Here is a 121,896-nt window from a genome sequence, read left to right as displayed (position 1 = left end):
TTTAAAGAAGTCTTCGAAAATCTTCATGCATTCACACAATGACTTTTTGTTTGCGGCTTTCCTAGCGGGATTTTCATGTTTAATTGTATAATTTTTTTTGATCATTCGTTCGTTGAGTGCGAGCTCAAAATGCATTTTAATAAAAATACGAAAATATGAATACGACGAAAGCGAGATCACAAAAAATATATCCCGTTGGCTCCTCTACACATTTTGCCACCAAGCTCAACAAGTATAACCATTTACCCAGAAAGAAAAGTCATTGTGTATATTGGCTGTTACATGGTACATTCCATCAGTCCAATAAATGGTTAAACACGCTGTATGACAAATTGCGCCGTCTTGTCGGAACCATATGTCAGCGATGTTAGGTGATACATTTTCGGATTTATCTCAGGAATTAAGTGCAACATGCGCAGATTGACAACTAGACTTAATTCTCATAATTTAAGCGGATTAGGGGAATTTTCTATGGAACATTGCCGAAAATGACAGTTAATATATATTGTGAATGAAAAATAATGAAACTTTTGATGAGAATAATTATAAAGACTGGGTGCAATGCTAGTTTGCAATTGAGCGTTCGAAATAAAAAAGAAAATTGTTTTGATATTTCAAAGCAGTTTGAGAAATTGCAATTTTAGATTTTTTTAAATAAATTATTATTTTTTTGTATCACGCCATCTAATACCCATATTTGTTATCTGCAGTCCATCGTTTACTGACAAAACTATGCAATAAGCAAATCAGCTGTTCACTAATCCGCGTAATAACTGTCTGTCAATTTTAATCAGAATTAACTCCGCTGGTAATCCCGCTGAACGCCGCCGTCTCTCCAAGCTATTGCTGAATATAAATGTGAGCACAGCATGCCATTCTGAGCTATCGATTTTTCTGATGCAGCTAAAAATACACCCGATGTGTATATATCGATAACTCTTTAATTAATAAACAAAACAGCTGAGTGTTTAGGGACTTGCAAATCAAACGCCCACATATCGCTTTTATTTGGAATTTATTTTTTAGGGCATGAACTTTAATTTAACTAACAACATAAAGGCCAATTGAGTGTCATAGAATAAATTAAGTGTTTGTTCAAGGGAGAATAACAGTATTTACAAGCATGTCCAACCCATTCGGAGAACCAGACGATGATGAATCAGACGAAATCTTGGAAGGCTTCCTTTGTCCAATATGTCGAGAAGACCTCAAGTCGGCTGAATTTCTAACTGTGCACTTCGAAAGGTCGCACGCAGAGCAACAAGATGCTCTTAAGTCCGTTTTTAAAGATATTATTTCAAAAGCAAAAAATAAGATTCTCAATATTGACGAGACTTTCGACCTCTCAAGAAGCTTGGAAAGGAATGCATCCATTAGCGGCGCTGCCGGAGGCGGTGGTAATGTTGTGGCAGGCGCCACATCTGGTACCAATAATAAAGCATTAAACTTGAGTAATGCACGTACAAGAACGAATGTCTTCAATTTTATGGATCACCAAGAGGTTGGAGCCGAACGTAATCATCTAGAGTATTTTCAGTCAGTAAGAAATCCACGGCTGGAGCGGTATGCCAGTGAAACAAATAAATTGATCATCCGCTTACATAAATTACTAACAAATTTGCCAACGGATCCAGTGTTGCGCAAGCAACACGAACGCAATGTAAGCTACTAAATTTAGGCAACGATTCCATGTTGAATATTAAAATTGAATTTATATATTCACAGATTGTCACATGGTTAGATGGCAGTTCTGTAAAACTATGTCCTAGTTGCGCAAAAAATTTCCACATTGCTCGCCGTCAGCATCACTGTCGTCTCTGCGGAAGTATTATGTGCAATGACTGCTCCAAGTTTCTATCAATAGATACGGCACGTAAGTTTTCTAGATTTTTTGCACTTCAAATACCTAAAATATTTAACTCTTTAAAACGAAGTGCAACTCGCCAGTTTGGCTATGTCACAAAGCGAGACGATAAAACAAACGCAAGGTGCCGCTGAAGCAAATGCATCAAATCCACATCGCAATAGCATACGTTCCTGCGATCATTGTCTCTGGCTGTTAGAGGCTCGACAAGAAATGCACGAAAGTCGAACATACCGTCCGCTTGTATCACAAATTTATGCTGACATACAACAATTACGCAAAGATGTGCTACCGGATATTGAAATGTATTTAAAAATTGTGGGCAGTCTCTACGAGGGGGAGTCAATTTTCACTCTAGCAGATGCAAGCGCATTACGTGGAAAAATTGGCCAAGTGGCTGAAGCAATTGATTTACGAAGTAAACGTATATTAGCGCTGCCTTGTCAACAGGGTAGTCGTGAGGAAGCTTTGAAAAAATCAATACGTCTATCGTGCATTCAACTAATCAAAGATAAAATGCTTTCGATACCGCCACTGCCTGCCGAGGAAGACATACGAAAAATTCAAGATCGTAAACGCATGGAAGCAGAACAACGGATCGAAACTGAACGTAGACAAGCAATGGAAGCATACGAACGACAGGCTTTGGCAAGTAACGTTAGTGGCATTCAAAATAGGGCGAACAATGGCACCAATTATGCATATGGGGTATATTTATTTATAACACAAATATTGAGCATTATAATATTTTTTTTATTCTTATTTTGTAGTCCGATTTGCGCTCATTGGATAATTGGTCGGCGCAGCCAGTCAATATATCGCAAAGTGAGGATCCACTCATAGAACAAATAAATATTATAAAAGCGTATATAAAGCAAGCGCGTCAAGAAATGAATTTCGAAGTGGTGGAAACTTTAGAACTGAATTTACGCGAGCTACAGCGAGAGTTCTACGAGAGACAGAGAGCATCCAGAGATTTTCACCCGGAGGCGGAAAGAAACCAACAGCTGACTCAATAAAATAATCACGTAGACAACTTATAATTACTGAAGAATTTTAGTTTGCGAACATCTAAATTCTTCTGTAGTGTAAGTAATAATAAAATTAGTAATAAAATAGAATTCCAAAAACCGCATTATCAGTGAGCTTGTGCTGATAAGTTGCGTATATATATTTCGTTAATGCTTGCAGACGAAGAACTCCTACAGAAAGAATCAGAGGGTGATTAAATAAAAGTATCACCCAGGAAAAGTGTATTTACCTGAGAATAGATGTTTTCGCACATCTATAATAAATTTACTAATTTAAGTAATAAAGTAGTTAATTTATTATTCCAAAAACACTGGGTACAATATTTTGCTACTACTTCTTATTAACTGTTGTTGGAAGGATGTAAAAATACTTCCTAGCGATTTTCGCATTATGCTGTTGTAGTTGTAGCAGCATAAACATCCCCCGTGCATATACGAGGCATGCTGCTGAAGTGACAGTCCTTGGTCGGATATAAAGCCAGGTTGTTACGGTTACGTAGAACCGACTGTCGTGGGAACGTGCTACTGTAGTGACAGCAAATGCCTGTATAAAGTCCGGGTAGTTCTGATAGCTTGCACACGAACGTCGCGAGAGCACTTGCTTTTACTAAGCAACTACTAATAACATTAAATACTGCTACAGAAACAACAACATTGAATACTTTTTTTTGCATAAAGGCATAGAATATTAAAATTCGATTAACGGGAGGTTTGTACTTCGACCTAAAGGCCTTTTATGCACTCTACTCATCACATTACCTCATTCAAACGCTGTTCCCTCAGTAAACCTAAAATTGAGCTGAGTATTAGAGATGCCTACATCTTCTCGCTATGGCATGGCATTCGAGAAGAAGGTGTACCGGAGTTTTCGGGGATTGCTCGCAAAAACGACAGGAGTCGGTGGACCATATACCGAGCTTGTACAGGTTGCGCAATCTGCTGTGACCTGTGAGAATGCCAGTCAGTATTCTCAGTTCGTCCTTAGAGAGACTTATGCGACATTCAAATCGCATATATGTATATATACGTCGCGATAGATGATATTTCTCTTTAGCACGCAAATAATGTGCTAAAATTTACATTTTCCTTCCTTTCAAATTCCTCTGAATACTCTGATATAGTATTATCGACACAAGTGTGTTTTTAAGTTATTTCTATATTTTTATAACACTCATAAATACAAAAATTTGTAAAGATTACCACTTTCGTGTTAATAAACTGTAGAAAATTGTGCATTAAAACGTGCGTTTTGAAATATAAGGTGTATTCTTATTTTTTGTAATTCTTGCAAAATTCATTACCAAGTCATAGCAAATGGAATATTTAAATGGTAGTTGATTAATCTGCCATTCAATAGCATTTTTTGATTCACAAATTCATATTTATAATTTTTTAATTATATTTTTGTTTTTAAGCTTTCAGCCCATGAGCTTGAACCAGGGCTTTTACTTTCTCGACATAAGAATTCATAGCATCATCTTTCGACGTCCCCTTGCGATTGTTCCAGGCTTCCCATTTTGCTTTGCCTTTGAAGTCCAAGAAACCGGGCTTATCTGTAATGCATCATATAAGCATATAGTATTTTAAGTTAAAGTAGTATAGTATGTACGTATGTATGCAGGTATATAGATAAGGGCATAGTTCGAGGTTATGCAGGGCAAAGTAACAACTAGGGACACGTAATTAGTTTTAACTAAGTTTTCAAATGTAATATTTATATATTTTCGCCACCTTATTGATGGCAACACCATAAAATTCTTATCTGCTAAAATGATAGCTCCTTATAGTTGTATTAATCATAATCGCATTATAGTCATAAACATCGTGTGATAAGTAGAGGAAATATTTATGGGTAGTCTTACCGGTGTTGCAATCCCCCACTGTCGCCTGTTTAAATAAACTGTACAATTCCAATAAATCATTATCGGATGGGGTGGAAGTTAAATTCTTAACATTCTCGGCGGCTTTATCAAAATCCTGTGGAATAAGAGAAAAATGTTTCCTAAGGAAGTCTAGAGGCCGGATACTAAAGGGTCAGTTGCGGCCGCACCCTGTTAGCAAGTGAAAATTTGCATAATTACCTCTTGGCTGACCATTTTTATTGATCTTTTATCGCTGGGTTTATACGAAACTGGAAAAAGGTTTAAATATATTTTTATTTCAGATTATTAAATGCACTCTATATCTTATTTCTTGAATGATTCAAATAAAAAACAAAAGCTTTTAACCTTCTACGTGCTTAGTGCTTACCGTTCGATTAATAATTGATAAGTGAAATTCGCCGGGTGAGTGTTTTCTCACCAGTCGTTGATACAAAGCGCTGCCAGATTATAAGAAAATTATTACAAAATATATTTATTCTAAACATATTAATAGAATCCAATTAAAAATGCAATTTATTCATCTTCTAATATTCACAACAGATATAAAATATGAAAAAAAATTATCAAAAGATGATTAATAAATTAAATAAATGACACGCAATCAAATAAAGTCTGAATTTCTACTAATGATACTGGGACAACAGTGCGAAAATAACTTTAAATACTTAAAAAGCGTTTCAAATTTTTAAAATAAATTAAAATTCGTATACTTCATACTCATTTGATTGAATAAAAGTCTGATTTTCACATTGCGTATAGGCATTATTCAAGGCAAACAATCGATACGTTTTTGGCAACTCATCGAAGTAGGGTTGACAGCAATCAGTGCTTGGTGTACAACCCTGCTATACAACTTTGTCAGAGCGAGCGAAATATATGACATCAAGGCGCACGAATATCTACCTTCTCTGAAAACAATTTAAGGAAAAAAGAGGTAATCGAACGAGTATTGAATGAAACTGGCAGAGCTGGTGAAAAGGAATGTGAACTGTGTTATTAATAAATTAAAAAAGCGGAATTAAATAATTGGAGGCGAAATTGATTCTCAAAACTGCATACTCTCATTTTCTAAGACAAAAGATATACTTAATTGATAAAAAATTTAAGCAAAAAGACTAGCAATAAATGAAATTACCAGGCAGATTTGGTGGCCCGTGATTGATCAATTAAAAGGAAAATAAAATTGCAGCTAAGTGCATCATCGTAAATTGCACCATTGTCCGGGTAAAGAGCGCGATTGCAAGAAGTTAGGAAACATTCCATATATGCTGAAGGTGAAAAGTTGTCTATTGTGATTGCTGTAGCTGAGTTTATCCTGCTCTACAACAACTAATTGTGCGGGAATTAACAAATCCTGCAAAGGAAGAGCGTAGTCTCACACAGCAAAAATAGGCATACTCCAGGTGCATAAACATCCACGTGCAATTGTTTTTATTTTCTGAAGCTTATTTATTTGCTAAACAACTGTTAATTTTTTTCAGATTGAATACGTTTAGAAAAGTATCCTTGAAAATTAGAGCAAAGCTATAGGCTTAAACCTAGAATTAAGTTCTGCTTTAGTATCTACGAAGTGATACAATTATGACAACAATAAATATAAATTCACGCAAAAGTCCAATGCTGAAAAAGCAGGGCACCGACCAGTGGGTGAAGCTGAATGTGGGTGGCACATATTTCCTAACAACAAAGACGACACTCTCCCGTGACCCAAATTCGTTTCTATCTCGTCTAATACAAGAGGATTGTGACTTAATATCAGATCGGGTAAGAATTAAACTATCCACATGCGTATACAAAAGAGGCAGGAACAATAAAATGTGTAGTAAATGGTTAGTAATAGCCAAAAAGAAAAAAAAAAAGAAGAAAAATAAATATAGACAAAACCTCGTTGAAGTGTAGCAAAATCGCTGGTTAACTTTCGTTTGAAAATGCAGAAAATGTAGGTTATTATTTTGAGGTACAACAAGAATGAGGGAGGTAATTAGTTGCATACATAAACAATAGAACGCCCCAATTTGCTATTTAGTTCAAAGTCAGTCCAACTGAGCTCAAATAAATATTTGATTGCACTTTGTATTGGTTCTTTGCCGTAGTATTGGGTTGCATAAAAAGTTCAGTAACAAATTGTCGATGAATGGATGTTAACTCAAATATGAGTTTAAAGGAAGTATTTTATAGATTGAAATTAAAAAAAAAATATTTTCGCTGTATTAGTGAAAATTTATTTGCATTGAAGTATGATTTAAAAAATTAATATTTTCATAGCATTTTGTGATGGCTTTCAGCCAGCCAGGTCAACCTAACCTAACTTAGCATTTTAATTTGTTTTTTTTTTTGTAAAAAAGGTAAACTCACATGTAAAAACTTAGATATTTACAAAAATAAAGGCGACTAGAAAAAGAGTAGTGCAAGAGTTCGCTTGTTTTCGGTGTGAACATTTTGCTGATATTTGTAAATATCTGTGCCTATAAGCCATAATAGTTTAAAAGTCGAATTAAGGAAGAAATGATAGCATTGATGGCGCTAGACAACAAGGGGCTTACATGTACAATATTAAAGTCACAGTTTGAAAAATTGTTTTGCAAAAAAATTGATAGAGTTTACTTTTTAGCTTAAGCCTTTTTTAAACAAAAATCTTTCGTATTTTTCAATCATCATTTAAATAATTAGCTAAAATAGGCATACTCTTTATATATATGTCCTGGAAAAAGTTGCTACATGAACAACGACAACAATAACCTAACGGTTGCTAGCGCTGGTCTGATAAGTAACATAACATCCCAAGCTTTAGCCCATTTAGGTTAGGTTAGCCTGTTTGGCATTAAGCCACGCATAGACCTTTTGGTCCCTAGTGATACCAGATGGAGTCCAATCTCTATGAATACTGAAAGTAGACATAATGTAGGATGTCAACACATTTGGCGAATCTAAGCAGATCTGGGAGATCCGCTTTTGAGACGACTTCCACACCTTCAAACAGTGGGGCTCCCAGGCATTTTAAACGCGTATTTAATTATGCCGGACAAACGCAGAGATGGCGTTCTTCAGCCCATTTACTCATCATTTCGATCGATAAACCTGCCAACTTTTGATTTCCGCGAACCCCCGTACCTACATTAACTTCAACAAAGTTAACTGAGTGCGCTTCGAGGACTCCGCTCCCCTGTTGGTGCGACACTGTCGAAACAGCCTGCTTCCTGGTCTAGCGTTATGTAGGGTTTTGTAAACTGCTACAACAACAACAACAACAACCTTGACAATATCCACCTGTGGTGATCCGGCATAAGCAGAGAGTTTGATTGGAAAATATTGAAGTACGATACATTAGACAGAGCTAGTTTACTCGGACGGCAGCCCTTAGTCGAAAGAACCTCGAGCCATTGCGGTAATGTAGGATTGACTGCCTTGGGAATGACTATTAGACTCTCCAAGAACTTCTACTTCCTCTCTACACGAAACACCTGTCCCCAGCCACACATCAGCATGGATTTCGCAAAGTGCACCGTACATATCTCCACACACACACCACTATAAACACCCGGGTAAACCGTGGGCTCTATCAAAACCGCCGCTCCGAGAGGATGGTCCTATTAGCACTGGACCTGAAAAAGACTTTCGACACATTCCGCCACTTCACACTACTAGATGATATTCTACAAGGTACAAGGCACGTCAGGAGGCATCTCTTCAACTACACTGACGAGATCTAGGACAAAACACAATTAGAACTACTGGACCGGACAGTATACAGACAGACATTAAACGATATTCATCAGAAGACCCTTACCACCTGCCTTAACTCTCGACCCCCGACCCCCGAATGCCGTTATCGCAGTCCAACCACCACCTATTGCAGACGAAGAGCTTCAGCTGCCTCGCGAAACCCGCGTAACTTTGGCCCAATTGCGTTCTGGATACTGTAGCAGGTTACACCCCTACTTATGCAGAACAGACCTCGACATACCCAATCTATGTGCAGCATGAGAAGGGTTTAGTAAACTGCTACAACAACAACAACTGGGAAGCATTAATATATTGACCAAATGGTATTGAGTTTTGCACTATATGAAATATTGGCTCTATCCGAAATATAGCGAACAGGCATCGATCAAAAGTGTACATAAAATAAAATAAATAATTGGTGCGTTCACTTCTGTTAGGTGTTTGGCCGAGCACCTCCTCCTATTTGTGGTGTGCGTCTTGGTGTTTTTTCCCAAAAATGGCGCGGCCTACTGTTTTAAGCCGACCCCGAACGGCAGAAATTTTTTTATGTGGAGCTTTTTCATGGCAAAAATACACTACGAGGCTTGCCATTGCCCGATCGCTATTAGAAAAAAAATTGGACATAAAGAGCAACAAAAAATGTGTTTTACCGCACTTTCTAGACAACCCACTATGATTCAACGTACATTTTACGATTATTACAGAAGTTTTTGCAGTCTTCATTTATTGTTGTTCATATCTTTACCATGTAATTTATGTTGTGATTGGTTGCAGGATGAGACAGGCGCTTACCTTATTGATAGAGATCCAAAGTATTTTGCGCCAGTACTGAACTATTTGCGACACGGCAAATTAGTTTTAGATGGCGTCTCCGAGGAAGGAGTTCTAGAGGAAGCTGAATTCTACAATGTGACACAGCTGATAACGCTGTTGAAGGAGTGTATACACCATAGGGATCAGGTGAGCTTTGCATATCCAACCGCTGTAACAAAGCAGACATGTAAAGGTATATGCTTTTTCCTCATTACAGCGACCACATGCCGATAAGAAACGTGTTTATCGTGTGCTGCAGTGTCGCGAACAAGAATTAACTCAGGTAGGTTTCAATGTTGGAAATTTAAATGAAGTGCGCGACTATGTAAAAATAATTATTATTTTTTTCATGTATTTACTGCAAACATCTATAGATGATCTCAACTTTATCGGATGGTTGGCGATTTGAACAACTAATTAGCGTTGGCATGCAGTACACAAACTATGGCCCATTCGAAAATAATGAGTTTTTGTGTGTAGTCTCAAAGGAGTGCGGATCGTCAACGGGTCGCGAACTGGAGCTGAACGATCGCGCCAAGGTGCTTCAGCAGAAAGGCTCTAGAATGTAAGAATTCGTGCGTTCTAACTAATAACTCAACACTGCAGACGTATATATTTATATGTATAAATTAAAAATTTTATATGCATATTATTTGCGTGATATTCGATAGTTGAGGAAATTTTTTTTTGTTTTTTTTTTTTTTTGAATTTTCAAATACGAAGTGTATGTAGTAAGTTAATCTACGTAGATAAAAGCATACACAGTCGTAAATTAAAAAAAGTGCGAATTTGTATTTATAGTACATTAACTTTATAATTATTACTGCGTTTAAGCGTACATAAATTGTGCATTTCATAAAAATGCATTTCACCCAACATCACTCGATTGAAACTTTTGTTGTGACAGCAATCGGTAATTAAAGTTTGCGCAGTTAAATACAAACATACGAGATTTTTAAATTTCCCGTTTTGTAATTGTATTGAAATAGTCAAACATATACAAACCAACAAGAAACAACGCTTAACCTTAACAAAAAACAAAAACAAAAAAAAAAATAATAATTATATTCGTGCAAATACCACACAAAAATGTAGCCTTAGCAGTCCGTTGCAATCATTGCTTTTGATGTTCTAAATAAGTGGACTGAAACCATTTAGCCCAATTTAAAAAAAAGAGAATAAAATTAAATATATAAATAAATTAAATAACGTGAGAATACGAGTAATGCCACCAAAATTAGTTCCCCACCGACTGTAGGTGAGAATACAACTAGAAAAGAAGATCATTCTACAGCGTTTTTTCTCATTTGACGCGACGGTGGGTTTTTCATATTTAATAAGTAGGAAAATGAGACGTGAAATTTTGTCACAACTTGAATCAATCAAATTATAAAATACATAGAAATTGCAACACAGTATCACTTTCCTTAACAGTAAATTACATTTGAATATTTGAATATAATAAAATGAGTAAAAGTGGCTGGCTGATAACGACGAATGGAGTCGCACTTCAGAGGGAAAATGCTTAAGAGGGGCAGCTCCTCCAGACAACGAGTTTTTCAATAATTTTTTGCGAAAAACTGAGAGTATTTTTTTATGTTAAAATAAATTCTTTGCTTAAATGGATATACAAAAATTAAAAAAAAATTGAAAAAAACAAAATTAAAAAAAAAATATAAAAAAGATAAAAAAAATTAAAAAAAAAACTAAAAAAAAAATAAAAAAAAATAAAAAAAAATTAAAACAAAAAAATTAAAACAAAAATTTAAACAAAACATACCTAAAATAATAAAAAAAAAAAACCAATTGCGGCGCTAAAGCTGCTCAAACGTGGCTCCTTGAATTTGCGCCATGGAATATACAGCCTCTTCTAATCGACTGAAACCAACCAGACAAAAATTTTCATTAAGGGGTTAGGGGTGGTCAGAGACTCGAAAAAATGATGATTTTCAATAATTTTTGTTTGCTAGTCAGTTGCTTTATTTTACAAAAATAAAAGCATGGCATTAATACGTCATGTTTCGACTTGACTTCAGCAAAATTTCAAAAAAAAAAAAAATTAATAATTGTAAAAGTTATCGCTGTTTGTGTGGAGCCCGTTTCTCCAGAAGTCCTTGCGGTGATCGTCAAAAGTCCTTGGAGATTCAGCTAAAATCAATCGGACAAGAGGAATTAGTTTTATTATTAGATAATCTTGTGCCTGATCGAACCTTTTTTTTTTTCAAAATTAACAATATGGCGGCCTCAGGAAATATTTTTCAGATTTTCGACAAAAAAACTGACAATTAATTGTTTGCAAAAAAAAGTGCGTGTAGCGTAGTACTCATAACAGAAGTGAAACTTTCAAGGCAGACAGAGGGAGAGACCCGAGAGAGAGAGAGAGATAGAGAAAGAGTATATATCTAAATAAATTCACAACATTTGCAGAGAATACAAAGAGACAATATTTACAAAAACGGAGAAGGGTCGACCGGTGTAGGTAAACGCCACAAACCACGGTGTAGGTAACGGACACAAACCGTGGCAACAACGCGCACTACTCTGAGCGTTTATCACCCGCACAAACGCAGCGATTCCACGACCGCAGCAACGGAATAGATAGCACTTTGTAGTACGCATAAGCACTAGCCAGGAAACGGAAATAATCGCCAATAAGTAGGCACCAAAAAAAAAAAAAACTCCAAAAAATTGGGACCAAAAAACGCCCCAAACAGTAGGCACCAAAAAAAAAAAAACCCAAAAATATGGGGACCAAAAAAAGACCCAAACATTATGCACCAAAAGTATATTTCCTACTAGTTTGCACCAACAAACAAGCGCCAAAAAGTAGGCAGTGTTATTTCTCACTAGAAATTAGCAACCACAATAAAAAACTCAGGAAAAATAGCCTAAAGTGTGTCTAAGATATATATAAGGTATAGCTCTCTCTCTCCCTTTACTCTACGTTATATCTTTTTTCTCTCTCGCGGAACGAAAATGCCCAAAACGTTGCATGGCCTTGAAATTTTACTCTCGACTCTCGCTCGTCCATCGACGCCTAAGAAGTTTCACTTCAAAAATCGAAATTTTTGGGTTTCCATGTTTTTTTATATTTTTCAAAAGCTGTATAAATTTTATTGAAATCTACCAAGTGGGTTTTAAGTTACAGTTTTAATGATAATTAATATAATATACAATTTGAGGTGCATGCAAAGGCCAATACGTTGAAGAATATCCCTGTGAATTTTTAACTTGAAATCTTGACTACTTTTTGAGTTATATGCGACCGCGCGGAAAGAAACGTATTTCGATAAAAACGCGATTAACCTCTTGCCGTGCCATTTAGCTCGATGAAACCCGGGCCCAACTCGGTTCAACGCGTGGTAAACAGAACAGAATAATATAAACTACCTTGTAAAAGCAATTATGAGACTCGTGACTAACTCTGGTGGCGTACAGATAGAAACTAATATTCAATCACGGCCCAGGCTCGTGATGTTTAAGTTTGATCCGACGATCTATTAACGAGGCTGGCTCGTCATATTCATGTTTGGACCAAAATTTTCATTACAAGTCAGTCTCTTTAAAACACGGCAAGGGGTTAAAGTTTTCGTTCTTACTCATCTTTCGTTCGACGCTCATGACTTCACGGACTTTATAGGGAGTTTTTAGACTTTCTATTAAGCTTCAAACATTGAAAAGATATTCTTTAGATTGTAAATGAATTTTTAAAGCAAAAAAAAAAAATGCAATATTTGAAAGTGGTGGGGAGCTGCTCCCCTTAAACGAACGAAATGGATTACTCTGCCTATTGGAGCGTGAAGACGAGCTACTAGATTGGTATAATATTAGATGCATTTCTTAAAAAAAATGTATGTTATAGGAAAGTATTGGATGATGTTGCATCAAATACTTAAGAAACGTCGAAAAAGTCAGCCTCTATGAGCTTTGTGTGAACTGGTTGCTATAGTTCAATTAAAATACACAAGTCTCTTCGCCACTTTTACTCTTCAATCACATGTTGTTGCACTAGTAATAGAATGAATAACCGTAAATAATAAAGATATTATCGCAGGTCGCGAAATAGTGAACGTAGTACGCACAATTCAACCCAGACGGATGCCCAATTTGTGGCATGCAAATTTATATTTCTGTAATTATACAAAATATAGTACGTCACAATATAAATATTTTTGTTTGCTAAAACGAATTACTAAGTACTATAAAAATAGGTTTGTACATACATACATACATATATGTAATATTATGTGTCTAAGCATGCACATACAAATGTATGGAGGCATCAAAGTATTTTATAATAACAAGTTCTAATACCTAAGTATATATATCTAATATAGAGTTGTATAAATACGTGCCTAGGTATGTATGCTTCTTAGACAACAACAATTACTGCGCAAAAATAGCAATATACAGATTTAGGATAAACGAGTCCTCTGGGCTAATACGCGAGTACTTTGAGCAATCATGCAATCGTGCAACGCGTGTGTGTTGTGTTGGTGTAATAGCAGTTGTAAATAGTTTGCATTCATATGGAACTTTTTATATGTATATTAGTACATACTTACATGCATTTACGATTTAAAATCCGGCATTTGATATCCACTTCATTTTCACAATTGTGAATTCTGTGTTGAAATGTAAATTAACTTTAGTTTTCAAAACGACTAAAATTTTTTTTTCTCATATAGGCTGCGTTGAAAGTTTTTTGCTATCAAATTGTGTAATGAATTAAGGGGTTAGGGGTGGTCAGAGGCCCGAAAAAATGATGATTTTCAATCATTTTTTTTTTGCTAGTCAATTGCTTTATTTTACAAAAATCAAAACATAGAATTAAAACGTCATGTTTCGACTTGACTTTAGCAAAATTTCAAAAAAAAAAAAAAAAAATTAATAATTGTAAAAGTTATTGCTTTTTGTGTGGAGCCCGTTTCTCCAGAAGTCCCTTGCGGTGATCATCAAAAGTCCTTGGAGATTCAGCTAAAATCAATCGGACAAGAGAAATTAGTTTTATTAATAGATAATCTTGTGCCTTCAATCTTTTCTTTTCAGATTTTCGAGAAACTGACAATTAATTGTTAAAAAAATCGAAATTTTTGAAAAAAAAAAATCCTTGAATCAGGCACGAGTTTTTCATGTTTTTCAAAAGCCGTATAAATTTTATTGAAATCTACCAAGCGGTTTTTTTAGTTTTGAGAAAAACGCATTTAAAGTTTTGCTATTGATTTATGTAGAGCCCGAGCACCCTTTGTTGATCGTTGAATAACTCGAAAAGTATTTCGTCCCCTTTCTGTGTTAACCTAGTATCTACAAAATCATAATTTTCAGTAAATCGATAAAAATGTTTAGAGTTACTTAACTTCTATGAAAAGTTATAACTTATTTGATACGATACTTATATAGGGTTTTTCAGTAAGAGCGCTTCAACTTTTGAACTTTTTTGAATAAAACACAAACGGTTTGACTTTTTTAACTAATTTTTTTTTTATTAACGAGTTTGAACATATACATTTAAGTATGAAATTCGCCCCTCGCAGGCAATGGCAAACCTCCGAGTGTATTTCTGCCATGAAAAAGCTCCTCATAAAAATATCTGCCGTTCGGAGTCGGCTTGAAACTGTAGGTCCCTCCATTTGTGGAGCTCATCGAACTTACTCTTCAACAAATCAATTGTAGCGTGTGCTGTGTGGCTTGTGGCCCCGTCCTGTTGAAACCACATGTCGTCTAAGTCCATACCATTCAATTGCGGCCAAAAATAATCGTTTATCATGCCGCGGTATCGATTTCCATTCACAGTAACGTGGCGATCGTTCTCGTCAACGAAAAAATATGGGCCAATTACGCCGCCGGCATGTAAACCGCACCAAACAGTGATTTTTTCGGGATGCAACGGTGCCTCATGAATCACGTGTGGATTGCTTTCTGCCCAGTAACGCATATTTTGCTTGTTGATAAAGCCATTGAGCCAAAAGTGAGCTTCATCACTGAAGATGATTTTTTGGAAAATTTATAAATTTTCATAAAAAATTTGCACGATTATTTTCATAAAAAATTTGCACGATTTGCAATCGTTGCTCAAGTGTGTAGCGTTCCATGATGAAATGTATACTAATGAAGTTTACAAATGACAAGCGAAAAATAAAAAATATTGCGTCGTTCGCCCTCCCTATCTGAAAAAAGTTGAAGCGCACCTATTGAACAACCCTATAGTAGATACTAGGTTTTTGAATTCGAACATGTAGATACAGAAAAATCGAAACGCTCTGAAAAAAATTCTATAATCATTATGCACATTGTATGTTTTGTTTTACGTAACAGGAGTGCTAAGAAGTGTTTTTCACTAAAAATCTCAATTCCGAAAAAAATGAAGTTACTAGGTTAACACAGAAAGGAGACGATTTGTCGGATTCACTTCAAATTTTCATACAATATTTTCAGAATATTCGGCTTAAAGAAAATGCAAAAAAAAAAAATTAATTTTTTTGAAAATTGACTACCCCTAACCCCTTTATATATTAAAACTTCAATTTAAAAAAAAAAGCAATAAGCTTTTAGATTAACTACACACATACATATGTACGTAGGCATAAATTTATTCTATAATGTATTTGTATTTGTATTGTGTAATATTTGTTGTGGAACATTTTAGTATGATAGTGCGAGTTTGTCTTATCGCTTTTGTGTGTGTGTATGCGCATATATGCGTTTGTAGCACCCGCAGCTTTTTAGCCTCAGCCGTTAGTTTTCAGCACTGAAAGGATATGTCCAGTAGGCAAATGCATATGAAGAGGTGCTTTTATAGTCTCGAACACAAAATAGAAAAACGCCCAAATTCATTATTGTGTGCTTAACAATGCTAGACATCTAGAACATATTTTTTTTCGGTCAATATATCATTAATGATCTATAATTTATTGATTAATTTCATATTCTTGTCGACCATTCTTACACTTTTGTGTTACTTAAAGATAAAAATACATTTCTTCCATTTTTGTTTTTCGTTGCACAACATATCAGTGATGAAGATATGCGAAATTGAGCAACATTTTCTAACGATGATTGCAGGAATGCAACACAACACCACACTTTGTTGGGTCCCTGATTACTCTGGAGAGGGGAGTGAAATGAAAGAGCGGAGGAAAGGCTCTGAGCTTGATTTTTAAGGAGTGACAGTGGGCATACTTAAGCAACGACAGGTGGGCATTCCCACTACTTAGGACTGGTAGCGGCAGGATAATCACCTACCCTGTCAGAAATCAAAACAGATTAACGAAACCAACGCAAGACTGAGTTTTTTTGTCGAGGTCCTATGCTTACGAGTGAAGTGAACAAGGAAATTAAAGAGGACATAGGCATTCCTCTAAATCAACTGTACACTGCGATTGACTTCAGCGTAATCGCGAAAACCAAAGAAGATGGTCTCTGACTACTAACTGCAGGGCCTCCAAAGTGCTTTGGTCAAAATTGAATCTTAAAAGATCAAAATGACTGCTTGCATTCAACAGATCAACTACCAGCGTCCTCATTAGGTGTTATAATGGGTCACTGCACTATTAGCACCCTAGTCAGTAGAATGGGTGTACCTCACAATGACTTCTGGAGGAGTTGTGATGGTGAAGAAGAAATTAAGGCGGTAAAACACCACCTCTGTGAATATCCTGCACTTCAAAGAAGCCGTGCCAAATATCTTGGCGATTATTTCTTTGAAAACCTGGGAAATTGCAAATGGTTTCACTGGAGGAACTAGTTACCTTCTTAAAAAGATGTAAGTGGCTAAACATCTTAGTTAGGGGATGGAAATCAAAAGCAGTTAATACAATGGCCCTAGGGCCGCCGAGTGTCTTACCTTAGACAAGCAACTTGGTTAACCTAGCCTAACCTTTTAACGATGATATAAAAATGTTAAATCCAGCTCCTTCGAATCAACATTGATGTTGAATTTCATTCCAAGTCGTTGTTGTTGTTGTAGCAGTTCATCAAGACCTGCCAGTACGGTGTAGTCACCGATTGCCATCGTCTATCTCATCTAACGGTATGCCCAGGAAGCATGCTGTTTCTACGTTATCGGGATGACGAGCCGGCCTAGAACTACTACTTTAAGCATTCCGCAAAAATGTATGGGAAATATTTTATGTTACGAGTACAACAACAGGTAAAGAACATTCAACACATATTCAACTGTGAGATTTTCAATCTCTTTCCTCAAATGTTCATATCGAAATTGACTCTATATAGGATAAAGTATTCAAATTTACTCGTATGACATTTAAAACTATTTCTTGACGAATATTCCAACAAACTGTCGGTATAGTTCTTGGGATTCATAACCTTTTCAACAGCAGCAGTTGTGTGACATACATTACGCCCTTATAAAAAAACCGGTATCGTTCATTTTTTTTGCCACTTTTCTCAGGCTTCGCTTAGTTTGCTCGTTATTGTCATCGGAATTGAATCGTAAATCGAATCTATCATCGCAATCAACTTTCTAACCTTACATTACAAAGTAACAGCATAAACATTCCCCACATGCATGGGGAAAGTTGCTGAAGTTCTAAACCAAACATAAATCCGAGTCGTTCCTGTAAAGTAGAACCGACTGTTTGGAGAACGAGTGATGTCGGGGTAACGCGTCCCGGTTTGAACGTTTAAATACAATTATTGAGGGTAGCCGAATGGAATTGTGCGTGACTACCATACGTTACGGCATTCGATTTTAAACGCACACAAAATGATAGAAAAGTATGGTGAAAAATTTTTAGAGGTGTACTACCTAGTAGACCGTTATTCGGCTCTGAGCGAATTTGACAGATATGCCGTCGTCATTCGTTTTGTTTTTCACTAAGCTAAAGCTAAATTTTGTGAAACACAAAACGAATGACGTAGAATCCAGAGTTCCCCTTAAAATTTTTTTTCATCATACCTAACGAGCAAACCTGCCATCGATCATCCTTGATAGGAAAGGATTGTTCTTTTTGTTGTTGTTGTAGCAGCATAAACATTCCCCATACATGTGCGGGGTATGCTGCTGGAGTAACAGTGCTTGACCGGATATAAATCTGGGTAGTTCCGGTAACGTAGAACCGACTGTCGTGGCTTAAACCGGTCGCCCATCGACAGACAATGACAAACCTCCGATTGTATTTTTGCCATGAAAAGCTTGGATGTCGACAAACGCTCTGAAACTTTCCATTTTTTTATTATTTATTTACTTAGCAGCTTTTGGCGTTGAAAATTTAGCGATTATGCATTTTAATTCAACCATTGGTAACGCTGAATTGCACAAGAGCTGCCTTATATTTAAACAAATTAGTTTTACAAATCACCAAAAATTTATTAGTATTCAATAGAGAAATCTTAACTTTTTTTCATTTGCATTTCAATGCATTTAAAACATTCAAGAATGATCTCACTGAAATACCTGAAAAAAATTTATTGTAAAAAATTTCTTTAAATAATATAGTTGAAATATAATCAAATATTTAACATTCATTACGATTACCGAAAGTTCAAAAGACACAAAGAACCTGCATTTTTATAATTTAAAAAAGGAATATCGCATTAGACTTAACCATAGATTGAATGTTAGTTAATAAAATTTTTCACAAAAACATAAAAAATGCATTTATGCCGCATAATCAACTGGACCTTCCTTTGAGTTTCTAACTTTTTCAGTGTGCTTGTGCTTTTTCTAAACTCAGCATGTACGTACAGGGTCTTTCAATATGAGCACTCGTGTTGTAAATGTAAATGAAATAAGAGGGTGTTTGATATATTCATTGAATTATTTTCTAATTTGAAAGAACAATTTGTGGCATTAAGAATGGAATATAACATCGGCCAAATGGCACTTGGTTGGACGACGAAGTGACATGTGTTGTGTGGTATGTAGCGTCGTTATTTTGGAACTAAACGTCGGCACTCATATCGGATTTAGGCCACCAAAAGTTGCTTATCATCGGTCTGTAGTTGCTTATCATCCGTTTCAGAAGAACTGAATGAATTCCGTTTAGACTGCTGAATTCGCTTGTCAAAGTCTCGCCTCAAACAGTTTTTACAATTTTCTTTATACACTTAGGCGTTCATTGAAAAATGGGTCTCGCCGATAAAGATGCTGGAAAAAGCGTAAAAGTTTTAACTGAACTTGCGCGAATAAAGCAGTGAATTTGAAAATAATATTTTTTGATACCCATTCTTTATTTAATGCTCTAACATTCCATCTATGCTATACTTCTTCTTCTTGATTGGCGCGATAAGCGCTTACGCGATTTTAGCCGACTTTAACAAAGCGCGCAAGTTGTTTCTTTCTCGTGCTAACCGGGGCCAGTTGGACACATGAAGTGAAGCCAAGTCCTTCTCTAGCTGATCTTTTCAAACCAGAGGACGCCTTCCTCTTCCTGTGCTAGCACCAGCTGGTACCGAATTTGTATCCAATCGGACGACGCTATGTCTATGTCCTCGTAAAGCTCATACAGCTCATTGTTCCATGGCCAACGTCTAAAAATCTTCCGCGTAATATTTTTCTCAAACATTCGAAGGGACGCTTCATCGGATATTGTCATCGTCCAAGCTTTTGAGCCATTTGATAGGACGGGAATGAGGAGAGTCTTATAAAGTATTAGTTTTGTTAGCTGAGAGAGGACTTTACTACCCAATTGCCTACGTAGTCCAAAGTAGCACTTGCTTTTTTTTTCAAGGCTAATCGGGAAAATATACTTGTATTTTCAGGGTATCTGATACTGGTTCGGCACACTTATACATGAACAGTGTTTAGTAGTGTTAGTAGTAATAAAACATGAGAAGATTTTTATTGTAAGCGCTTATGACCCACGTCAAACCGTATTTTTCAATGCCTGGAATTGTGTGTGTAAAATCTAACTTTCTTGACCGATCGTGTATAAAAAACCTGTTTTAGACCGCGTGAAAAATGAGTGTTTTTTCGTAGCTCACAACAAATTTCTTGAATGTTGCTTTAATCATATGATCGAACATATAACTGAACAAAATTTCGAGTGCCCACATTGAAAGACCCTTTATGTATGTATATGTACACATATATTAGTGTATGTAGTTTTTAGTAAAAATTAAAAAATAAACAAAATTTTTTTAGCAACACTAAATTGTATAATTGAAATTTAATGCATTTTCTTGTTTTTTACTTGTTTTTTCTTTAATTGCAGTCTCGGAATTTAAAGTAGAAAGAAAGCGAAATGTCACACCACCACCACCATCTCCCTACACCCCTGAATCTATAATGAACGAATTTGCGTACTAGTGCTCCTACCACAAAGCTTACAACCATCAACAGCACCACCACTACCTTAACCACTACCATCATCAAACACAATTTCTACCACCAAGTCCCCAGCTCAATTTACCAATTCACAATTCACCACTATAACCTTATGCTTATCAAATACTTTCGACATAACAACAGCAATCACAGCAATCACTGCTACCACCACCACGAAACGTCATTATCGATTGTCCTTTTTTTGATCAGACGAATACAGCCACAACAAAGCAAAAAAAAAAAAAGCAATGCGCTCTCAACCACGTGCTCAGTAATCGCTCACAATGACATTTACATACATATAAATAATTGCAAAAATATTAATTTTATATAACAATATACATATACTCTGCTTCATATTTCTACTTGCGTAAATACATACATACATACATACATAGATACTATACATAGCCGTATATAATAACATTTATTTGTAATTGACATTAATTCACAAAACGAAGACAAGAAAAAATGCGTCGAAGGCGAATCTGCAACAATATAAATAGAAAAAGCTTAGGAAATGTAGAATGAAAAAAAAAAAACAAAAACAAAAGCAAAAAAAAGGAAGCAAAACAATAAAAATTAAAATTAACATTTTGTCTGCAAAGTTCAAAAGCATTAAATGGAATGTTGTTGTCACGCGTTTAAGATTGCAATTTGATTTGTTTCATTAATATGAAACAAAAAAAAACATAAAGCATGAAATAAAATAATGAAAGAATACTGAAAATACTTACAGATACTAGAAATAGAAAAGTCGCAGAAAGCTTCACGTTGCTTTTAAAAAACGGCCAACGGCTTGGTTGCAGATGCAAATCACAATTAGGATATTCATACATCTGTATTTAGGCGTAACAAAGAAGAAAAATACTGAAACTAAAAGCAACAACAAACTGTTTTATTCATATAAATTTGCTAACGAAACGATATTAAAAGTTTTTGAAGTTTTTGGTATATATTTTAAGTTTAATAACCAAGTCTATGAGTTCTTTTGGTTTGCAAGCAATGCAAATGGACTTTAATTGTGATGACATCAATATTAATAATATATACAACAACAAAAATTGAATAAAAGTGCATGCAAAAAGATATTTAAGTTATAAACCCACATTCACGCGCCACATATAAACTGATACCAGGTGGCGCAAAATTAATCATCCATTTTTTTAATAACTTTACTAAATAAAAAATAATTTTGAGTGTTGGAAATTTGTATTTTGAGTGTTGAAAATCTTTATTCTGAGTTTACTAAATAAAAAATAATAATTTGAGTAATGGAAATTTCTATTTGAGTGTTGAAAATCTTTATTTTGAGTGTTGAAATTCTTTATTTCTAGTTTACTAAATAAAAAATGATAATTTTGAGTGTTGAAATTCTTTATTTTGAGTTTACTAAATAAAAAATAATAATTTGAGTAATGGAAATCTCTATTTGAGTGTTGAAAATCTTTATTTTGAGTGTTGAAATTCTTTATTTCTAGTTTACTAAATAAAAAATGATAATTTTGAGTGTTGAAATTCTTTATTTTGAGTTTACTAAATAAAAAATAATAATTTGAGTAATGGAAACCTCTATTTGAGTGTTGAAAATCTTTATTTTGAATGTCGAAATTCTTTTTTTTGAGTTTACTAAATAAAAAATAATAATTTTGAGTGTTGAAATTCTTTATTCTGAGTTTACTAAATAAATAATAATAATTTGAGTAATGGAAATCTCTATTTGAGTGTTGAAAATCTTTATTGTGAATGTCGAAATTCTTTTTTTTGAGTTTACTAGATAAAAAATAATAATTTTGAGTGTTGAAAATTTTTATTCTGAGTTTGCTAAATAAAAAATAATAATTTGAGTAACGGAAACCTCTATTTGAGTGTTGAAAATCTTTATTTTGCGTGTTGACAATCCTTATTTTGACCTTTACGCCTGCTTCCATTGTTTGTTTGTTTACCGACAGCTGCCTAGTTCGCAAGCGTCAATTTGATTGACGTACAACGCCATTTGCAAAAATTATAAATCTATCGATAGAGCGAATAATTTTGCGCCACCTTGTATAACAGGATATACATATATTATATATCGACATAGTGTTCATTTACTTCAATAGCGTCATAATCGAAAAAACCAAAATGTTGAAAAAGGGGATCAACATTGGCAATTAACTGTGCCTCTTTAAGTGAAAGTAAGCACGTAACATATTTTCAGCAAATGGGATGCTGTTAATGATACCGCCATGCTTTTTTTTACACACCAGAGTAAAGTTTAAAGTTTTCTCAGAAAAAATTGGAAAACTCGTTTTTTTCGGCCTTCTAACTGTATATAATCCCTTAAAGGGAGCAGCTCCTCCAGACAACGTGTTTTTCAATAATTTTTTGCGAAAAACTGAGGGTATCTATTATCTTAAAATAAATTGCATATTATTATTCATGCTTAAATGGATATACAAACATTTTTTAAAATAAAAAAAAAATGGCGACCCTACAGCTGCTCAAACGTGGCTCCTGTCTAGTAAGCTTTAAACATTGAAAATATATTCTTTAGATTGTAAATGAATTTTTCAAACAAAAAAAAAATGGAAAATTTGAAAGTGCTGGAGGAGTTGCCCCCTTAAAAAAAGAACTTGTGCTCATTTCTGCATACTCATCTATTTTTTTAGTTTTTTTTTTCTAACTACGGCACTATTGAAGTAAATGAGCGATATTTACTTCGTAAAAAAACGTTAGTAGGCAACCATTGCTGCTCAGTGTTTAAAAACTATAAACTTACCATTTAAGATTTTTAAGCGAAAGAACCATAATACGAAGTTATTTCCACTATTTTTCACTGTTCATTTTAATTATTTTTTTTTTATTTAAAGCATTTTTAACATCTAATGCAAGCCTTTACTTAGTGATTGCTGCCGGAGAGGCAAAACGTAGACAGTCATAAAAAGAGTTGGTTATAGAGTGAACGACTGCCATAGATTGATTTTTTTTTTTTCAATTTATTATGCCTTAGAAAAATTTAGTTACTAATCATCAGAAGATCCCCTATTTCCTATTTCATGCTCTTAATTCTGTATATCCTAAAAAATAATTAAATAATTATTAAATTGGCAAGCTTGTCAAGCAAATGAGCACTGAATTCGTTTCTCGAGTTACTGGCAAAGGCAGAACATACATTTGTTATTGTTATTGTTGTAGCAGCAGTTCCCAATTATTGACTGACTACCATGGTGAAAAGATTTCAAGGGGGAGCTCTTTAACAGACCGTTATTCGGCTCTGAGCGAATGTGACAGAGTCAGCTGATGGGCTGACGCCATTTGAGGTGTGCTTAGAAGCAATTTGAGATTGTGTTGGTGATATACGAAAAAAATCAACCATTAACACTTCGTTACAGTCTGAGCAACGTCTGACTGGATGAGTGTGTGAATGCATGTGAAATGATCGTGTAGAATTCGGCTGCCGAATCCCCAAGTGACGTGGCAGCCGAAGATCCTCCCACAATTTTCCTTTTTACCGCGGCTAAATAGCAAACCTGGATATCTATCAAATACTTGTAGATTTTGAGGTAAATTTAGAATTGCTGCTTAAGCGAGTCCAACATTGTTAACGGTTAAATTAGCAAAAGACAGAAATGTGGGCTAGGGAATATTCCTTAAGGCGAAATCCATCAGTTGTACTATGATTAGAAATGCCAATGGGAAAGTAAGTTAAGGAGGCTATGAGTAAAATACGTGTTGCTGTTGTTGTAATATATATATATATATATATATATATACATATATATATATATGATCCTTTAACTCCTATTTGGGCTTCATATGGTGTCAACCACTCCTCTTCGCCAATGGATACGGTTTTGTGCTAGCGATCTTAGTTCCTTCCACGATAATCCAAGATATCAATCCATTGCCATTTCCTTTTTTTTGACACCTGATGCAATATCGACCTGGTTAGTTTGCGCCAACAACTCCGCGTTGTTTATTGTCCGTGGACAGAGAATTCGCTAAATTTGATGAAGATAGCCATTAATGAACGTTTGCAGGCGCTTTGTGATCTTCGCAGTTACTTTCCAGGCGGTGCAACCATGTAATAGAATGGAGTTGACGTTCGAGTTGGAGATGCGCAGCTTGGTGTGAAGGCTGATACCATTGTTTTGCCACAATGTAGCGAGGATGCCGAAAGATGATTTAGCTTTGCTAATTTTGTGTTATTTTATTTGGTTTGATTTTTTTTAGTTACGCTTTATTTTATTTTTGCTTTTATTTTATTTTCTGTTTGCTTTTATTTAATTTCAGTTTATTTTATTTATTATTTTATTTTATTTTATTTTACTTTATTTTATTTCATTTTTTATTTTATTTTATTATTATTTTTATTTTAATATTTTTTTTATTTTATTGCATTCCAAGAAAGGAGTGATTTACATTAATTGGCGACAGATTTGCTACAAGCCAATAATTTACAACCGGTACAAAGATTACAATTAAATATATGTATATAAATATTATATAAAATAGTTAAAAAAAAAACGTTTACTGTAAAAAGTTTCTAACTATATGACAAGAATTGAGTAAAGCTGCTTTCTGCATGTCGAAAATTAAATACTCGTATTCTGGGAGTTGAAGAGTTTTCACGTTGTCTGCTAAGTTTTTATGCACTAGTCCGTGGGCTGAGATGATAATTGGTAGTATGTGCACCTTCCTTAGCTTCCACTGGCGCTTGACATCAATGCCTGAGTCAGAATATTTGAATATTTTTTCCGCATATGTTTTTTGCATGTTTTTGTTTAGAGCAACAGCAATATCAACTATATAACGAGTCGTTTTAGATTTATCAATCAGGAAAATATCTGGCCTATTGTGGTCTCTTGTGGCATTTGTTAAAATTGTTCGGTCATAATATAGAAGGTAGTTGGAGTCTTCTTGAACAGGTTCTGGGGTGTATCTGAAGTACGGTATTTTGCTTGGATTGAAGTTGTACATCTGCGTCAGTTTTAGATGGATTATTTTCGCGATGCCATTGTGTCTCTTCAGGTACAAAGCGTTTGCCAGTGTGGTGCATCCCGCTAGCACGTGGTCTAATGTCTCACTCCGACTATTGCATCTTCGACATCTGTCTGTAGCGGCACTTGGATCTCGCATTACATATTTAATGTAATTTCTAGTTGGAATCACACCATCTTGTATGGCGAAAATGGTACCCTCCGTTTCGGCAAATATCGACCTGTTGGTAAGCCATAAGTGCGACATTTTTTGGTCGACATGCGGGCTCAGCAAGTCTTTTCGATATACGCCGTGGACAGCCATTTCAGACCATCTTTGGATCTTTTCATCTATTGTTGTTGCGTTTCTGGTTTCGTAAGATTGATTCATCCGAAAGGGGCTGTAATTATCATCCGCAGCCTTGTGCAGATCGGATAGGAGGCACTTATGTTGGAAGTATGCTTTTATGTTTAAGATAAGTTTGTCATGCAGTGCTCCAACATCAATCTGTCTCTTGCCGCCCGCTTCTCTAGGTAGCATCATTCGAACGAGAGAGCTTTTTGGATGACGTGACTTGTATTTAGTCATAATTGTACCTATTATTAGTTGTAGCTTTTCTATTTCAGTAGATGACCATTTTACAATTCCGAAGCTATACGATACCACCGGAACCACAAATGAATTAATAGCGTGGATTTGGTTTTTCCTATTAAGTTGGGTTTTATAGACGCGTGATTTTATTTTATTTTAATTTATTTTACTTTATTTTATTTTATTTTAATTTAATTTATTTTATTTTATTTGAGCTTAATCCATCTCGGCTATTGCCGGAGATTACACATCGCGGATAAAATTTTCAAGAGATTGTGCTCTGGTGGAGCGTAGTTCTACGCCCATGCGATTATTAAATATTGTTTAAATATTTAAAAATCTACGACAATTTAATTGCGATTTGTTTTATTTTATTTTAATTTATTTAATTCAATTGAATTTAATTTTATGTGGTTTTATTTGGTTTGAATAACTTAATTAAAAAAAAATATTTTATTTTAATTTTGCTTAAGTTTATCATTCATGTTACTTGATTTCATTTTTTAATTTTGATTTGTTTTATTTTGTTTTATTAGACTTAATACGAATTAATTTAATTTAATTTTATTTTATTTAATCCGACTTTATTTTATTTTATCTTATTTAATTTAATATCGTTTTATTTAGTTTCATTTATTTAATTTTTTTGAATGTTTTATTTAAATTGTGTTCTCTATTTAATTTAATTTAATTAAACTAGTTTTAATTTATTGTATTTTTTAATTTTGTGTTATTTTATTTAGTTTATTTCATTTTGTTTATTTTTTTACTATTTTGTTTTAGTGCTTTTTATTTAGGTTAGGTTAGCCTGGTTGGCAATAAGCCACGCATAGACCTTTTGGTCCCTAGCGGTACCAGATGGAGGTGCTTTTTATTTGATTTTATTTAATTTAATTTCAGTTTATTTTATTTTATTTTATTCTTGCTTAATTTTTTAGTTTAATTTTGGTTTGTTTTATTTTATTTAAGTTATTTAATAAAATTGTTAAAACAATTTATTTAAATTTTATTTTATTTTTATTATTATTTAATTAAATTAAATTAATTTTTTTATTACTTTGTTGTAAACCTGAAAAAAAAAAATTCGATATTTTACTAAAAAAAATTTTGCTAAGAACAAATAAATTCTAAAACCGCTTTTTTTACACGTATTTGTTTTAATTTTATACTCGCATGCGGAGCAGCAATGGTACGACGCTAACTAAAAATAATAAATATTAAAAAAGGAAAAACGGTTCATATATAAAGCAAAACCCTGTACTCACATCAAAAGATTAAAAAAAAATATATATTCATAAAAATATAGGCATACATACATACACAAATGAAATTAAACGAACTAATAAAAAAGTTTTCAAAGTGCATAGCAACTCTATCGATTAATGCGCGAAGCAATTTATGTATTATAGATTATACCGTTATATAAATAATTAGCGCTGCGATTGCGATTTATTACACTCAACATACGGTATTAATTTAGTTTTTGTGCATTTGTCACATTTTTTACTCACTCGCATAAACTCTTTTCGCAATTCGTTACATTTGCCGCGTTTCATACACTACACTACACACACATACAGATGAATTTTGTGTTCTATTGACTAATTAATGCATTGTAGAATTTAATCGTAAATAATTCCGACTGACTTTTTTAAAAACTATGCTGCGCTCCAGCTTCGCTAGGTATGGCGATATGTTGTGTGTATTGGACTAGCAGCTATTGTGTGTTTAGTTCTTTTTATGAAAGGACAAAAATATGTAAAATAAAATTACAAAAAAGAAAAAAAAAACAACAAAAACACACACACAGAGAAACAACAAACAAATTAAAATTTTAATTAGATATGCAATGAAACACAGATATTTACATTAAATAAAGAAAAATTAATAAATATAAATTATGTAAAAGAATATTAGTAAAGACAAACTGCAAAGCATTTGTTCGAATATTTAAGAATTTTTTCATTTACATACTTACATACAAACATAAATACAATTGCCTCCACATACAGACATTTGTGTAATGTTATAACTTGTAAGTGCTTGTATAAACGATATATTGATTCAATAAAACAAAAACCCTTTTTCTAAAAAAAAAAATTTACGTGTTTTAATTGGGAAAAGTAGATCCAATCTGATTACCCTATACTTATAAAGGGTGGTTAAGTTTCAAGGGCCGGTGTTGATTTTGAATAAAATACAATTTTTTTAGGAAATTATTGTCATTTCTCTTTATTATGATAATATTGGTATGGCTCAATTCCGTATAGAACAAAATATCGGCCAAATGGCCGCCGCGGCCTCGACGGCACACCTCCATCCGATGGTCCAAATTTTCGATGACGCTGAGGCAAAATTGAGGTTCTATGACGTTAATGTGCCGAATTATCTTATCCTTTAGCTCTTGAATTGTTGCTGGCTTATCGACGTACACGTTTTCTTTCAAATAACCCCAAAGAAAGAAGTCCAACGGTGTCGTTGACGTTTAGGTGTGGTTCACATCGGCCCTTGAAATTTAACCACACTTTATAATAAAGTTCAATTTTTCAGCGCCCTGTCGAAGCAAAGTGGTATAATATATATTATATAATTATTTTTTTATTAATTATATTTCATTATAAATTGTGGGGCTACCTTTTCGTTAATTTAAAATAAAAAAATACACATATAAAAATATATATATATATTCATGTATTATAATGCGTTGTATTGTTTCTTGCTGCTGCTTTAAGTACTTTTTACTTTTCAAAAAGTGGTTACTTTAAGGGTCACCAAAGCACATAAATACATCTCTATACCTACAACTAAATTGACTGCCATTACTTGGGAGAGACTCAACAATTCAACTCAACACAATAAATGTGAAGGTGGTGCTGTGTGTGTGCTCTAAAGCATTAATATATAAAACACAACAGGTGAGCCCCGCTCTCGAACTCTCTGCTTCTCATTATTGTTGACCGGTGGAAACTCACCTAGTGAGAAAACCGAAAACCTCACGTGAAACGTTTTATCCAATTGGCATTTCACCACAGTTAACACGGCAAGCAAATAATTTAGTTTAGTTTTTAACGAATCAGCGACAATTGCGGACGTGAAAAGTCGATACAGCGGCGTTGTATCTGCACAACAAATTTTTATACCTACCCATATTTCATATTTCGTATATTTTATTTACAAGTGGTGTTCCATTGGAGCGACGACGAGCGCTCTACTCCGTGCTGAGTCGGTATCAAATACTCGGTTGAATCGTGTTACAGTTTCGAATTGAAAAAAAAGACAATAACAATAACAATAGCAATTACCGAAAAGAAATTATGCTGCTGAATTTTGTGAAATAAATGCATAATAAAAGCAATAACAATAGCTGCAACGGGCATAGCGTAGCAACAATTGCTAGTGAAAAACGAAAACAAACACACACAAACAAAAAAAAAACAAGAAACGGTGAGGGCTTCAAAAAAGTTGCTTAAGTCACCGGAAGGTAAATAAATATATAATGCATATAAATATATAAATAGCAATGCAAATAAAGCCCACTTACATACTCAAGCATGTAAGTAGAGAAAATAGGCTGCACTTATACAATCATAGGCGAGCATAAAAAATACCAGCACACACACTTCGAAAATATTCCTACATTAAGCATTTAAGGTGCGTTCAGTGCAAATAACTCAGTTGTGGGTGTGAATTGATCTCCATTGTTGTGGAATGCTACTGCTACTTGTACAATAACAATAAAATAACAATAACCAGAGCGATGCTATGCAAAGCTAAATACTCGTATGCGTAAATATGTATGTACATACGTACGTAAGTGAATATGCATGCAAGTGTATGGCATTCAGTTTTCACTGAAGAAGTGCATGCTGTGCGGAAAGTTTTCTTGTGAAAAATCTGCAATTCCACATTTTTAGAGAAAAAACAAAGATAGTAATATAATTATAACAAAAAAAAAAAAAAAAAAAAAAAAAAATAAATAAAAAATAAAAAGTAAAGTAAATAAATAAAGAAGAACTTTTATTTAAATTCAGTTTACGAAAATTTATGAAAACTCATGCTTTTTTTTAATTGAAAAAATAATTCTATTATAATATAGTATATATTGAACTCCAACGAAAAAAAAATGTAGAACACAAAAAACAAAAAAAAAATTTAATGCGAAATCATCAAAGCACTATTAACAAGATGATTAGAATTAAAAATAAAACAAAAAATAAAGAAATACAAATATTTGTAGTTATTGTGCAATTAAAGTTATGATTACCAAAGCAAAGAGTAAACACACAAAATAGTGAATAACAATAACAAAATTTTAAAATTCAATTATAAAATCATTAAACAGTAATTACTAAAGTAGCAAAATAATAAATAAAAAAAAATAAAAACATAAATAAAAATAAATTGAAATAAAATGTGTAAAAAAGTTGTTACCAAAGTGAAGAAATAGAAAAAGACAAATAGGAAACAAACGCAATAAAAAAATATTTATTAATACTAATTTTAAATTAAAAAAGTAGCAACAACTTGCAAAGCACTCGTTACATGGAAAAAATTACAGAGCTGTTCTGGTTCTCACAATTTTTTTATGGATAAAGCGAGTTCAGTGCAAAATATGTGATTTTTATTTTTTTATATTTATTTATATTTTGAAGAGTTTTGATAATTTTTATTTCTTTCAATCTTTACTATTATTATTATTTTTTTAATAAAAGTATAGCTCATTGTTAAAAAAACACATAAACTTTATAAAGGGTGGTTAAGTTTCAAGGGCCGGTGTTGATTTTGAATAAAATACAATTTTTTTAGGAAATTATTGTCATTTCTCTTTATTATGATAATATTGGTATGGCTCAATTCCGTATAGAACAAAATATCGGCCAAATGGCCGCCGCGGCCTCGACGGCACACCTCCATCCGATGGTCCAAATTTTCGATGACGCTGAGGCATAATTGAGGTTCTATGCCGTTAATGTGCCGAATTATCTCATCCTTTAGCTCTTGAATTGTTGCTGGCTTATCGACGTACACGTTTTCTTTCAAATAACCCCAAAGAAAGAAGTCCAACGGTGTCGTTGCCTTTTAGGTGTGGTTCACATAAAAACATCGGCTTTTGAAATTTAACCACCCTTTTCAAGAATTAGATAAATTGCACAAACTTTTCATTACAATTCCACAGTTTTTTTAGAAACTATGTTAATCTAAATATAAAATGTTATTGGTTTTAATTAGAATTTTTATAAACATTTTCGGTATGTATTTTTAAAGCGTAGTAAATTTTAGTGCCGTAAAGTGTAAGTTTAAAATTGTTAAAAAATCTCTTTTACAAAAAGATTTTGTAAAAATTCAAAAACCAAAACAGTTTCTACTTAAAAAAAATACAATTTTACATTTACAAAAAAATATACAAAAAAATTTTAAAGATAAACAATTTTTTGTAAAAATTCTACTTAAAAACAAATACAATTTTGCATATATTAAAAAAATAAACCTACAAAAAAGTTTTAAAGATACAAACAATTTTTGTAAAAATTCTACATAAAAACAAAGACAATGTTACATTTACAAAAAATATACAAAAAAGTTTTAAAGATACAAAAAATGTTAAAAAAATTCTACTTAAAAAACTAATGCAATTTTACATAAACAAAAAAAATGTGTAAAAATTCTACTTAAAAACGAATACAATTTTACATATACAAAAAATTTTTAAAGAAACAAAAAATTTTGTAAAAATTTTACTTAAAACCAAGTTGAATTTTACTTATACAACAAATTTTTAAAGATACAAACAAATTTTGTTAATATTCTACTTAAAAACAAAGAAAATTTTACATTTACAAAAAAGTTTAAAGATACAAAAAAATTTTAAAGATACAAAAAATGTTTGCAAAAATTCTACTTAAAAAACTAATACAATTTTACATATACAACAAATTTTTAAAAATACAAAAAATTTTTGTCAAAATTCTACTAAATAAAATATCCAATTTTATACTTTTCTAAAAAATATACAAAACGATTTTAAATACACAAAAAATATTTGTACAAATTCTGCTAAAAAAAAGTACAATTTTACGTTTCCAAAAAATTTACAAAAAAGTTTCAAAGATACAAAAAATGTTTGTAAAAATTCTACTTAAAAAAACATGGTTGCTATCAGGCAATGAGCTATAAGTTGACACAAAAATAATGAATATTCAAAGTATGAAAGAAAAATAGTAAAACCTGTTCAATATTTTGATGTGTCATCGTTTTGTCGCGAGGTGTAAATAAATTTTTAGGTCGGGATTTTTAAGGTTAGGACCCAATAAGCGACACAAATAGTTTAAAATCGGCACGTCTGGAAGTTTTACTCTTGAGTTCAGTAAAGATTTAGCAGGGAGTTAGCATTCACTTGGTATATTTTCATTCATTTCAACGATTCATATAATCAAGCTTTAAATACAAGGCGGCGCAAAATTAATCACCTTATGGGAAGCTTTATAATTTTAGCAAATGGAGCTCATATTTAATACTTGTGATTTAGACAGTTGCAGCATATAAACAGAACAAAATAAAGATTTCCATCATTAAAAATCATTCTTTTCTTTATTTAGCAAAAAAAATTATTCAAAAATAAAATTGGATGCTTAATTTTGCGCCACCTTGTAATTATCGAAACGTGATTTATAAAGTCACAGCGAATGTTAAAGCCGAAGGTTATAGTCTCTTCGATTGTATTGCATTTTAATTTTATTAAAAATTTTATTTCTTCTAAAATATTTTTTTAGAATATAGGAGACAATTTAGGCACTTAATTATATAAAATATACATAATTGCATCGAAATATATTAAAATGGTCGCCCCTCGACAGATAATACTGATCGGCTTTGAAGGTCTGTTAATGTTTGGGGAATGCTGCTTGAGAGACAGTCTTTGGCCGAAATCCGATAATACTGATCGGCTTTGAAGGTCTGTTAATGTTTGGCGAATGCTGCTTGAGAGACACTCTTTGACCGAAATCCAGGTCATTTCAGTAACGTAAACAAACCGTTTGCTCTTTAGAGGTAGTGACAGATATACTAGATGTCCTTTACCTCCTCTTCATCTCTGCTGTTGCTACAGAATACATTTGAGGTGAATCGCATTCGCTTGCCGTGCGTTCTCTTCGGGCAATGTCCACTGATTGTACGCATCACAGCACGAATGCAGGAGCAGTCGAGAAAAATTAGCAACTTTGACCTTTTTTCAGCGAACCTTGGTCAGATTTGCCTTGACACCCAACAGGTGGACTCCATGGTCAATGCACTACATATTTGCTGTTCAGCAAAGTCAGAGTTTTCATTAACATAAAGGAGCGCTCGCGTTGTACATAGAGTTTACTGTCTGTAGCTTGGTTGCATTTCTTGCCAGCTTCCAGCGGTGTCTCAGTGTGCGAGGACACACACTTAATCGCATAGTGTACTTCGCAGTTAAATCGTCTTTTTGAAAAAAGAGTATATTATCTTGTTACATAACCTCAAATATAGCAAAAAAGCGTTTTTCAGGTTTTTTGTTTAAAGAAATTCTCTTCACATGAGTTTTAAATTCAAGGATGAATTTCTAAAAATCTTTTTCTCAATTCTTTTATGTACAATAACCTTAACGCATTTATTTAAAAAACCGCACACAGTAAAGACAATTTGCCACACATACAAAGTTCTTTAAGTAATTCAATAAAAATTTGGGATTTGATTTTCTTTAAATTGACATTTTAGTGCCTTTTCATATCCAAAACTAGGCAACACTGCAGTTGCGAGAGAGATTTGGATGCTCGAAAGAGAGGAAGAAGAACAAACTTGGAAAAAAATTTAAATAAAGCGAAAAAATGTCAGGCAAAACAACACACGAATAATAACCACCAAAATGAAGAACATTTTTTTTCTAATACCGGTCGGGCCTCGGCAGGCAATGACCAACCTCCGAGTGTATTTTTGACATGAAAAAGCTTCTCGTATAAAAATATTTTCCGTTCGGAGTCGGCTTAAATGGTAAAACATCGAGACGTACACCACTGTCAGCACCTGCTCCTCAGCTGGCCAGCTCTCGCGGGACTAAGATTCAAGCATCTTGATTCTCACTTCTTTTTTGCGCCTGCTAATATATCATAGCAGGTCTTTATAACAAAAATCTGATGTACTTCATCAGCAGCATAAAGAAGTTAACACAACCGCAGACTAGTCACCGTTCGTAGTCCACAAACACTCAACCCTCCCCATACCTTTCCCTTTCGCCTTTTTTTTTTATTTTTCTCTTCACCTCTTTTTCCGCTCTTGCAATGTTATCACAAAGGATGAACCAAACTTCTTTCGTCCAAGTGGGCCCGCTCTCTGGACAACCATCACTACCTAACCTAACACCACAAATAGGAGGAGTTGCTCGGCCAAGTACCTAAAAAGAAGTGTAGGAGCCAATTGCTTATTAATTTTTTGTTTATTAAAATATTCCAATACAATTCAAACAAAATATTAATATAATTAAACAAATTTAAAAAACATTACAATAGAATTATAAGCCACAGAAAGGTGTATACTACATTGAGTAAAAAATTATAATACTATAAAATTTTCCTATAATTCAAATAATGCAAACAGCCTACATTACGCGCTCTTATCTAAAATTGCCTTCTAATTTAGTATAGGAGATAAGCTTTGTTGGTGAGGATGCAATAAATGATAGTGAATATGATAGCAGTTAAGTGAACTTAATGTCAGTGCGTTTGTATACCTGTGTACGTATGGATGTACGTATGTATGTTAATATTTCCCTACATATGTATGCACATATTTCATTAAAACAAACAGTGAATCAGATTGAAAATATAAACAATGTAACAGGAATTATAGACAACATTTGGAGCAGCTACTTGAACCAATGTACAGGGTGGTCAATATACAAGAATCGTTTTTCTCGAATATTATTTTAAAGAAATATATTGCAAAACTTCATTTGAAATGTATAATTTGTATGACGACAATGTTCGCATATGGTTGGCTCTGCAAAAATTCAATTTGTATCGGTTTTTCGAGTCCTTCAGTAACTCAGCAAATGTTTCAACACAGACCAGCGCCTTAAAATAAACTTATAGAAAATTATCCTTTAGGGCTAGATCACATCAGCTCGCCAAGAGCAATTTATAGTATCTTTAAACGAAATTAAGCAAGATGGAGAGAATAATGAGGTGCCGCTTATCGTGCTACCGTTACTTTGCTCTCAGCGAATTTGACATTATCAGCTGATTTTTGTGACGTAACCCTAGTGTAGTTAGTGATCAGTGTGACCAGATTACCATTTTCCTAACTTGATTTAGCATATTTTTGTTCTCTAGCCTCGGAGTTTTAGTTCTTTTTGCCTGACATTTTTCTAGTCTCTTCTGATTAAAATGTGATTATGTAAAATATAATTTTCTTAAAAATTAGTTGAATAGTTCATTATCTTAACTTTTTTTTTTTATCATCTGGTCCGGCGATTGCGGTTATTGTTGGTTTCGGTTACTATTCTTATTCGCGTGTTATTTGCGCGTGACATTTTTTCGCTTTATTTTAATTTTTTTCCAAGTTTGTTCTTCTTCTCCTTTGAGCAGTCAAATCTCTTACTTGCAACTGCAGAGTGGCCTAGTTTTGGATATGAAAAAGCACTAAAATGCCCATTTAAAGAAAAGCAAATACCAAATTTTTATTGAATTACTTAAAAAACTTTGTATGCGTGACAAATTGTCTTTACTGTGTGCGCTTTTTTGAAACAAATGTGTTAAGGTTATGTAAATAGTGATCAGATTGGAGGTACGTCTGACTACTGTCAAACTAAGTACATAATTGTTTTCAGCAAGACTAATAATGTTTATAAATCGTATAATTGTATTACGAATATCGACGCGTTGTGAAAAGTGTTCAACGCGCGCTCTGACCAACTTATGGCGATCAGTAACCTTAATGGCTACGTCAATAAGCAAAATTGCCGTAATTAGACTGAAAAGCAACCCGAAGCCGTTCAAGAACAGTAGTCTCATCCATTGGAAATAACTGTTTGGTGCAGCTTATGAGCTGGAGGAATAATCGGCCCATATTTCTTCAAAGACGAGGCTGTGGCCAATGTAATAGTGAATGGCGCACGTTATCGCGCCGTGATAAATAATTTCTTGATGCCGAAAATTGAAGTCCGTGATCTCCTCTCTCGACGAACAAAACTAACACTCTACAAGACTCTCATCATGCCCGTCCTAACGTATGGCGCAGAAGCTTGGACGATGACAACATCCGATGAAGCGACGCTTGGAGTGTTCGAGAGAAAGAATCTGCGTAAGATTTTTGGACCTTTGCACGTTGGCAACAGCGAATATCGTAGACGATGGAACGATGAGCTGTATGAGCTTTACGACGACATAGACATAGCGCAGCGAATAAAGATCCAACGGCTTCGTTGGCTGGGTCATGTCGTCCGAATGGATACGAGAGCTCTGGCTTTGAAAGTATTCGATGCGGTACCAGCTGGTGGTAGCAGAGGAAGAGGAAGGCCTCCTCTGCGTTGGAAAGATCAGGACTTGGCTTCACTTGGTGTGTCCAATTGGCGCCGGTTAGCACGAGAAAGAAACGACTGGCGCTCTTTGTAAATCTCGGCCAAAATCGCGTAAGCGGTTATCGCGCCAATTAAGAAGAAGAAGAAGATCTCCACAACATTTGGTTCAAAAAGAGGGCGCTATTGCCATACAGACCGTGAAACAATGGATTTACTGAATCGTCCTTTCGGTGATCAATTTATCTCTCATTTCGAACCAGTGGATTGGTCACCAAGATCGTGTGACATCACACCTTTAGACTTTTATTTCTGGGGGTATGTAAAGAAGTCTAAACGCTTTGAGGATAAACCAGCTTCGAGTGAGGCATTGGAAGCCAACATTACTACAGTTATTCTCGAGATACCGACCGAATCTCCCTAGCGAATCATTCAAAATTGGTATTTACGGATGATAGAATTACGTGGGAGTTGCGGCCAACATTTGAAAGAGATTATCTTCAAAATAAAACGCCATGAATGGTTATACACAAAAATAACAAAGATTGCCCAATCAATTTGAATTTTCGTTGTTTTATTTCAATTTACAATCCGATACCTCTAAAATGATCACCCTTTACAATATACTGTATTAAAAAAAATTCATCCCTGTATTCAATACTCCTGGTAAGACAATTTCTTTAATAAAAGTCCGAAAAACGCTTCTTTGCTATATTTGAGGTTAAGTAACAAAATAAGGTGCTCTTTTTTCAAAAAGGTTGTTTTGGTTTTTTTAGTATTACCTGCTATTATTTTGCTTATTTTTACTATGAATATGTACCTCTATTATATAATATTAACAGCTCTGGCTGGCTGTAGATATCTGCCTATTGGAGGTCTCATAATGGTATCTAAATGACACTTTAGCTACTTGGAGAGTGCCAGGCCGGTACTTCAATCATTTCCCCTACCTACACCTTTATAATTCGACAGTAAATTCAAGAAGAAGATCCAATATTCTTGCATAACCTTAAAAATAGCAAACAATTAGATTTGCCTCTTCAAACATAAAATTTTATAAGAATCAGCAAATTTTCAATAGCACTGAAAGCAAGAGTAGCCCTCTTTAGCATTTTTTTAAATATAAAAATTTTTCTTTTACTTACAATTCGGGTGGCTTTAAATTAAAAAAAAGAAACAAACACCAAACTCAAAAATTTTCCAATTTTGTATATAAAAAGCACTCATTTTATTGCGAATAACAAAGGGTTGGGAACACTGCATAACTACACTAATGCAACCTCGCGCACTCTCTGATTGGCGCAATCTTTTTTCTATCATTGTTGGAAAATCGTCTTGCATAGAAATCAGCTGTCAATTGAGAAAATGGCCGTGTTGCCCAATTAAGAAGCAAACCACTAAAAACACCCTTTAGCTACATAAAATTTGAATCATCATTTAGTTCGCCAGAATCTTTATGACGACACCACAAAAACATTCCAAGAAAGGTTGGTGCTTCAAGCATTAAATGTACATAGCTAATCGTACATATGTGTACATACATCTGTATGTGTATACTTCTCGTGCTCGTACACCTCTCACAACATCAGCACTGACGCTTAAAAGCAAATTTGAGAAAAATTTAATCTCAAAGACAAACATTTCGCGGGTAATTTGATTCATAAACTTAATTTGGAGGTAGATTGGATATCTTCAAATTATAAATAAAAAAAAAGTATCATTAAAAAATAACAATATTTTGTATACGAGGTTGGCTCGATAACTCGCTGGCAATTAGAACAGAAGGTGTTTCCAGGTCAAATATGTAGAACATTTCTCTTGTCAGGATACATATTCGCACAAATTTTCATTTGAAACAGATCAGATACTTAAGGAAAATTTACGATTTTCGTGTGCGTTTTAAACACCTTTTTTTGGGCAAAACATTTTCATGAAAGCCAAACTAAAGCTTTAAAAGTATTATGTTGAGTGTTTACGTTCGAATGGAATCATTCAACACAGACTTACTAACTCTTGGTGCGTCCGTATCAGCGCAAGTGGCGCCACCCACACATTCGGGCCACCCAATTGAGGTTCTGCTCCTACAAATGGTCGATCAAATCCATGGCAAGACATTGGGCGGCCAACGAATGAAGGTCCCCGAACTTGAGAGGAAAAGGGGGTTATCACATGTATCAGTGATTTTAGTTTCGCACAAGTATTTTGTTATGAAAAAACTTTCCTTAATATGGGTGCCATTTTGGTTCACAATTGAAAATTTGAAAAGAGTTTGAGAACTAAAAAGGAGTGAGTGGAACGATTTTTCCCAACTTGTTGTAAATGTGAACGAAACATGAACTCATCACAAAAGACCAGAGGAAAAAAGAACAGTTGGGACAGTAGTCGAAGCCGAAGAAAGTTAAGGCGGGTCTGTTTGTCAACAAGGTCGTGGCGCTAAGATTGAAGGAATCATCGATGACGCTCAAGCATACTTTGGGTGTTTCCTGGTGTTCTAACACCACTGACTTTTGTGACTCGGTGATTTCATGCCTAGACAGGCCTTATACAATCCATTTTCCATCCAGAGAGGAGTAAGAAAATGGTGTAAGAAATATTGAAAACAGGGTCAGTATATATACTGATGGTTCAAAACTCAATGATCAAACCGGAAGTGGTGTATATTTCGAAACTATAGGCGCCAGTAAATCCTTTCGCTTGCCTTATCATGGCAGCGTGTCCCAAACCGAATTCTAGGCAATCGCTGGAAGCTTTCTAGAGCTAAATAAAAGCGTAGTCACAGTTAGAGAAATCTTCATTTACACCGATAGTCAGGCAACACTGGTCTAAGGCAGTAAAAGAGTGTTGCAAATTATTATACTAAAAATACTTGCCTATTATTCTACTACTTCTACCTTTCCTATTGTTCTACTCTGGCCACCAGGACATAGTTGACATTAAAGGTAACTGTAAGGCAGGCGACATTCCCATGCCCTTGGCAACATGCAAAATTTTAATTCCCACAGGATACGGTTAAACACTTGCGTTAGATGTAGACAAATGCGCCCCCAACGGAACATGGGTCTACTCAAATTAAGTAGGAAAGGCTTAAGAATCGTAGTAGTTGCCCTATCTCGGCATTGTCTAATAGAAGGACATGCAAGGGGATTAGGGGCACCATCCAATGACTATTGCAGAAGCTGTCAGGATATAGAAGAGGAAGAGACAGTCGAGCACCTTCTATGCCGGTGCATGGCTCTGTATGGAAGACGGTTGAGATTGCTCGGTCTCGATTTTCTGGACAACATTACGGATGTTGCGAATCTCAAAATGCTAGTATAGTCAGCTTTTTACAGGCCACACAATGGTTTAAAGAGGATCGAGTGGGGTAAGGATATGACATATGGGGACAGCCACTTCCCCTAACCTAAGCTAGGTTATCAATGAAATAAGCGCCTATTATGAGCACAGACGCTCCCAATCAAAGAGCACAACAAAATGCTCAGCAAATAGTTTCTACTCGGGTGCTACCGAAAGTATCACCACTATAGACACCTGGTAGAACCTGAGCCACCTCCCAGGCGCATAAGGAGGCATCTCTTCAACTATTCAGATGAGATCCAGAACAAAACGAACCGACAACTACTGGACCGGACAGTGTTTAGACATACATATATATATATTTCTATATAAAAGGTGTACATCCTTTCTGGGGTTTTTGGCCAAGCTCCTCCTCCTATTTATAGCGTGTGTCTACAGTTTTAAGCCGACTCCGAACAGAAGATATTTTTTATGAGGAGCTTTTTCATGGCAGAAATACACTCGGAAGTTTGCCATTGCCTGCCGAGGGGCGACCGCTATTAGAAAAAAATGTTTCTTCATTTTGGTGTTTCACCGAGATTCGAACCTACGTTTTTTCTGGATTCCGTATGGTATTTACGCACCAACCTATTCGGCTACGGCGGCTCAATGGCATTCATCGGGAGACATTTACCACCTTCCTAAACTTCAAAGCCTCGAATGCCGTAATTGGAGCCCAATCACTATCCCCAGCAGATGCAGAGCTTCAGCTACCCCGAGAGACCTGCGTAACTTTGGCACAATCATGTTCTGGATACTGGAGCAGACTAAGCTCCAACTTATTCAGAACAGACCTCGACATATCCAACACCATGTCCGGAATGTGAAGGCACCCCGCACGACACTAACCACCGCTTCACATGCCGCATCAAACCTACCCACCTAACAATCCTCTCCCTCTGGATCCAACCGGTGATTTACATTGCACTAACAGGGTTTAGTATTTGTGCTACAACAACAATAGCGTCACGTAAGATCCCTTCTTGCTTTTATTTGGGGAAAATCGGAAAAATATTGTATGAAGTTTACCGTAAATAAAAGATGTTGTTAAAAAATAATATGCTTTGCTAATTAATTAAAGTTTGAGGTACTAAGTGAGTCACCCTCGTACATCTTTGACGCATCGAAATTTAACAAAGTTCAAGGCGGATAAAAACAGATGTGCTCGCGCACGTTTATCTGGCATTCAGTCACAGAACTGCCTGCCTATCCGAAATGTGTCTACACTTCTCATACATGCCGCCATATGTACATATCCGCAATTTCATCTATGTTTCGTACATATGGACACACTCGTATATTCAAATTGTAGTATAGCACAATAATTTATGTTTTTTGTTTTGTATAACTGCTTTGTTTTAAAGTTAACGTGTTTTTATAGTCAGTGGGAGTGGTCCATTGCGGATGAGTGCCTACCTGCCGCGTTGTTTCATCTTTTGTATTTTTGATTTATCGACAACGCATAATCAGGGGTGGTTGTACTTTTGATTGATTGTTGGATGATCGTAAAAAGAATTTTATTAATTCCTACTACTTATCAATACTATTCGCTTCTTTAGAGCTTAGATTGTATCTTTTATACTCGGCACTTTATTTGACGACGAGCATTTAAATGACAAATTAAAAGGCAATTCGTTAACCTTTTGCGCCATTGTTTTCAAGTGAATGTTGGCTATAAAGTAGTGCCCGCGTGCAAGTGCTAACTGATAGTGCGCGTACTTCTTGCCAAATCAACAAGTATTTGGGAAATTAATGTCAGCCACTAATCACATGATGAAAATATTCACGTAATAGTATTTGCTTATCTACTCAAGGTAATTTAAAGTTTACTTTAGCAATTAAATGGTATATTTGCAGTGTCAATAACATTGGACACAAAAGAGCTGCAATAATATGTTTTTGTGTGTAGTGAAAATTTGAAAATAGTAAATATTAGCTTTGCAAATATTTAGTTCATGATAAGAAATTAATAATAATATGTCTTCAGGATATCAGATAAAATTTGTTTGCTTTTTGCACTAATTTTTTTGTTTTTTTGACTCAGCTTCTTCAAAGCCAAGTGGTGCGGTTATTCCAAATGAACCTCAGTACCTTGCAGTTTATCCACCAAGCACAAGTAGAATAGCCTTAACATCCACTATCCGTTCATTGAGATTATCTTGGTTGGTTGAAGTGGTGATTCAACCAGAATCCAACTAGCGCTTCCGCACCATTTCGCTGCCACAACCTCGCTACCAGCTGGCTTAATGGCAAAAATACGCTAAAAGAAAACTGTTTTTAGAAGGGATAACAATAGAAAAAAAAAAAAAATGTATACATTGTTTATTATGATAGTACTTCAACTTAAAAAAAAAATTATTTTAGTTTTTCTTTACAAAAATTAGTATATACAAAATCACGTGACCTAAAGTGCAGTGGAAAAAAAGTTGCTCGACGGTCTGCATCATTTCTCCTGGAAATGTTGATGGATGTGTAAAAAGTAAAAAAATTCTTGTAAAATAAAGTAGTATCATAGTTATATGTAGTCTGTCGAACCGGATGTTTGAATTTCGAAAAATTTTGCAATTTACGGCATTCTAAAAAAAGTATGAGTTTTACGTCATAAATGTCGCATGTCATGTGATAAAAATACCAAAAATCAAATCAATAGAGAAAGCATTAAAAAAAAGTGCGTTTAGCGTAGTACACATAACAGAATTGAAACTTTCAAGGCAGACAAAAAAAGAGGGGCGGACCCGAGAGAGAATTTGAGAGAGAGAGAGAGAAAGAATACATATCTAAATAAATTCACAACATTTGCAGAGATTACAAATAGACAAAATTTACAAAAGAGAGAGAATGTGTATGAGAGAGAGAGAAAGAGAGAGAGAGAGAGAGAGAGAGAGAGAGAGAGAGAGAGAGAGAGAGAGAGAGAGAAATAATACATATCTAAATAAATTCACAAAATTTGCAGAGAATACAAATAGACGAAATTTACAAAAAACGGAGAAGGGTCGACCGGTGTAGGTAAACGCCGGACACAAACCGTGACAACAACGCGCACTAATCCGAGCGTTAACCACCCGCACAAATTCCCAAGCCCGCAGCAATTCCAGGACCGCAGCAACGGCACAAATTACCGCAAGGCAATACCAATAAATCTGACGCCGGAATGGATAGCACTTTATAGTACGCACCAGCAGTAGCCAGGAAACGGAAATAGGCGCCAAAAAGTAGGCACCAAAAAAACAACGCCAAAAAATTGGGATCAAAAAACGCCCCAAACAACAGGCACCAAGGAAATATAACGCCAAAAAGTATATTTCCTACAAGTTTGCACCAACAAAACAAGCGCCAAAAAGTAGGCAGTGTTATTTCTCACTATAAATTAGCAACCACAAGGAGAAACTCAGAAAAAATAGCCTAAAGTGTATCTAAGATATATATAAGATATAGCTCTCTCCCTCCTTTTCCTCTGCGTTATATCTTTTTTCTCTCTCGCGGAACAAAAATGCCCAAAACGTTGCATTGGCCTTGAAATTTTACTCTCCATTCTCGCTCGTCCATCGACGCCTAAGAAGTTTCACTTCAAAAACCCGCATCAAAAATATTAAGAACTGTATGAGTTATCATGCAGACCGTGCCGGAAAAAGTAGTTTCGAGAAAAACGAGTTTAAAGTTTGACATACAGGAGCGCGCGGACCGCTCTCTACCTAGTTATTGGGCTGTAGATGTGATAATATTGGGAATTTCCACATGAAAATTTCACAATATATTCTTAAGATACTACAGGGTGATATGAAGTGTTACCAACTTCACGCTGCTTGTATCTATAAAACAGCTCATGACATCAACGTCAAAATTGTTCTAGTGACAGTTCAATATATAGTTCATGAGCCATCAAAAGCATTTGCGTCTCAGTTTTGTTGAATTTTTTTTTTCTGTGATGGAATTCAAACGTAATAGCGTGATTGCATCATATTTGGCTGGAAAATCACAACCAGCCATTGTTCGTGAGCTCAGTCACCTTAAAGTGAATAAAATGTTTGTGTATCGCACTATAAAACGTTACAATGATACTGGTAGCATTGCAAAACCCTATGGAGGTGGATCCCAAAAAACCGCAACAACGCCAAAAATGGTTCGTAAAGTGAAGGCTCGACGTGAACAAAATCCACGTCGAAGTGGAAGAAAAATCGCCAAAGAACTGAAAATATCGCAAGACAGCATTCGAAGCATATTGAAAAATGAGCTCAAGATCAAGGCTTACAAGTTCCAAAAAGCACACGATCTTTCACCCCAGCAAAAAAAAGTTCGATGCGAAAGAACAAAGAAGTTGTTGCGCTTGCACGAACGTGGCGAATTTCCTAACATTGTGTTTTCTGATGAAAAAAATTCCCAATTGAGCAGTTCATAAACACTCAAAACGATCGTGTTTACTTGACCGAACGCTCATACGAGAATTTGAGCCTACGTATGGCCACTCGAAGCGATTTCCCATCATAAGTAATGGTTTGGGCCGCAGTGACCGCTGAAGGACGCTCTCCAATTCTTTTTATCGAGCCTGATGTCAAAGAGAATGCGACTTATTATCTCGAAAATGTTTTAGAAGCTGCTTTAGAGCCGTGGACATGCAAACATTTCGGTCGTAGACCATGGACGTTCCGACAGGACTCGGCACCGTCTCATAAAGCTCGTGTGAACCAAGAATGGGTAAAAAATCATGTTCCTCACTTCATTTCGTCCACACAATGGCTTTCGAATTCGCCAGACGCAAATCCGATGGACTATTCCATCTGGTCCATTTTGGAGAGTAAGGTGAGGACTAAAAGTATGCCAGTAGGTATGGATGCGCTGAAAAAAGCGATTATACGAGAATGGGCCAAAATACCTAATGATCACATACGTGCAACATGAAACTGATTTTTTGACCGTTTGAAGGCTATAGTCAAAGCAAAAGGTGGTCATATCGAGCTAAAGTGAATATATGTTAAAATTGTAATCATTTTTGAACAATTTTGTCTTTGAAATTAATAAAAACTACAATAGTTTCACACAAAAAAGTTATGGTGTTTTTGTATCGTTCACCCTGTATACTTAAAAAAAAAAAGATTTTAATTAATTTAATTTCTGAGTTAATTTACTATATTTTACAAAAATTATACTAAAATTGCTTGCCTCGCTAAAATTTTGTTAAGAAAATATATTTTTCATTTTAATTCTATTGCAGTTTTATTAACTTTTTATTTCCTATTAAAATTCCTCTTGTCTTTCTTTTTCCAGATGTGAGAATAAATACAAAATTATGAATACAAATTAAGACACGAAGGATTGTTGCTGTCCATTCAATTCGGAACGAAATAACAAATCATCAAACAAGCAAAATCGGTCATGCAATTGTGTTTAGGCCATTCCGTGTGTGTTTCCGCTGCTGCTTCATCAACTGTTTTTGGGTTTCAACATCACAATTCGTGATTTGGCTAACGATTGCGCGTGCAAATTTATGGAATGTAATTAAAACAAATATCTAGATTTAATACGTGAAATTGAACAAGTTTATTAAACAAGTAGCAAATTTCAAAAAAAACAAAAAAAAATCAAACAAAATATTTGGTACAAATTCAAAACGAGAATTAAGTGAATTTTTAGTGCAGAAATAAGTAAGAAACAAATGATTTTTCTTTCACTAGAGCAAAGTAAATAAAACGCTTTTGATTTTCAATAGCTGTGCATCGCGCTGAAAGTGAATACTACTTATACGCATACATATGCACATACATACATATGCATGTATAAGTAGAGTGTAATGCATGCACGTACACGCACGAGTGTATACAGTTGCTAATAACGAGGAAGACGTGAACAGGTGCGCGAATGAGAGTGAAAAACCACCGTCCATTGCGGAACTTTGAGGTATCTACTTTCGAACAACAACTACAATAGAAAAAAAAAATTAAATAAAATAAATAAAAAATACGCGCAAATATCTGCACGCGAATATTTTGTATTGAATGCTTGGTGTGCTACAGCCACAGCTTCAGTTTCAGTGCCCGCAGAACAACGGTGCTGAGCAACTAACAGCATCTTCAACAACACCGAAAGCTTAACAGGCAAGAAACAGCAAACGAAATAAAATAAAATAACAGCAACAGCAACAGAATGGATACCACATCGACCAGCACTGCCGATACGGCTAACAGCAGCGGCAACAGCTCAGATGCCAATTTATCGTTTTGTTTCGTACGGGTGAGTTTCACTTTTCATTATTGGCGATACAATCTGCTATTTTGCACTAAAACTGAGAGTATGGGAGTATGAGAGTATGGGTATGTTTCTGTGTGCAGTAAATTCTTTGTACTTAAAGTATTTGTAATTTTTTGGTATCTCAATTAAATACCTGGTAATTGATTAAATCAAATTAAATTTGGAAAAGTGGTTGCTAAAAACCAATCATTAATGATTAATCATTGTAAACAATTTGTGAAATTTCAAGTGCGTTTTCTCAAAACTATGTTTTTGAACTGGTGATCACTGTAACTTAAAAACCGTTTGGTAGATTTCAAGTAAAATTTTTACTGCTTTTGAAAAACATAAAAAACTCGTGTCTGATCGAAGGATTTTTTTTCCAAAAGTTTCGATTTTTTTAAACAGTAAAAATATTTCCTGAGGCCGCCATATTGTTAATTTTGAAAAGCTTCGATCAGGCACAAGATTATCCACTAATGAAAGTTATTTCACTTGCCCGATTGATGATGAATCTCGAAGGACTTGTGATGATCACCGCAAGGGATTGCTGAAGAAACAGGTTCCACACAAGCAGCGATAACTTTTACAATTATTAATTTTTTTTTTGAAATTTTGCTTAAGTCAAGTCGAAACATGATGTATTAATGCTATGTTTTTATTTTTGTAAAATAAAGCAACTGACTAGCAAAAAAAAAAAATGATTCAAAATCTTTATTTTTTCGGGCCTTTGACTACCCCTAACCCCTTAAAGCTAATTAAATTTGCTATAATTTGCACCTGCGTAATTTTTCAATGGCTTTGAAGATATTTACAAGGTTAAAAAAATTATTTGTTATTATTTATTTTTGCAAAAATATGAAATTCTTATTTATGTTGTAAGAAAAGTAGGTAGAAAAGTAAGAAAACGATTAGCCTAAAAATAACAAATAAACACAGTGCAACCAAATCAGAAAAAATTTTGGTCTCATAGAATTTTTCTCATAGAGCATGGAAAATAAAAGTAAAATCTACAATCAGCTGTCAAACATTTCACGCATCACTGCAACCCTTACAGGACATTGGAAAGTAGGGGATCATGCAGCTAGACTCAATCTACCCTTCAATCCTATCTGTAGAAGCTGTCAAGCGGAAGGGGCGAAGGAAAGTCTTTTCCACTATTTATGTGAATGTCCGGGACTAGCCAGGGCACGACTCCGATCCTTCGGTAAGTCTTTCCTACAGCAAATTAAGGAGATCTCAGACATCGAGATAAAGGATTTGCTGCTATACTTGGACCTCACTAAATGGATCTGACTTGGGAAAAAAAAAACATCATCATCACACGAGATAGTGGTAGTAAAACGGTGCTGATCACTAATTAGGAGCATATTCAGCTCAGAAAAGCTAAACCACTTCAACAACAATCAGCTGTCAAGACGGTTCTGAAAGGTTTTTCTCCAAGAAATTGGATTGGTGGAATATTTTACTGTTTTTGGTTTATTTAATTATTGGGTATAGGAATAAGTTTCCGCCCTCGTAAAAGAGGTGTCGTTACTATTTTTGTGTTCGCCCTAGTAATACCCTGGTGATTTGAAGGTGAATATGTGAGGTCTTGATCGCAGTAGTTGACATTCGTTTGAAGCGTAAAGATCCTTTCTTATCTGACGTCAAAAAAGTTTACGTTCGTCCCGAAAAAAGAACATTTGCTGGAAGGTATGCTTGATTATTACCTTTTAAAGAAAAGTGCAGCTGAAACGTGCCGTATATTGATCAATATTTACGGCAATCACTCTTCATCAAATACAACTTGTAAAGAGTGGTTTCGACGCTTCCAAAGTGGCAATTTCGACCTGAGTGATAAAGATCGAACGAGCGAAGAGATATCGAAAAAATTCGAAGATACTCAACGACAACAATTATTGAATGAAAACGCATGTCGAACTCTTGATGATATATCTAAAGAGTTGGATGTTGACAGATCAACCGTCGGTAAACGTTTGCACGCGATGGAAATGATCCAGAAAGCAGGTAACTGGGTGCAACATCAATTGAAGGAGAAGGATATCGAGAGACGTCTGGTGACGTGTGGGATGCTTCTTGAACGACAGAAAAGAAAAGGTTTCCTGCAACGCATCGTCACTGGAAATAAAAAATAGATTTATTATGATAACCCTAAGCGTCGAAAAGGTTGAAGCCTGCCGGGTGAACCAGGTGCGAAAAATAGGTTATGTTGTGCATTTGGTGGGATCAGAAGGGCGTAATTTATTATGAACTCCTTAGACCATCTGAAACCTGGCGATCGTTACAGACCGCAGCTAATGCGTTTGAATCGAGCTCTCAAAGAAAATCGCCCGAAATGGGGCGAGAGACATGACAAACTGATTTTGCTGCATGACAACACCAGGCCACACGTTGCTACATCGGTCCAGAAATATTTAGAGGGACTGAATTGGGAATTCTTGCCCCACCCGCTGTATTACCCTGACATTGTAACTTCGGATCACCATCTTTTCCGATCAATGCAGTCAGCCCTTATTGGAGAGCTGTTCATTTCTTACGAGAGCATCGCAAACTGGCCCAACGAATGGATTAAGTTAAAAGAATTCGTTTTTTTCGTCAGAAGAATCCGTATGCTTCCTGAAAGATGGAGTAATTTATTTAGTTTTTACTTTGACGTATGGAGGTTCATATTTTCTGGTAAATAGCATTAGCTTCTTTGTGTCAGAGTTGGCTCAGAGGTCGCAAATGGGAGTACAGCCACTGACATTGCTAAAATCTCAGCCTGGATTGAGAGAAATGCGTATGCTGCTACTTTAACCCCAACCTTATTCAACATTGTCTGAACTTCATTAACTGCAACTAGGTGAGAATATACCACCAGCGGCGTCCCACGGTGCACGAATTTAGTGACTTTAGCCCCTCCTGGCACCGAATTGACTTCCTTGCAGTCAAGCAGGGACGAGATCTAGATACAGATAGGTCTTTCCACCTCCAGTCTATCTAATGCAGCGACAATTGACTCCGCCCTAACGTTGTTAAAATCATTCTCTATATCTATGAAGGCCCTCAAAATGAATTCTTTGCCCAGCAGAGATTTTTCCACAGTCCCTACAACTTTGTGTAAGGTTGTTTTCTTCAATTTCTCTTTCGGATAAGCATGCCGCGCTGGGGATAATTTGGATTCGATGTGCTCTCGGTTATTATAACCAATCAATCTTTCAAGTAACTTTAGGATAACTGAGGTAAGGCTTATAGGACTGAAGTCCTTGGTCGAGTCGTGACCCTTCCTCCCTGCCTTGGGTATGAACACAATCTGCGTTTTCTTTCGGTTGGTGGGACGTAATTAAAGGCGATATACGCCATGTATTGTAGATTTCTTGTAGGGCAAGAACCACCAAGGTACTTGTTCTCTGAAGCATCATTGGCCAGATATCGCAAAAACCAGGAGATTTAAAGGGGTTAAGACTGGGATTATGGTTTGCGAGTTGAGCTCGAAAAAATAGATAGCCTAGGTATATGCGAACCTATTATACATGAAGCTAAAATTTTGCGTAGCCAAATATTTGTATTAGCAATTTTTTCCATTTTATGCCACTTGAAAGTTGTCAGTTCTCATTTTACAAGGTGGCGCAAAATTAATCATCTAACTTTGTTTTTGAATACCTTTTTTACTAAAAAAAAAATTAAATGATTTTGTGTGTTTTTGACCTTTTTGCGCTCCATTGGCTGCCTGTTTGTATGCCGCAGGTGTCTAATTATACACTTTCCGATGGGGTGATTAATTTTGCGCCACCTTGTATATAAATCTTTGAGACATGGTGGCAAAAGCCATGTCTGAAATTAGCAAAAACTGCTTCAAATACTTCTAAATCTTTGAACTTTGGATTATTGCTTTGGCCTTTAGCTTTAATTTGTTTGTTAATTTTAATAGTTTTTGGTTTATAAGCGGAAGGAAAAACTATAGAAAAACTCTCGATTGCACTAGTAGATGGAAGAGTGCATGTCTGGTAGCAATTTTGGTGGAGAAGCTGCTTGAGATAATGTGAGACAAATTTTGCTCACAGAAAAAGAGCGGCCTATAAATTTGGGCTATAGCCTGAGCTTTAGAAGTCACCTTGTAGTTTAATGTTAAAAATGATTGAGAATTCGCGAAATTGGTTCTGCAAATTATTTGTACTTTTAAAAAAATTCTAGTGCCGATATGTCCAAAATAATCTCACAATCTCAGATTGTGGTTGGAAGATTTTTGTTAGATCGTACTTTCTCTAGACAGAGCTCGTAGATGTGGAGGAAATCAGTTGAGGTCGGCGAAGAAACCAGCAGGAAATCGTATGCTAACTCTGCTCTGTCCCTAAGACTTTGTTCTGCTGTTAGTGTCTCATTTTAGTATTCGCTACTTTTTAGTTATTCGCTACTTTTTAGTATTCGCGAAAGTGACAGCTGTTTACTTGGCGCTGTTCTAAGTAGTGCTCGCACTTATTAAGTTCCGTACTGTACTTCTGAAACCTTGAGAAACATTATTACTCCAATGTAAAATTTAAATAAGCCATATATACGTACATACAAACATACTTTCCCTTTCACCAAACGCCAATGTGCATAAGAGCGAATGCTTAAGGAATCAAAAGTGTTCACTTGACTATCCAGCTCCACATTTTCTGCAATTTTGGTAGCAGCAGGCGGTTGTAGTTTTTGGTATAATAAAAAAGGTGCCACATACTATTTTTCCGCCATAAACGCGTTTTTTTTTGTATAAATTCATTTCAGTTTCCATCACCCAGAGTGCGCTTGTCTGTATGCCAGCCAGTCTGTGGGGCTTTTTATCTCTTCCGAAAAAAACCAGTATTTGTGATTGTACGAGTATTCAGCATTCACAAGCCAAGTACGTACTTAAGCGCGAGTAATGGTATGTGCATGTGTATGTTCATATGTATGTGTGTCGGTATGTAAATATACCTGTATGCATGTATGTATGTATGTATATGCGTTTATGTGAATCCATGTGTGCACTGTCCGTTGGTGGTTTTTAATGTTGCCTATTTTGTTTGGCTGCAAATGATTTTGATTTGACGTACGATTAATGCTCTCTGACGTTGTGGCTTTCCGTCCGTTCGTTCGTTGAACAATCGCATGAATGATTTTGGGGCATTTACAGATTTGATGTTCACTTGTGCACCGTTGTATCATACTCATACATAGGCAATCCAGTAAATTTGTACATAAAGGTGGAGGTATACGATTTGTAGTGGTTTTTAGGCAATTCCAAACAGGTTATAAAAATCAGCCATCAAATAATCGAAACAACATTGAAATGCAATTCGTGGTTTAAATTTAACTGTTTTCCTTGATAGTGTAAGCGCCTTTAGATTTTTCAGCTATTCAATGCTATCACTACGCCTTAAACCGAATCGTACAATTTTTTATAGGAATGATAATGAAATGTGAGATGAAAGGCATTGTGGCCTAAATAGGGATGTATTTTAAAAATCTGCTGAAATTAGTGAATTAGCAATATTTTTAAATGTTTGCTCGTAATCTATCGTATGTATGTATGTATGCATTTTCTGCCATGTAATGAATTATCGAAATTTTTTTATATGGAAGAAAATGCGCAACATCGCAAGCCAAAAAAAAATTGGAAAACAATAAAAATGCTCAGCTACTTCGAATTTGCACAATATTGGGAAAAAATTAATTGGGCTACAAAACTGCATACCCAAAATATTTCTAAAAATTCTGACTAAAAACTTTGAAATTTTTTGAGATTTTTATAGTTTTGTATGAAGCTTGAAACTCTGAGTTATCTGTCTTTTGTAGCATGAACTGCTCTTCAATAAAATAAAAAAAAATTAAAAAAAGGTCAATGGTAGCCAATATGTTGCACTGCTATAATTTTGACCGCCATTATTTATAAAGGGTGATCAACTTAGAGGTATCGCATTTTAAATTGAAATAAAACAACGAAAATCCAAATCTTTATTATTTTTGTGTACAACCATTCATGAAATTTATTTTTTAAAAATAATTCCTTTCAAATGTTGGTCGCAACTGCGCCCTAATTCGGCCATCCGAAAACACCAATTTTGAATGACTCACTGGAGGACTTCAGTCGGTATCTCGTGAATAACTTTAGTAATGTTAGCTTCCAATGCCTCAGTCAATAATCTGAGGATAACCTCAAAGCATTTAGACTTTGCACACCCCCACAAATAAAAGTCCAAAGGTGTGATATCACATAATCTTGTTGGCCAATTCACTGGTCCGAGACGAGCGATAAATTGCGAAATTATCAAGTACAGCTGCTAAGTTGGAACCACGAGCGCATTGTGAAGATCACAAACTTCAATTTTCGGCATCAAAAAGTTGTTTATCACGTATTAAATTATTGTATTACATTGGCGCGAGCCTCGTCTTTGGAGAAATATGGGCCGATTATTCTTCCAGTCCATAGGTCGAACCAAAGAGTTGTTTGCAATAGATGTAATGGCTGTTCTTGAATGGCTTCGGGTTGCTCTTCAGTCCAAATACGGAAAATGGACCTCATCGCTGATCGCCATAAGTAGGCCTGACCGCCCGATGAACACTTTTCACAGAGCGTCGACTCCGTAATACAATTGTACGATGTGTAAATGTTGTTGAAAAAAATGATGTATTTAGTTTGACAGCTGTCACGCGTGATCTATCAAAAAAACCTTATTGTAAAAAGTACTTTCAATCTGATCACCCTTTATATTATTATTATTTTGAAGGGACTTAGCACTGCAAACTAAAAGATATTTTGCGCATCTTTCATGGGTTCAACTTCCTCAATAAATTTTAGTATTTGTCGTACTTTATTGGGTTTTATTTTCTCATCTGTTAAAATATGCTTACCCAGGTGTTTGTGCCGTTTATGCATCAGTTCTCCCTATAGAACTTGCAAGTTCCATTGGAGTATTTTTCCAGTTTACTAAGATTATAATTCAATCTACATGACCTGCTAGGATTTCTGTGATGATTCTAAAAATATTCCTATTTAATTCCATGCAACATTCAAATCGGTTTAGATTAAAGCTTCGCATCACTGCTTTTGATTGCGATAAGCCCGGTAGGCCGACCCGGTATGATATTCTTTCTCGTTCCTTTACTTCCTGCATAAGGCACGAGAAGTTATGTATTATATATATAATTGGCGCGTACGCCCTTTTTGGGTGTTTGGCCGAGCTCCTCCTCCTATTTGTGGTGTGCGTCTTGATGTTGACGAAGTTATGTATTCCTAAACAATAAAATGACTCTGGGTCTATAAATAGAGATGCCGTCCTTTTAATCAAATCTTCTTCCCTACAATTTTTGGCTATTTCCAAGATTAAAAAGGACGCACAAACTGTCGCAAAGAAATAGTCGAAATTAGTACGTCGAATGCTCTAAACACTCTACCAAAAATTGATTTCTCCCAGAAGTGGAAAAGCCGTTTGTAGCGTTTGCTTCAAGAGGACATGGGCGCTACTTTGAAAGATGCCACTAGATGGCACTCGATGACGCAGAACAACACCAGCGGAGAAAAATAAGACCGGATCGGATATTTTTAGGACCTTCCTCGCCCGTTAAATAACTATAGTACAGGGATTTATTGACAAACTTTCACAATTTATTTGTTTACTCACTCTCCTACAAAAACCATACACATTTTTTTCAAAATTTTCATCAAAATTTCAAACCTTTTAACCAGATACTCGAAGCTCTCGAATCAGTTTTACAGCCCAATAAATTTTGGCATCCCATTAATCTTGGGACGATGTCGGGTGTTTTCTTTCATATAAAACTAATGCGGACACTCGTTACATGGAGAAAATACTCAAGACCGTAGCAAAAAAAAAAAAAAAATTAATTAATTGCAAAAATCAACGTGAGTTTTGAGCCACTTCTAGCTTACGACTTCCAAAGTTTAAGAAGAGATCGTGCATCCATTGAGGATGACGAACGTAGCGGAAGGTCGTCGACATTGAGAACTGATGAATACATCACTAAAGTGATGGCTAACTAAAAATTAATGATCAGAGAGCTGGCAGAAGATTTGAATATTGCTTATGGATCCATTCAGGGCATTGAAGTAAGTGATTTGGGTTTGCGCCATGTTGCTGCAAAGTTGATCCCAATGGGCCTGAATTTTGTGCAAAAAAGGGACCGCGTCGATATCGCCAATTACATGATTTTCAAGGCTTAATCCGATCTAATTAATTTGAAAAAACTTCTCGCTAAAAAACACAATGTTCGAGAATTGACCACTGTCGGCCAAGCGAAGCAACTCCTTCGCTCTCTCAAATCTGACTGGTAGCTGCTTTGGTGTGAGAACATGCGTCTTTTGGATCTTGTAAGGCTTGATTTTAAGATCATTTTTCAGTATGCGGCGGATAATGCGGTCAGATATTTTCAGTTATTTCGCCATTTGATTGGCGCTTCGTCGGGGATTTCGCTCCATTGCTTCTACTTTTTGAACCATTTTAAGTGACGTTGCAGTCTTTTGATGACCACCTCCATGACCCACACAACCGATCCAGCATTCATAAAACGCATCATTACTTGAGACGAGACGTGGGTTCATGAGCACGACATGTTATCCAGACTCAGGCGAGTGAGTGGAGAGCTCCGAATTAACTATGACCAAAAACCACGTCGTTTTTAGTCAAAAAAGAAAATTCTTTATGTATTATATACCACGATTTTTTGTCAGAGAGTCAGACGGTTAATAAGAACTATTATTTGGGTGTTACGAGACATTTACGTAAAGCAATTCGCCAAGAAAAAAAGGCGTTGTGGGGAAATCACCGCCGCACAGTGCCATAATTATCCGTTAATTTTTGACCAAGAACCAAGAATACCAAGAATACCATCCAACAACCATCAAATTCACCTGATATAGCTGCCTGCGACTTTTTTCCGTTTGAACCGGTCAAAAAAAGACTATGGGGAACGTGTCAATAACGCAAGAAGGACAGAATAAAGATTTCAAACAGAGAAAATTATGTGTTTTTTTATTTATTTATTATTTACTTATTTTATTATTTATATTTATTATTTCTTTATTTTTAACTTTTTTTAAAAACAAAATTGGATGATTAATTCTGCGCCACCTTCACGAAAGAAGAATGTCAATGGAATTAAAAAAAATGTTTTTTATAAAAATTCTTGCCAAAAATGTGAAATATTTATTTTGTTTGTTTCCTTGTTTCCGAAAGGAAGTAATGGGAAAATCGAAGACGGCTCTGATGACTATACCGAAAATAGAGTTCCAAAAATGTTTCGAGTGTTCGATCAAACGCTGGCTTAAGTGCGTTGCAGTTGCTGGGGAGCACTTTGAAGGCGATAATATCACTTTTTGAGGAATAAACTTGTATTTCGAATTTTCTGAATATATTCCAGGAACTTTTTGATCAGAATGGTACAGGCAGTTGGATAGATTTTGAGCCGAGCTTTCTATTGCAAATAAAAGCAAGAGACTTTCTTGCAAAAAATCTTTGAGGTTATTTTTAAAGTACAATAACGTTTCGCGTCCGCAGAGGCTATCCAAAAGGCTTGTACCGACATCCTGAAGGACATTCCGATTAATGACCTGAAACACTCTTCCGAAAAGCTTTTAGATTGCCCAAAACAATGTATCGGGGCCAGAGGGGACTATTTTGAATAAATAAACTCGAAGTTATTAGTAGAAAGCTCCTGTCGCTCTATTTTAGCTCAGTTTTGTTTATTTTGGACTTCACCTTGTATATTTCCTTAGAATTGTTTTATTGCTCACTTTGAAGGAAAAAAATCTTTTCTTGGAAAGATGTAAAAATGTTCGCTCGGCATTTCCCCTTTTTCATTATCGAATCAACGCTTCGAAACACAAACCCAGCCACTCGTGACCTTAGACAATTAAATTCTGTACAAGAAAGTGCTTATTCGTATAATCTAGAAGAACACGAAAACATAATTATCCACCTGTACATTACACATACATACCCACATATTCGTATGGAATAATATTTATGCATACCCAAGTGCTATCTCTGCTCCAACAGTTGTCGGTAAGGCACCACCCCAACTCCATTAAATTAATTATTATGCTTGAAATGAGCATTTCTTGTTTGCCTTGCGGATTTCATTTCAATTATTTTTCTTTTTACTTAATATTCAACTGATTATACCTATGCACATATTTAATTTCTGAAGCTCCAGCTGCTCGCGAAGCGTAGAGAGTTTGCAAGTGAAAAGAATCACACTTGCAGAAAGTAGAAAACAAGCAAAGAAAAAAAACACACCACAGAAGTCAACATGGAGGAAATGTAGTGAAGTGCTTTCGAGTGTGGCACCTACGACCATACGGCCCTCGAGTGTCTAAAGAACTCATGCATTGTCGCGGTTACGGTTGTGACCATAAGAACAGCACCAAAAAGTCAAAGGAAAAACAAAATAGTAGGTACAAAGACTCTGCAAAACAGCAGTAACCAGCAGCTAAAATGGAGTGTTTGGCTATTGTCTGCCGTAAGGGCATTAAATACACCGCATCACTGTCGTCAACAACGCAGTTGGTGTTGGTGTTGATGGCGGGCGTCAAACTACATGAATCATTGACCCTTTCGTGAAAAGTCAAACTGCGTCATTATGCGTGCGGCTCTTGGCAGTTGAATTGGTCAAAAGAAAAAAAAAAGAGTCTAATTACGATTACAGTTCCCGCATTTTATGCGTCAAGACATTAAAATAAAGAACGCACGCACTTACGTAGGTATGTACAAAAAACCTATATTATATAGAACTCTTCGGCATTTATGGCTAGGTGCACGAATATTGCATATGAAAGTTGCCCAGTAGGGAAATTCATTCGATAGTTTGTGACATTTTCATTTATATTTAAGCGCCTGTGGAAGGCGGGAAATTATAAATTATTTTGGGCGTAGTGAGTACTTAATGGATTCTAGTTCGCCTGCAGTTTGCCAGCTCCCAATTGATAGACGAAAATAATAAAATCTCCAAGCGAAAACGTAAGAAAAATTATGCAAGCCATTTAGTTAAAATAAAATTAAAATAAATGATTGGCGTGCACACTTTTACTAGGTGTTTGGCCTGGCCGAGCTCCTCCTCCTATTTGTGGCGTGCGTCTTGATGTTGTTCCACAAATGGAAGGACTTACAGTCTCAAGCCGACTCCGAGTGGCAAATAGTTTCTTGTGAGGAGCTTTTTGCTATCGCTGAAAGTCATTTGCTATTGGAAAATCAATACTTTTTATTTGATTTAGAGAAAGGTAAACATGTCTAATCTCTTAAACACGGTGATATTTGGTGCCCAACAGTGAAAAATATGGTATCCAAAAGCAAAATGCAAGGAGTACAAATGGTATTTAATGATACAGATATTTTCCGGGAAATTGCTTCGTAGATGAGCCGACTAGAAGGGGAACTGTTCTGAAATAAAAAAATTCTGCTCGAAATGTGGGCATTCGTTTTATACTCGAGCAACTTTTGGATCAGTTCGGTCTATAGCGCGCAAGCTAAGAGTAGATGCACCACGGAGCTCACTTGCGATATAATTAGATAGGCATTCGCTTAGAAGGGATGAGCACAGAACTAGGTCCCTCTTCAATCTAGATCAACCTTCCTATAGTAAGGTGTTTGGTATCATCAATGGGCACTACCTAATGGAAACACATGGGAAACGTATGCGGTCTCTACCCAATTACTTCTGTCCTGCGATCGAGGAAGAGGTAGAGAGCCTTGAACACTTGCTCTGTTACTGCTACGCTCTTTTCGGAAGACAACTTCGCTGTCTAAACGATTACTTCTTTGGATCTTGGAATCGACAGGCATCCAGAGTATTTCATCGTTTATTTCAGATACGAAGTGATTTTAGCACATTGGAAATGCGAGGGGGAATTTGATTCCAAACTAGTGGTATCACAAGGGGCCTCCAGTGAGTACCTCTACACCCTTATGGAGAGTGGCAAACACCATTACCACCCCTAATCTAAGGTATAGGCATAGGAAGGTTTTTTTTTTAATTTTTGGGGCTATGCTCCATATATTTTATAACGTATTTATGCAAAATATAACCGATTTCATGTCAAAGAGCTATCAAATACCACTGGGCAATAAAAATATGGACTTGCTTATTTTCTTGGTCTTAATGTGGACAAAACATAACATTGCTTATGCATGGGCGATACCGAACACTCCGTAAGAGAAGCAAAATGACCACACTTTCCGACTGTATACACGAAGTATCCGTAAGTCATAGGGGACGAGCTGGAAGCTAATATACAGATAGAGAACAGACCGAAGTCGGGAGTCATAGTAGCTCTCAAGTTGCATTGAAGGTTAAAATTGACTAGAGTGAGAGAGAGATAGAGAGAGAGAGAGATAAAGAGAGAGACAGCGAGAGATAAAGAGAGAGAGAGAGGGAGACAGAGGGGAAGAGATAAAACGGTGAGCATTGCCTTCTATTGCTGCAAACAACTGTGGAGAGAATATAGAAGATGGCGACTGCCACGAACTGCTAACCCACTCTCAGTGCATTTGACAGAATCAACTATTGCGCTGATGTATGATGACATATTTATTTCAATTTCATTGTTATATTTTTTTTTTACTTTTTATTGTTATTAACAAACGAATTTATCGTACTACGCCGTTTACTTTCTTGTTTGTCTCTTTTTACGTAATAGCCAGAAATACTCTCTCAGATGTCGCAATTTTGTAATCTATCATCCTTGGTTAGATTTTCATTCCACTGGTTAGATTGAGATATGAGGACAAATACGTCTCGGAACTCCCGCACATACCTAACTTCATGAGTGGTACCGTGGAAGAACAGTTACTTCAACTTGTCTTATGTTCGCACTGAGCAAATTTACGCGATAACCGCTTACGCGATTTTGGCTGAGTTTAAGAAAGTGTGCCAGTCGTTTTTTTCACGTGCTAATCGGCGCTAGTTGAAAACACTCAGTGAAGGCGAGTCCTTCTCCGCCTGATCTTTTCGCCACAGAGCAGGCCTTTTTCTCCTTCTGTTACCACCTACTGGTACCACATCGAATACTTTGAGAGCCAGAGCGTTTGTATTCATTCGACAACATGACTCACCTAAGGAAGCAGCTGGATCTTTATTCGCTGCGCTATGTCTATGTCGTCGTAAAGCTCATGCAACTCATTGTTTCATCGCCTACGATACTCGCCGTCGTCAATGTGCAAAGCTGCAAAAAACTTCCACAGAATCTTTCTCTTAAACAATCCGATATAATTAAATCATGGAAATTATAAAAAAAGTTTTTTTGAATGGTTTTTTTCCTCGGCAGGTAATTGTAAGCCGCAGAGTATATTTCTTGCCATGAAAAATCTTCTCATAAAAGCCACCGACCGATCAATAGCAGAGGCTGTTCCTACAGGGCTATTACTCCTGCAACCCCTACTTAAGGCTGAACTTCACCTGAAAGGCTATAAACCTTTCTTCACCCGCTTAGTTGATAATTTTATTTATGCTTGGCTACCATATTTCGGTTATTGACACTAATTTACTTATGCGCATTCTGAGCGGCTGACCACTGTATTTGTTTATGTGTTTGTGTGTGTATGCATTCATGCGCATATTTTCGAATTTAGCCGGCTGTCTTTGGCAACCAGATTTGAGTTTTTGGGAATAACAAAGCATTGCTTTAAAGTTTTGTTTGTGAATCGTTGCGCGTCTTCAACGCATCACCAACTTTGAACGACTTCACACCGTAATTATGATAACACAAGCCCCGAAATTACGTGATGCCCAATTTCGTGTGTATGCAGTTACCGACGCGCAGCGGCCAAAGTAAACAATCCCAGCCAACGCTTGAATTTTCTCGGCTTACCCGCTGAGCTGGGTGTTGTTTTTGTCTTTTGAACACCTTTTTTGGTTTTGAGTTTAGTGTTTCTGGCAAGCAATTTATATACCGTTGTGTTGGCATTAATTCATAATTTCTTTTAGTAGCTGCCATACAACAATTTTTAGTGCACTATTTTCTATGTTCTTTGGGTTTGTTTTGTTCTTCATTTTTTTATTTTAATTTTTCACTTTGGCTGTGTAGCTTCTTTTTATGGCAAACACTTTGGCACTTCGCCACTTTTTCTTTTACAATTCTATAAAGAATATTCGTATGTGTAGCTGACATTATAATTTTTTATTATATTCTATCATAATTAACTGCTGCTTCTTATTCGTCTGTGCGTGACAAAATTACTAACAGAAATTTAACGACGAAGAGGCTAACGAACGAAAGAAGAGCAAAAATGCCAACAATTACGAACAAATTTGACATTCAAATGCTTGGAGTTTTGAGCTCTTCGAGTGTTCTTTAACTCATTATACAAATTTTCTTGCTGTCTTTGAAATGAATTGGTGAGTTTAAAGCAATTTCTGTCACTGCGTGTTTATGTTTATTTTTGTCTAAATATTCAAACAAATTAGCAATTTGAATTAACTTAATGACACTTAACATATTTAATTGCCTGTATAAGTATATTTAGAATTTTTATGCCAGCAATCAAAAGAGAAAATTTTGTCAGTCGCTAAATTTTGGAAAGCATATCAACACATACATACAGACTTATATGTACAACAAATACATCCATGCGAAAGTATAAGTTGCTTGCAATTTTATACAAAATATAGAGGAAGTAGGTTTTTTCGGAAAGATACAGGGTGGTACATGTAGCGTTTGGTATTTAGTTTCAAATTAATTTTGAATACTAATAATCTGAATTTCATTGTTCAATAAAATCATCATTATTCCTTCATCTCCGTTGCAGAGCATAGGGCCAAAGTAAAATTTTTCCATTTTGTCCGAAGTGGAGACGATGACAACATCCGATGAAGCGACGTTTGGAGAGTTTGAAAGAAAGATTCTGCGCAAGATTTTTGGAAGGCATTGGAATGATGAGTTGTAGGAGCTTTAGGACGACATAGACATAGCGCAACGAAAACAGATCCAGCGGCTTTATTCGCTGGTCATGTCGTCCGAATGGATGCAAACGCTCCGACTCTGAAAGTATTAGATGCGGTACCAGCTGGTGGTAGCAGAGGAAGAGGAAGGGCTCCTCTGCGTTGGAAAGATCAGGTGGATAAGGACTTGGCGTCACTTAGTGTGTCCAACTGGCGCCGGTTAGCATGAGAACCCACTACCACCATAAACTAATTTAACCTAAGATGCTTGACAGCCTTAAACTCATGGGCGGCAGAATGCAGCTACTTTCACGAATAAACTTTATTAAATAAAAATATATTTTTTATTCAGAACTAAGACTCAAAATTTCTGTTGACCTGTGTTATTTATTGCTTTGACGAAATAAATAAAAATATTAGCATTAATTTGAAAATTGAAATCTTCCATAATTACATAGAGTCATCGAAGACCATCGCCCATAAATGCCATAAATGTGAACTTAGAGAAATTTCTGTTAATATTTACAAATTTTTCTTACAAACTTGTCCCGTTTGCACCAAAAAACAAAAAAGAAACACAAACACACAGCGTTGAGCTTAAAAAATGTGTTATCACAGTAAAAAATGTGGACAAAACTGGTGGAACAATGCGCCGTCATACATGGAAACGACGCTCGCGTGTGCTGTTTGTTGTTAAGCGATTTCGAAAAAAGTGACAAAACAGGCCGAGAAAAATATCTAAGCTTGAAATGAACAACAAAACGGGTTGTGAAAAAATGCAAAGCTAAAGAGGAGTGACGGGCAAGCGCTAACAAGCGCTAAATTTAGATGCATATGAGATACGCGCAGTATCTTGAAATACAGGTGAGATTTGCATAAGCCAACTGCGACGCGAAATCGTTGGAGGGGTGCCGAATACTTATACCCAGATGGTTTTTTTTGGGAAATAATTGTTTGAAAACCTAGGCCGAAATGAAAAAGAAAGACACAGGAAAGTATGTTTCGGCAGCAAACAAACTCAAAGACAAACTTGTTGGCTAAGTTATGACAGGGCAACAAAAAAGTGCCGAGAAATAAACGCAGACCGTCTTATATTCATCCACGTTGGCTGTTGTAAAAAAACAAAACAAAAATGCCACATTATAGTCCTGCCCAGATATGAAATTTTCACCTGCTCATGCAACAAATGATAAAAAATTAGGGTATGTAATTGCTGGACAGGGTGCCTTTCTGTGTGTTTTTCGTCTTAAAGCGGGTGTTCGTAAATAGTGGGTGATGGTTTTTTTTTGGGCTGCTGAAGTCTTTTTTGTGATCATCACGGTGCAATACATTTTTTTTAAGTTTTTTAGTGAGTATATGTATGTATTAGAACTCTCGATTAGGCTGGGCACATTTTCCAACAGCCGGGGAAATGAGCACCGAGTACTCGCTCACCTGTTCGATGCTCATTACTCGAACATTTTCGAGCATGAATTCGGGTATGTCGAGCCTTTTTGAGTAATTCGAGCAATAAAATAGTAAAAATAGAAAATTAATAATATTAAAAAAAATCGAACAATACTTTTGATTGTTTTGACTTTTTTGTCAGCGCTTTAATTAAATTATTAAAAAATTATTATTATTAAAATTATTATTAAACCGAAATCGCTTAAAATAATAATTATTATTAAAAACAATTAAAACTAAAGAGATGCTGATAAGTAAAATTGTAAAGTTTTGTTTAGCTGCAGAAATTGTTTAAAAGTGCAAAAATGTCGATCAAACATTTGAGGAACAATCAAATCAAGAATAATTAATGACAAATATGAGGAGGAGCTTGGCCAAATACCTAACAAAAGTGTGAGCGCCAATTATTTATTCACTTTTTTATTTATTTATTTGACCAGTTGAGCAATGAAGGAGTTTCGAGCGAGTATCGAGCTACTCGTTAACCGAGTAGCAGAAGTTGTAGTATGTATGCATACATTATATATAATATTAGGGTGGTACAAAAAAATTTTTTTTTTCTCATTTAATTTTTTTGGACGTAGAACAAATTTAGGGTGTACATTTGTTCTACGGCAAAAAAAAAATGAGTCACCTAATACTTGTTGCTTTTATAATTCCCTATACTTTTTTTTTATTCTTGTTTTTTTTTTATTCTTGTTTCTTTTTTTATTTATCAGTACCATCAATGCTTTAAAAAAGAAATGTTGTGTTGAATTTTCGTATGAAATATTTATAGAACGTTATTATGTAACCCCCTCCTTTAATTTATCTTCAAAAATGCTGCATTTTTCTCTAACAATGATAAACAAGACTAAAAATAAAAATAAAAACTATATACACATTTTTTGTTGTAATTTTTTTCAATCGATAAAAGAAAACGATATACAAATTTTTTCTTTTGATTTTTAAAATTTTTTTTAATTTTCAAGTTTTTAGGATACTTTAATTTTTTTCAATAAAGCATAGGGTCTCATTTTCTGCTAACTCCATCAATAAAAAAAAACAAAGCAAAACAAAAAAAGGACAAAAACAAAAAAAAAGATATACAAATTGTTTGTTTTAATTTCTAATTTTGTTTTTTAATTTTTTTCAAATCTTCAGGGTAGTTATATTTTTTCAATAAAGCATAGGGTCTCATTTTCTGCTACTCCGTAAATTTTTAAAATTAAAAAAAAATATTCGTAAGTTTCTATAAATATATGTATCTTTTTTTAATATTTTAACCTTCCTCTTAGTTTTTTTCTCTAGATAATGAAGAACAAAAACAAAACAAACAAAAAAACCATATAAAAATTGTTTACGTTTTTCTGGTTGTTTTCCGGTTTTCAGGCTCGCTCTAAAAAGTAGTTACATTATTTTTCAATAATACTAATACTTCCCATTTTGTGAAAATAGAATAAAAAACAATATACACAATTTTTGTTTTAATTTTAGTCTCATTTTTTGCTCTCCCCACTGTTAAAAATAAAAGAAAACTATAAAAATACATACATATTTTTAATTTTTTAACCTTTTTTATTTATTTTTTTTTGCAATCGATACAAAAAGAATAGAAAGAAAAATTTATATAAATGTTTTTTTTTTTAATATTTATATGTTTTTTTAGGGTTTTAGGGTCGCTCTAAAAAATAGTTAATAAGATCTCATTTCGTGCTTCCCCCATTTATGTTAAAAATTACAAAAAAAAGAACTAAATATTTTTAACTTTTTTTGCTCTCTCCTCCGTTAAAAATAAAAACAACTAAATAAATATTTTTAAATTTTTTAACCTTCTTTAGTTTTTTCAATTGATAAAAAAAGAACAGAAACAAAAAAATATATATAAATGTTTTTTTTTATTTTTTAATTTTTTTTGGGGTTTTAGGGTTTTAGGATCGCTCTAAAAAATAGTTAATAGGGTCCCCTTTTGTGCTTCCCCCATCGATGTTAAAATTAAAAAAAAAAACAACGAAATAAACATTTTTTTTCATTTAACTTTTTTACAACAGTTTTTTTCAATCGATAAAAAAGAACAAAAACCAAAAAAAAGATATAAGAATTGTTTGTTTTAATTTCTAAAATTTTGTTTAATTTTTTTCAAATTTTCAGGGTAGTTATATTTTTTTCAATAAATAATAGGGTCTCATTTCGTGCTTGCCCCATTAATGCTTAAATATGTATATACAATATTTTTTAATTTTTTAACCCTTTTTTCAATTGATAGAAAAAGAACAAAAACAAAAGAAAAAACACCATAATATTTTTTGTTTTAATTTTTAACCTTGTTTTTAGTTTTGTGTTTCACTCATCAATGTTAAAAATTAAAAAAAAAATATTTACAATATAATTTTTTTTGCTATTTAATTTATATAATTTTTTTAAAATTTTTTTAATATTAAATATTTAAAAAGACTCCATCTAAATATTTTTTGTTTTAATTTTTAACATTTTTTTAGTGAAAACCTAAATTCAGGGTTGCTCTAAGAAATAGTTACATTGTTTTTCTATAAAGCACAGGGAATCATTTCATGTTTTCCCCATTAATTTTAAAAATAAAAATGAAAATATTTACGTAATTTTTTTTAATATATACATAATTTTTTGACTATTTAATATATATATATTTTTTTTAATTTGTACTATTTTTTTATTTTTTCAATTTACAGTGTCGCTCTAAAAATAGTTACATTTTGTTAAATAAAGCATAAAGTCTCATATGTCCCATGGATCTCCTCTTATTAATGTTAAAAATTAAAAAAAATTATAATTAATACATAAAAAAAAAATAAATAATTGGCGCGTACACTTCTGTTAGGTGTTTGGCCGAGCTCCTCCTCCTATTTGTGGTGTGCGTCTTGATGTTGTTCCACAAATGGAGGGACCTACAGTTTCAAGCCAACTCCGAACGGCAGATATTTTTATGAGGAGCTTTTTCATGGCAGAAATACACTCGGAGGTTTGCCATTGCCTGCCGAGTGGCGACCGCTATTCGAAAAATGATTGTTTTTTTTATTAATTTTGCTTTCACCGAGATTCGAACCAACGACCTCTCTGTGAATTCCGAATGGTAATCACGCACCAACCCATTCGGCTACGGCGGCATAAAAAAAAAAATAAAATAACATAAATAAAAAAAAATTATAATCCAATTTTTAAAAAAAATTTTAATTTTTAGTTTTTTTTTTTAATTTTCTTTTTGCAATTTTTTCAGGTTTTCAGTGTCACTATAAAAAATAGTCACCTGCTTTTTAAATAAAGCATAGAGTTGCATTTTGTGCTTTCGCCATCAAGAAAAAAATGTTTTTGGGCCATCCTAATCTACTAGCGAAACTTCTCTGCCAACTTAGCTTCTTTTCTGATATATAACAATAGAGCTGTGCAAAAGCTTGTGTGTGTGTGTATGTGCCTGTATGAATATCGCTTTTCATTCAAGAATCAACAGTAAAATGCGCAAAACCAATGAATGAAATTCAGTTCATAAATGTCCTCCGCTTCAGTAACTGGTTACATGTCATATCCATAAGTAGGTGCAAACACTCTTACGAGCAAAATGCTACAGTATCACTAACTAACTAACTTATATACACACTTACATACACATACATACATTACGCGCACATACATCCACTGCGCATACATATATTCTATGAAATTACATTTTCTGCACTTTTCATGTCCAACAAAAACAAGAAAAAAAAAAAAAATAAATAAAAAGCTCGCGGCCACTTGCTTTTTCGCAGTTATGGCCAATTGTTATTACGCCGCTACCTGGTTGTTGCAACTTGTTGCATTTTGTGAAAGCTAGTCACATTTGTTATAAACATTGTTTTTTGTTGGCTTTATGGCATTTTTTGTTGCCACTTTACAAATTGTTGCCTAAGCAGTTTGTGGAATTGGCTACCTCGAAACTCCGAATAGGTGAATGTTTTTCACTCACACTTTTACTTGCAATTTACTGCTGAATTGCTTTTGCGAATTGCTAATCATTTCAGTGCTTTGTGTATTTAGTCATAGTTTGTATGATAATTACTAAACATAGTTACAGTTACAGGGCTTAAAAAATTAAAAAAAAAGTATTGGGAACATTTTTTTACAGACGTGACGGTGCATTGTGGCTGGCTCGCACTGAACAGGCGCGGTGATGCGAAGTCTGACTTTCAACTCAAATGCCTGTGAGCGTTTATTTAGGTTAGTTTGAGTCTTTAATGGGGACTCCTATGGAGTGACTTGGTGGAAGTTTAATTATAGTCTGATGCGGGATCAAATTTTGCATATCATTATTTGGCGCAAAACAGCATCGCGGCGATCGCCCAAAACCCTATCGATCTGACGGGACCCCACCAGATTTTTTCTATACCTTAAAGGCAAATCTTCGTTCAGAAGACACAGCCATGGGACAATAAGTGTCTTTCAAGAAGCTATCACGCGCACCTTTGAAAAATTTCCGGACAGGGAGTCTTTGAGTCTTGGAAAAGTTGCCAGCAAAAGTGTGTGAACGCTCACGTGAAGTGCGACCTGCAAACCTCAAAACCAGCAACCATTGGGGTTTCGTTGACATATCTAAAGAAAATTGAGTCGGTGGTTTGAAATGCATACAAGTTTTTCCCTTCATCAACCATGTGGCTTTTTCCTAGCCATATTTTACTCTTAAGCTGATGCATGCACCCAATCAACTCAGCACAAAATTGCGGCGGATTCCCTTTGAACGACCAATTCCATACGAAATCTGACGACTGAGAAATGCTCGGCTGCTTTTATTTTCGATTTTTGCGGCTTCGAGCATCAACTGAGCATCAATTGAATAGCAAATTGTTAAGGCTATTAATCCCAATGCTCTTTTTACTCTGCCCAGATATGCAAATATTTTTTACGGCCGATAGCAGTTTTTTATTGCTGCAAAAAACTCTAGAAAGAAAGCCAACTAGCAATTAAAGATTTCAAAGGAGGTCAATTCGATTTCAAATTTTGTGTTATTTTTGTGGTTTTTTTATTCGAATCTCCATTTGATTTAGTGGTTTAAGGTGCAATTGTGGAATTCGAAACTTGTAGCGGAACACCTGTTGACTGCGGCAGCTGTGACACTTACGCGCACTTACAACACGCTTCACTCATGCACACACCGGACTGGATAAAAATTTACATGCGGATTTCCAGATTTGTACGTGAAATTGCGTAAAATGTGTCTGTAAATAGTTGAAAACTCTAGAAACTGGCTGGTAAGCCATTATTTTGGTCCAATCGCGTTGGCGCTTTGGCATCGAAAATGCAGCAAACGCCGACACGAAGGTGGTTTCGTGAACGTTGGCCGAGCATTTGTTTTGTTCTCCTTTCCATTTTGTATAACCACATTTGGGTTAGCTGCAATTTCGTACAATTTCAGTAGAACTACAAAATACTTTAACTACTTTAGTACAACTGTTGGGCTAAAGTTTTTCTTTTTGCCACAGAGGTGACGTTTGGTGACTGGGTTTTGTGTATGGGTGTGTGTGCATTTCAATTATTGCAAAAACAAAGCCCATAAATATTTTAGTTGAGTGCTGGTAATTAAATTTTGGCACGGCTAAAAAGTCAATCGCGACCAGCACAGGCGTTTCTAAGCATTTGGTAATTAAAATATTTTCGAAGCGAGCAAAACTCAAACAGCAACTCAAATAAAAAGTATATTAAAAAATATAACCAATCAAGCATGCGTTAAACGAAGTAAACAAATCAACAATCGATTTCATTGAAATGCATAAAAAATGTTGATTGTTTGGTTAGTTGTTTGTTTTGGTAGTTGGTGCCCGCCTGCCGTCTGCTGGTTGCTGGTTGCTGGCTTCTGGCTGCTGATGGTGGTTTGTTGCCACAAAGCTGCTGATGCTCTATCACTGTCTAGCTGCTGCTTAGTATACAAAGATGCCTTTGTGCATATGTGTGTGTATTGGTGTTTGTATGCAACTGAGAGTGTAAACTTGGTGGCTACCATAAAGTCAAACTATCCATTGATACAGCTTTGGCGTAGAAAACTTGCTAATCTATAGCAACATTTATGGGTGAAAGTCGTTGTACGGCTGAGCTGAAAACAAGCATTACGAAAATCACAAACACCTGATTGCGATGGAAAGAGTCGAAAAATGTATATATAATTTTGAGGAATCTGTTGCCAATTGTGTCTAAAACAAGCTACCCAGAAATGTTTATCGAGCCTACACGCATTAGGGGTGGCATAACAAAAAGTGTTGAGATCTTTGCACAGGAATTAAAAATGTTCCAAGATACTGGGTTGGCAACTAAGTAATTGCGGACGTTTTTTTCAGAAAATCGAAGACAATTTTTTCATAGAACTAAATAACTTTACTCTGTAATGTATTACCATTTTTTCCAAATTCCCACGATCATAAAACTTCTGTTTTTTATTAGCAAAAAACTGAATCAGGTACGATTTGACATCATCATCATTATTGAAATGTTTACCATTCAAGGAGTTTTGTAAAGATCGAAACAAAAAGTAATCAGATGGTGCAAGGTCAGAACTAACTATAAGGTCGATGTGGCAAAACATCCCAACCAAGCTCCAATAATTTTTGCCGAGTGGCCTTGCATTGTCATTATGGAATACAATACCTTTTCGATTTGTCAATTCGGGCCGCTTTTTTTCAACTGCATTGTTTAATTTCGTTAGTTTCTTCAATGTAGACATCAGAATTGATCGTTCGGTTGGGTGGTAAGAGTTGAAAGTAGACAAATCCTTTGTAATCCCACCAAACTGATAACAACACCTTCTGTTGATGAATATCAGTTTTTGATGTTGTTTGAGTTTGTTCACGTGGCCTGCTCCACGATCTTTTTCGCTTGATATTGTTGTAAAACATTTTTGATCGCCAATTATCAGTCGTTTTCTTTGGCAAATCGTGGCCGCTAAAACAATCCCTCCTCCTCTTCTAGGGAGGCTCCCTTTCCGGAACTACTTTCTGCATTACTTCGGAAGCGCCCAGAACGGCGTCCATGAAGTAGACCAGTTCTATTTACCCACCTCTAGATCCACCATATTTGTAGCCAGCTTCTTGTCATAGGCTCGTTTTCTTATGTCTATATCGGTGCTGCGTCTGTGTCTATTGACTACAATTGGTTTCTGCGTTTGGGGTCCTCTCTTTTTGACAATATGGAGGTTTTATGTCATCGAGCAATGGAGACTCCGCTTTTTGGAGCAAAAGGAGCATCTTAAGAAAGCGATATCAAACTTGTTAGCATCAACTTGTTCCCGCCTGATAATTCGTGAGCGTTAACTCAGGCGTTGTTGTTGTTGTATATTAGCAGTAACTTTGCCCTGTCAGTGTAGTGTAATCACCGGTCGTCTTTGTCTAGCTCATCGAACGGTAGGCCCAGGAAACTAGCTGTTTCGACAGGTTGGGTCCGGAGGGAGATGAGTGGGTTTGATGGGGCACGTGAAAAGGTGGTTAGTGTCGTGCGGGGGGCCTTCACATGCTGGACATATGTTTAGTATGTCGGGGTCGATTCTGGATAAGTAGGAGTTTAACCTGTTACAGTATCCAGAACGTAGTTGTGCCAAGGTTACGCGGGACTCTCGGGGAAGTTGGAGCTCTTCGTCTGTGACTGGTGGTGGTTGGAATCCGGCATTCGGTGGTCGGGAGCTTAGGAAGGTGGTAATGGTCTCCTGATGAATGACGTTTATGGTCTGTCTTTACACTGTCCGGTTTTAACTCAGGCGTTCGTGAGTGTCGCTGGTCAACCAAGCAGTTAGTTCCTCCTTCAAGTGTTCCTGCTCTTCAGGCGCCCACTTCGCGTATTGGAGATACTGCATGCGTTTTAGATACGATCGAAAGCATCTGACCGGTGCTTTTCTTAATTTCGAAGCTTTATTGTAGATAAATGCGTATAAATTCTAGGTTGCTCTAGTTTTTGGACTCTTCGAAGTGCGCAAGTACTGCTCATAGAGATCATGCGCTATCGATAGCGGCAGATGAAAGTCGAAAGCAGCAGTGCTTGGGTTTTATGGCAGTTGGGGAGAGACTTTCTAGCTCACTGTTCATGGGCTGAGATATTAGAGAACCTTGTTGTGCGGGAAAATCACTTTGTTTCGATTTGCTTCGAGTTGTTCCGTAATTGTGTGCGTTAGTGAATTCGTCTGGTCTCCTAATACATCCCTCGAAATTATTATAAAGGGGAATTGGGAATTTATAGAATATTGGGAAGTTGCGACTATTGACTTAATTATTTTTTAATTCCAAAAAATTCTAAAAAACTATTATTTTTTTATAAAAATATAGTTCATTCTATAAAAAAATATCGTAATATTCCAAGTTTCAAACTTTTTTAAAAGATTTATAAACATTAAAAAAAGTTTAATCAGAATGTAAAAAATTGGTTATGGAGTTTCAGAAATAAATAAATAAATAATTGGCGCGTAACTTCTGTTAGGTCTTTGGCCGAACTCCTCCTCCTATTTCCGGTGTGTGTCCTGATGTTGTTCCACAAATGAAGAGATCTACAGTTTTAAGCCGACTCTGAACGGCAAATCTATTTTTTTAGGACCTTTTTCATGGCAGAAATACAATCGGAGGTTTGCCATTCGAGGGTCGACCGCTATTGGAAAGAACTTTCTATCATTTTGTTGTTTCATGCACGGAGGCTCGAACCTGTGCGCTTCCGACTGGTAGTTACGCACCAACACAATCGGCTACGGCGGCCGCTATTTTCATAGACCATTAAATTTTCGTATAACAAAGTGCTGGTTTGAGGTCGCTTAAAGTTTTCTCTGATTTTTGGTAATTTCTTTCCCTGACGATGTTTCGCAAGGGGCAAGAAACAATGATGCCGCGTCATATTATAAAAATCAGCTGATTACCCTTGATTTCATTTTTACTTTCATCTACGTGAATTCGAAATTTATTAACCGTCCATTTACATTAAAGTTAACATCAGGTTAGCGCGCCACCGTGAAAACGGCCGTAAGGAAATTAATTATAAATTCTTTTGCTTAAAAAAAAAAACAAATCTAAAAAATAAAATAAAAAAAAAACACCAACGGTTAATTGGATCTATTACCAGCGTATAAAAGCTGCAGGGAAATATTCGATTGACTAATTTATTCGCCTCCAACTCTTTTTAGGTATGCCTTTGTGCCTGTAATTTCGCCTAACAATTTTTATATGCCAATAACTCAAACGTGAGATTTCACTTATTTTGGATACATTTTGTATGCACGCACGCTTTCGGATGACGAAGCAACAACACTACAACAACATAACACAATTCAGTTCCAGCAATCAATATTTTGACATTCTTCGGTAAGTCAAGTAGAAGACGGCCAGATAGAAGACAAAAACAAAAAATTAAATAAAAAAGCGACAAAGAAATGAAAACGAGAGTGCGCCCAAAAATAAAAATATGTAAGCCCTGCTGTCACGTTACGCAATGCATTTTGGCTGTCACACGTCAATGGATGAGAGGTGCCGCCACCGAATGCCATAAAGAGAAATTTTTGTAAATTTCAAATGAAAGTTTTTTTGAGCGCAACCACTGCAGGTTGGACGGGAGATTGATATCAGCCATTATGCACAACCGGTTTCCACAACATAACAACAACAGCAAAGAATTGCTGGTCAACGCTTCATCCGATTGCGATCGAGGTAAAGTTAATCGATCGTTGCATAGGTCATGAATTTTTTGGGTGTTTTGATGTACAATAAATAGTAAAGATTAAGTAAATAAATAATTAATCGTATATTTGTATGCATTTGGGTTGAAATTTTGATTCGTGCGAGAGGATTGCGTGGATAATTGAAAGCAAAAGAAAGTAAAATCTTGTAAAGAGCAGCCAGATAACCGCAACAGCTCTTTTTGTTGAGTTTTGTGATGGACGGCTGTTGAGGTCAGTGACAGCTACTTTAGGGATAACTATTTAGATATGGATGTTTGTGTAGATTTTTTAATTTCACGGAAATTATAGGAATTTGTAAAATTTCTTTATTTTGTTTGGTTGTTTTTACAGTCGCGTCGAAGTGTTCATGAATATTTTTGTCATTATACGAATGTGTAAATAAGAATTTGGTGTTCACCGCAGTTGCAGTTGACATGAGAAATTATTTTTATGATTTTAAGTTTCAAAGTAGTTAATTTTAGTATTTTTACTAATTTTCATGCATATTTTTTTTTTTAATTTTTGAACAGAATGCAGCAGTGTTTGATTGAAATCAGTACAATTGTTGCTATTAAGTGGTCCAGTTAAGTGGTCTAGAATTTTCAAAAAATCGATTTTTTTATTTTGATATTTCGAAAGTATAGACTTTTAAGAATAAACTGTCAAATTTTTGGAAGGATATTCCCAGTATTTTCGATTCTACAGCCGTTTTAACAGGTAGAGTCAGATTCGTCACGCGGCGGCATCAATGAAAAATATCCACTCTAAAAACTTTAAACTCAATTATCTCAAAACTAATTTTTTCGTCCTGGTGTTGTCAAAAAAAAAACAAAACTGTTCAACCGAATGGTCTAAAATTTTAATTCAATGGCTATCGCCCGTACTAGAACCATTTTATTATTTTAATTATTTCGTATATTTTTGATTAAAAAATTAATTATTTTTTCGGTAAAGTATCGATCAAACAATTCGAAGTTTATGCTCGTTGTCAAGGTCATTAAAAAAATTCGTTGGTTGGGTGCCACAGAAATTAACACCAAAAAATTTATTGGATCGAATTTCCATCTGCGAAGCCTTGGCCAAACGGAATGAAATCGACCCATTTCTTAAACTGATGGTGACCGGGGATTGACAGAATTGGGTCACATACGACAATATTGTGCGAAAAGGATCGTGGCCAAAGAGTGTTGAAGCTGCTCAAACGGTGGCCAAACCAGGACTAATGGCCAGTTGCTTCCGTATGGCAAAACACTAAACTCAGATCTCTCTTGTCAACAGCTGGATCGTTTAAAGCTAGCGATTGACCAGAAACGACCAGAATTGATCAACATATGGGGTGTTGTGTTCCATTAGGACAACGCAAAGCCACACCGGGTTGTAGTAAATAGGTAAGTAGGTGAAATGGTTGAAGTGCTAGTCTGACACTCCTCAAGTAGCACTAAAGCGCCGTTTTGATACCATTACGGGACCTCCAACAGACAGATATCTACAGCCAGCCAGTTTGATATAATGGAGAAGATTGATGGGGTTTAGGTTGACACGCAGGTCTGTAGTGGCCCGCCAAAAACTCCGGGAGCTTGGTTAGGAAGTTTTAATGCAACCACCATATAGTCCGGACCTGTTACCAATCGATTACCAACTTTTTCTCTCCTTGCTAAACTTCCTAAGTGATAAGAAATTGGCATCAAAAGAATATTGTGAAACCTGATTACCAGAGTTTTTCGCCGATAAGGGTCAAGACTTCTATGAGAGAGACATTATGAAGTTACCTTTGAGACAACAAATTATACAACAAAACGGTGCATATTTAACCTAAATCGGGCAATCCGAAACATCTTAAATAAAATGTTGAATTTGACGCAAAAAAATTGATTTCCTTTTCCTCAACAAATATGAGTAAAGTATTGTATGTTTGCTCAAGTGGCATGAGAGGCTGCTAATAACTCTAGTGTGGAACGCTTCCGATTTCATAGCCACTTATGTGTTAGCATTGAAGTCACTATCCATATAAACGATATTTCCAGCTGGGTATACATGCATTTTATTTGTAAAGATATTTGAAGTTGGCAGTAAAAGGATTTTAAAGCCATTTCCGACAAGTACCATTTAAAGGAATTTCCCTTAAGAATAGAACGAAAGTATTTGCCTGGAAAATAAAAGGGCTTCATTTAGAAGAAATCTGCGACATGGATCATACATGAATATGTATAAGTCAAATATACACTTATATGTACGCATCTCAATATGTTCCGCTCAAGCCGCCTTTGATACGCTATTAGCCTCGTTTAGGTTTTTGTCTGATACCAGTTGGCAGTATTGCAGCCGCAGCAGCAGCCGCATCCGTCTCGTTGAATCTCATTGCCTTACGTTGCGAGTATTTGCCAAGTCTGGTTCCTACTTTTGGTTAGGACCACTTCCAGCTTTTGGCGTCACCATATAGTGTTGTCAAAGCCGCTTGTTTGCGTCTGGCAGTCTACTGCTCTGATGCGTGCGCACGCGCAAAAAGGAATTTCACTCAGGTTTTTCTCGCCATTTATGGTGCGTTGTACAAATTTTTACTAAAAAGAAAATCGTCTCACAAACAAGTCAACTTGTCGTTGCTGCTGGCTGCTGTTGAAAATTTGCTTAGACAAAACCTTAGCAAATATGTAGCCACAGGCCAACTTATAAAGCGAGTAACAAGCTTTGCAAACGGGCAGCAAGCGGTTGGCGTGGCTTCTACAAATGCGTGGAGGTTGCCAGCGTTTTTTGTGTGTCGTTTTTGTCAAGCGTAGAACTGCATGGTATGCGAAGTGAAAAAATAAGTGCTTTTTTAAGAGTTGATGTTGCGTTTAACTACATTTTTCTTTTCTTCTTTATTACAAAAATACCATTTTGGCCCGAGGATGTGCAAAATTGTCCATTAAGAGTTTTCAAGTAATAGTTGAGGAATAATGGTTTATTGCAGACTGTGAAGAAACTAATAATTTTTCATTTGTTTACATACAAAGCTACAGATGAGACTGAGAAATTCGAGGAGACAAAACGAAAGTAGCGAAATAGACGAGCGGCGCCACCATATCAAAGCTCACCTTAGGTTAGGTAAGGTTATGGTGGTAGTCGGCCCGTATGACCAACTCACTTAGACCTTACAGATCGGTTGTGATACCACTGTGCGACACGGGAACCTCGTTTATTTATTTTCATGAAGCCATTTTGAGGCTCTTAAGAAGCGCAGGATTCAGTGTTTAAGTGTTGTCTAGGCAACCTGTTCTGATTTTAGCTAAGGCTGTACAATTGCAAAGGAAGTGCTCAACTTTTTCTTCTCCTTCTTCATCTCTACAACTTCTACTATATTCATGGGAGAGTACTCCTAATCTCTAGGAACCAAGACTCACCTTGGTCAGTAGAGAAGTATCGAAATTGCGTGCGTTCGTTTGCTTAAATCAGTATGTGTTGTTTGCACCTGTTGCTGTCTAAGCCGATGTTCCTTGGAAAAAAGAAATTTGAATTGGTCAAGCCAAGGAGCACCAAGAGAATTGGTGGAAAGATAGGAAAGAATAGAGACAGAGATAGAGTTAGTTAGTTCTGTGAGAATTTTCAAGATTCTTTGGTAAATCTGTAAATATCATCCAGTTTTCGAGAACGAATATTACTCATTCTCATGACATCGGAACCCAAAACTCGTAGCCGTGCTCTAGCAAAGGCAGGACACTCACAGAGAAAGTGCTTCCGCCTTCGTTGAGCCGCACCAGCTGGTTGGTGGTCTAGCTACATTTCGTCCTGTCTGTTAGAAGGGATTCCATAGCAGCGAATGCTATCGTCCCTCTCCCTCAGGGTGTGGCCGATCCATTGACATTTCCTTCTGCGGATTTCAGTCGCCAGATCGGTTTGACGGAAGAAAGTTTTTATTTACAGCAATGGCTTAGCTTTAAATGTTTGCAATACCTTTTTTGTATTTGGCGGAGAATTTTGTTATCAGAGTGTGAAAAAAACAGCCGAAAATGTATGTTGTGTATGCAAAGTAGTTTTGATTAAGGCTCAGGACATATGCGTTACACTTTTTAACAATAGATTTTAACAAAATCAAAAGTTTCTTCAATTTGAGAGAGTCCCGAGACAGTTTCGGGATTACAAAATAAGATCCCGGAAATTCCCGTCCTTTGCTCATAAACTCAATGCGGATTTCAATAGGAACATAAACTGGATTTTGCAGAGTCAATACCAAAATGTTTTGGTGCTTCAAATGACCAAATGGTTTCATTCATTACATGAGAAAAATAAACCCATTCTTTCTGTGTACAATTTTTACGCAAATGGTTTAAAACTATTTTATAGCCGATATTTAGCTCCTGTGCTATGCTACGACTACTATTGTGACGGTCAGTTTCGATTATTTCTGTGATTTTATCGACATTTTCGACATGGGAATTTTCTTTAACATCAAAAATGACTGAACGAAATTGACGCAACCAAAATTGCACGTAATCAGCTGTTGCAGCATTGGCACCATGAACACCGTGGACAATTTCAACAGTCTGGCTTGCATTTTTGCCTTTATCGAAGAAAAACTGTAAAATGTAGCGGGTTTTCTATTTATTGACTTCCATGGTTCCATGCGATTTTTGAGCTATTTTCTAAAAGTTCTTATTAAACATTTTGAAAAAATATTTTTTTGAAAATTCTAAATTTTGAAAATTTTATTTTTTTAATTAAATTTATTTTTTTTTTAATCCAGGTTTCAGATTTATGTAGTTCTTGTATGAAAATGATAATTGATAATGTTGTAATAAATAAACTATTAAAACTAAAAACAAATAAATTGTCAAAACTTATTAATAAGCCCTTCCCAGCAGCAGACTATCTTTGAGGCAGCCGCATAATCGCACGCGCATAAAACTTATGGTTTTTATTAACAAAAAACCGAATCAATTCCTTTGTAATCCCACCAAATTGATAACAAAACCTTCTTTTGATGAATACCAGTTTTCGATGTTGTTTGAGTTGGTTCACCTGGCCTACTCCATGATCTTTTTCGCTTGCTATTGTTCTAAACACCCCACTTTTCATCGCCACTTATCAATCGTTTTAAAAATGGATCATTTTTATTACGTTTCTTTAGCAAATCCCAGCTGTTAATGCGTTGCGTTAAATGCGTTTCTTTCAGTTCGTAAGGATCCCATGTATCGGGTTTTTGAACATAGCCAAGTTGTTGTAAGCGGAAACAAAAAAGCAAAATATGACGAAAATGTTCCTTTTGATTTTCCATTTTTCAACGAGCGCCAAACGAAAACTACGCAACCGAAATCCGCAACGTGAAATCCGCAATTTCTAGTTGCCAACCTAATATATTTGCAGCTGCGCGCGAGTTGTCTGGATTTAAGTAGTTTCAGTTTGGCATAGAAAGCGCTGTTTGCTGCAAAAAGTCGATATTGGATGTAGTCCTGAACACTATTGTCATTTTTGTAGGTTCACCTCAGATACTTGAAACGCTCTCCTCCTTCAAAAACATACTGTCCTATAGTTATATTTTCTGGCTTCCGCTTTTCAACATCGCGTGACATTTTCACGTATTTGGTCTGATCAGCGTTGATAAGGTTTTGTCTTTGCTTTTGTTTCGTTGTTAGAGAACAGTTCATCGTCCTTCCTTTCGAGGATGGACATGCCACATTCCCTCAACACTATGACATCAGCATACGTGATAGGTTCGTGTTCCCGTGTAAGACTCGACAAAATTATACAAAACTTTTGTTTTTAATAGTGGTCGCCCCTCGGCGGGCAATGGCAAACCTCCGCGTATATTTCTGCCATGAAAACGCTTCTCATAAAAAACCATTTGCCGTTCGGAGTCACTTAAAATTGTAGGTCCCTCCATTTGTGAAACAACATCAACACGCACGCCATAAATAGGAGGAGGAGCTCGTCCAAACACCTAGCAGAAGTGTCAATTATTATTATTTTTTCTTTTTTAGAAAGACTTCATTTGACTTGGTATTTGCAGCTGACAAATAATCTGAACTGATAATCTTGGTTGAAGCTTTTAATGAATTTTGGAAACGGAAACTTTTTATATTAAGCGGTGAGATCAAACATTTACTCGGGCTTGCCACATTCCACGTTAACCACATCAATGTAATAAGTCAAGGAAATATGTTTTTGAGTGTTAATAGATGTGAAAGGTCAAACGTAATGCCACTTCTAGCAAACAAAAATTAATTATATTTATAAATAGTAAATAAAAAAGAATAGAAAACAAATTAAAAGATTTTGCTTATCTCATGTCCCATTATCGAGCAGTGATGTATGGTGTGTACTTATGCATATACATACATACACATACTTTGTATGGTACTGTCAGTGTCGACATTACAAAACAAACAAATTAACTGATATCTAAAATGGCAAATATAAAAAGTTGTCAAACCGAGACTACATTTTTTATTGAGGTAGGCATTCAGGTTTTTCATATGCACACAGACACACTTACTATGTATGCTTATGCGTGTAAGTGCAAGTATGTTTTTATGTACTTAATCATTTGTACATACTTTATGCTTACACCTTGGTAAGTTACTAAGTGCGATGATATCTCTTCGGGTGCAACTCAGCAGTACGTCCACTTAAAGTAGGTAATGGCGACATTGTAACGCTTATCAATTCTTACGAAATATACTTTTTTATCTTTCTTTTTTTTATTCAATTTCGAAATCGCTTCGACAGCCAAAAATACAACGCGAAGCAAGAAGTTACAGAAAATGTTGCGACATAAAGTGCTATGTAGTACTCAATTTATTTGACCGAGTAGCTGCTACTCGCCTAATGCATGACCCAGCTGTTACCTACATAAATGCCGGCTTTACAGACCTTTAACAGTGCAAGGCAATGTATAGTAAGTGCGCGCATATAACAAAGTGCGTGTGCAAGCGAATGAGGGAGTTGTTAGTGATAAAGTGATAAGATATTTTCAAATGTTTCGCCATACAAATGGATGTCGATGCAAGTAATGAATTTTAAGTGGAGAAGAGAAACTTTCCATTTCGACAAATAGACGGAAATGCAACTTGGGATTTGTTTATTGGATTGCTTTGGTTAACTGTTCATTATACACTTCCAGGCAATTGTATGACGATTGATTAGGCAATGATTTATTTTATTACATACTTTTTTCCGCATTTCTGCACACTAACAGCCAAAGTGACTCCATACAGCTGGAGCTGGTTTGTTTTTGGATGTTGCCAGAGGTGCAAATATTTTGCATTATTGTTGTTGTGAGTGGATAATGGCGTATGGCATAAAGGAAAATTTCGAAATTGCCGTACAACTATGCAGTTATTTAGCAACGACCATAAGTAGAATCTGTTAAATTGTAGTGATCGACGGGAGGTTTTCCTACAAAACAAAAAAACCCTGGCCGCTCATTTGACCTCGCGCCGGTCCAACCCTGCTGGTGATGTTAAAAAAAAAAAATATATTTTGCGTATTATTTGGGCGAGCTACTCCTCCTATTTGTGGCGTGCGTCTTGATGTTGCTCCAAGAATGGACGGACCTGTAGTTTTAAGCCGACTCCGAGCGGCATTTGCTTTATGATGAGTTTTTTCATAGCAGAAATATACGCGAAGGTTTGCCATTGTCCGCTAAGGGGCGACCGCTATTAGAAAAAATCATTTTCTATCATTTCGCTGTGTCATGCACGGAAATTCGAGCCTACGCATTCTCGAATGGTAGTTACGCACCAAGCCTTTATCCTTTCCTCAGTAATGTCATTTACTCCTTCAGTGATTGGCTGACCGCCGCAAATTTTACAGATTTTGAATAAGTGTGCTCATGTTTTGAAGTTCGAATTTGCAACTATAAGAATTATACAAGGTGGCACAAATTTAATCATCCTCTAGGAAGATTTATAATGGCTCGCAGCAAATGGCGTCGTATGTCAATTTGTTTGACGCATATGAACTAAACAGCTGTAAAGGGTTTTCCAATAAGAGTTGTTATTTTGATAAAAGATCAATGGTTTCGTTGCTTCTGTGGCACGTAGCGCCGTCTTGTTGAAAATAAACGTTGTCCAGATCAATACGATCAAATTCCGGTCATAAAAACTCGTTAATCATCTCTCGATAGCGCAGTCCATTCACCGTAACTATTGCTCCAGCTTCATTTTCGAAAAAGTAAGGTCCAATGACTGCACCGGCCCATAAAACGCACCAAACAGTCACACGTTGAGGATAGAGAGGCTTTTTAACAATAAATCTTGGATTTTCTGAGCTCCAGATTCGACAATTTCGCTTGTTGACGAATCCACTCAAGATGATTTTTCGATGGAATTCCGGATCATTTCAACGACCCAATCAGCAAAGACACGATGTTGTTGATGATCGGCCGGCTTGAGTTCTTATGTTAACTGGACTTTATAACCCTTTAGACCCACATTTTTACGCAAAATACGGTGCAATGATGTTTGTGGAATCTTAATTCCAAAAAACGACGAGGAATGGACAGAGTGGGGTTTTCTCCAACACTTTCGGCTACAGCAGTAATATTTTCGGCTGTTCTTGAGCGACGTGCACGGGTTTTATTCTTTACATCACTAACTTGTCCCAACAGCTCGAATTTGTTCACCAATTTCTGTATTGCGGTCCGACAAGTTGCTTCACGATAACCCAAAAATGTTCGAGTTTTACGAACCGTCTCTGCCAAATTTTCACCATTTTTATAGTGAATTTTAATAATTTCAATGCGTGGTTTAAGGGTGTATCGTTCCATTTTTATTAATGGCGTAGTTTCTACTTGTCAAATTTGAAAAAATGACAGCTTCAAAAGTGACATCTACTGAAATAGCGGGCTATTCAAAATAACAACTGTTATTGGAAAACCCTATAGTATACAAACAGACAAGCAATGGAGCGCATAAAAGGCAAAGTAATGAATTTAATCACTCAAAATCATTTGTTTTGTATTTAGTAAAAAAGTTACTAAAAAAAGATGATTAATTTTGCGCCACCTTATAGTAATAAAAAAAAAACAATATATATGGATTTAATTGGCGCGTACACCCCTTTTGAGTGTTTGGTCGAGCTTCTCCTCCTATTTGCGGTATGCGTTTCGATGTTCTTCCACAAAATGGAAGGGCCTACAGTTTCAAGCCGACTCCGAACGGCAGATGTTTTTTATGAGGACCTTTTTCATGGCAGAAATACACAGAAATACAGGTTTGCCATTGCCTGCCGAGGGGCGACCGCTATTAGAAAAAACTGTTTCCTAATTTTTGATCTTTCTCCGAGATTCTAACCGACGTTCTCTCTCTGAATTCCGAATGGTAGTCACGCAGCAACTCATTCGGCTATGGCGGCCGCCAAAAAAAAAAATATATATAGGTTAATATTACGGCTAATCGTAACCTATACTTCAAGTATAGATTAAAAAAATTATATAAAAAATCTATATACAGTAGGTTCTGTTTTTATGCGGTAGATACGTTCCGCAAGAAACAGCATAAAAAAGGGCACTAGTCCCATATTATTACTATAGATACGTTCCATAGACCGCATGAATCTGAAATAATTAAATAAAATCGCATAAACAAAATATTGTATCTTTGAAAATTATATCTTTATATATCTTCCATACTTGTAGGGTTAGCATTTCTGATGTAATCTGTGATGAGTTTTTGCTTAGCTGGTTTAGAATCTTGTTTATATGTACAATTCCCGATAGGTCGACATGCATTTTGTAATTTAAAAAAAAACCGCACTATTTCAAAACCGCATAAAAACAGAACCTACTGTATTTGTTCCCCTGAATGTGCTTTTTATGGCTGTCCTGCCCCATGACTGTCCATGACCCTACTTTTAACAAGTTTTGTTACACACGACTTGGCTTACAATTTTTAAGTCGTACCCTAAGTAAGTATGCATGTAAAGTGTTGTGTTTTTCGATTGCAATATATTTTATGTATGCAGATATTAAAGTTGAAGTTTCTTTACATGATTTTTAACTTGCGATCCCAACCTTCACTTAGCTGGTCTGGTGACTTTTCGGGTACAAGTACGAGTATGTAGATTGTCGAATAAAAGGTAGTCAAGCTAATTGAGCAGACGCGTTTACAATTACGATTATTACAAGCAAAGTCTACATACTCATATACACAATACATATTTATATGTGAATATGTTTACTTTCATTATTACATACAAACGCTCACTTTTTTATCTGATTGCATACATCTGTGTAAATATGCTTGGAACTTGAATTGCGGTAGAGCTTTCAGTAAATCATTTCGAAAGAAATGCTATAGATGTCAAGTTCACTACAAATGCTGCTTTTTGGAGCGAACAATTAAATTACGAAAATCTCAAAAAAAAAAAAAAATAAATAAATAAATAAACACAAAAAAGTGCAGTAAAAGTTTGTTGCCACCTGTAAGCAACTGAGGCCAGCGAATGCTACATTTGACGTGAATTACTTGCTGGAAAGTCGGTGTCTTCAATGGCTTAGAATAAAAACACAAAATATTGCATAGATAACAAAGCAAATTGAAGGCGCCGAAATGTCCACATTGCGCAGTAAAACATACAAATAATATGCCAGAGGTATTTGTTTTGAAATATGCAGTCGCGTATGTGGCTGTCTCGGCGGCCGTCAATTGCGTCTGAGGAACTTTTTGCATTTTACGATCGTTTAATAAAAGCTGATAAATAAGAAATATTACATTCAAAAAATAAATAAGAATTTGTATTTGTTGAAATTTTTTTAAATTTTTCATTGTTAGCACACACGGGCGGTGTGACACTGAAAATAAAAGTTATTGATCCTGATAATACTTGGGGGCAGTTTTTAATTTTTTAATGCTACTGGAAAAATAGTTTTTTTTTAGATTTTTACATTTGTTTGCAAGAATGGGTGCACGGACTTGGATAATTCTTTTCAGAATAAACCACTGCATGTACCACATAACGGGTGAATTGGAAATAGTCGTTTTATCTTCGCTCATCGATATCTTAAAAACTAATAAGCGCATACAAAAATTGATGAGTGGTTTCAAAAGTTTGAATGAAATTTGCAAAAGTATTATCAAATATTTTTGATACTCTTTTTTTCTTAATTATGATTTAGGAATTTTTTCAGCGTCTGTAATAAATTCGAGCAAATATTGTTTTAGAAAATCGGAAGTATAATTTCGTATTCAACCATTTACAGCCCTCAAAAATATGCCTGATGTCGTTTCGTAACTGAAACTACTAAAAAATTATCACAGTAGTGAAAAAATTAAGGAATGAAAAAAATTGAACAATTTAAAGCAAAGTTCCAAATAGCAAATACCTACATCTTTTAGTTCGGACCTTGTTCTCCAAAATGGCCTAAAGAGAATAATCCATCGGATTCGCGTCTGGTAAATTTGAGAGCCATTGTGTGGACGTTATGAAGTTCGGAACGTTGTTTTTTAGCCATTCTTGGTTCACTCGAGCTTTGTGAGATGGTGCCGAGTCCTGTTGAAATGTCCATGGTCTGCCACCGAAATGCTTGTCTGCCCATGGCTTCAAAGCAACCTCCAAAATACTTTCCCGATAATATTTTGCATTTAAATTGACGCCAGGCTCGATGAAAACGGGTTGAGAGCGCCCATCTGCGGTTACAGCGGCTCAAATCATTACCTGTGGTGGGTGCTGCCTCCTGGTGGCCAATCGATGACTCAAATTCTCGCATGAATGGTCGGTCAAATAAACTCTATCGTTTTGGGAGTTTACGAATTGCTGAAATTGAAACATTTTCTCGTCAGAAAACACAATGCTTGGAAATTGACCACCTTCGGCCAAGCGAAGCAACTCCTTCGCTCTCTCAAGTCTGACTTTTTGCTGCTTTGGTGTGAGTTAATGCGACTTTTGAACCTTGTAAGGCTTGACTTTGAGATTATTTTTCAGTATGCGGCGGATGCTACGGTCAGATATTTTCAGTTCTTTCCCCATTTGATTGGCACTTCGTCGGGGATTCCGCTCAAGTCGCTTCTTCACTTTTTGATGGAATAATTTAAAATTATGATGGCACGTTTTTCTTCATTTTTAATTGAAAGAATTCAGGCTCAAGAATTTTATTATAAAATGCAAGAAATTTCTAAAACCTCGGTATGCACAAAATATTATTATTTAAATTCAAAACTTATGAAAATTTCACAATACTTGAGGCAGAAAGATAAATATTTATACAAAGTTCTATAATTACAGCCATTTAAGATATTTATAATCTTATATAAATCTAACGTCTCTTCACAAAAATGCTATAAATGAAAATTTGTATAAAATTGGGCAGGTGCCTATGCCGTGTTGAATGTTTTCAGTGACACCCAAGTTACAAACAGTACAAGCAGCAGAAAGTGCATTCTTAAAAGGCCTCGCATTTATGTTAAGAAGACTTCCACTTGTACGTAAAATTAAGCTAATAGCCTAGGCAAAAAAATCATCACTGAAATATTAAATATATCTAAGTGCCAAGCTAGCATACAAATCGTGTGATTCTGATTTAACAGCAGAGTTCAGAAAAGCTGAAAGTTTTTTATTGTTAAGACTGTCTAAAAACGAAGGTATGAACACAGACAAGGACTCAGAAGTAAAAGCATTAGGAGGCTCTATATTTAACATTAGCAAGATATCCTTCCACTTTTTTATCCAATGTGTGCCGAGGCGTACAGCCTGCTCAGCAAGGATGCGCTGCAGCCTGTAGCTTGGCAGAATAAAACACCGCCAGACAAAGTACATATGTATGTGCTCGGAGGTTATGTAGATATTGCGGAAGCAAACCTGTTTCGATGTAAATCATATAATTTGGAGATAAGGAGATAAGGAAACGTAGAAGTCTCTCAACTGAATCGTGTTCGTCGACACTCCAAACTTGCGCCCCATAAAACATGATCGACCACGCATCATACATTTTTAGTTTATTTGAAATACATTGATAGCGGCTTTAGAGCAAGCAAACTTCAGGTTTAAGTGTTTCGTGTAAGAGAGTTTGTATGCACACAACGGGTATAATGCAATCCTAAGAATTAGTGTGATAAAAAAATTTTCCATTTTCTTTGGACAAATTTTTCCCGACTAAGCCAGTGCATGAACTAAATAACTTTTTTATCTAATATTGAAATATAATATTGTAGTTTAACACAGTCAAGTTTGTTTATATACTTTTTTTTCTATATCACAAACTCTTTGATGTCTTTGAAGTTACCAAATTTTTAATTCCCTTCAGTTTAGGTCTCAAAAAGTGATATTATCGCCTTCAAAGTACTCCGCATCAAATGCAACGCACTTAAGCCTGTGTTTGATCGAACACTCGAAACATTTTTGGAACTCCATTTTCGGTATCGCCATCAGAGACGTTTTCGATTTTTCCATAATTTTTTTCCACTATTTCGGTTGTTCAAACGCGTTCCCGTAGTGCTTTTTTGACTCGACCAAATAAAAAAAAAAAAAAAATACAGGATTTTGTAAATTAATTTGCAACGCAAGAGGTTAAAACTACCAAACACGTGAGAAATTCGCTTGGTTTGGCATCACTGACTCATGCTTAGCACTTGATTACTCTGTCGGATACAACTCGATATTTCAAAAATTTTTTTTATACCTCAGATGTGTACTTTTAAGCCCTAAAATAGCTTTTCTTTAAAATTAGAAAACTTGTTTAAGGCATTTGGAATCCCACAAATATCCAGAAAGCCATACAAGTTTAGAATACCTCACACAAATTAAGTGAAGGAAGTGAAAATAACAGCAGTGGCGCTGACTAAATGTGGTATGCACTTAATAATAATACATATGCTATTTTCTTAATTGTGATTAATTGCCGTCACTGCCATGCATCAACCTAATTAAGCAACCGAACTTCTGTTGACATTCCCACCATTGACAAACACCTTTCAAGTCTGAGGCGACTGCCGTGTCATGCCATAAATGCCCTTAAAAAACGGGCGCCGTTGACGTTGTGACTTGACTCCTAACAATGTCGTTTCATTCAATGCCTTTTCGATTGCGAATATTTATGTAAATTGACTTGTTGTTGTTGATTTTATTTATAGACACACACTTTTCAAGGTTGTTTGGCGGTTGTTTTTTTTGGTTAAAGCAGGAGTTTTGATAATGAAAACAGAAACATTGGCGAAATACGCGAATACTAATTAAATTTTTATACCGAGAATATTGCTTCAATTAAATATTTTGACAACAACAAAAAAATGGAAAGAAAGAAGCAACTGTAGCGGTTTGTAGTGGCCACTAAACAAATTAATTTATTTTGAGAGAGCTGAGCCGATTGCCTTGGCTGAAGGGGGAGTTTTAAGTAAATAAATTAATGATAATACTTCCATTTTACTCTATTTACTTTTAGTATTCATTTCTTTATGTATGCAAATGTAATTTTGAGCTGCAATTAATATTACTTAAATGAAAGACAAGGGTGCCATAACATTTGTTACGGTAGTTAAACCTTTAATTTGTATTTTTGAATTGTAACATTAATGACCGATTAATAGGGTTTAAGGCATTCAACATTTTAATTAAATTGGACTGTCAAGAATTTACTTCCGATATTAATTTGATTTTACTAAAAAATGTGGCAATCTGGTTAGTATTTATTTTTGAAAGGAAACCATTTCAAATATCTTGCACGAGCAAAAATCGACTAAATGCAATAGGTAATTAATAAAGTAACTACTTCCAATAGATAATGAAAATTGAACCCTGACAATACTGCCTGACTGCTCCGTAGCCAAAAGGGTGGGTGCGTGACTACCATTCGCGAGTATTTCGCGTAGGTTCGAATTTCCATGCATGAAATAGCAAAATGAAAATATTTTTTTTAATAGCAGTCGCCCCTCGGCAGGCAATGGCGAACCTCCGAGTGTATTTCTCCCATGAGAAAGCTCTTCATAAAAAATATCTGTCATTCAGAATCGACTTAAAACTGTCCCTTCATTTGCTGAACAACAACGAGACTCGGCCAAACACCTAACAGAAGTGTACGCGCCAATTATTATTATTTTTTTAATACTGCTGCTTGACTTGTTTTTTAGGTTAGTTTTGGGTAGTTTAGAGAATTCACTCGATGACCACAGAGACCCAAAAGAATATTTACATCTACATGTCCTTAAACCATCTTGATCTTTTAGCTCTTTTAGCGCAAATGTACCTAACCTGTGCAGATATACGATGAAATGGTGTTCCGAAATTGGAGGCACATCCTTCAAAGTAGTGCGGATCACTCACACAGCATGCACTGAAAGTACAATAACTCTTGCTCGTTTCTGTACCTTCATTATGGACATATGGAAGCCCTATTTGATATTTTAGATATTTTGAAGGTATTTGGACTAGTCTATCTGTTGTCTAAGGTATATTAAAGATGACTTCTGTTTGTGGTTGAAGGTGGGCCATAACGTTCTGTTAATTTGCATGTTGTCTGACATCTCCGTCTGCATTCCGCGATTTGTAGATATTTTCAGGAAATTGCGATCTGATTGCACCCAGTGATGTTAATACCGATTTTGCAAGAATGTTGTTCATGGCAGGTCTCTCTCTCTCTCTTGCCAGTTCGTCTGCTTTTTCGATTCCTTAAATGTTCTGATATCTAGGGACCCAGATTAGGGTAACTTTATGAAGGCTAGTGAGCTACTCCTGAAGGAATTTTAAAGCAACTTGAATGCTTGGACTCGGTTTCCCAAGTCATATCGAGCTAGTCATTGCCGACTTAATTAGCTTGTAACAGCTGGAATGCCTGCAAGAAAGGCGTGCTTTGAAGTAGCGAGGCTCATCATGTTTAACAAGTTTGCTACCATAACAATCTTGAGAATCTCAACCTGGAAGACACTAAAGAACTTTGACAGTCCGTGAACTTGTCTTTGTTTCTATGCCTATTTTGGATTCATCCGTGAATGTTGCAGTTTAGTAATCTCTCAAAACCATATCAGATTCCCATTCATCTCTGTTGCGAAAGTGCATATCGAAGTTGGTGTCAAAGACGAGCTTCGTGATCTGATATTCACAGCTTCTGTGTTATACCGCAAGCCTGTTTAAGATGGTGGCATGGTCTTTGTTCATCACTTGAAGTCCGTGAGATGCTCCAATATTTGGAAGTACTTTTGGAGTACTTTTTTTTCTTAGTATTTTCTTGGATTTTTCCCTTAACCCCGGGACTGCTTCCGCTTTGCTTAGTAGTAAAGGTCCAAGACGTGGTGAAATATGCAGGCGTGTCTCTAGTGCCACCTTTTTCGGTAACCTCTACTATAGACATCCCTTTGTGAAATTGGGTAGTAGGGCTTGAAATTGATTACCACGCCACCAAATCAACGCAGCTTAGGCAGAATGGGTATTTCAACAAGCGCAGTCCGCTCTTCGACATTTATTTTCCAAGAAAGTTGAAATTAATTCCAATATTCCTCTTTCAACAGTTTACTATAAGTTTTGTACCATTAAGTGATGAGTGAGTGTTCTAAAACAGTCTTCCTATAGCACTGGATTAATAAAGTTTTGGAAGGATTAACCTTCCGCCGCCGTAGTCGAATGGGTTCGTACGGGATTACCATTCGGTAGGAGAATCTCTCTTGTCAACAAGTGCTACTTTGGACTAAGTAGGCAATTAAAACTAACGACAAAGCTCTATAAAACTATCATCGAACTCGTTCTAACGTATGGGCAGAAGACAGAAGGCGTTCCTTGAAGTGTTTGAATGAAAGATTCTACGGAAGATTTTTGGACGTTTGCACGTTGGCGACAGCGAATATCGTAGGCGATGGAACGATGAGCTGTATGAGCTTTACGACGACTTAAACATAGCAAAGCGAGTGAAGATCCAGCGGCTCCGTTGGCTCCGTTATGTCGTTCGAATGGATACAAACGCTTCGGCTCCGAAAGTATTTGATGCGGTACCAGCTGGTGGTAGCAGAGGAAGAGGAAGCCTCCTCTGCATTGGAAAGATCAGGTTGAGAAGAACTTGGCTTCACTTGATGTGTCCAACTGGCGGCGGTTAACACGAGAAAGAAACGAGCGGCTTTCTAAGCCCGTCTAAAATTGCGTAAGCGGTTATCGCAGCAATCAAGAAGAAGAAGAAGGCTTTTTCTAATAATGGTCAACCTTCGGCAGGATATAATCAACCTCCGAGGGTACGTCTGTCATAAAAAAGCTTCTCATAAAAACCGTTTAACCTTCGGGGACGATATAAAACTGTAGATCCCTCCATTTGTGGGACAACATCAATACATAAGAGAAGCTTGGCCAGCCAATCAAATGGATGTATATGTAACCTCCAGGCCATTTACTTGGCAATATTTTTGTAAAAGCTCTACACTACTTAAGAGGTGAAACAACATTTATTTACTTATTCAATGTTTTTCAGTAACAAAATAATGAATTAAGAAATAAATTACAATAATAAAATGAAAAATTAAAATAATAATAAGTAAATACCTGTTCGCTTCTGCAAATTTTAATTAAATTTTATCATTAACAATATTTCGTCGGATGTTATCAACCGAAAGATTATTAATTGTGGGAAACTCAGTGGCGATTACCAAAATAAATACGCCGTTAACAAAGTGGTTTGACGCTACTACTTTGCTCTAAACCCACACTGTCACATATAAATGGTGTGCATGTATGTGCCCGCTCATATCTGCTAACCGTCAATAAAGCATATAAAAGCAGTTAACATTTTATTCTACTTATAAATTCCTTCCTTCCGCTTTTGTACCCAACGTAGCAACGCCATCGAGCCGCGACAGTCTTCGATGTAGGTACGTGTGTGTGTGTGTGGTCGTGGCCTCATAAATGAAATTAACTTGTTCTTTAACACAACATACATGCGAGTGTATGTGTGTGCTTATAAATACATATAAAAGCAGTTTGACTGTGTGTGTATATGCAAAGCCTTGTAACATTTTTTTTTTTTTTAATTTTGTTTTTAATTTTTTTAATTTTAATTTTGGCGCTCTTCATTTCTAACGTATATAATTAAATAAATAAACAAATGTACATATGTACATAAGAAAAAAAAAATCGAGAAAAAAATATTTCCAAATAAATATTAAAAATATCGAAGACAGCCGATCATCAAAAATATGTACGAAAAACCACGAAAAGAGAAAAAGCAAAGAAAATTTATGACTTGTTTTGATGTTTTGTTTTCTTAATGTTTCTTCATTTCTTGTTCGCGCTTCCGGTTCGTCGCAACCAGTAAGTCGCTTCAATTTGAAACAAAATCTGCCAAATATTCGTGTTTTTCTCCACTTACTTATTTGACTAATGTTTGACTGTGTTTCGCCAGCAGCGAAGTGCATGAATTGCAAAGCAATTCAATTGACCCAGCTGATCAATCAAATCAATTGAATCGACACTAATAACATTTCCTGAGGCGAGGCATTGTTGGTGGTGTTTTTTTATAGGGAAACTAAAAAATTTAGGTATTTACCTGCACCAAGTTTCATATTCTTTTCATTCATTTTTCCTCCAATTTCAAATGTTTATTAACAAAAAATTATTATAAATGTAATCTTCAAAATAATATCCATCGCTGGCCACACATTTTTCCCATCTCTCAGGCAATTTGTGGATGCCGCGCCAAAAAACTTGACCGTCTTTGGCCGCAAACCATTTTTTGGCTTCTTCGTGAGAATTGAAGCGCTGCTCGAAAAGCGCGTGGCCCATCGATGCAAACAAATGATAATCGGAAGGCGCCAAGTCTGGTGAGTAAGCCGCATGCACCAGCGGTTTCCAATCGTACGTCTCCACCAATTTCCGGGTCGCTCTTGTTCGATGTGGCGATGCATTGACACATTGTCAGTTCATGCGGCAACCATCTTCCGACTTTTAAAATCATGCCCATGCCTTTCAAACGCCTGGAAATGGTTTTGTGGGTCACTCCCAACTGCTCTGCCCTCATTTCTTGCGTTTGACTATCATCCTCATCCAACAATGCTTGCAATTTGGCGTCCTCAAACTTTTTTGGTGGCCGGACACGGTCCTCGTTCTCCACGCTAAAATCACCACTTCGGAATTTTTCAAACCACCTGAAGCACTGTGCTCCACTTAGAGCTTGTCCACCATAAGCTTCAATAAGCATTTGATGAGTTTGAAAAGCGTTTTTCTTCAATTGATAACAGAAAATTAACGATGTCCGCAAATCGTAGTTTGAAGGCACGAAATTCGACATTTATAAGAGCGACAAAAATGCATTGTTGTATGAAACGTAACAAGCAATGAACTGAATATTGTTGACAGATGACAGACGAAAAAACTAAGACATTTGGGAAGATATAAAAATACTCTTAGCGACATCTATGGACTGAAAGCTGAAAGTCTCATTTCATAGGTATATACCTGGTATTCTGTCGCTTCATTTTCCTTACAAATTCAAAGCTTCAAACTTTGTCGAAAATAAACAAAAATTTAGCAAATTTTTATTTTTATTAAAATTTCACACTTTTTAATCAGAATTTTTACGATTATGCAAACCGCCAGCAAAAAGAAATTTGGCAAAAATCAAAGCGAATTTTGAGCTGCTTGGAACTTGCACCACAGAATTATACGTATATTTGATTCTTTTATTCCCTTATGGAACAGAGGGCCTCAACAAATTGTTTCCATTGGTCCCGATTTTGCGCCATTAATTTAATTTCGTTCCATGTCTTATTCGTCTTCTCCATCTTCATCTCTATTGTCCGTCTCCATGTGTTTGACGGTCTTCCTCTGCGGCGGCTGCCTTGCGGGTTCCACTCAACTGCATTTCTGGTGATGTCGTTGTTTGATCTCGTAAGGAGCGCCAGTTCCACTTACGTTTAGTGATTTCAATTTCAATCTATTTTTGCTTCGTGGCTTGCCAGAATGCGGTGTTTTGAATTGTATTTGGCCAGACTACGTGCATGATTTTCAAAAAGCTCCAGGATTCGCAGGCGTAAAGAGGACCGACTTTACGCTTGCCTCGAATATCCTTAGTTTGGTATTTCTACTTATCTGTTGCGAGCGCCATATGGGACTTAGTTTACTGAACGCTGTTTGTGCTTTCCTCATTCGCTCTTCAATATCTGCACTGGGTCCTCCGTTCGCCACGATAACATTGGGGTTCTAATACGAAAGATATGCGTAAACAGCCACAGCCACTACTTTTCAACTGTCAACCTCACCTGCACGTAGTGTACCCTTCTGAAATAAACAAGGTTCTGTCGAACGAGAAAAGGAGGTATAACTTACAAACATTCAGAGGAAATGCTGAACCAAAGCCTGTCTGAGGGCGCAGCTGGCAGCCACAGCAATCAGACTCGGGTGCGGTAGGCCAATAACCTGGCCACTTTAAACTCAACATTATTGCAACCTCAAAACGATTCGAATTCGATGGGCTATAAACCTGCACACTCGAAAGTTTTCTAAAAATTCTGATTAAAACGTGTGAAAATTTATTATTTTTGTTTTTGTAATTTGTACAGATTGCACCTCAATGGTGGCTCGCAAGTGGGCTTTATAGGGAAAATGCGCCATGCCTCATCTTACCTTGTTTCGCGATGATGGCAGTGGCATCGTATGTAAGCCCATAAATATGTCTGGTCCTTTAAGTAATTACAGATTTGCGCTCAGTACTCATGAATAATCATTTTACCGAGACTTCTTATTGCATGCATTGCGAATGGTTTGTAGTCGCATATTTAGTATACTTTTCATAGTGAACCGTTGGCCTCAAGGTTGGCAAATATTGAAATAGCACCAGGAACGCAGCTATGTACATACACAGCAGCACCATTCTTCCATCTAATATTGTTTGTTTGCTTAAGCATTGAAAGAGGTCAGCTCAATGGGTATTAAGTTACGTGAAAAATAAATAAAACTTTGGCATCAAATTTTTGTGGTTACGCTCACCATTGACTTTTACAGTGAAGCAGAAAAAAATAAAAAATAAAATAATAAAAATTACCAAGATTGCACACAAAGTTATTCAGTGGCACATTCTTTTGCAAGCTACCAACATTTGGTGCATTGTCACTGGCCACCTTTGCGGTGCACCGTCATCATCAACATAGTTGTAAACTGTGCGATTCCAGCGTATCGAAATGAACTAACCAGCTCACTGACTACAAACAACTTGCCACTCAAGCTGACACTCCTCTTCCATCGCACGCCGAACACTACCACAAGCGGTCTATATGGGCGGAGTGATGAAAAGTACGAAGATTTGCACTTTTTAAATTATAACTTTTCAACTACCATAAGTGAAATAATTTCAGATAAATTTTTGATATCGTTTTAGCTCAGTTGGTCACTCAAGTATCCTAAGAAACTTTGGGTTCATCCCCCTGTCGACAGATCAATGTACACCCTCACTTCGTCCAAGCGGAACATTTTCCACTCACATTCCATCAAGGGAGTAGTGGACGGGCGGTTACATTCGGAGACAGGGCCTGGTGAACCTGTTCACGGATGCATCGAAGTTGGAAGGAAAGGTTGGCGGTGGAGTATTCTGTGAGGAACCATCAGACTCAAATTCGGGTTACTGAACCACTGCAATGTGTTCCAGGCAGAGGTAGGCGCAATCAAAGTCACATGCGCGTATTCACTGTCAAGAAAGTATTTTTTTTTCTTTTGTTGGGATAAACTAGCAAGTACAGCACTCAGACACAACTAAGTCCATTGTACTGCACTCGGATTCCCTTTTTAATTTTCTTTAAATCTACTTGACTTCCGAAGAAATCTGAGAAGATTTTGTGTTGCCAAGGAACCAAGGTGGTCGCTTCTTAACACATCAGTGCCAAAGATCTCAAGCCTGATTCGAGCGAAGGCTGGGCAGACACAGAAAGTGGTCCGCCGTCCCATCTTCCTCTCCACATGCTGGGCAGAATGCACTGTCTGAGTTGCCCACCTTTTCCATTTGCTTTGCCCATAGAAAGTGGCCCGTCATCAGTCCAACCAGCTGTCTGCACTCCCCTCTGCTTAGTAACAAAAAGAACTACGACAGTCGGTCGTACATGACAGGTACCATCAGTTTTGTCCATCTGCAGCCTCTCTCAGCCTGCCAAGCTCGCTTGCGGGTTAGAGTAACTCGTTTACTAATCGTGGCTTTGATGGCTGCAGAAGGGAGTGGCAGAATGGGCTCCGGGCCCAGTCTGGCTAAAAAGTCAGGGATCTTGTTACCTGCGATACCCATGTGTCTCGGGACCCATGTTAGCACCAGGCTATTATGTCTACCAACATAGTTCAGTCTGGATTTACAGGACGCGACTACCCTTGAAGTGGTTGGGGGGCTAACTAAGGTTATGAGCGCAGTTTGGCTATCGCTGCAGACCCATACAGATCTGCCTCACCATTTGTTTTCCACAACAAAGTTCATCGTTTCTTCAATAGCATACATCTCCGCTTGAAACACAGATGCATGCATTCCAAGAGCAAAATGCAGCTTTGCCCCGCTGAATTCCACGTAGACCCCAGAGCAGGGGCCGTGCTCGGTTCTGGAGCCATCCGTGAAAATGCGAAAACAGTATTTGCCGGGCTCAATTTCTGGCAGCTCCACAAGATGCCCCAGGATCTATGAAATTTTCTGTACCATATCCCTCTTATAGCTCCCGCTTTCTTTTGTATTTAATTTAATTCAAAGTGACATTGTGCATTTCTTTCAACGCATTAACTTTCTTATTCCGGCGAGAACTTTAAGAAGCTCTTACCCTTTTTATATCAAAGTAATTCAAAACGAATTTCGATTCCAATGAGGGATTTGAAAAATTCTTTGCTGTGAATCAATTTAAAGTGGATAAAAGTGATAACAAGTACGTAAGAAACAGACGCTTTGGACGTCAGGAGTCGCGAAGCTGCTTGTCGAAATATGGGAGGAAAAAATGTATGCGCTTTTAGGGCCAATACGAAAATTGCATTTTTTTAAGATAAGGCATTGGTTTTTTAATTTGGCAACTGCAGAACGACGAGAAAGACGATAAATCTAAACAAAAAGAAAACACGTATTTGCAGTGTTGAAGAAAATTTCTTATAATTCGGTTTTGTCGTCATTTCGTCTCCAGCAACAGTTTGGTTTCCTTACTGCAGGATTTTGGTTTCTCTGGTCAACATTTGGGCACCCCCTACCTACCTAAGTTTTGTGCTGCCTGGAAAATAATTCTTCGCTTAACATTTTGGTATATTTTTTCTAATATATTCTCATATACAGTACTTAGGACAAGAGCAAGAAAAAAGAAAGCATACTTTTTGAACTCCCCACCTCTGTTAACTCAACTTTGCGCTGCTGCTATTGCGGTTTATTCATACTCGTAGCCGCTGAGAGGCTTATGTTGCAGCTTTATACATCAAATGCATATTGTACCAAGTTTTCTGTTGCTTCTGTTCGATGCGGTTCAATGCAATTCATTGCAGTTGGTTGCCGAAATGGGATATGAAAATGCAAATCTTTAGAGAGATTCAAATGTGAAATGCAAAGTTATGTGGTAATAATTTACTACAAATTGTTTGAAAATGGTGTTGGCGGTTCACAAATTGCAGTTGTAAATGTAGCGGTGTATATGTGTGTAATACCGTTGCTTAGGTAAGATTGCCGAGGAAAGTTTTGGGTTATTTGGAATCGCAAATAAATTACAATAAACTCTCGAAACTATTTAGGGAGAAATTTTTGCAGTGGCTATTTGAAAAGTTCTGATGTTTTGTTTTGTAATTTTTCAGAGATTGAAATTCTACATACATAGTGTGAGGAATTGATCTGCCAAAGACATTTTAGCATTCATTAGGCAGGCTGAAGGTGTCTTAAGCAACCAGTGTTAGGGATGTATTACAGAGATACTCCTAATTATATGCATCTATAGAAGGAAGGAAGTTTGCTATGGAATAAAGTATCCGTTGAATGACCGCCTCGAGATATTGATTTTTTGTGTCGTTGGTGGTCGTTGGTGTACACTTTTCTTTTGAAAAAATTGAAACACTCAATGGTATAAAATCGAATATCGAACTGCCCAATTCGTATCATAGCGCATGGGAAAATGAAAATTCTCAATTGTACCTATAAAAAAAAAAAAAATCTTTCTAATAGAGGTGTAATAGAAATGGACGCGTCTATTCCTAGAATCGCCTTCGATAGACTCTTCAAAATGAGCATATCATCAAGAAGAGAGTGGCAAACACCAAGGTTATAGAGAAGGGGGAATTAAATTGCTATACAGATGGTTCCAAGCTAGACGATAGGGTTGGCTATGGAGTATTTTTGAAGGAATTAGAAGTTGAACAATCCATTTGAATACCACACTACTGCAGCGTTCATCAGACAGAAGTTCTGGCTATAAAAGAAGTGGCTACGTATCTACAAGTAAATACGATGCCGTAACAAAAACTACAATAAATACATTATCGGATAGCCAGACGGCCATTAAATCAATGAATGTGACTATACTACGATTAAAGGTTGCACAGGAACGCCAGGCAGCCCTAAATGATACCCGTGTCGTATTCAAAGGTTCCGGGGCACAGAGATATTGAGGTAAATTGTAAAAAGCCGATGAGCTAGCCAGGAAAGGTACTACTCTTCAACTGGTGAGTGATAGAAGTACCATTGGGATACCTATGAGTACGAATAAACTAATAAGTAAAAATAACAATATCCAGGAGGACAATAGGTCATGGATAGTTGAAGGCACATGCGTAACAGTTAGGCTACTACTAAGGAACTTTAAGAGATAATATCTCGAAGATTGTGGCTTGTATAACTGGTCATTTGCTATTTGGCAGGCATTCCTGGAGACTAGGAGTTTTCTGCCATGAATATTTCAGAACTTGTTGAGATGAAGAAGAGGAGGAAATAGTTAAAATCCGAGCAGGTTTTCTAGGTAGATGCTTTTTCAATTATCTTACGAAGATAATTAAATGAAGTTCCCGTATCGCAAAGTGATATCACAACCGATCTGTAGAACCTAAGTGAGTTAGTTGTACAGGTCGATTACCACCACAACCTAACCCAACCTGATGGAGGTCCCCCAGGCTAACAATGGCAAATATTTATGTACATTTATGACATGAAAACGCTACTCCTAAGAACCATCTACATAGTTTTACAGGGTATTTTCAAGAGGAATAATATAAAAATTGTCAAAGGCCTGTTCTTCCAGTATCGCTTAAACTTTATTCTTTTGTGGCGATATGTTGGTACTCATGTCTCTTACTCATGCCGACGAGTTCGGCCATTTTGAATGTTCAATTAATTGTTGACAGCTGCTTTGCTTGCACGTGCTTCGGCGCGTCTTCGATGTTTACCTATTCAAAAAGATGGATCAAAGAACCTGTATCAAATTTTATGTGAAAAACGAAATTAAGTGCGCGGTTGCATTCCGAATTTGATGAAGTGACGAAAAAATTGATGAAGTGAAGAAAATAGACATACCGATTGGCTCCTGCCATTCGATTTTTTTCAATGATTTAGGCATGTGACGGGTCACCGCAAAATTCGTACCAAAACTGCTCAATTTCGACCAAAAGCAGCATCGCATGAACATTGCTAATGAGATGTTGGACTCTCTCCGCGGCTATGAGTTACATGATTCCTTCGATCAGTCAAATTTTCAACTCCTTTTTCTAATAAATTTGGTCGTATGGCGTCAATGGTGGCCTATATATTGCAATAAATCGATTTTTAACTGCGCTCTATGGCATGTGGCGCAGTCTTGTAGGAACCAAAGGTTTTCGATGCTTAGCTGAATAATTTTGAAAACATAAATTCAGTCAGCAGGGCTCGATATGATCGCTATTTACCATAACGGAAGTTCTTTCCAAGTAAGGACCGATGATGGCGCCTGTACTCTATTTTTTTTTCAATGCAAAGTTTGCACAATTTGGAAGCGTTTTTCAGGCGTCAAAAGATTCATGGTGACCAAACCTTACTGAACTAAAATGTCAACACAGTTTGCCATTCTCAGCTGTCAAATCATATTTATCGCTATCGATAGTTCTCATGCAGGTAAAGAAAAAAAAAAACAATAAAAACCTTCGATTAATTTTTCTTGTCTTGTTCGCGCAGAACAATGGTTTCATATCAACACCAAGTTCAACAAGTGTACAGTTTCATTTCTGGCGGCATTCTTATCACTGAACGCCACTTTAAGTTAATACATTTTTTCATGCGCATTATGACCTGACGCGACACCCTGCTAAATCCAAAGATCTGCAAGGTCATATTCATGCACATTTGGGACATAAAATCATTGAGCATCCATGTTTTGGTTTCGAAGAAGTACGGCCTCTGACTCATATTGAATTTTTCAAAGTGCAACAGCGGTTGATGACTCACCTGTGGATAAATAGTGCACCGAATGCAGTAATTTTGTCCTATTTAGAAAGTCATTTAGCTAGAAAGGAAGATAGATTATCAAAAACTGAACACTGAAGACGCTTTCTGCACACATTTTTCGCTTCTGAATACAGAATTATGGTGCTCACACTCACCAACGTAAACGTACGCTCGTACGCCCGTATCAGCTGACACGATGAAAGAACGATCTAAGATACTACGGAACGGAACGGTGGTGAGAATTGATTTACATGAGGTTCTCAATAGTTTCATCCTGTCAGCTGATACGGGCGCTCGTTTACGTTGATGAGTGTGAGCACCATTAGCAATTGAAGGCGATAGGCACATGGAAAAAATTCGTTTAAAATTTATGCTAATTTATTTATTTGTACCCTAAGTGTGATAACTTACAAAACTCCCTCTGTTTTAGCAAAACATTTTATTGAGCGGCAAAGCAGGAAGCAGCGTGAAAAACGGGAGCAGAAGCAACAATCATACAACAGTTTGAACCAAATATTGCAAAACAATCTAAAAAACACTTCTTCTGATTCATGTATGCATGTGTGTGTATGTAGTCGCCGACTAAAATTATGGCATTACGATCCTAATTTCGCAATTTGTGGAACAACAGGTTTCTTGTGCGCCCCAACAAATTTCTGGTTTCTTATGCCAAGGGAGTTACATACTTACATATCTACACACACGCACCTCATGCCACATGCCAGTGCCATAAATATACTGCACAGTAGATACGAATTTACTTGCACACACATACTAATGCATAATACATATAGATAGGTGTGTGTGTACCTTTATTTATGGCGAGTAATATATCATTTCATCAAATTACTTTTCCCCCATTGTTCTCATTTCCACGACGTCATTTGTGAAATCGGGTCGCAACTATTACTAGGTGCTTGCGCATGTGTGTATGTGTGTACATATGTGTTTCTGTCTATTATACAAATGCATGTTACTGCGTTGTGAGAAGTTATTTTTTTGTTTGTTTGTATGTAGTCCTCCTATTCCTGTTTTTCGCTGTGTTATGTAAGGATATTTGTTGTCGTCGCTTATATCGCAAAACAAACTAAAAACAAAATTTTCCGCATTTTCGTTCAGTCATTTAGCATTTGGTTACACATATGTACGTATATACACCTAGATGCACAGTTGTGTGCACAATAATAGGAGACCTCAACATAAAACAAAATGTTGTATTTATGGAAAAAAATATATCTGATTTAGAAATGTTTTTTTATTTTATTTAGACATTTTTTTATTTTTTTTAGAATTTTTTTTTTTTATTTTATTTAGATTTTTTTTTATTTTATTTATATTAGAATTTTTTTTTTATTTTATTTAGAATTTTTTTTAATTTTATTTAGAAATTTTTTTTTATGTCATTTAGAATTTTTTTATTTTACTTAGAATTTTTTTTTTATTTTATTTAGAAATTTTTTTTTATTGGGAGGTTGAATTAGTTTTAAAGGTGACACACAGATGGCGCTATTTATCACTTTATCACGTTGGCAATACTGAATATATATTCATGACAAAGCCTCATCGCTAGGCTTTGTTTATCAGTATCTGTCATTTCGCTGAAGTATTATTATTTCGAATTTTTTTATATTTTATATTTTATAAATTTTTTTTTATTTTATTTAAAATTTTTTTTTATTTTATTTAGAATTTTTTTTTTATTTAATTTAGATTTTCTTTTATTTTATTTAGACGTCTTTTTTATTTCATTTAGTAATTTTTTATTATATCTAGAATTTTTTTTTTATTTTATTTAGAATTTTTTTTTATTTTATTCAGAATTTTTTTATATTTTATTCATAATTTTTTTAAATTTTATTTCGAATTTTTTTTATTTTATTTTTTTTAAATTGTTTTTTATTTTGTTAAGAATTTTTTTTTTACCACAAATCGTACATTTCATACAGTCCATATATTTTAAATTTTTTATTAATGTTAAGAAAAATAAGGAAAAGAAATATTTGAAAAAAATGGACTCTTCAAAATTATACGAACGTACAAGACTCAATAAATCAAATAATAAAACAATATATTTTTTTTATATTCTTGTTCGCTCCGTTCGTGAGCATAGGACCTCGACAAGGCTCTTCCACCGTACACGGTTCTGGGTTGTTGTTTTTGCACCGTCCTATGTGATGTCGACATCTGCTAGATCGCGCAACATCGACCTTCTCCAAGTGACCTTTGGTCGACCACAACCTCTGCTCTCTTGCGGGTTCCAGTACTGTATGTCGATCGTCTTCTCTGATTGTTTCGCGTTTGCGACCACGTTTTTCGGCTGTATCTTTACACGACAAGGCGTTCGATATCATTTGATCAGAACCCCCGAGTATTTCCTTTACTTCTTTGAGGTTTTACCTTTTTTCGAAGATTTTTAATGGTTTTACGTTTTTTACGTTTGCTTCATTTATTACTTGGGGAATTTCGTTAGAAACACCCCTAGAAGAGTGCATTGTGTACAGGTTTAAAAACTGTGATTGAATATAGTTGGCATGGGCACACCTATTATATTGCTCACAGCTGTATATATGCATGCCCATTTTTACATCGCTGGTAAATTTTATATTTATTTATATTACCTGCTACTTTTGCCTGCTTTTAACCTCGTTAGCAATGGTTGTTGAACTGTTGCCGCTATAATTTCTCGCGTTTTCGCACTAATTCATTTTTTTGCACTTACACTTTCCGTTCGCCGTCACTGTCGGAACTTATTTAACATGATTAGCGTATAGATTATTAAATGCTATTGTAAAGCGGTAAACAGTTCAAATTGAACGGTGGCTGTTAATTTGTATGTTTTTATTGATGCAATTTTACTTATGCCACAGGTGTTTCTAAGCCGGCCATCGTTGCTGTGTGAATTCATATGCGTGGTAAATCAAATAATGCTTGGAATAGGACTAGAGATCAATCAGATACAAGGTGGTGCAAAATTAATGACACTGTTGAAAGATTTATAATTTTTGTAAATGAATTGGAACGTCAGTAATATTTGACACTTGTGAACTAGACAGCTGCAGTATACAAATAGGCAAGCAATGTAGGCAAGCAATGGAGCGCGTAAAGATCAAAATAAGAATTTATTAAAAAAAATAAAAAATAGATGATTAATATTGCGCCACCTTGTTTGTCTGTATATCGCGTATAGGTTTGCCAGACGTACTGACTTTTCAACTGTAGTATTGGTTTTTTTTTCATTCTGTAAATCGTTTATTGTAAAAGAAATGGCCTTATTTATATTATATTGAATTAAAAAATAATTTCGCAATAGAAAAAGGTGATATCTCAGCAGGAAAACTGTGCGTACAACCATTCGACTACGGCGGCCGCCGAATCTTCCTATAGGGTGATTAATTTTGCGCCACCTTGTATATGAAAGTGCAGAATCCTCAAGAATCGATGACGTTTCTTCAAACAATTTAGCAAGGAAATTAATTACAGCGCATGGCTCCAAATTTTGAGATTTCGCTTTGTGTTTTTGTCTCTTCCGGACAACCAAATAAAAAGTGAACTAAATAAAAAAGGTGGTGTTACTTTTACCAACAATGATTCACGCAATTAATATTATCAGTAACGAGACGATGAGTCATCGCTAAATATGATACAATACCTTAGGCCGGCAGTAGTATCAGCCGTCTGTCATAGCTTCAGTCCTCTAATCCGAGTGCCATTCATACTTCTAATAACTGGAGCCATTGAATTCCACTTCGCACACTTAAATGGACTCAGCTTCAGGCGCCTTCGATCTTATGTAGAGCAAAAAAAATATATTTTCCTTTTCACTAAGAAGCCCTTACAATAATTTTCAACCCCCTTCAAAATGCTTGCAAATATTCACTCAACCATATCAGTGCAAAGGTAAAAGGTGACAGGTTGTTAGACTCCTCAATGTCAATCAATGAAGACAACCGTCGTGTTTACAATGTGGGTGAATATGTGTGTGTGTAGTAGTGTGTACAAATGTGTTTGCAATTTTAGAATGTCTCAGGCATGTATTAAGATAGCCCGTCATACTTAGGCGTTTGCCGATGTTATTTGGCAAAAATATGCAGTGAATAATGAGAACTGAAAGGCCACTTGAAGGGTTTCAGTGCAAGAAAAAAAAAACGAGAGAGGGCTTGTTTGAGAAAAATAAAAGAATTGCAAAGACATGCCTTTTAAGATATTACCTAAGTTGGTTATGAATAATGTAAATTGAAACTTAGAGGAATATTGAATAATTCGAGACGAGGAACATTTTTTAGTCTCAGGCGCCTAAGAGTAATGTATGCAAATTTGTACTTCCTTCAATATGCTAAGCGAATTCGTTTGTAAAATTATGCTACATGCGAGGGCTGCTATTTATATTTCTGCTTTAATAATGGGAAAATTTGCATTGCTGGTTTTATTGCTTTCAAAATATTCCCCATGATCAATACGCTTTTACATTCATTTGAACCCAATTTCGAGGCACTGAGTCCAGTCGCGTATTCAGTGCACTTTGTAAATTTTATGGGATACATCTTTTAAGGTGTGTGTGTCACATCTTCATCTATGTTTTCATTTTCGCTCAGGCTCGATCCTAGGTACTTGAAACTTGTTGTTACTGTTAATGGCTGCCCATTAATACAGGGAGCCTCTCATTGGTCTGTTTCCTTTTCGCAAAACGGAGTCTTCGAGGTCCCCATTAATAAAGACTATATCGTGCGCGTAAAGGATATTCCATGGCGATTTGTCTTGAACTATGGCTGTCAGGTGATTCATAACAATTTTCAAAATTAACGGGCTGAGTGCTGAACCTTGGTGCGCATCAGTTATCACCGAAATCTCCATCGAAATTGTTGGTAAATTTATCAAAAATTAACCGAAAACATCGATGAAATTAATGGAATCGAAGTTGAATATCTCCGATAGATCGATTTATCGCATATTAACTGATCATTTGGGCTTACGAAAGGTCTGTGCACGTTTCATTCTGCACAAGTTAACTGAGGACCAAACATTGGTCAGAGTTCAACATTCGATAGACCTCATTAAAGAGGTGAGAAAAGGCGAGAGCTTCTTTTACAACATTGTAACTGGTGATGATACGTGAGCCTGAAACTAAGCTCGAAAGTTCCAAATGGAAGGCTTCAGATGAGGCACCCACCAAAAAAATCGCGTTTGGAGAAGTCAAAAATCAAGTCGATGCTCATTTGTATTTCCGACTCCAGGGAAATTGTCCACAAGGAATTCGCCTTGAATACCGCGAAGGGGGAAGTTGGCGCTTATTGCATCTCATCGATCCATTTTTGTGACGAATTTTTTGACTAGAAATCGCATTTTAACCATCAATCACTCACCGTAGTCGCCTGATATGGCTCTCTGTGATTTCTATTATTTGGAAGATTGCATTTGGCCATGAAAGGAAAACGTTTTGCGTCCATAGAGGCCAACCAAAAGGGTTGTACCGACATCCTGAAGGACATTCCGGTCAATGACCTCAAATACTCTTTGGAAAAGCTTTTAGATCACGCAAAACAGTGTATCGAGGCCAGAGGGGACTATTGTGAATAAAAAAACTCAAAGTTATCAGAACAAAGCTTCTGTCGTTTCTATTTTAGCTCAGTATTTTTTTATTTTGGACTTCATCTTGTATTGTTCTGGTATTCTTTTGGCTTTTCAGGCCTTCTCTAGATCTACAAAAACTACTTTTTAGTAGATTTTTCTTCCTACTGCGGTATTTATCCGATAGTTGTCCAATTGTCTGTATCGCATCTGTTGATGTTTTTCTGGCTACGAGTCCACATTGGTTTGGTGTTATTTTCGCCATGTTTTCAATGCGATCTTGTACAACCCTTTCCCATATCTTAAGGGTATGTGCTGTAAGTTTGTTTTATATCTGCTTTGCTTTGGATTGGGTATGGAATAAGTTACCGCCCTCGTAAAAGAGGTGTCGCTGCTGATATTATTTTTGATCGCATTTTTGAAGCGCAAAGATCCTTTTTTATCTGACGTCAAAAATGTCTACGCTCGTCCCGAAAAAACAGCATTTGTGGGAAGTCATGCTTAATTATTACCTTTTAAAGAAAAGCGAAGCTGAAACATGTCGAATATTGATCAATATTTACGGTAATCACGCTCCATTAAATGCAACTTGTAAAGAATGGTTTCGACGCTTCCAAAGTGGCAATTTTGATGTGAGTGATAAAGGTCGCGGAAGGGCACCGAAAAAATTCGAAGATACGCAACTACAACAATTACAGGATGAAGAGGCATGTCGAACTCTTGATGATATATCTAAAGAGTTGGATGTTAACAGATCAACCGTCGGTACATGTTTGCAGGCGATGGAAATGGTCCAGAATGGGTTCCACATCAATTGAAGGAGAGATATATTGAGAGACGTTTAATGATGTGTCAGATGCTTCTTGAACGGCAGAAAAGAAAAGGTTTTCTGCATCGCATCATCACTGGCGATCTATTATGGTAACCCCTTACCTGTTTTAGCTGCCAGGTGAACCAGGTTTGCGTTTTAATCAAACTCTGAAAGAAAAGCGGCCGGAATGTGACGGTAGACATGACAAACTGATTTTGCTGCATGACAACACCAGGCCACACGTTGCTAAATCGGTCCAGAAATATTTAGAGGTACTGAGTTGGAAAATCTTGCTCCAGCCGCCATATTCGCCTGACATAGCACCTATGAATTACCATCTGTTCCGATCAATGCAGTCAGCCCTTATTGGAGAGCGGTTCACTTCTTACGAGAGCATCGCAAAGTGGCTCAACGAATGAATTAAGCCAAAAGAACTCGAATTGCTCGTCAGAGGAATTCGTATGCTGCCTAAAAGATGGAGTAAAGTTGTAGCTGCCAATGTCACACAATATCACGTATTATTTAATTGTTTAAATGTTAAATGTTTGCCAAGAAAGGACGAAGACTTATTCCTGTACCCATCATCATTATTCATAGCATCACAGCTCGTTGTGAGCCTTAGCTTCCTCCACAAATCTTCTCCATGCTTTTCGGTCCATAGCCAGACTACGTTAGTTGGTCACCCCTATGCTTCTGAGGTCGTTCTTAACGTCGTCTAACCGCCGTTTCTGCGGCCGTCCTCTTCGCTTTTCGCCAAGCATGCGCGCCTCTAGAATTTTGCGAGGTATTCTTTCATCTTGGATTCCGCCAACGTGCCCTAGCCATCGGATGCGCTGCGATTTGGCAAACCGCACAACGTTTTCGCCCTGTAGGAATTTCTCTATCTCGCTGTAAAATCTGATGTGATATACCCCTTGTTCTTCTCGACCCAGTATTCTCCTCAGTATTTTTCTTTCCTGTGTATTTAATTGTATTCGCTTTCAATGCCCACGTTTCGCATCCGTACGTTGCCACTGTCGTTGTCGAATCAGGGGTATTCCCATACCCACTACTTATATATTGGGATCATATGGTAGCTATTGCTCCATGTATTCGGAATACGCACTGTTTTGTATATTTTGGTAAACAGATTATTTGACCATTCTACTCCTTTCATATCACATTGCTACCGCACTTGTGCCGGTAACTGGTAGGGTCCACAGCTTCCACTTCTACTTTTTCAAATTCCTTGGTTGACTCTAAGAAAATAAATTAATAAAATAACTGACTGTGGTAAATTTTGAAATCGCTTGTCACGCAAATTTAACCATTAAATTACCACAATTTGAGCAATTTTTTATAAAATTTATAAATTTATGTTATTAGACTTTTGTTGATTAAATTTTTACTGCGTCTTTCTGCCCATAAATCCGTTTACTCTATATACACAGCGACAGCTTTTTTTGCCTTTTAACACTCAAGTGAACTCAATTTTTAATACATTTCGAATCTTTTATTTTATACAGTTGCCGCCAGTCTTCTAATAAACGCGATAAATATTTATTTTACGCTATTTGTTTTTTAATTTGTGAGTAAAAAAATATTTATTCCATTACTTTGAACTCATTGCCTATTAATTTTTATGAGTACCCCGGAAATATATTATTTAAATCAAAATACTTCAACTAGATAGTATCGTAAAAAAAGTAATTATAATTACGATATGTTTTTGTATTTAGTCATATAATTATTTCATCATTATGCAATTATTTTATTATTACAATCAATGGAGTTTAATGTCTGGCGATTATGAAATATCTATGCAAATTATGAAAACAGAAAGATTACAGATACTAATGCAAATGTATCATAGAATACAGCTACGATGTGTATTAATTGTATATACAGACACTGCCAATTGTATGTTGACGCAAGCACTTATGAAAATATTAGATAAGCGTAATTAAACATTAATAGCATCAAGCGGAAATTTTCGAATAAAATTTTCTGCTAACTAAGAAAAAAATTAGTAGTTTCGTTATGCGTGAGCTTTTGCGATAGTTGTGGCTAATTGGAAATGAATGTCTGTTTTGCAATGTCCACTCAATGCTTTCTTAAATAATTGTGCGCTAAATAGTCGAAAAATTAAAAACAAGAGAAGAAAAAACACGCACACAGATGCGTTGGTCATCTTAATGTAGTTATTAGTGTTGGTAAATTTTGATGATGTAATCATTCTATACCAATTCCATGCAGTCGAGCCTAATACGTGGTTCTGAAGTATCTCCCTTTTCTGTAGGAAAGTGCAAAAAACTCTGGATATGGTTAACACTTAGTGCTGTGCGAATAAGCTATCGGCAAATCCCACCAAGACTGACATTGTCCTCTTCACCAGAAAGAGGAAGCTTGATGGACTCATTCTGCCTAAGCTAAAAGGAGTCTCAATCCAGCTATCCAAAGAAATTAAATATCTTGGAGTAGTCCTCGATAGTAAACTCCTCTGGAAATCACACGTTGAAACAAAGACATCCAAAGCACTGACAGCCTTCTGGCAGTGCAAGAGTGTTTTTGGGAAAACGTGGGGTCTCCAAGCAAAGTCTTATTGATCTACACGGCTATGATAAGACCCATTATTAGCTATGCATCAGTGGTCTGGATGAGTAGGCTCCCTATCGTGGGAGTCAGGAGGACTTTAGCGAGACTATAATGCACTGTGGCCATCTGTTGCGTCTGAGCTTTTCCGACTACTTCAGGCCCAGCATGAGACGCTCTGATTAGTCTACCACCACTTGATGTTTTCATCCAAGGAGAGACCTTGAAGGCCATCTACAGGCTGAAACACAATGGGAATTGATACGGCCCCTGTACGGCATTGGAGAACAGAGTATGGACTTCGATCCAACGATCCTCGCCATGCACCTTGACTCCATGCCATCCAGAGTCGTGCTTGACAAGAGATACAATGTGGTGCTGTCGTTCTGCCACTCCCTTCTGCGCCATCAAAGCCACGGTTAGCAAACGGGTTACTCTAACCCACAAGAGAGCTTGGCAGGCTAAAAGAGGCTGCAGGTGGACAAAACTGATGTTACCTGTCATGGCCGACCGACCGTCGCAGTACCTCCTGTCACTAAGCAAAGGGGCTGTAGGCAGCTGGTTGGACTGATTACGGGCCACTTTCTATGGGCCCGGCGGATCACTTTGTGTGCATCTGCCTAGCCTTCGCTCGAATCATGCTTGAGGTCTTTGACACTGCTGTGTTAAGAAGTGATCACCTTTGTCTTTGACACTACAAGATCTACTCAGATTTCTTCGGAGGTCGAGTAGATTTAAAGAAAATTAAATAGGGAATCCGAGTGCAGTACAATGGATTTAATTGTGTCTGAGTGCTATACTTGTTAGTCTGACAAAACAAAAAAAACCTTACTCACAGACCGCTGCAGAGGTCAGACCTAATAGCATGGCGCTATGGAAGACGCGGCGGTTCGGCCACGCTTCTATACTACATACTAAGAGTAGTTATAATCAAGAAATCCACTACTTTTTCCCTAAACCCACCTTCAACAGGCGCTTCGAGACTAACTCAACAGAAAATAAGTAAAAGTCATCAAAATTGAAAAAAATTATAATTTTTTTGAAGTGATATTTAGGGTTAAATTTCATTTTTTTAGGGTTGTAGCTTCCAAATTAACAACTAAAATTATACCCCGCCTGCAGTAGGCTTTCTCACACTTTACTCTAATTGCCATTATTTCCATTTTTTCCCTAATCTCGATGTAACTATTTACGCGCGTTGACGTTTGAAATTATTTACCCAATCGCATCAGGAATAAATTCAGCTCTTTTACTGATTGATTTTATTACTTGGCTAATTTCGTTGATAAACAACGCTTATAAAAATAATTATAATATCTGACGTTATTATCTATTTACTACTTTTACCATTCCATTACCTAACTAATTCACAACAACTATTTTTGTTTCATTTCAGGTAAGCGTTGTATATGATTGACGTCATATTTTTGGGGGTTTTGTAACAAAAAGTATTTTACTGTAAGTAAAAAATATTTATCCTGAATACAAAAAATATGCAGATTTCACATGACTCAGATATTGAATTTGATTTCAATTTGTCCATAGTAGTGGAAGAAAGTGGATGGGGTAAGAAGAGTGAATAGGTGGGTTTGTATTTCTACGCCCACTTTTAGTTACCGATTAAAATTGAGTGGGTTTAGTACTGCAACCTGAAGGATCTATTGTGCTCCCTTCATTGATTCAGAAAATTTCGCTGAGTTGATAAATGTATTGGCTGGGGTTTTATATTTGATAACGAGAGCCAGTGAATCTCTGCAGAGATGGGTCGAATCTATACGGGGGCATTGGAGTACTTGTTTTCTCTCATCAAATTCAATATCGCAGATACATTTACAGTCCTTCCGGACACTGAAATGCTTCTTAGGCAGAGAAGGCTTCTTAAAGAAATTAGATGTTTAGATGAGGTGTTGCATTTGAAAATGAGGCAACCAATAAATTTATTCACACATGGGCCGAAGTTGGACGAGAGTATTAGAAGCGCTGCATTCTCTTATGAACATGAATATGACTCGAAAATTAGGGCCTATACACAATTTCTTTCTGCCAGCCAGCCAGTCTAGACTTTGGATTCCTGGACAGACATAAGACATATCCTTAATAAGTTGGAAGGCCTCAGGAATGTGGAATTCAAGAATCTTCTCAAGTTTTTGATCATTTCAAATGGGTTTTAGAAGAAATGAATGAATGTTCGAATGCGGCATCGCAATCGGCTATGTGGCCAAGTGTGTTCAATAGTAGACAACCTGTACTACCTAATCTAACGTAGAATCGTTAAGGGTCCGTCAGTCCTTTGCCGTTGCTCTTAAATACGTAAATTTCGAGTCAACTCAGTCATCAATGAGCAGTTAGCAATAAATGCCCTTACCGTTCCTTGTACCTTACTTTTAGTTTTTAAGTTTTTGGGAAAATGAGTAGGCGAAATCATCAATTTTTCTGGCTTTGTGAGATTGAGAGTTCTAAGTATCGTTTCCTATTTCATTGACGCCTCTTATAAGCAGACAAATTAAACGTAACGAATAAATAACGCTCTCGGTGGGTAAGACCACTTTATGGAATACTAACTGTAGTCCAACCTGATACCTGTTTACAATGCCTGGCACAGCTTGTGCATATGAACTCTAAGTTTTGTCAGGTCATCCAAACTAAGCTAAAGAATAGCTTTTAATTTTTTTTTTTTAATCTGCAAAAGGATTTGGTAGTTTTTTTTTAAAGTAGTTGGCACGAATTCGGCTCTAGATAAAATTTCCGATGTGGGATTCGAAGAATTCTAAGCATTTTGAATGGGGTAAGTATGTGGGGCCATACTTGGAAACAAAGCTTTTTGGCTCCAAGACTTAAAATCGTAAGAGAGCTGAATGACATTTGGACGGTGACTCCAGAAGTTTGCTGGCAATGGTCTTTCAATCGGAAGCCTTTGTAAAACTTAAAACAGCAAACTGGATAGTTTGCGAAGAGCTTCAAATCAAGGTAATCAGTGATAGTCAAACTGTTCTAAAGGCCTTAAAAGCCGCGCGCACCTTTTCAAAAATAGTACAGGAAAGTAAGTTGAGGTTGAACTCCGCTGTAAGTTGGAATGAGCTTGAACTAATATGGGTGTCAGGAGACTCTGGTGTGCAATGCAAGGGACTGACTGTTGAATTAATGAACTACGGTTCTTTGCAGCAGGGGTCAACTATAGCAAGAAGAGTCGGACATATCAGAGTCTGCATTAATAAAGTCCATGAAAATAGTCGGTGCACTACTGAAGCCTGCAAAAAGAGGGAGTGTGTCTTGAAAAGGCCTGACAGAGTGACCTTTGTACAGTGACCTCATGAGTACAATGCATGATCATCAAAGGTGCCATCGACGATCCACGGTGTACAACTTGTTTAGAGGATAATAATAGTACTGAGCGCTTTCTCTGTCGCTTTCCGGCTTTTGCCAGACATAGATACTACATTTTTGGGCCGGGTGTATTGGGAATGGATGAGCTAGATTCACTTTGACTCAAAAAACTGTTGCGATTCATAATTTAGCTTGTGAAGTTTGCTGAGTTGCAATGAATTCCTGTCCCAACTGTCTCTCTCTAACAATTAAATCCTCTGTCTAGGCCTTAAGTACAATGGGCTTGAGTCCTTTCTAAAACTTCCGACCATCCACAACTCCATTACACTACATTCTTGCTATTTACTCTGAAAGCATACACACACATATAAGCACATAGTCGTGTGCTGCTTGTCATTTTTGGTGCTATAAAGGCGGAAGATGCTGTTCAAATTATTTAACTCCTATTGCCTATCCACGGCAATTAATTAATTCAACCCATTAAAGTCTAGTCAAACTTTCTACATATGAATTTGGACATAAATTCGGATAAAAGATGATAAATAAAATAGAGCAAAGCTTGAAGCTCTTTAAGTAATCGGAGCTCAGATTTTGAGACGAATTTTGAAATTGTGTTAATTTTATGGCCTTCAAATTGCTTACCAAAATCATTATAAATACGATTTTCAAACACACGCATATATTTGAATATTAATAACTGTATGCTGTATGCTGAAACTTGAAATAGGAAGAGGAACAACAATAAAAACATTGCCACAAAGCGTGTGATAACAAAACAACTTTGGTGACCGCAATAAAATTCAAGCGCGTATTTCGTCCGCGCCACCAACAATGCTACCAAATATTGTATACAAATACTCAAAAGCAATAATAAAAATACCTTGGCAACTAAAAATGTTTGTTTGAATGCATTTATGTCTAGTCTCGGCGCAAACCGGTAAACGTTTGTAGATCCATCACAAAAACAGAAGATATGAGGTTGTCTACACGTAGACTCGACATGCGAGCGAAATTGGGCACATCATTGGGAAAAGTTAATGCCCTGCAGCTTTGTTAAGCTGCTACTAAAACATACCAGACTAAGGCAAGCCGCATTAAATATTTAATCAAGAAGATTATTAATACACAGGCCCTCAAATATGATGTGTGTTTGTGTCTATGTGTTTTCACAAACCGCAGCTAAATAGATTAAGTTGGTAAATTTCGCAGTCTTGGCGGACTTTTCATTTTGTGATTTCGTTTGATTGATCACTTCTACTAAGTGAAATAAAACATAATTAATTCTGAATGATTTAATGAAATGTGTGAAAGATTCGCTTTGCTTTCATGAGAATTTCTTCTTTCTCTACAGGCTCCGATCATAATTTTTATAAATGAGAATAAATTTTGTTCATTTTGATGGCAGCTCAAATAATGGGTTGGGCTATTTCGCCTGACATTCAAAGTTATTAGTTTTCATTCTTATTCAAAGGTTATTTTAGATAAGTATTGGATTTTATGTGACTCTAAGCTCAGTTTTGTAGAATTACACAAAAGCATATTTATGAGCGGACGTTGGCCTCCAGCTTACAAGGCTTTTGATAGAAGGGAGGTGAGGCGGTGTGAATCAGATTGATTCAAATAATGCTGAAAAATTATAGAAATTAGTGTTCTTAGTTGGCTTAGTGAGGCAGAATTTGTTCCAGTTGGATATTTGGGTATGTAAATAAAAAAATATGTTTACACTTGTGTGCAAAATAATAGGAGCGCGCCGAATGACCAAGTTTTCAAAATTTTGTATATTCTAAAATTAACAAAAATGTAACAAATTAAAAAAAAAAAGTATTAAAATTTTTAGAATTTTCTAAAGAAAAATCGGAGTTTGCAGTTTTATTAGTTTTCTAAAGAAAAGTCTGAGTTCATAGTTTTATAGTACATTCAATTTTAGGATGAGGATTTTGTTTAGCTCAAAGTTCCAAACTTTGTACGAAATTCTCAAAAATTTAACAAATTTCTAAAAAAGAAAAATTCATAAAAATTTCTAGAATTTTTCTAAAGAAAAATCGGAGCTTGCAGTTTTATAGTCCATTCAATTTTAGTGAAGATTTTGTGTAACTCATAAAACGTTGTACGAAAATCACAAAAATTTAACGAATTTCAAAAAAAAAAAACATAAAAATTTCCAGAGTTTTCAAAAAAAAAAAAAAAAAAGTACATAAAAATTTCCAAAATTTAAAACAAAAAATCGGGTTATACAGTTTTATGGCTCATTAAAGTTTAAGGAGGATATAGTTTAACTCAAACTTTGTACGAAATTCGTAAAAATTTCACAAATTTCGTAAAAAGAAAAATTCATAAAAATTTCTAGAATTTTCCAAAGAAAAATCGAAGCTTGCAGTTTTATAGTCCATTCCATTTCAGTGAAGATTTTGTGTAACTCAAAGCTTCAAACGTTGTACGAAATTCGCAAAAATTTAACAAATTTAAAAAAAAAATAAAAATACATACAAATTTCTAGAATTTTCACAAAAAACAATCTAGCTAAAAGTTTTATATCCCACTCCATTTAAGTGACGATTTTGAGCATTTTATTTCATTTGCTTTCTCAGCATCATACAAATTCAAAATTCAACTCGATTTTCCGTCGACATCCAACTTACGTTTTAGGTATTTATTTATTTATTATTGTATATAATATTAAAATTTTAAAGGCTATAAATTTGCAAGCCTTGACATTTTCTAAAGATTCTTATTAAAAAGTAAGAAACTGTGATGACAATTTTCTTAAATTTGTCAGTTTTTTTTTGGGAAAGTTTGGAATTACGAGTTATTTGGTTTTTGTTGTAGAAATAAAGCACTTTATTTTCAAATAAAATTAAAAAACAAAACAAATAAAGACAATAAACATGTAATTAAATACAAAAAATTGTTAAAAACTTGGTTGGTAATTCGTCGCGCTCATATAATTTTAAATAGTTGAACTAGGGAGTGTTTTCAAAGAAGGTTTGCTTATGACTTCAATCTCAGAAGAGTGATCGGCGTTACGTAATAATTAGCAAAGTTTTTTCACTTCTTCCTTCTTTGCAACAACTCTTGTCCCTGCCAGTTTCATGACTTCTATGCCAAAAACTTAACGCTGCTTTAGGAACCTTATAAAGGACTCACTTCTTAGCCTTCTAGTTAGTTAGTTGCCTCCTCCAAGGACCCCAAGAGAGTCTCTCGAAGGATTTTGTTTATATTCTTCTTGCCCTAAGAAGCCACCGCTAATCGCACTACTTACTGAGATCGATACTTTTTGCATTGGAAATTATTAATGTTGTTCCCACGACTGTCGGTTCCATGTCAGCGGAATGACCCGGATTTATATCTGGCCAAGGACTGTTGCATCAGCAACATTACCTTACTTATACATGTATGGGGAATATTTATGTTGTTACAACAACAAGAAACCGATACTTTTTTCTTCTCTTTAAATATCTCATAGTACTTGAAAGGTGGTTTCGCCTGGCCATCGCATTTTCCCGATAAGGTAATTTTTAGTATTTATGCGCTTTCTGTTATTTGAAATAAAACTTAATAATTTCAGACACTTAATAATTTTCTTCTTCTTGATTGGTGCGATAACCACTTAATCAATTTTAGCCCAACTTAACTAGCGCGTCAGTCTTATGTTAACCGACGCCAGTAGGACACTCTATGTAAAACCAAGTCCTTCCCCATCTGATCTTTCTAACGCAAAGAATGCCTTCTTTTTCCTCTGCTATCATTAACATCGCATCGAATAATTACGGAGCTTGTGTGTTTGTCTCCATTAGGACGACATGACCCAGCCAACGAAGCCGGTGGATCTTTAATCGCTGCACTATGGCTATGTCGTCGTAAACCTTATACAACTCATTGTTCCATCGCCCGAGATACTAGTCGTTGATAACGTGCAAAGATCCTACAATCTTTCACAGAATCTTTCTCTCAAACAATCAAAGGGACACCTCATCGGATGTTATCATCGTCCCAGCTTCTGTGCCATACGTTAGGACGAGCATGATGAGAGCCTTGTAGAGTGTTAGTTTTGTTCGTCGGGAGAATGCTTTGCTATTCAATTGCCTACTTCGGCCAGGGCAGCACTTGTTCGCAATAAAGATTCTCCGTTGGATTTCAAGGCTGACATTGTTATCGGTGTTAATGCTGGTTCCTAACTATACCAAGTCTTTTAAAATCTCGAAATCATAGCTGTCAACAGTGACGTGGGGGCCGATACGCGAGTGCGCCGACTGTTTGTTTGATGACAGGAGGTACTTCGTCTCGTTAGAGCAAAGGCTGACATCACCACCATTCGGGCTTTTACTGTGAACTGACAAAAACCGATTTCTTAAACTCGAGACCACAATTGAACTCTACGGCTAAATAGGTAGTCAAAGAAGCGCGTAGTCTTAATAGCGTGATTGGTGTTCTCATCAGAGTTCACAAGAAAGTTGTTCGGAAGGAATTTTGTCTATGGTTAAACTCATAAACCGCTCTTTGATAGGTTAGCCTCGACTCGGCTCATCGCTGGACGAAAACACTGACACTAGAAGTCGTGATGCCCACTTGTGTCCACTCTGTGTTGAGACTTGCCTGCTTAAGCGAAGTTAAGTTTCCGCCAGTTGAGCTCTGACTTTCATCAAAGCCTTAATAGCTGTAAGGCTTGGATATTAGGTCTTTGCGCAATTTTCTTAATAGCACGTAGCGTTTTCCTGCCCGTAAATTAGGGATCCACGTCTTTAAAATATAGCTTTTGCTCAGTTTCTTTCACTCCCTGCCAACTATCTAATCCACTCTAAGAAGAAAGGAAGCGCAGGGAGTTTTACTCTTATTTTTCTTATTGCACTACCACATCTTTTCACCTGCCTGCCTGGTTCGTGGTTCACAGAACTTCCTTACAACGAATTAAGTAATTTTTGGATTGCAGCCCAGAGTTCAAACGATACTTGAATGGTAAGCCACTTTGCACTTATTTTTTTAATATTCTGGATATTTTTATATTTTTTTTTTAGATTTTTGGAATGCGAGCATGAAACTAAGTAAATTTTCTAAAAGTATTTGTAAGTAGAGCTAAATCTAATTTGGTTAAAAAATTCAAAGTTTCTATTTTCCCATAACGGCTCCTAACTCGGTCAAGTTGTCACTAGCGCAAATAGTCATGCTTATGCCTTAGTATCTGCTTCTTGAGGTTTCTCCTCACCATTGCCGTTGGCCTTCTCCGCTAAGTAGGCTAAGCGGTAGCTGCCTTGCGGATCGTAAATCTGCTCCAAGCGCGCCCAGTCCTCTGGACGTTTGTCGATCAAGAAGTGCGTCACCTTCGCTGAGCCAGACCTCTGCTTCTCCGAGCACTTGGCGCAATCGGTTGATATAGCGTCGGGGAGTATCTCTGAAATTGGTGAAACCTCAAGGTATATGAACATTTATTAAACCACAGAGAACTCAATGCGAAGCTGAGTGCACAGCGCACAGTAATGCTCGTACACATACTTGTACATACCCTTCAACATTTTGGAGTCCGGTGTACAAGGACCTGTGTTCTCCAAGCATTTGATGTAGTTGCGCAAGAGACGCTCCTGACTCAATACCTCATCCAGATCGATGTTATCGAATTTGGTGTCATAGGATGGCTGATTAGCGACCAGCGGCGCAGCGGTTGTGGACGGTGGATGTGGTGCAGCGCTAATGGTAGCCACATGGTAAATAATGTAGAGGAGCGCCGACGTGGCGATGAAGCGCAACATTTTAATTCTAAATGTACTTTTTCCGGGCGACAGGGAATCGTTTGATTTGTAACTGGTTTACTTATTTGGGTGGCACTGTATGGCAGGCGAATTGCAGCTGAAGTTTTTATATCCAAAATGTTGTAAGCTGAATGCTTTCACATTCCATTGCGTGTTGGGCTGGTAATTTTCGCAAATTGGGCATAATTGAGGGCGGATATTGTAAAGCGTTTAATTTAAGCTGCTTGGCAAATTCCATGCAATTATTTCTAACGCAAGCTTCATTAGTTGTACAATTTGGGTGACTACTGCCTAATAGAGAAGGTGGGATAGTTAATTTCAGCACGAAATGCTAGATGAACTTTAATGATGATTACGTTCAAATTGCCAATTTTTTGCTAAATATGAAATTGGATGCCTAGTAAATGATGCGAAGTAGACATTGGGAAGGTTTTTCCGCACTTTCAGAAATGATGAGGTTTCTTACACTTATTAAAATTCATAGTTTATGCCAAATTAGCCAGCCTATGTATAGAACTTCATACAGGGTTTGATTGAAAAGTAATGAGCCTTCCCGCGCGGAGCGTCTGTCAAGCGATCAATCGAATCGGCTGGTGGGGGAAAATAATTGTTGGACCTTCCCCTTCCACTAGAAACCGGTCCCAGTTCGCTAGCAACAGCGGTGCAGTCAACATCGCTCCGCGCGTGAAAGCTGTTTTAAAAGTTCGTAGGGTTTGCAGTAGTAGTAGGATTTGCCAGTGGCGAAAATGCAGCGATCGTTGAAGCAACGTTACTCGATCAAATTTTGCGTAAAGCTAAACAGTCTGTACCTCCAGGAAGCACTGTAAACGCGGCATTTTACAAAGAAGTGCTCCTTCGGCTGAAAAACCGCGTCGCACGGGTTCGGCCCGACCTCGTCAACAATTGGATCCTTCATTACGACAATGCGCCGGCGCACACCGCCTTCCTCTGCACCTCTGCATTGGCCAAGATGGGGGGGGGTTCCGGTGCTTCCCCACCCTCCCTACAGCCCAGACCTGTCCCCTCCGGACTTCTTCTTGTTCCCGCGCCTGAAAAGAAAGCTGAAGGGGAGGCGTTTCGACAGCGGATGAGTTTAAAATCTGTTTTCTGCAGTGGAAGGACCTGCTACCAGCGGTGTATTGACGCTCAAGGGGCCTATTTTGAAGAATATTAGTTGTATAAGCCAAAACGTTTAATAAAACTGCTTAAAAAAAATAAGGCTCATTACTTTTCAATCAAACCCTGTATGTCCATAGGAAAAGTTTTGAGGACCTTGGTAATGGCAATGTTTGTACGGGTTTGGCTAAGGCCTTTATGCACTGCGACCAGATTGGCCTATTGTGTGCCGCTAATGACTTAATTATGATTATTTAGTATACCGAGGAATCGAACCAGCTCCTTAGGAGGAAGCAATTGTAGGTCTTCCCCCTCTAGTAGGTACGAGCCCAGGATTCTGTGTCCCCTGTGGCCTAATGCCACACAGTTGGTTATTAAGTGTTCCATAGACTGCTCTTCATCACAGCAGATCCTGCATGATCTTGTGCTAGATAACCCTATTCTGTTAAAGTGTGAACTCGTCGGCATGAGTGAGAGATATAAAACAATCGAAATTCGAAAATACGTAACCTGCGAAAATTCAAAATTCGCGATACTTTTGAACACACTTCGTATGTCAAATTCTCTTTTAAACTGGTGCACGTCCATATGAAATAAAATTGCAAAAAACATCCTCGTGTGCGGTGAATCAAAGCTTTTTCACTCGCATTTACAACGCACGAAATCTCATTAAGAAATATTTATGTCAAGTAATAAATTTAATTCACTCTTAGGCAGTTTTGCGTGATATTTCAAGCCGTTTTTAGTATGTCAAATTTGCTAGCTGAACAAAAAAAAACTAAAAAAACTCTTTTAAGAAAAATGCATTGAAATCATAAATACGCAATTAAAAAAGCTATAAAACTTGCTGTCCATATAAATAAAAAACTCAAATATGCGAAACATTCAACAAAGCAATAAAAAAATAATAAATATTTGTAGACGCGAAAAAGAAAATAAGAAAATTTTAAGTACTTACGCATATGAGAAATTAAAAGGCTTCAAACTGGAATATACAGCCAAGCAAGTAGTCAAATCAGATGTTACTTATGCATATGTATGTATCTATGTATGTATGTGTGTATGTGCGTGTGTGATTTGCTCGCATTCGCACTAGTTCACTAATATCACGCATGCGTTTTTGCGTGAATTTATGTACGTAGCACAACGTGGCCAACATAAATTCACACAAGCGAATGCGTATCTGATGGCATCTGATAATTTGCAGCATTTAGGCCATACGCAGGCCGGTACCCTCGCACACCCAATCAGTTAGATAAGTTGGTGCACAGTGGGATGAAAGAGGGGCACAAGTGCGTAAACAAGATGGTTCACCCCCAATTATTAAATTATTGAAAATAAAAAATGCAGAGAATAAGAATTTTATTTTAATGTACAGGGTTGCCAATATTCGACGGACGCATCTGGCAACCCTGTATATTTTGACAGAGACGTTAGATCGCTTAATGACATACCGCGTTGGAAGCGTCAGTCCAAGCAAATTTTTACCATGAAACAAAAGAAGTCAATTGTGAAAACTCAACGTGCGTATAAAAAATTAAATAATGTGAAAAGTGCGCCTTCTAAGAACACCATCAAACGTTTGTACGAAAGAAGAGGCCAAATCAAAACCGACCAAGGCGATCGGATGAGAATATTGCTCTTGTACAGGCCAGTGTTGAGACGTCGCCAAGGACATCCCAAAATCTCCGTTTTCAGTAATTGGGCATTGCTCGGACCACTTTACATCGAATTATCCGCATTGATTTGCATTTATTCCCGTATAAGATTCAATTGACGCAAAGATTGTTGCCTGCAGATAAGCCTCGTCGATTGGAATGGGCCAAAAACAAAAACACATGGGTCCGTCGATTATGGGCAACCCTGTACAACTTTTTGTAATTTTTTTAAGGTTTGTTGTTTTTGTAATTTTTTTAACTAGTAAAAGAATCTAAAAAGAGATTTTCTGCGGATAAGTGTAATATTCACTAAGTTTAGGGTAAAACACATTTTCCTTCTTTAAAATGTTTGAATTTGGCAGCATAATTTTTGAAGATTTTTGAAATGCAGCAAAAGCTTTATCCGGCTTACAAAGCTTTGCTTCATCCGTATTTACACTCTTCCATGCTTCTACAATTAAATCAAATTGTTAGCTAGCAGATGCAGACTTCTCATGGGTTGGTGCAAAAACGGTCCTGAATTGTGTACGATGGCAGAGTCTTGACGTCTTGTCGAGACCTTAGGCTCCCTAAGCGGGTTTAACAAGGAAAAATCAAAAAAAGGAAAAAAAAAATTTTTGGTTATTTTTTGACTTGTCGTTTCTACGAATTTTAAGCAAGTTTTGAAGTAAAATTTTTTTCGAAAATTATAAAATTTTTTTTTTGAGAAATATCAAATGAACTTTGGCACTTCCATACTATAAAATTAAAATTTTTTTTGAAACGTCAAATGAACTTTGGTTCTTCTATACTGCTAAAAATTTCAGTAACTTTTGCCAAGACAAAGTTTGGAAAATGAAATTTTGTTTTCTTATTTTTGTTTTTGAGAATTTTAAGCCTTTGGGGACGAGTGTCCGCATTTAGCCACCCAAGCCATTTTACCGTTCCGAACGCGTGCCGGCATATAGCCGCCCAAATTAGTTCGTAGCTGCAAGGCTCGCAACGTCTGTCGTTCTTAACGGTAACATAAGCATAGGTATAGTAAAAGAGTCACACTTTCATTCAAAGACATTAGGGGCCATTAGCGATGAAGTCTTATCTTCCTTATAATGTAAACTTACGATGTGAGGCGACGGTAGACTCAGAGCGAATTTCAGTTCTTCGATTTAGTCTCTCAGTGTCACTGCCAAAGGAAACAACAGGCTTTTTATATATTTTATATTTTATCCTACGCACGATGGCTAAGCGATCTAGAGATGATATGTTATGATAGATAGTAAGAGTTCTGACGAATATTACTTTGTATCTGATAAGATGGAAGATGACGGCATTACTTACTTGGTCAAGTGGAAGTGAAATCCGTGTAATAAGGAATCTACTCAGGCATTTCAACATTAGCAGCGATAGCAGTTTGTTTATAACTGTTTTTTGATTTTATGAAACATTTTTCTTGTGTTAAATAAAGTCGTAGTTTTTATAGCGTTCAACGTATTTATTTTCTTTACTGCGCACTCCAATACCTCTCTCAGCGACGCTCGCCCGTCGAGCGGCTTCGTCCCCAAAGGGTTAAACGAGCTTAGGCTTTTCCATGCTTGTCTCTTTTAAAAATTTTCATTAACTTTTGAAATGAAATTTTTTGGAAAATTAAAAGATTGGTTATTTCGAGAAATATCAAATGAATTTAAACTCTTCTTTGCTTGATATAGAATATACTTTCAACGAATTTTAAGCAACTTTTGAAATCATTTTTCGAAAACTATAATTTTGTTATTTTGAGAAATATCAACCGAACTTTGGCTCTTCTTTACTTCTAGAAGTTTGATTAACTGTTGTAAAAAAAATTTTTGGAAAACGAAAAATGTTTTTTGGTTTTTTAATATCAAACGAACTTAAGCTTTTTCATACTTGTTTCTTCTGAGAATTTGAAGCAACTTTTGAAATAAATATTTTTTCCAAAAAGTATGAGTGTTTTGTTTTGAGAAATATGAAATGAACTTTTGCTCTTCCATGCTTGTTTCTTGTAAGAATTTTAAACAACTTTTAAAATGAAAAACTTTCGAAAATTACAATTTTCTTCAAGTGAATTTAGGCTCTTCTATACTTTAAGAATTTCAAGCAACTTTTGAAATGAACATTTGTTTTGTAAGATATTAATATTTTTTGAAGAATTTTAAACGAATTTAGGCTCTTCTAGACTTCTAGATTTCTGAGTAACTTTGGCAAAACAAATGTTTGGAAAATGAAAAATGTTTTTTTTTTTTGAGAAATATCAAACGAAGTAAGGCTTTTTCATACTTATTTCTTCTAACAATTTCACGAAAACTTTTAAATGAAAATTTTTGGAATATTAACAAAATTTTATGTTAAGAAATATTAAACGAATTTAGGATTTTCTTCACTTTTCACAATTTTTTTTGCAATAATAAAGTTTTTTTTTTGAGAAATATTTAATGGATTTAGGGTCTTCTATACTTCTGGAGTTCTGATTAACTTTTGGAATACAATTTTTTGAAAAATTATAAAAATTTGGTTTTGGTGGCCTCGGTAGTCTAGCACAAGTGCACTAGCCTAGCATCCCAGAGGTTGTGGGTTCGAATCCTACGTAAAGCATGGCCTTCGC

General features: G+C 36.1%; 4 protein-coding genes and 1 long non-coding RNA gene across 6 annotated transcripts; 3 read left to right on the top strand and 2 right to left on the bottom strand.

Moving 5' to 3' along the window:
* The first annotated feature begins 939 nt into the window (after nt 1-939).
* LOC128857255 (rabenosyn-5) lies at nt 940-4,338 on the top strand. Its single transcript, XM_054092925.1, has 4 exons — nt 940-1,660; nt 1,726-1,873; nt 1,935-2,572; nt 2,635-4,338. The coding sequence occupies exons 1-4, from the start codon at nt 1,124-1,126 to the stop codon at nt 2,881-2,883; spliced, it is 1,572 nt and encodes a 523-aa protein (XP_053948900.1). The 5' UTR covers nt 940-1,123; the 3' UTR covers nt 2,884-4,338.
* LOC128857257 (acyl-CoA-binding protein) lies at nt 4,032-5,142 on the bottom strand. Its single transcript, XM_054092927.1, has 4 exons — nt 5,124-5,142; nt 4,977-5,026; nt 4,758-4,872; nt 4,032-4,448 (listed from the first exon to the last, which is right to left on the bottom strand). The coding sequence occupies exons 2-4, from the start codon at nt 4,989-4,991 to the stop codon at nt 4,306-4,308; spliced, it is 273 nt and encodes a 90-aa protein (XP_053948902.1). The 5' UTR covers nt 4,992-5,026; nt 5,124-5,142; the 3' UTR covers nt 4,032-4,305.
* A 548-nt stretch (nt 5,143-5,690) lies between these two features.
* On the top strand, nt 5,691-21,882 carry LOC128857256 (BTB/POZ domain-containing protein KCTD5). The gene is made up of 6 exons (XM_054092926.1): nt 5,691-6,181; nt 6,260-6,542; nt 9,276-9,461; nt 9,532-9,597; nt 9,689-9,879; nt 20,489-21,882. The coding sequence occupies exons 2-6, from the start codon at nt 6,360-6,362 to the stop codon at nt 20,499-20,501; spliced, it is 639 nt and encodes a 212-aa protein (XP_053948901.1). The 5' UTR covers nt 5,691-6,181; nt 6,260-6,359; the 3' UTR covers nt 20,502-21,882.
* Nucleotides 21,883-29,231: 7,349 nt separating this feature from the next.
* On the top strand, nt 29,232-112,862 carry LOC128857254 (uncharacterized). Its single transcript, XR_008453907.1, has 3 exons — nt 29,232-29,635; nt 45,284-46,246; nt 108,855-112,862. It is a non-coding gene; the product is annotated as an uncharacterized LOC128857254 (long non-coding RNA).
* Nucleotides 112,863-115,628: 2,766 nt separating this feature from the next.
* On the bottom strand, nt 115,629-116,588 carry LOC128857253 (putative odorant-binding protein A10). Of its 2 annotated transcripts, none has more exons than XM_054092924.1 (2): nt 116,280-116,588; nt 115,629-116,184 (listed from the first exon to the last, which is right to left on the bottom strand). In XM_054092924.1, exons 1-2 carry the CDS (start codon nt 116,521-116,523, stop codon nt 115,979-115,981), a joined length of 450 nt encoding a protein of 149 aa, XP_053948899.1. In that variant the 5' UTR covers nt 116,524-116,588; the 3' UTR covers nt 115,629-115,978. The 2 variants fall into 2 exon arrangements, with proteins under 2 accessions (XP_053948899.1, XP_053948898.1); XM_054092923.1 differs by having other exon boundaries at nt 115,744-116,168.
* Between the last annotated feature and the right edge of the window lie 5,308 nt (nt 116,589-121,896).

Source organism: Anastrepha ludens, chromosome 3 (assembly GCF_028408465.1).
Source record: "Anastrepha ludens isolate Willacy chromosome 3, idAnaLude1.1, whole genome shotgun sequence".
NCBI classification, from domain to species: domain Eukaryota; kingdom Metazoa; phylum Arthropoda; class Insecta; order Diptera; family Tephritidae; genus Anastrepha; species Anastrepha ludens.
This window is presented reverse-complemented; position numbering and strand designations above follow the sequence as displayed.

Excerpts from the sequence above, each read along its gene's own strand:
- LOC128857253 (XM_054092923.1), bottom strand. The coding sequence starts at position 116,523 with ATGTTGCGCTTCATCGCCACGTCGGCGCTCCTCTACATTATTTACCAT. Across the intron at positions 116,169-116,279 it reads GGACTCCAAAATGTTGAAGG|AGATACTCCCCGACGCTATA; the intron begins GTATGTACAAGT and ends CACCAATTTCAG.
- LOC128857257 (XM_054092927.1), bottom strand. Across the intron at positions 4,449-4,757 it reads AGTGGGGGATTGCAACACCG|ATAAGCCCGGTTTCTTGGAC; the intron begins GTAAGACTACCC and ends GATGCATTACAG.
- LOC128857255 (XM_054092925.1), top strand. The coding sequence starts at position 1,124 with ATGTCCAACCCATTCGGAGAACCAGACGATGATGAATCAGACGAAATC. Across the intron at positions 1,661-1,725 it reads GCAAGCAACACGAACGCAAT|ATTGTCACATGGTTAGATGG; the intron begins GTAAGCTACTAA and ends ATATATTCACAG. Across the intron at positions 2,573-2,634 it reads GCACCAATTATGCATATGGG|TCCGATTTGCGCTCATTGGA; the intron begins GTATATTTATTT and ends CTTATTTTGTAG.
- LOC128857256 (XM_054092926.1), top strand. The coding sequence starts at position 6,360 with ATGACAACAATAAATATAAATTCACGCAAAAGTCCAATGCTGAAAAAG. Across the intron at positions 6,543-9,275 it reads GTGACTTAATATCAGATCGG|GATGAGACAGGCGCTTACCT; the intron begins GTAAGAATTAAA and ends GATTGGTTGCAG. Across the intron at positions 9,462-9,531 it reads GTATACACCATAGGGATCAG|CGACCACATGCCGATAAGAA; the intron begins GTGAGCTTTGCA and ends TCCTCATTACAG.